General features: G+C 38.7%; 2 pseudogenes; one reads left to right on the top strand and one right to left on the bottom strand.

Moving 5' to 3' along the window:
• The first annotated feature begins 13,557 nt into the window (after positions 1-13,557).
• LOC122095274 lies at positions 13,558-112,075 on the top strand (annotated as a pseudogene).
• A 28,494-nt stretch (positions 112,076-140,569) lies between these two features.
• LOC122095313 lies at positions 140,570-140,669 on the bottom strand (annotated as a pseudogene).
• Between the last annotated feature and the right edge of the window lie 3,510 nt (positions 140,670-144,179).

Below are 144,179 nucleotides of genomic sequence, written 5' to 3' on the forward strand. Positions count from 1 at the left end.
TTGCACAGGTGACTTAGACATTTTTAGGGTCACTAGAGGTCACATTCCTAAAGATGCTTTTACAAATCATAGTGCTAAACAAGCTACATTGCTGTAGCTGGAAAAAAAAAGTCTGTGCATTTGTCAAATGTTAAAATATTGTTCTTCATGACATCTAACCCTGGTAACCTCTTTGTAAAATAGACTAAGATTATAGGTTCCTGGTTAGGTAGGATCAACACCTCTAAGTCAGCTTTAAAATGTTACAAAAGATAAATCTTCGCCCATCATCCCTTTTTAAACCAAGGGACCAGAGTTATTAAAAAAAATGTGGCAAAATCGACAGAAGATAAAGGCATGGAAAATAGTAGTACAGGCCTAAGCCCTCTATATCTGCCTAAAAAATCAGCCTTATTAAAAAAAAAAAAAACTATCTAGTTAAAAAGGTTGTCACCTTGGTAAATTGTCCTGGGCTATTTTCTAAATAGTCTTAAAATCTAGTGGGGCCACAGCCTGCCAAGCCTATGTATTACTTGTATCCTTAACAGTCTGTGTAGAAATTTACACCTCGGCAAGTGTTGTGACAGTCCCTTGGAGCCACTGAGAGACCCTGCTGCTGCTGCTGCTACAGTCTGACAATCACCTAAAAAAAATCTACAGGTACCCTGACCACCTCCACCATGAAGAAAGTAGACTAAACTCCTGCCTGATTCCTTCTTTTGGCTGTCTTCGCTTTGTTCATGTTACCATATACCTACTCTAATTTTATTATGGCTACTCCTCTTGCCGGGGAGACTAGCAAACATTGTATTTCTCATTCCCTACACTGCTTTGCCACTATGGGTCTTCCTAAACATATTAAACTGATAATGGTGCGAGATATGTTGGACAAGCTTTTCATAAATCTTACCAGATTTTTCACTCTACAGGTATTCTCTATATTCCTCAAGGACAAGAAATAGTTAAACAAGCCAACGGGCTGTTAAAACACCAAATTTTTTAATCAAAAGGGGGAAATTATACCACTTCTTTCCTGTTAATATTCTTCTAATGCTTTATTTGTACTAAATTTTTTAAGTTTGGATTATACTGGCCTTTCCACAGCATAGCGGTTTTGGGGGAAAAAAAGAGAGCAAAGAGCTTTTGTCCAAATTTAGTGGAAGGATCCTTTAAGAGGTGATTGGCATGGGGCCATATGCGGTTTTAACATGGGGTGAAGGACATGTTTGTGTTTTTTTTTGCAGGAAGAAAATAAATCCCGCTGGTTGCCTAAGCAGAGATTTAGGATTGTGGAGTTTCATTCAGATGACACAAACGCTGACACATTGGGCTTACATGCCTTATCCCCTGATTGTGGGAGGGAGTTGAGGTACTCATTCACATCAATAAATCAGCATACAGTACAGCCCCGATCCCTTCATCCAGCACACCAAGATCAGAAATATCTCAGCTTCAGGCATTGGAACTCCTTTATGCTTTACCACCAGCTCTAAAGGCTCCATTCCAGGCTGTATTATAATGCCAGCCAGGACTCAAAAAATTTGGATCCCAGACAAAAATCAAATATACAATATACACATGACATCTTTACCAACTGGGCACCCAGTTCATGCAAATTCTACTCCATCCTATATGATACTGCGTTGCATTAATTCTTCACAAATAGTAGTATCTATAGGAGAGCCTCATCCAATAAAGTGCAGACATATACAGCCATTTGTTACCAATATTTCTGGAACTAACTCTCAATTAATGAACTGGTCTGGAGCTAATCTTACTAATAAGTACAATCTTGGACTGTGGTGGACAAATGGGCATCCTCAACATCATGTTTGGATGCTGGTGGCTACACTCAACAAAATAACCTGACCCAATTCATCCTTTAAAAAAGTTATGAGTTGTATATCACCACCCTATGTCATTATGTATGGACTGTTTAATATTTGTGTTGGATCTAATTATTTTAATGTTTCCTGCTATTAATTGTTCTTTTACTGATTGCTCATATAGCGGCATAACTAAATCCATACTTATTGTTAGACAACCATCTTTTGTTATGCTTCCTGTAATTATTTCTAAAACTTGGTATAAAGATTCTGGCATTCAGGTGTTAAGACAATTAAAAGAACTAATGCGCCCTCATCGATTTGTTGGGCTACTTGTAGCTGATGTTTTGGCCTTTAATTCGTTAGCTGCCTCCACAGCGGCAGCTGCTGTGGCACTAACACAAAATGTACAAACTGCACATTATCTTAATTAGCTTGCTCATAATACTACATAAGACCTACCTCTGGACTCTAAAGTGACAAAAACTGCTAAAAAATTGTTTAAATAAGTTCAACACTATATCCCTTCCCTGACTTATGTTAAAGGATTGCTAATATCATTGCTTGGCCTGGGAATGCTTTTGCTAATGGTTTGTCTATGCCTTCCTTGTATTATACATACACTGCAAAATTCTTATATGAGTTTAGCCACCCAGCTACATAAGATCAAGCTCCATACAAAAAAATTCCCCCTGAGAGGAGTTACAGCCAGAGAGAGGTAAGAGGGGGTGCCAGTCTAACCAACCTAAGACAGGGCCTACAGCTTCACTCTAAAGAAGTTCCCTAAGAGGGGTAATACAGACAAGGCAATCCACCCAACCTAAGAAAGGCGGGTTAGCTTCTTTAAACAAAATGGGGGAGATGTTGGGAGCCAACAATAAAGTTTAAAGGTCATCTTGACCCTGGTGCTCACTTGAAGACATGTACAAGGAACTGGCTTACTTAAAAAACACCAGGAGCCAGGGATTGTTTTGCTATGTCTGTAGAATTTGTTGACCTTGTCTTGTTTTTACTACACTCTGTTTTCATTAAAATTTTTCTTGTTTTTTGGGACTATTGTAACCTTATGTTACCTCTTGACTTTTAATAGTATATATTAAAAAAAGTTAAAAATAAACGGTGCGGCAGTCTTGAGCTGCAGACCTCCCCACCCCATCCTTTGTCTTATGTCTTTATTTTTCCCCATCCTCGCCCCCTAATTCAGGATTCCCTTTCATTGCTGGCAGGCTCTGGAACATTGTCATTAAATATTTTTATACATCATTTAAATGTAAAGGAGTGTTTGGCTTAGGACCATATTCACGGTTGGTAGTTGTTTATAGTTGTCATATATGGTGTAGTAGTCATCATATATCATATAGTCATATAATATGTTAGTTGTCATATATCATGCCAGGCTCTCCTTTTTACCATATCAGCTAAGAAATCTGTATTTATTCTGACTGTATATTCTTTATAAATAATCTTTTCTCTATGGAAGCTTTAAGCATCCATTGTTGGTATTTAATGATCTTCTAATGGATTATGATATGGTAGTGGATTTTCAGTTCTAGAATTATCTGTTCAGTGTTCTAAAGGCTTCTCTTCTCTGAATGAGCCTTTTTGGATGTTTGGCATGTTCTCTGCTAGAATTCTGTAATATGTTTCCCTTCCATGTAGTTTCCTGCTCTTCTCGTTCTTTATAACTATCTCCCCGAAATTTGATCTTCTAAGTGAGTCTTGAAGTTCTGGCAAGATCATTTCTTATTTCTTTGATTTATCCTAAATGATTATTTCCTCTTTTGTATTAGACCTATTCTGTCTTTGACCCTGAGATTATCTTCTTTGTCATCTATTTACTGGGGAGACTTCCTATTGTTTTTGATTCCCCTGTCTTCTAATTGTTCATTTTTTAGGGCTTCTATCTCTTTATTAAAGCGTTATTTTAGGTCTTGTATGTACTTTCTTTATATTTTTTCTTTGGATGGGGTGGTTGCAAGGGTTTTCTTAGTTGTGTCTTCTCTCATATCTTTTAACTAGGCATCCATTTTTTCCTTGGACTCTTTGCCTTCTCAGAATTTATTTACCTTTCTGTTTGCAGTCTCCATTAATTAATTTGCTAATCTTTGGTTGGTCTCATATTATTCACAAATTTCCTTATAAAGGTTTCTATCTTCCCATTAGTCACATTTTCAGCAGTGTTTTTAATGTATTTTGATAACTATCTTCTAGTTCCTTGGTTGTCTGTTCTAATGCTTGGTTATTTACTGTGTGAATTATACTACCTTGACATAACTTCTTTTGTATTTTTCTAGTGTGTTCTGTCCATTTGGAAGTTTTCTTTAGAGGGATCTATTATCTTAATAGGTGACTCTCTATATTCTTGGTAGATTTGCCAGGTGTTTGTTTGGTCTTTTGTTTTGATTTGTTTTTCTGGAATTAGGGTTTTGTCTAGACAATTAAATGTGGGAGTAGAAATCAGTTGTGGTGAGATGTTGTGATGTTAATACTTGTGGTTCCAGTGACAGTTTGGACTGTCCAGTGGTATGGTGAACTGTCTCTGTGTATTGATGTGTAACTTTCTCTAATGTACAGTTCTGTTCTTGCTTTTTTCCATGTAGCCCTTTTATTTCCACACTGCAATTATGCTTTTGAATATGTTGGCCAACACAGTCACAGCAGTCACCTGTCTGGCTGGGAAACTTTCTCATAAATTTCTGTTTTCTTGTGAAGATAGTATAATAGTCTTATGAATTGTATGTCTATAATTATATCTATATTTATAGCTGTATATCTATAATTATAGCTGACTTGGTGTGACCCTCTAGATGTGGTGTACCTTCTAGGACTCCAAATCTCTGTTTCATTAGAGATTGCTAGGGTAATTTTCTGTTGTTATTCTGCCACGGTTTTTCCTCTTCCTCAAATTTATTTTTTATATTGTGGATTTGTTCACATAATTTAGGATTTGTGAGGGTTGTGAAAGTTATTTTTGTTTTTCTGCTTGTGTTACTTATGTAGTGATTTCAGGATTGTATGAAGAAACACAAAGGGACAGAAATGTATGTTATTATATTGAGAGAAATAGAGAAGATATTTTAACCTATTTGCTACATGTAAATTAATATTAAGCAAAGCTAATTAAAATAATTATTTACACTTTAGAGGATGAGTAGAGTACTCTTGGATATCTTGGAGGAAAAGACTTTAGACTCATTACAACTGATGCCTTACGTTGAAATTACTGGCAAAACGTCTTTTTGAGAAAGAAAAAGTTCCATTTCTTTCATATTAGTATTATAAAATCACAATATCTGCATGTTGAATTGTTTTCCTCTGCTATTTTCAATTCCATTCTTCATCCATTAGCTATTTAGGGCCTTGAATGACCACTTCCTTAAAATACCTATATTGCTTGTATTGTGATGTAAAGCTCAGTATTATTAATATGTATTTATATCTGAGTCAACTTTTAAGCTACATTGCTATGAAATTTATGCATTCTCAAGCATGAGATCTGATTATTTTACTCTATTCTATGTTTTAATCAATAAATCATTCTCTTTAGAAATATTTTCCCATCTTTTATATTGCTCCTGTAAACATCATGTGTTTCTAGTAATTTTACTGAAGTTAATATAATGTTTGGAACAAGAAGGCAATTATCTCCATTATCACTTTAAAGTAAACCCTTGGGAACTATTTTATATAAATAAAAATAAAAAAGTGCAATGCACATGTTTATACATGAATAATATATTAGTTAATTCAATTAGACACAACTACCACAGCCATTCTCAATTGACTTAAAGGCAACAAAATATTTTGTTCATGAATATCACTCATTTTTAGAAAATGACTAGTCAATACAAAATCTATATTATATTTGAAAGTTAAAAAAATGAAAATTACACCCAGATTTGCTGTCAATATCCTGTTTCCATGAATACATTTATTCAGCAAACAGGGAAACAAAAAATAAGTCTTTGTCACATAGAATGAAAGTTGTAGAAGCAGACTGTCTTTCCTTAAAGTGAGAAGTACCTGCAAATCTGTGATTTATTCAAAGAAACTATGAAAATTCATAAGAGGATTTGTGATCAGAAGTGATAGGTAAGCAAAGTAGCTGGAAAACTTTATATGTGAATTGAGCTTTCAATATAAGATTACAAGCTTTCAATAAATGAGCCTATAGAAAATGATTCTGTATCTCTAACACACATAGTGTTCTACATTTTCCCACAAACTCCCGATCTCTTACCTCAGTTCTTCATCAACATTCTTCTGTTTCATGATGTCAATTCTTACTAAAATAACAAGTTGGGTCTTTTTCTTGTCTCTATATCCAATACATTTTAGTATTTTGGAATAGTAGTATGAATTCATGGTGTTTGACTTAATGTCAAGTTTGAAGATATTGTATTCAGGGTACTGTTAATTGGCCTGAAGTATACAAAAACACAGTACACTAAGAACAAGGGACTTGATCTGAGGGAACCATACAGGCCCAGCCAATATCATGAAGCAAAGAAAAACCAATGGAGCAAATATCAATCAACTATAATTACAACGGAATGGAACTGAACTGATCTCTATGTGTCTGGGTGGCAGCTGTGTGTGTGTGTGTGTGTGTGTGTGTGTGTGTGAGAGAGAGAGAGAGAGAGAGAGAGAGAGAGAGAGAGAGAGAGAGAGAGAGAGAGAGAATTTTAGTGTGGCTTCCATATTTACAGTCCATAGAGGATTACTTGTTAGGGAGGAGTTGCTCATGTCAGAGCTCTGATACCACTGTCATCACTTTTTACTGTGAAAAACACTTGCTTAATCTCTAATTAAATAGGGAAAATAAACTAACATCTAACGCGATTGTTTTGACAATTAATTAGTATATTGAAGCCTAAAGGGAGGAATTGGAGATCAATATATTTTTTTCCTCTCTCCTGAATATTACACAGCAATAGCTCTGATTTCAATAGTCTCCTGCAATGTACTGACAGCTGACTTGCTAATATACTTAATAACATGAAACATATGATAGAGAAATAGATCAGCCAGCAAGCACAAAGAGCTAGTGATAAGATAGAACTTAGCAGGGTTGCCCCATCTTTTAGGAATGTAATTCCTTCATATGAACTTTGGCTTTCCCTGTGTGATTAAATGGTAAGAAAGTACTGTAGAAACAAGAATTCCTGTTCAGCCAAGTAGAAAGTGCTCATGATCCCATCCTCATGTTGCAAATTTACATTCCACACAGACTGTCTTTTAGAATGCTTTCATTTAATATACATAGGCACCTCATCCTTACCTGTGGGAGACAGGAAAATAGTTAATTTTCTTTGTGTATTAAATTACATAAATTAATGTGTACAGGTATGATTTGTATAATTACAGAAGTTTGTAATAAATGAAATTAGGGATCATGTCACAACTAAAAAATATAAATAAAATAACATAACAAGACTAGAAATAACAGCATTTTGTGCACAAAAACATACATTAGATTAGTTGCAGAATTTCTATTTTGAGATAAAATTTATATTACAGTATAATGCACTTTACTAAGGGTTGAAACATTTTATTGAAAAATATATTTACTAGAGATACTTTACTGCATAATTTTAGGGATACAGGTGGACTCATTGCAACAATGAAATGTACAAGACATTATGTCGAAAGATTAACTTTACAACTTTGGCTAGGGGTGGGGAGGTGGAGATTTTTCCATCTCCACCCTTCCTGGATGGGAAAGGGAAATAAAGAGGAGGCAAAAATACTTGATGAGAAATTTACTCATTACCTTGCACAAGTAATTTAACTCCTCAGTATGGTATTTTCACAATAAAAAAAAAAAGAAAAAATTAAGAAAAAAATTATCCCAAAGCAATCATTTTTCTTATTATTTTCCTATTTCCATGTGATTTACCTCCAATTTAGAAATCCAGATATAGAATTTAATTTAATTTAACCAAAAGTATTATTGAGTGTAAGCCTCTTATACTCTCTACGTTCTTCACACTAAGATCTTCAAATATGGTGAGTTTGAAATGATTAGTCTCTGTGTGAACTGTGATAATATTATTTACAATGTGAGTGAAATATTTAAAAAGTAGCATTTATTTTCGTTGAATTGCTCTGAAGAGACAATAATTGATATAATCAAAGGCTAAAAATGATTAGGTTTAAAATTTAGAATTCAGGAAATGTTTTTGATCACACTTGTTACTGGAGCCTTCACAGCAACCTCATGAGAAAATTTATATTGATGAAGCAAAAATCCCAGAGGATAGATATTTACGAATAGGAAAATCATGTCATTCTGTATATGTAGAGCTACATATATCAAACATAGAAAATTTAGCTTTTAAATACCTAATTGCAGGGTAAGTACTTGTTCGGAAAGAAGATAAAATTGTATTTATTTTAAAAAGTAAACCAAAGTATTCATTTGAATACAAGACAATGTTTAAATATCCCTCATCCAAAACACGATATACAGTTGTTTTTCATGCCAATTATGTTCTCTAAACATACTACAAATACTAGATTAGTAAACCTAAATCATTGCTTTGTAAGGAAATAAAAATTTAGTTTCCTAAAACTCATGACTATAACTTTTTCTCAAACAATTAAGAAGTAACTGTTTTATGTTTTTTGTCATGGAATATTATTTGATAAACTTTTATTAATTAAGTTAATTAATTGGCCAATAACAATATAAATTATGCATGAACAAAGTTTATCTAATACAAGTATTTCTTTCACAAGACATATCATGGCTCTCTTAAAGAATATTGGAAGGCAGTGTGTTATTTATTTATTAATTTTTAGTTATTTTGTTAATGGTTATTAAGTTTCAGAAGTGGCAGTTTCATTATGCTCTTTCCAAAATATATTTAAAACATTTGATTATACTCCTACTATTTCCTTTTTATTACTCCTTCCTCCAAAGATCGTCTGTTTTTCACATCAAATTTCATCTTTATATATGCACATATAATCTAATTTGGAAAATTTAAGGTGAACTACAAATTATTTCAATATGTACCGTGGATTAACAAGATGAAAAAGAACGAGTATTTTTTGCTAACTTCTGAATTGAGCTATTATTATTATTATGGTTAGGGTTAGGATCGCAGACAGATTTTAGAGTTAGGGTTAGAGAAACAGAAAATTAGGTTCAACACAGGATGACCCATTGCAACAATGATACTCACAACACACTATATTGAAAAAGAACTGTTCATCATGGGGAAGGAAGAGTGAGGGAGTTGGGAGAGGGAATGGATAGTGGGACAACAACATTGAAGGGGGTAACACTGCTCAACAAGAAATGTACTCATTACCTTAATCCCTCTGTAAGCCTCATTACAATAAAATAAAATTTTAAAAAATAATGAAAAATAAAACTTGAGAGGAAATATAAAAGCACTTTTAAAAATTTAGTTTCAAAACGCAAGTAAAATTTAGACCTACGAGCTGAGCAAGAGATAGGATAAATGTGAAATAGAGGCTAGCTATTAACATTACGATTCGGTTATACGTAGGCTTAGGATTAGGCAAGGTGTTCCAGTTAGAGCTGGGGTTATGATGAGAAAAAAGATGTAAGATATTGTGTAAAACTGCAACATATTTTAAGAAGAATGAATGGCCTCAAAGTTAGAATGAATGAAAACCAGTGTTGGCGTTATTTTAAACATTCAGGTATAATTTGGTTTAAAGTGTGAGTTGCTGTTTTAGTTCTTCTTAGGGATAGGGAAGGAGAAGCTTTAGGGTAAAATTTAGTTTTCCAATAAGAAGTAGAAGCAAAACATGTGATTGAATAGAGTCTGGACAATTTTCCTTACATTAACCATTTGGTGTTGTCAGATTGTGATTAGGATTAGGTTTCTGGTTAAAGGGGTTGAGGATTGAGTAAAGAAATGGATTAAACTGGAGGCTCACGCCTATTATCCTAGCTACTCCGGAAACTGATTTATGAGGATTACAGTTCAGGGCCAGCCTGGGAAGGAAAGTCTCTGAGAATTTTATCTCCAATTAAGCACCAGAAAATCAGAAAGTGGTGTTGTGGCTCAAGTGGTAAAGTGCACACCTTAAACTAAATATCTCAGGGGTCGGGTCCATGCCTAGAACTCAGGGATAGTGCCCAGGCCCAGACATCAAGCCCCATAACCAACAAAAAAAAGTAATGGGAAAAATGTTAAGTAAATTTGAAATTATTTTAGGTTCTAGGAATTCAGGAAAGGCTGGGATAATGTAAGTACAATATATTTCATAATATGAGGATTTGAGATCAATGGGGATAGGATTCCTCTTATGGAATAAGATAGATTCAGACATAAGAGTTAGAAAATCTGTAGGGTTTAGGAAAACCTGCAATTTATTTCAAGAATTACAAGTGGAATTTTAGTTAGGATGACACAAAATGAGCATTTTTCATAAATTTTAGAATTGGGATACCCTTAGTGTTAAGGTTATGGTTAGGATTCCAGCCATGGGTAGGGTTAGAGTGAAGGAGAAAAAAAATGAAGCTCAAATTTAAGGTAAATTTTAGAATAAGCCTGGTAAGATTTAGAATGAATGTGCATTAGAATATTGCTATTAATATTAGAATTTACTTGCAGTTATGCTTATATTTATTCTCAATGTTCCTGCTAAGATTAAGTTTAGGGTTAGAAAATGACTAAGATATTAGAAAAAATGGAAACCTTTGTTAGGAAGGCTTATTTGAATCAAGTTAGGATGAATCAAAACTAGTGTACGTGTGTTAGTATTAGTGTTGACATATAATTTGGATTAAGATCAGGGTCAGTACTTTGTTCTAATTATGATTCGTGTTATGAATAGGAAAGTTTTAGTATAAAATTGAGTTTTCACTAACAAGTAGAATAAAAAATGTGAGACTGAATAGTAACTAGAGTATTATAATTATATTTATTTGTCAGTGATCGTTCTTATAATGATTTAATGAGAGTTTTCCAGCCAGGTTTAGGTTGAGAGTTAGCATTAAATAAGATGATAAGTTAATCTGAAATTGTTTTAGGATACAGTGGTTCAGGAAAAGGTACGATCAATGGAACCTACAGTATTTTTCCTTATAAGAGAATTTGAAGTCAAGTAATATAATGGCTCATGTTAGGGAACAAGATAACTTCAGAGGTAGAGTCAAGAAATTTGTGGGAATTAGGGAAAATTGAAACACATTTCCAGAGTGCAAACTGGAGTTTTCATTAGAATGAATAAAAACTAGAGTATTTTTCTTAAACATTAATTTTGGACTATCATTAGGTTGAAAGGTAGGTTTCACTTCCAGCTGGGCTTAGTGTTAGCATTGGGGAAATGGAAAATTTAAGGTCACACTGAAAGTAAATCTTCTAATAACAAGTCAAGTTAGAATTAGGAAGACTATGAAATAGGACACTGCTATTAATATTAGGATTAGGGTATGATTAGTGTCAGGGTTAGCCTGAATGTTCCAGTTAGGGTTCGGGTTAAGAAAATTGCAAGATATTGAGTAAAACTACAAACTATTTTTAAGAAAGATGAGTTGGATCAAATATAGGATGAATAAATCTAATGTATTTTTGTGATTTTTAGAATCCAACAGCAGTTGGTTCTAGGGTGAGGGTTACTTTTCTAATTTATGAACTAATGAATTAAATGCACAATTATTTCATTCTTACAAACCAAGACAGTCACGATTTGGGGAAAAACCTCAATTTTCTACATGAACTTGTGTCAAACTATTTTCCAACAAGGATTAAATAATAGTGAACAGGTTGTCATTTATTAAAATTAGGTATCTTGATAATACAGCTTTCAAAAATATCCAAACACATAGGATAGGAATTCAGACATGTTATTGGGAAAACAGATATTGTACTTACTGTACCAGGGAAATTGTGTGTGTGTGTGTGTGTGTGTGTGTGTGTGTGTGTGTGTGTGTGTGTGTGTGTGTGTGTGTGTGTGTGCATCCACCACAGGTCTTCAACTCAGGCCTGGGTCCTGTTGTCAGCTTTTACTGTGCAACTATGGCACTAAACCACATAGGCACAGGATTTCTTCTGGCTTTTTAGTAGTTAATTTAAGATATGTATCTCATGGACTTTCCTGTCTTGATTTAATATTCTGATCCCCAGCAATCCTTGGGTTTGTGTTACTGTGGGTGGTACCACAAACAGACAGTTCAATAAACTGGGAGCAATATGGAAGTACTTGTGCAAGATACAAAGTAACCAGTTCATTAATGTGGGAGTAACAATATCTCATTAGATTGCCTTCAAACACACTGTTTCTGATGTGTTTAACTGAAGCCCAAAGCATAATCAAAACCTATTAGCCACAATGTATGAAGTAGCACATATTTATGGTGTAGCAATGAACTAAATCCGGAAACAAAAGACTTTGCTGGGTTTGCAGCAAAGAAATAGAAATGAAGTCTAGACTGGAGGCCTGTAGAGCATCTGTTTAGTGTGAGTCCAACCCCCAGAACCATAAAGAAGTAGAAGAAAGTGAAAGTGTAGGAGAAAGAAGAAAGGAAAGGAGGAGTGAGGGGCAAGAGAGGAGGAAGGGCATAGCAGGAGGGAGAAGAGGAGGGAACAGGTAGAAAGTAGAGGGGAGGAAAGAAGGAAGAAGGTAACAGGACCCTGGGGAAGATGAGCAGGAGAGGAGGCAAGAGAAGGAAGATAAATGCAATATAACAAAAGAATTGTTGGAAAATATTTTGTATAAGTGATCTGGATGTGAATGGCAGGATTATTTTCTAATCAGAGAGACCGCTAGCATAGTGACAATATGGGTCATACCTGTTGTTTGGTCATTTTATTCTCTTTCTTCAGTGAGGAGTAAAGAAGAAGTCCTGAGTTTGGTGTTTTACAGATATGCTTCAGGATTTCTTTTTCATGAATCAAGCATGGGAAAGAACTAAATGCAACCTCCCTTAATTAAAAAATAATAGAAGCTGTATTTATTTGTATTCCTGTGCATGAAGAAATCCTGGAGATTTCTGGTTAATTCAGAGGGCCCCATGCAAAAATACAGGACAAGAGGAAAGTAAAACTCTTTTGAAAGTATAATAGGTTATTATTCGTGAAAAGTTTTAGTGGACGTTTTTCGGGTTTTTTTTTTTTGCCACTTGTTCAGTGCTCCAAGGATGTGCCCTGAAGCCCTTTCCAAGTCACCACTTGAACATCCATATCTGTAGTTCCTGTGGGCCTGGGTGCCTCCTCAGTTCAACCGTCGAGAAGTGGGCCCCCCTCCCTTGTGGTGAATGTGCAGTAAGTGGATGTGTGTGCTTGCTCCCAAGCATTGCCATATGAGCCGGGCCCACCCTGTCCACATAACTGACCAGTCTCAGTTGCTCCATTTCACGCAGGAGCTGGCAGCCATGGGGCTGCAGTTGATACCACTGCTGCCCTCTCCTCCTCCAGCTGTCTGGTACTGGTCTGCAGTGGTCTTGAGTGCGTGTGCCATCCCAGGAAGACTCTGTTCTGGGGTCACTGGCTGACCCATGGGTGTGGGGTGGGCGGACAACATGTTTTTACACTGCAGAGTCCATGGGAGAAGGAAGGCTGGGGATGCATTCTGCCCCCTTGGGGCCAGGCAGCCTAGGCTTGGTTCACCTCATCAGTCTTTAAGGAGGTCTCGTGACTGGAGCCATGTGCTGGCCCCTCTGCCAGCAGGTTTGTGACAGCTTCAGCACTCAGCAAAGTGAAGCTCCTTCAACATTTCTGCGGACCTCCATTTTCTGGTCTCTGTGGACTCGTCTACAGGTCCAACCATGCATATGCCATCAGTGCCAGAGGAGCCTGGATTTGCAGTGCACCAGCTGCAGTGCTGGGGGTCCCAAAGCCCCATTGACTTTGCTTTGAAGCCTCCTCCATCGTCCTTCTGGGCCACATGGGCCCAGCTCTGGATGCCATACCGGGTATGCTCCATTTGGAGGCAATGGGCTCACCCCCTACCCAGGTTGTTCTCCAAAGCAAGGGAATGGGTTTGTCCTTCGCAGGATTTGGGGTCTGCCCTGATTTCTCCCCTGGTTTTGGCACCTGAGTCTGGGTTGCTTGGTTTGGTCACTGATGGAGCCTTGTTGGCTGTAACCCACCACAACAAGTGCTGCACCTACTGCAGCAGCAATGTGGTGTCATGGACCCCCTAAGGGTCACCACACAGACCTCTGATGTGTCTACGTGGGCTAGGTGTGGGTTTCATCCCATGACACCCATTAGGAAGTGTCACTCCCCTTCATGGTACTGCAAGCAAGAGGTGCCACATATAATTTCTACTTTCTAACATTTTCCTTCACTGAGATAAACAGAACTGGGAGATATAAATAAGTTTTATAAAAACTAAATATATAACCTATATCACTTCACCCTGTTAAACCATTGTAATATTTTTTATCCAGTAGGAATTCTGTCTGTAATTACTTATTTTACTTTTGAATATAACCAATGTAATGTATTTTGTGTGTACTTTACCATTCTAGTATAACTTCATTTGCACTACTTACATACATTTTTTTCAATTCCTGAGATTTAATCATGTGTTTATGGATAAGAGTTTTGTTGTACTTTTATTTCAGTTTGCCATTATGGCTTTATAAATACAACCAATAAAATCCATTCTTGTTAGTATCAAGTTCAATGATTTTGGACTAGAGACTCAAGGACATACCATTATATATCATACAGTAATGTGTTTCACTCCACTTCATCTGGCATGCTGGTCCCTCTGGTGAATTAGGATCCTAGTGGCAGCCTGCCCAAATCAATTCCTTGCGGGCACCTCACCTGGGACTGTGGGAGAAGATCAAGGTGTGCCTGCTGTTGTGCTAGGGAAGCAACAATGAGGCTGCTGAGTGAATGACATTGTGCCACTGATTCACATGTAGCATCTGCCTGTACTGTGGGCCTGGGCTCTGAGGATCTGCCCCTGGGAACATACACACTGGGGGACAGGGGCCGCCACCTAGGAAGGAGTACAGACCGAACAGAAGCCACTCTGTGGATCAGCTTGTACAGTATTTATCCTTCGTGGAACAGGGGTGATCCTGCTTGCTATGGGGAGAACACAAGTAAGACAGGCCCAGGACTCGTGATGCCAACTTTGTGCTAAGGCTGACAAGGAAACTTTCCTTCACACACTCTCCAGCAGGCCCAGGGTTCGCGATGCCAACTTTGTGCTAAGGCTGGCAAGGAAACTTTCCTCCACGCACTCTCCAGCAGGCTTAGAAAGCACTTCCATGCTCCTTGTCCATTAATTAGCAGCCAGGGACACTCACATCCGGTACTCCTGGCTTCTATTTTGTGTTTGTTTGTTAATTTACACAGAGAGCCCCTCCCTCAGACAGCAGAGTTATATTCTGGGTTTTGTAAAATGTTCTACAGCTGAGCATTCCCAGTGTTTGGTTTTGTAGTGTTTCTTGTGAATGCATTGTGAAATTTGTGTTTTAGGTGTTGATGTGCACGAGGAGGAGCCAGATTATGAACATTGTTTCCTACAACCCTTTCATCTAAAATGAAAACAGATTCTCTCTAAAAATGCCTTTCCAGAAATAAATTTGAGAGGGGAAAAGGCTATTTTCTCATAAGATCAAAGTGTGCTATTTTTATATGCATGTTTTATGCATTCAAAATACAATTAAGTAATTCACTATCTAGGAACAATTGTCCAGACCTAAGAATTAAGTGTCTTGGAAGCTAGAGGCAGGGTGTTTGTGAGCTTTATCCAAAGGGAGGGAAGAAAGTTAAAATCCATAGATTACTTTGTAGAATCAAAATGGTAATATAAAATGAGAATCACAAAAAAAACCCTCTGGGCTCTTCGGGGTCTTTTATTGTTCCATATGAACTTTTGGACAGCTTCTTCTATTTCATTGAAGAGTGACATTGGGATATTGATACATATCAAATTGAATTTGGATATATCCTTTGGCAGTATTGCCATTTTCATGATGTTAATCCTCCCAATCCATGAGCTTGGGAGGTTTCCCACTTCCTTGTTTCTGCTTTAATTTTCTTTTTCAGGTTTTTAAAGTTTCCATCATAGAGGACCTTTAACGTGTAAGTTAACTCCTAGGTATTTTACTTTTTGTGCGGCCATTAAAATGGGGTTGCTTTCCTATTTTCAGCTGCACTCTTATCTTGATTAGAATACAGGAAAGCCATTGATTTCTGAGGGATAATTTTATACTCTGATAGTTTGCCAAAGTTTCTGATCAGCACAAGTAACTTGGGAGTGCAGTCCATGGGGTTCTTTAAGTACCAGACAATGTCATCTGAAAAGAGGGAGATTTTTACTTCATCTTTCCCTATTTGGATCCCCTTAAGTTTGCACCTTGTCTTATTGCCCCAGCTTGAATTCTAATACTACGGTGAAGAGGAATAGAGAGAGCAGACATTTTTATTTCATTCCTGAATTTATAAGAAATGGCTTTAACATTTCACCATTAAGTATAATGCTGGCTGTAGGTTTGTCAATCCTTAGCAGAAAGAACAGTACTGGAACAATATCAATTCCAAATTTCAAACTCTACTAAAAAGCCATAGTAAAAGAAAAGCTTGGTACTGGCACAAGAACAGATTTGACTACCAACGGAATTGGACAGAAGATTCAGACGTGAACCCACTGACCTATAGCCACCTAATCTTTCACAAGTGAGCTAAAATAGAGAATAGATGAAAGACAGTCTTTTGAGTAATTGCTGTGGGCAAAATAGGTTAAACACCTGTAGAAAACAAAAGCTCGATCTGTATATATCACCCTGCACAACAATCAACTCCAAATGGATCAAAGACCTCAAAATAAAAGAAGACACCATGAAAACATTACATGAAGGAATGTGAGAAACTCAGGGATTTTTAGCACAGGCCGAAATTTTCTTAATAGAGATCCAGAAACAAAAGAAATAAAAGAAAGGTTGGACAACTGGGATTGCATGAAACATCAGAGCTACTGCAAGGCAAAGGTCATAGCTAGCAAGATCAATAGAAAGCCCACGTTCTTCATGAGAAGATCTTCATGAGTCATAAAACAGACAAGGACTTATATCTAAAATATATTTAGGACTCAAAAAATTCAATTCCCCAACAACAAATCCTCAAAAAACAACTGCTCAATAACTAAGTGGGCTAAAGACTTAAAGAGAGACTTCTCTGAAGAGGAAATAAAAATGGCCATTAGACACATGAAGAAATGGTCAACTTTTCTAGCATACAAGGCGTGCAAATCAAGACAACAGAGAGATTGCACCTCAATCCAGTTAGGATGGTTGTAATCAAGAAATGTAGGAGAAACTGGATGCTTAACAAGCTCTCCAATAGAAAGCAGTTTTAGTGTTCCAGTGAACAGTCCTAAGCCAGAGAATCACACGAAGTGTGCCATCATATTACAGAGTTAGACCAGAGAAGGAAAATCCAGGCAAGGAGACAGATCTGAGCACTTGCCGGCAGCTGCAACAGTAGCGGCGGCCAGAGCCACCATACTTCCAACACAGAGAGTCCGAGACAAAGGTGCCAGAGGTGGCGGATGAGCAGATTCTACTCAACACCAGCAAGAACTGACAAGGAGCAGACGTCTTCATCCTGCAGTTCGCAGACCAGAGACTACCCAGGAACCAAGACTTGGCATGAGTAGAAGCCTGACATCCTCACTCCTTCTCAGGGAGCAGAGGACGAAGACCACCCTTCCTCCTCCACTACCAGAGATCTCCATCTTTGATACTGACAAAGGCCTGGCTGAGCTGTTAACTCCAACTCAGGCCTTGGAAGAAAACTAGAGGCATTTAGCAGGTCACAGGAACTTAACCTGACCTGCCAGGCTCAGCTCCACCCAGGGAAAAATCTACCAGCCTGAGCCACCAGACCCAGGAGTGGCTTTCTTCACTGGATAAAGAGCCAGAGGATGCCCCTCCCTACAGCAGCCTTAACAATCAATTGAAATTCAGTAAACATAAACCCTGAAAATGGATCTAGGCTGGGCTTTGTGAGTGTCTCAGAAGCTAGCCCCTCAGGGAAAAGATACTGTTGATTGAAAGGCTTCAACTCTACCCAGAACCTAGCCTCAGAACAGCATCTCCAAACTAGAGGAAACAGCCATCTCCCTCTTTTTGATACTCAAAACAGATCTCCCTCCCATTGAACTAAGCTGGGAGGAGGATAACAAAATCCTGGGTAAAGTAGAGCATTTTTCTGCCTGCTAAAACAAACTGATTTAAGAAACCAAACAGGAAAATCAAACACCACAAGCAGACCAGAGACTCCATCAAGAGACTGGTTAGGGAAACAAGGGAGATACAGGATCTTTCTGTACCCCCCCCAAAAAAAAAATCAAAGAACTTTTTTTTGTACCTTTTATAAATAATTTTTTTTCTAAAACTTTTTTTTTATTTTTAATTTTTTTTTTTTAAAATTGTTTTCTATTAATTTTTTTTCTTCCTCTTATATTATTTATTTTAGGGGTATATATGTGTGTGCTTTTTTTCTTTTTTTAATTTTTTTTTGTTTAGCTCTACTAACCTTTTGTTCCTTTCTTTCTTTGTTTCTCATTCTTTTCACCTTTCTTCTCTTTGTTATTCTTTGCTTGACTTAATTGCTATTCTGCTCATCTTCAGGTATACCCATAGTCGATTATTAGACCTTATCCCCCATTGTGTACATACTTAATCCAGAAATTTATTACTCAATTCAAAACCTCTTAGAATTAAATTCCTTAAGAGCAGTACTACTTCTTTTACCTATATAGTATTTTAAGCATTTTTATTTTTATGTTTTTCACATCTCCTTTATATCCCTCCCTTCTCTCATTTTATCCACATTGTTCTCTGAATATTTCATTTTTTAATTGCATAACTTTTAACTGTTGTACTCTTTAATTTTTGCTTTTCTATTTTTGCTTGTCTCTTTTTTTCTTTTTCTTTCTTTTTTTTCTGTCTCTCTACTATCATTCTATCAAACCTATTTCCTACTTTGAGATTAGGACTTAGTTAAGTGAACTCTCCCTCTGCCTTTCCACATCCCTCTATTCCTATTTTTACGCACATCTCTCCCTAAACCTAATTATTTCTGGTTTGCCAAATTCTTCTTGGCCGTTCATAGTCAATTAATACAGAGTAGTTTGATGTTGAATAGATATATCTGTTGAACTAGATAGTATCTGCAGACTTTTCACTGTGCAACTACAGACGTTGGTTGATGCTTGCCTCAAGATAGTGTTCTAGCACAAAACTGGTGTTACTTTCATCCCAAATGGGCAGAGCAAGACAGAAAAACACAAGAAAAATGGCAAGTCCGGGTATCTCAACTCCCACTCATGATAATAAGGGGACAGAACAAATAATAAATAATACAGAGGAGAGTTTCCAAAAAGCTCTACAAACACTACTGGTAAACATGGTAAATGTAAAGATTGAAAACTTGCAATGGACTCTGTATGAGCATGATAGGGAGAGAGAGGAGGCAAACCAAAGGTCAATACAGGAATATCATGAGTGCGAGGAAGCTACTCAAAAATTGATACAGGAATTGCATCAGCAGCTTGAGAACACACAAAAAGAAATAATGGAGAAGGCTGAGATCAGTCAATTAGAAAGTCAGGAATGGCATGACCAGGCTGAGAACACTCAAAGAGAAATACAGGAATTGCCTGATTGTGAGGAAGCTAATCAAACAGTAATACAGGAATTGAGAGAGCAAGATGAGAACACAAAGATCACTAAAGGCATTCATGGAATCCATAAACAGAGAACTGAAAGAAGTCAGGGGTACAAAAAAGGAATGTTGAATGGAACCCAACAGAAGGAATGGGAGTCCAGGAAAACAATAACCATCCAACTACGTGATTGGAGAATAAACACTGAACACCAAATTAAGGAAGTAAAGAAGTTCATAGAAGATCTAAAACAAAGCTCCAATAAAGAATTTGAAGCCATCAAAGCTGACCAACTAGAAGGGAAAAAAATAAAAAACAAAATAGAAAATCTTGATAGAAGGTTAGACCATGCAGAAGATCGAATCCTATAGACTCCACTCCCAAATTACTCAAGCTGATTAAAAACTTTGTACAAGTAGCAGGGTATAAAATTAACCCTCAAAAATCAATGGCTTTTCTGTATGCCAACAATGAGAAAAGTGGCTGAAAGTAAGAAAGCAACTCCATTCGTAATAGCCACAGAAAAAATAAAATACATAGGAATTAACGTAACCAAAGAAGTGAAGGACCTCTAAGATAAACTTGAAAAAAGAAATCAAAACAGAAAGTGGCAATAACTCCCATGCTCGTGGATTGGAAAGATCAACATCGTGAAAATGTCAATACGTCCTAAGGCTATCTGAAAATTCAATGCAATATCTATCCATATTCCAACCTCATTCTTCAAGGAAATAGAAGAGGCAATCCAAAAATTCATATGAAACAATAAAAGACCCCGAATAGCAAAAATCATCCTCAACAGAAAGAACAGTGCTGGAGGAATATCAATACCAAATTTCAAACTCTACTATAAATCCATAATAATCAAAAGAGCTTGGTACTGTCACAATCCAATAGAATAGAATTGACAACCCAGAAATGAACCTACAAAACTATAGCCATCAAATCTTTGATAAGGGAGCTAAAACAATAGAATGGAAGAAAGACAGCCTCTTCAGTAAATGGTGCTGGCCAAACTGGTTAACTATTTGTAGAAAACTAAAGCTAGATCCTTATATATCACCCTTACCAGAATCAACTCCAAATGGATAAAAAACCTTGGAGTCAAAGCAGACAGTCTGAAAACATAACAGGATGGGTAGGAAAAACCCTAAGTCTCCTTGGCACAGGCCGAAATTTTCTTAATAGAGACCCTGAAACACAACAAATCAAAGAAAGGTTGGATAAATGTGTCTGCATGAAAATGCAGAGCTTCTGCAGGGCAAAGGACATAGCTAGCAATATCAGTAGAAAGCCCACAGATTGGGAGAAAATTTTCACTAGCCATACAACAGGCAAAGGTCTCATATCTAAAATATACCTGGAACTCAAAAAAATAAATCCCCCATCAACAAATCCTCAAAGAAACAACTGCCTGATAAATTAAGTGGGCTAAAGACTGAAAGAGAAACTTCTCTGAAGTGGAAAGAAGGATGGCCAATAGACACATGAAGAAATGCTCAACCTCCATAGCCATAAAAGAAATACAAATCCAAACAACATTGAGATACCACCTCACCCCAGTTAGAATGGCTGAAATCAAGAACTCTAATAACAACAGATGCTGGAAGGGATATGGAAAGAAGGGAACCTTACTGCATTGTTGGTGGGAATGTAAACATGTTCAACCAAAAGACTCCACATTGTGCTCCCCTATGACCAGCAATCCCACTTTTGGACATTTACCCAAATGTTCACAAACAAGACCACACTGAAACTACCAGCACAACGATGTTTATTGCAGCATTATTTACTATAGCTAAGATATAGAACCAACCCAGATGCCCCGGAGTAGATGAGTGGATCAAGAAAATGTGGTATATATACACAATGGAATTCTATGCCTCCATCAGAAAGAATAGCATTGCCCCATTTGTTAGAAAATGGAAAGACTTGGAAAAAATTATATTAAGTGAAGTAAGCCAGGCCCATAGAAACATAGGTCCCATGGTTTCCCTTATTTCCAATAACTGGTATATGTCTGGATCAAGCAGAAACAGATAAGTTGATGTACGTGAAATGAAGCCTAATATATGTATTCAAATGTTTTTTCTCTTTCATGTGATTGTTTCTAACACATTTATAAGATTATTTCTTTATTGCTTTGTATGTCTCTCCCCCAAGGTATAACCCTTTCTTTCACTGTATTTGATGTCGGTATAATTTGTGGAGGGGAAGGGAAAAAACAAATCGTTTAAATAGGTATACAGGTGGACCCATCGCAACAATGAGATATACAAGTCGTTATGTTGAAAACGAACTTTACAACTTTGATGCGGTTGGGGGAGAAGGAGGACTGCTTGGGGACGTGGGGGGAGGATGGGAAAGGATGTGAAAAGGAAACAAAGCAGGAGGCTACAATGCTTGATAAGAAATGTACTCATTAACTTGCCCATGTAATTGTAACCCCTCTGTTGTGTATTTTCACAATTAAAAAAAAAGGAATGTAATAACAACAGATGTTGGAGGGGATGTGGCTAAAAAGGAACCCTACTGCATTGTTTGTGGGAGTGTAAACTTGTTTAACCACTTTGGAGAGCCGTATGGAATTGCTTCATAAGACTCAATGTATAGTTCCCCTATGGCCCAGCATTCCCACTCTTGGACATTTACCCAAATGATCACAAACAAGATCATACCAAAGCTGCCAGCACAACCATGTTTATTGCAGCATTATTCACCATAGCTATGATATGGAATCAACCCTGATGCTCCTCAGTAAATGAATGAATCAAGAAAATGTGATATGCATATATATATATATGCGCATATATATACATATAAATGTGTGTATATATATATATATATATATATATATGTATGTATGTATGTATAGACACAAAAAAAAATGGAATTGTATGCCTCCATTAGAAAGAATGACATTTCCCCATTTGTTAGGAAATGTAAAGACTTGGTAAAAAATATATTAAGTGAAGTAAGCCACACCCAAAGATACATAGGTACCATGATTTTCCTTGTTTGCAAGGACTAGTATATATTTAGGATAAGCAGAGAAGATCAAAGGCTATGCACATATGACCATATAAGATGATGTTAAACGAAATGTAATCCAAGTCAGAGACACAAGTGGTTTTTCCTTTCTGGCTTTTGTTTTTAATATACTTACAATGCACTATGTGATTCTTTTGTAGGTTCATCCCCCCATGGTATAATCCCTGTTTTCACTGTATTTGATTCCAGTGTTCTGCATCATGTATATACATTTTTGTAAGTTGGGGAGTGGAAGGGATGTAGCAGAATGCTTAAATGGGGATGCAGATTGACCCATTGTGATGATGAGATGTACAGGACACTGTGTTGAAAATGAATTTACAATGTTGGACAGGGGTCAAGGAAGGAGTTGGAGAGGTGGGGAGGGAAGGGGTAGTAGGGGAAAAACAAAGGAAGAGGAAACAATGCCCGATAAGAAATGTACTCATTACACTTCTCATGTAATTTTAAACCCTCTGTGCAGTATTTTTGCAATAAAAATATATTAAAAATCTCTGCCTGGTGTAGATTTCCAGTGCTGCCTCGGGCATTGCTTTATTTTTTGCCTTTTCTGGCTGTGATTAGGTCCAACTGCCCAGTGAATCTGTACTCTTCAAGGCATCTTGATCCAGAAATGGGACTTGGATTATCCAGTAGCAGTTGGAACCAGGCCAAGGACTGGACAAAACTCCTTCCAGGGCATGGTTTCTTCATTCCCCATGCAACTATGACTGCAAGCAGAATTTCTCTGAATTTGACCCCAGAAAACAGTCACTGAACAAAAAGGCAAGGTCATCAAACACCTTCCCTCCTCCCCCTATTCCCTCCTTTCTTCCTTCTTGGGAAAGTACGAAATAATTTTGCAGATTTTGGCAAACACACAAATTGCCCACCATCTCCCCTGGTAAACTAGGTTTCAAGTCACTAAGTCATGTAAATGAATAATACCACACTCATTATTCTGGACAACATCTTCAGGTCGTTTGGTGCTTTAATTTGTTGTTGGTGGAGGTGGTGGTAGGGGGGCCTGAACTCTGGGTCTGGGCGCTGTGCCTGAGCTCTTCAGCTTAAGGCTAGTGCTCTACCACTTGAGCCACAGTGCCATTTCCAATTTTTTCTGCTTATGTGGTGTTGAGGAATTGAACCCAGGACCTCATGCATGCAAGACAACACTCTACCACTAAGTCTCCTTCCCAGCCCTAATGCTTTAATTCTTTAAAATTTCTTTTTGTCAGTCATGGGGTTTGAACTCAGGACCTGGGTGATAACATGTCCTGAGTTCTTCAACTCAAGGGGAGCCCTCTACCACTTGAGTCACAGTGCCACTTCAGGTTTCTAGATAAGCGTTTCTCACACTTTCCTGCCAGGGTTTACATTGAAATATGAAATTTTAAATTATATTTCTTCTATGTGTTTATTGGAACATTACAGTTTTTCTGAAATTTAAAGTTTTTGTCTTCAAGTAATCCAACAGCATTAAATATTACATTTGGAAGCTATCCTGTAACACATCCATTTTGAAATTATTATGTTAAGATGAAAATCGTATTCTTTGTAGAAAAATCTCATTAAAATCCAAATGGCAGATATGCTAATTTCAGCAGTCTTGAGTCTCCTTCCTCTTTTCTTTCTGTAGTATCTTTTCTTGTTTTGGAACAAGTGGCATGGACTGTCCAACCATTCAAAAGGAAGCTTATTCCATTTATTTAGTAGAAAATGAATGGAGCCTGCCTGCATCTCAAGGCAATTTTGAGTATAATGTTAATCTGATAATACATATCATTGAATTTTCAAAGTCGTTTTGATAATTTTTTGTTAAACCATTCATTAAAGAGTTTCGAAATAGCAAGAATAAAAAAAAAAGTTTTGCTTCCTAAGAAGGTTTTAAAAGTTAGTAATTCAACAAAACACATTATATTATTCTAAGATTCCATGGTGAAGAATTTCTCTTTTATCAGAACCCTTACCACTGACCCCCTCCCTTCAAACTTGTAGCTTATTCAGTTTTCTTGTTCCAGCTTTCATTTATGTAGTAGCATATGTAATCACATTGACAATGAAATTCCATTTGTTGTTAGAGAGCTCAATTCATATTGCCAAAGGCAGACTCATTAGCATATTATAGAACATAAAATATTGAATATCATTAACGTGATCTTATGCAACTATTCCATCAATTAATATAAGTAAGACATAAATGTGCATCTTCATATAACTTTTAAAATGCAAAGTAGTTACATATCTATGTCATAAAACAATTCAGACCACTTGTAGGACATACTAAGATAAGCCTTTTGCATCATGCCCAATATTCTTTGTAAAATTTTCAGTTCTCATTAACTTTCACCTTAGGGCCTTCTTTTCCCAGCAACAAGATATAAGTGATGTCCGTGGATTTTAGTCACCTCTGAGTAACCTCTTTTCTTTCCACTGCCAGTTAGTCCCTCGTGTTAAATACCTGAGGAATAACTTGTCTCAATGTGCCTGCAAGAGGAATACCCAAGTTGACTATCTGTGCCCACTCTTCCCTTGCTTTGTTTGAGAATGGGATATCAGAGACAGGGGTGTCAGTGATCATGGTGTTATGAATTATGGGTAGCAGAAAAGAGTAGTTGAGACTAGGATACCAGGGAAAGGGTAAATGTGACTGTAATTGGTGAGGTGCAATGTCAGGAAATTGGGTAGCCGCAACAGCTTTCAGAACTGTTTAGCAGGGACAAGGAAGCATAGACAAAGTGAAAGAGTAAAAGTTGTAATGGATTGGGGGCACAATCAGGGTAACAAGGACATGGGTGTCCAAACTGGGTAGCCAGTACTAGGATGGAAGCAATTGGCATGGTGGACTGATGTGGTACAGAGCTCTGGGTTTGCCTGTCCAGTTTTGGTTGTTAGATCTTTAGGGAAACTACCTCTAACAGCTCAATATCAGCTTGTTGTGTTCAGGTACGTGCCATCTATAATTGTCTACTCCAAGTAGATTGCATTCTTTGACACCAGCTATAGGACCTTTGCCCTAAGTATCCTGAGAGAGAACACTCCACATTGCAGCAGAATAGGCTCCAAATAGCGAGCTGTAATCATCTCATGCAACTTTTGCTACTCCTCTCCAATATCAATTGTCATGATACCAAGGTATCTGAAATGTGCTCAGCAGCAGTACTCTGGGAAGCTACCAAATCTTACTCTGACATTCTGGGAGCTCCTTAAACATGGGCAAGAGCATTTGCTGATGCTCTTCCAATTTCTTTCTGTGGCTGGGGAGAGCCAGACTTTTGGACCTCAGCTGGGTTACTTTGATGTCCAGATGGTTTCAACTTGCTCTATATTCACTCTCTAGGTGTTCATCAGCTTTAGCTGCCTCTCCTTTTCCCTCCAGGTAGCTCGCTTCATCTCCACATCCTTTGAATTCTGCTTCATATCAGCCTGTGACTTTCACACCAAGCCCTTCCACTTTCTCATCTGCCTCTCTAGCTGTGAATCTGCCACAACAAGCTACATGTAACTTCTGTATCTGTTTATCAAGATTTGAGCTGGAATCCAAGGTGGTACTAGCTAACTGAGAACATGGGGAGCACCTTAAATACTCCCCTGCCATTCACTGTTCATTGAGAAAGATGCAAATGTGTTCTGGTCAGTCTCTCCTTCTCCATTTCTGGTTCAGCAGAATACAGTGAAGTCAAAATGGAGCTACCAGACAGCTGCTATGTCAGCCAGTGACCCAACCAAAGATAATTTAGTGAGGGGATACTTATCAAATGTAGTAGGATGAATGCACATTATTTGTAGGACACTACTAAGGTCTTTCATCAAACTGGTTATTTTATGTCCAAAATGGCAGACAAATCTTAGGCACTCTCCTAGATCTTCCTGTTCTGAAGGCCCTGTGGACTCTACATACAACTCATACCTAATGACATGGGTGAATAGAAAAGTAGGTGAGTATGGATTAATATTCTGAAGGTGAGCTAAGGTGTTGTTTTGTCATTCCTACCATTAAATCAATGTAATTCTCTGACCTTCACCATATCTCTTTATTTCACAAAATTGGCAGGTTTCTTAGTGGTTCATTTTTTTCTTGTTAGTTCAATGCACAGGTTTAAACATTAAACATGCAAAACCATGGGTTTCCGTTGTCCTAGTAGGCGTTTTGCCTTCTAGGAGCTTCCTTCCAGGTAACTCTCTTGTTGGGCCCTCATATGCATATGCTCACAGAATTGAATATCTCACAAACCATGGAATATCGTTGCTCAATGATTATTAGCTCACACAGAGACTCAAGCAGTTTGGGTCTGGAACATTTCTGAGAGGCCTTTTACTATATACTGTGGGCAATATTGACAGTAATTCCTCAGAGCAATACCACTGGTAGCAAGTGAGCCCTGACTACTACTTAGCACTTACTAGTCCTACCTAGGGTATGAACACATGAACACACCATGTTTAGCTTATTACACAGTGCCCTCATCAATGAAATCATTTTGAGCCTAGGAGAAAATCTCCATTTGTAAAGCAGTACACATAAGATGATGCCCCACACTCAAATGTTCCAGGAGAACAGTGTAAGGGTGTCCACACAGTTGGGAAATAAGATTCTGAGGGGTGGGAAGGGATGAGTTTAGGTAGCAAACTTACAAACAATTATAAGTTTCTGAATTCCTAACCTAACTTCCCTCAGCCCCTCAGATCCAATTCAAGAAGTGGATCACAAAATGGAGTTTTTAATCCCAGGCCCAAACTCTAGGTGTTCTTGTTACATCTTCCCACCTGCCCCTGATGTAAAGAGTCAGAAGTACAAAGGGGAAGGGAGCCACATGTTCAGGAATATAAATGGAGCTTACAAGCCACTGCAGTCTCTGATTTTCTTTGTTGAAGATAAAATAAAAGACAGCTTGAGTTTCTAAGAACTCAGTGTCTAGGCTATATGGCTTCTTCTGAACTTCTTTTCTTCCTCCTGTGTTTTGAGAGTAACAGTTAGTACAGTGCTTCTGTCTCTTAGGGGCAATCTTTCTCTTCACATAATGCTTAAAGTAGACAACAGGTGGAAGCTGCCACTAAATCAAAAAAGTATGAAATAGCACACATTGAGTGCATTCTCTCAATTCCTGGACCTAACAAGTTCCCCATTCTGAAGACAAAGTGATTACGGTTGAGTACTAACAAATACCACTGAATGGTGAACTTAGAACACTTTGCCCAAGGCAGGTTCTGTCCAGGTTATTAGGATGGCTGAGATCTACTGGATCAATGAACTTACAGACAATACAAGACAGAAAAGTCTAAGAGATTGAGTCCCAAAAGAAGAAACTGGACTAGGAAGAGAAACCTTATCATTGCTGGAAAAGCTGGAATACTGATTTAGGAGAATTTTTCCCTGAATACAGACATGGGTAGCATTGTAACATAATTCTAAGTTGTGGCTCATCAGTAGAAACTATCCAGTCAAACCTCACTAAAACTAAAAATAAAACTTATAAAAATAAAAAAACTATTTGAATTAGAGTACTATCTATTTTAATATGTGTGGGGGGGTCTGTGATTATGTATGGGACAGCATTGGTTCTTAAAAATCATGATATTGACAGTATCCTTCAGGGTTCTCATTCAAGTCTGGTGGTGTTCTAGCTCTACCACTTGAAACACACAATTCTCACTTTCTTCTGGTTAACTGGGGATAAACATGTAATGGATATGTCACCCTTTGTTGGTTTCCAACTGTGATCTTCAAATCTTACTCTCTGTAGGAGGTAAGCCATAAGAATGAGCCATTATGCTCAGCCCAGTATTTCCAGTAAGTTACTTAATCTTTCTGAATCTCAGCTTCTTCCTGTGTGGAAAGTGAAAAGAATTCCTTTGTGGACCTTAGAATCCAGTGGGAGTTATGACGGTACAGGAAGTATAAGTGTTCAGTATGTGTGTACAGAGCCTGACACTCTCATAAAACTACTGATGTTTATATTGAAATGAATTCCAGGAATTGGAAAAAAGAGGGATTTTTCTGTTCTTGCTTATCCATTTATGAGCATTGAGGACATTTATGAGACATTCAAGGAAACAGGGGAACAGATGCAGCATGTATACTCTGTAGGTATTATGTTCACAATGAGCTATACCACTGTGGACAGGGAGAGAAGGGAAAATAAGAGACAGAGAGCAAAGGAAGGGATGGGATTGTCAAACAAGAAATGAACTCATTACCTGACTTAGAAAATGGTGATCCGTATGTAACTACCTTAACAATAACAATTTTAAAAATCCGGGTTGATGATTCTCTGCTCCAGTTTGTGGAGGTGCCCTTAAGACTCAGGCCCACCATAGAGTTTTTGAAGGTCAATTTATATGATAATTAATGTAGAGCAAAAATCTCTTAAGAAATGGTATAAAAAAAAGGATTTCATTCTTTAGTACTTGTCAGGATTCTCAAATCCCACCTAAAGAGATAATGAGAAATGAGACAACCAGGGGCTCAAGAATTTCAAGAACAAAGGCAGGGACTTGTAGGTAAAGTCTGGGGACTGGGAGGGCAGCAGTGCTGGTGTGGTGATGGCCATGCCTCTCTGGAGGTCCTTTTAAGTGAGTGAGGCCCAGCTCTGCTGTGGGCTAGGCCTCAGTCTCCCCTTGAAGCAGGTACCAGGAATCGATGGCATAGCCTTGGCCTGCCCCATGGAGCTGACCTAGCATGGGTGCTGTGGACCAGGCAGCTGCTGGGAGACTATGTGAAGCAGGGAAGAGGAAGAATGGCTGGTGGGCACTGCTCCACCCCAGCCAGACCCAGGGCCAATGGGGAAGTTCTTGCTCTGGATCAGGACCTGGGACTGTCCCCTAGACAAATGGCCTCTTGGTACCTGTGTGGTGGCCGCCATGTGTGGGCTGGGAACTTCCTTAGCATGGCTGAGGAGTCTCCGTGGAGAGGCCCATTTGGTCCTGTGCCTCTCCCATCTTCTGGATTCCCCCTCTCCTCCTGCCTCATGCCATGTCCAACTAAAGGAGTCAACTTCTCCAGGCCTCTGAGAGGCCATCCTGGAGATGCTCATAGTGCTTCCCACTTTGGTTCACCATGCATGCAGGGCTCACATGGTGCCATCCTCCAGGCAAAGCATACCCCCATTTCAGCTTGGCCACTCCTGCTTAGGGGACCACAAACTGCATTCTTACACAGAAAGCCAGGGGTAACCAAGGCTGTCCTGCAGCCTAAGGCATCCTTTGACTCCTCCTGTTCAGGTTTGGGGTGGCTGTGGATCCAACTGCACATTCACTTTTGATTATTTTAAAGTAAGAGGAAAAAGCTTCATTGTCCCAGATGAAACTGTCCTTGGGGTTCTCTGTGTACAATAGTCTTGTGCTGAGATAGGGATCCCCAAAGACCACCAAGGAGCCAATTCCCATGCAAGTACGTGAGAGTCATTTATTGCAGGCTCGAGCCTGGTCTCACAACCATTACAGTTGCAGCAGGTCAGAGTTGAGAGTCTTGACCCTTCAGTTAAGAGGTTTTTTATAGGGTATAAGGTTGAGGTAAGGGGTCCCCTATCTTGGCAGTTACATTATTGGTTGGCATTTAGTAAGTCAATATTGTCACAATCTTATTGGATAGCATGCACACTCTAAGCAGTACTCAGCAAACTATGTTAAATATGCTATCTGAAGAAACATCTGCAAATTTAGGTACCTACCTGTCACCCGCTGATGGCTATTGCTAGGGAAGTTATGGGCAGAACGTTATTGGGACATTTCAGTTTTTCCAGATACCTAATTTCTAACTTTCAGCAAAATCTTTACAATGGGTACTTTCAGTAAAGGCCTTCACAATGGATACTTTCGGTAAAGGACTTTAAAATGAAGTCTAAGTCCAGAATGACTGTATTTTGGCTAAAGTTTCTCACTAGGTTTGTGTGTGTGTGTGTGTGTGTGTGTGTGTGTGTGTGTGTGTGTGTGTGTGTGTGTGTGTGTGTGTGTGTGAGTGTTTGGTGTGAAAGAGTCAGACACAGCTGAGGTTTGGGGTAAAACATTTCTTCCCTTTAGCATAGAGTTTTGGTATCTAGTGGTTGTTCCCCTTTCTGAATTCTGAGTTCTAAAATTGTCCTCCTATATATTTTTATCCTTTGTTCTTCTTGATATTCAGATTCCTAAGGTCTGCTTGTGAACTTCAGCATTTGCTTCCTGAAAGTCGTGTCTTTCTTCTAACTTTTATGAAGCCCTTTGCTCTCTTTAAATGCAGTTTGTGCTGTGTTAGTGGTTTTACTTAGCTGAGACTGTTGTGGCCCAGGCTGTGACTGTTAATTCTGAGATTATTTTAAGCTAATATGAGATACTATCCTTTCAGTCTATTTAGCAAAAGTAATTCAGCATCTTTATTGTAACAATTTCCTGGCTTTAAAAACAAACAAAAACATCCAGTGGTATAAATGTACAATCATTTGTTTTTAATTAATTGTGCACTACTGTAATGAAAAAAATCTTTTTACTAAAGTGAGTATTTAGAATGGGAAAAAATTAAATATTATAGAACTTAAAAATTGATCAAATACAAAAAGAAAAAGAAAGACACTGAGCACGAATGAAGTACAACTGTTAAGTGTTTAATAAATAAATGAAATGTTTGATATTCTTATCCACATAGGAAATACATAGGAAAAAAATAAGAAAGTTACTGAGATCCCATCTTACACACCAGAATAGCTATCACCACTCAGATAAATAAACTGCTGGAGAGGTTGAAATAAATCAGGAACTGTATTTGGTTTTGTGGCATTGAAAACTAGGGCAACCCATATGGAGATCATAATGGAAATTTACACAATACCGAAAAGACACATATATTGATGAACTTAACGGCAACTTGGATACATATTTTTTGTTTTGTTTTGTTTTTGGGTCCAGTCGTGGGGCCTGAAATCTGGGCCTGGGGGCTGTGCCTCAGCTCTTCAGCTCAAGGCTAGAGCTCTACCACTTGAGCCACAACGCCAATTCCGGCTTTTTTGTTTTTGCTTACGTGTTGCTGAGGAATCAAACCCAGGGCCTCAGGCATGCAAGACAAGCACTCTACCACTGAGCCACCTTCCCAGCCCCTTGGATACATACTGAAGGAATATAAATCAACATGAACATCCATGATAATGGCAGCAATATTCATAGCAACCAATCTGTGTAATCTACCTAGATGCACAAAAAAGATGGAATAAAGAAAATGTGCTACTCTGGTATATAAGAGAAGTGAATGTTTCTACTGTATAATTGCTAAATATTTTTGGATATATACCTAACCCTAATTTCATAGGGTTTTTTGGCATTCTATTTTGCTTTAATGAGGGACCTCTATATAGACTTTCAGAGCAGTTACAAGAGGTTGAAGATATCCTCTAATATGTGGATATTAGATAAAAATGTAAATATACCAATGAACACATACAAGGCCATCATATATAGTTTATATGAAGCAATTTATTATTATTGAAGCAATTTAAGAAGGCAACAGTTGGTGGAAAAGACAATGTTAGAAGCTTAATAACAAATACACAGATATAGTAAAATACAAAAATATGTGCAACTAATTAGTGCTAATAGTAACAAAACATTTTCCTCATGTTTTAAAAATGAAACTATTAAAATAATAACATCACAGAAACATGTCATAGAAGAAAATGTACTATAGACATATGTTTCCCCATAATTTGTTTATAACAAATGGATTAAAAGAAAATGTGATTACATGTCTGAAGATGATAACACATTCAAGTCTCATTGATTGAATCCAGCAAAGGAAAGTAACAGAGAAGTCGTGAGTAAGAACAACGTGGGGTACAACATGTCATGTCAAAACCAGCTTTACAATGTCGGTGTGGGGGGGGAGGGGGGTATGATTGGGTGTGGGGGAGGGGAGAGGCTGGGAAGGGAGGTGAAGGGTAAACAAAGGAGGAGGCTGCAATGCTTGGTAAGAAATGTATGCATTATCCTGCCCATGTAATTGTAACCACTCTGTACAGTATGTTCTCAAATAAAATAAAATTAAATTAAAAAAAAATAGATGAAGATACTCAGTAGAACTTTTTGAGAAAAAAGTCCGTTTTCCTCATCAAAATAGAGCTAGGACAGCTACCTTTTGACAGAACACTTGTAATGTGGAGCAGTGGAGTTACTAATTTAGGTAGCAATTTATTACTGTTAGTCCCTAATGTTATGATGTGATTCCCAAATGATATGAGTGATCCTATATTTTCTGAGCACTTTTTGCACCCAAAGTTTCTAATTCCTCCCCCTAACAATGATTCTTCTGCTATTCTCATTTCTCGTTGCTTCTGAACTCCACTCCTGTGACTTTTTTTTCCTGAGAAATTGCTGGAGGATGGCCTGGAGTCTGAGCTAACATCCAATCCAGTTGGGAGGATTTGGTGAAGGACCTCCACCTGGGCCTCAGTATCAGATATTAATTGACCTCTTTGGAAATGGAGAAATTCACTCCCTCAGACAGAATCTGTCATTCCTTGACTTTCTCTGAAGATATTTGATACTAAGGCACAATTCAGAGAATGAGCTTTCCCACCAGCCACCACAGCCTTGTAAGGAGGAACAGGTTCAAAACTAAAAGTGGCCTCGGTTGCCAAAGGGTCAGTCAAAAGCCAAGAGATCACACTTTCCTCCACATCAGGGACCTTATGGTAGGAATAGAGTCTGGGCAAAGTCTAAGATGGAGATAAAGTGAGATTGGGCCTAAGGAGTACACAAAAGAATGGCCCTCTCTTTGACTACAAGTGAGTTGTGTAGTGACACATGAAATCTTCCTTCACATATGAAAATTCACTAGGTGAGTTATCTCACTGCCACTTTGTGGGAGGTCAGTTTGTCCAAAGGAGAAGTTGTTAAGTGTTCTGACTGAGGGCTGGGAAGGTGGCTCAGTGGTAGAGTGCTTGCCTTGCATGCATGAGACCCTGGGTTCAATTCCTCAGCACCACATAAGCAAAAAAATAACCCACAAATGGCTCAAGTGGTAGAGTGCTAGCCTTGAGCTGAAGAGATGAGGGACAGCGCCCAGGCCCAGAGTTCAGGACCCATGATCTGTCCCCCCAAAAATTGTTGTGACTGCCAGTTTGCTCTGTAGAATGTTGTCTCTCCAACCCCTTCCCATGCCAGGAATGCATTGCTTCTTTCAGGCATTCAACTACTTATCATGACTCCTAGGCAGGAATACTGTTGGCTATTCTTTGGCTAAGCTCTTGCATTTGAGGTAGAATAGGCCCAGGCTCTGCTCATGCCAAGAGGTAGATTCAAGGTGAGTATAAGCTCAGATTTGTACTGAAAAACACTCATATTGAAAAAATTAAATGAAATTAATAGTTGAGTGATTCAGGGTTTATAGCCACTAAATTTAAGTAATTATTAGTAACACACCTAGAACCATGGATTAGGAAGGGAACATTGAAGTAGGGTCAAGATAAGATGGAAAAGACACATAGTAGTCATAACAGGAGATGAGAGTGTGAAGGAACTATTGGCATAGTTCCATTTACTATCTTAGAAGTGACTTTGGATAGGAGGCTTTTAGAATAATATCTAAAAGAGAGGGACTTTCTGGCACCGGTAGCTCACACCTGTGATCCTAGCTATCTAGGAGGATAAGATCTGAGTATTATGATTCAAAACAAGCCCAGGCAGAAAAAGCCAGAAGTAGTTCTGTGGCTCAAGTGGTAGAGCACTAGCCTGGAGGTCAGGGACACTAACTAGGCCCTGAGTTCAATCTTCAGGATCAGCAAAACAACAACAACAAAACAATAATGATAAAAAGAAATAAAAGAAGGACTTAAAGATATGTGATGGAATGATGATCCTGTGTAACTGTTTAGGGAACATTAAAGGAGGCAAAATTTGGAGCATAATGATACCTATTCATTACTAATAAAGGATACAAGGCAAATGCCAAATTCCTCTTCTTGAAAACTTCTAAACGTGGGCTGGGAAGTTGGTTCAGTGGTTACAGTGCTTGCCTTGCATGCATGAGACCCTGGGTTTGATTCCTCAGCCAGAAGAGGCAGTATGGCTCAAGTGGTAGAGCACTAACCTTGAGGTGAAGAGGTGAGGGACAGCACCGAGGCACAGAGTTCAGACCCTTTGACCGGCCATAAAAACCCTCAAAAAACAAAAAAAATCTTCCAAACTTATCTTTTCTCATAATAGAGGAGAGGCTCCTTTTACAAGAATTCTCCTTATCTAGCTCAAGGTCATCAGAACTTCAATAGAATTTTCCTGTTGAGATGTAATGTCCCTATCTCTACTGAACCTAATCATGGCTAGGAAAGTGTGGACATTGATAGGTTTATTGTATTTTTCCTTATCAATGTATAACACTGTCAGGTATTATATATAATACATATTGTAATATACAATATATATTATACATTATGTACAATATATTAAATATTTTATAAGACAACATAAATTATACAATAACAGACCCTAGTTTTAGAGTTAGGAGCAAGCAACATATTGAAAGACAAATGCTTGAATCTCTGAGTAATTTCTCTCCCACTGGACAATTCCAGGTTACATTCTTATTAACCAAAGAGCAACATAGGAAAGCGTTGCCCATAGAAGGGGTTCTCTGGATTTTGGAAACTGTGATCTGCATATATATATGTATATTATATATATATGAAATATTGTTTTATATTAGTGAATGTGTAAAACTATAGCAACAGATAAATAAGTGAACACCTACGTACACACACACTTAATCACTTTCAAGTATAAGAATTTCTTTTCTATGCTTCCTATTCACCTACATAGGGAGTACATGAGTTGCCCTTGAATTGTCCTGGAAGTTCTTTATCTGGCTACAGTAGCTTCACATCTTTTGTTCTCTAAGTAGTCAGATGTTATGTGTTCAACAATAATACTTGTTACAGGCAAAAGTATCCACCCTGACACACAGAGGAATTTGGATTTCAGAAATGCCACAAATAAGTGGGAGGTACTGCAGTAATTTTCAAAATTGAATAGATTACATATTTATTAGAAAGTTTGTAAGAAAAGAAAACTTCAATGTAGGATGAAACACTTGAAGAAAACTACAGATTAAATTACATATAGCCAGGTGTTGGTAGCTCATGCCTGTAATCTTGGCTACAATGGTAATGCAATAAACATCCATTTCACAGTCTAGTAACATCATAGGGTATAAAGAATCTGATTAACTGATTCATAAAATTCAATATAACGCAGTTAAAACATCCAATATCTCAGGTGTCAACTTAGCAGAATGATGGCTATTTTGTATATTATCCAGCCCTATCCATCCCACAATGGCAGAACGTTCTTCCTGAGAAAGTCCAGAGACCCGTCTACTGACTGCTCAATATAGACAGGTTCCCATTCTCTATTATTTGGGCATGTGAATATCTGATAACTTGCCAAAGGCACAACTTGGGACTGGCTTCCAGTAATGATATCTTAGTTCTCAGGAAAAAAGGAAATTGAAGACAGTGGGAAAATCTACCAGATTCCTGAAAGATTTCTATCATTGTGCTAAAACTGTTCCCTTCTACTGACACTTGAACAAACTGCAGTAATTGTCACTCCAACCACATGTCCAAAAAACGGCTTTCCAAATATTTATCTGTTTTCACTTTGTCATATCAAGACACACTATTGTAGTCCCTTTTTACTTAAATGATCAGCTATGGTTTGCCCAAGGGATTGTTGACTTTACCAATTTCGTAAATTTTAGGTCATCAAACAATCACTTCATAGCCCTTAAACATTAAAAATACCTATACATATATGTCTGCATTACATCCTTACTACTGTTTTTCTTCATTTGTCATCTTTTACATATTTCTGTATCCCAGGGCTTAGTTCTGTAATCTTCCTTCTCATGATTGTTGCTACTGAGTGCATGTAATTATTTCAGTTTGTTTTCTCCAGCTCTGTTCTTTCTTTAATTGAAGTCCTTAATAGCATCTTGTCTACTGACAACTGGTAGCTATTGATTTTAACAAACTCCAAAGATCCCAAAGTGAGCTTTGATCTTTATCTTTAAGCCTATTCCTCATTACTATTTGATTAAGTGATAACTCTTCCAGTTGTCTTGTCAAAATACTTTGGGGTCATTTCAGATTTACATACTTTTTCACACCTCATATGTTATATATGACCAGGTTTTTACAAATTAACTCACATAATATTTTAGGATACATACATACGTACATACATACATACATACATACATACATACATATATATATATATATATATATATATATATATATATATATATATATAGTATATGAGTGCTAATACTATGACTTAAATTAATGGCCTAGGTTCTTTTACTTTTCTTTTTTGCTCAGGCTGTCTGTCTTCCATTTGAGCCACAGCTCCACTTTTAAATTTTTGGTTCTTAGTTGAAGAAAAGTGTCTAATGGTCCATTTACCTGGTCTAGCTTAAAACTATGATACTCTGTTTTCAGACTTTTAAATAGCTAGATTTAAAGGCATGCACCACTAAAACCACCCCTATCATATTTTAATTAAATATAAATTTAAAAAACGAATATTTGTGATATTTTCAAATCAGTATGTTTTCATTTACACCAAAACACATTGCCTTAAATGTTTTTCGTTATTCCAGTTCACTTACCAAGAAAAGAAAGGAAAAATTCACAACCAAAGAATCTCTGAATGTACCAGTGCTCAAGCCTGCTAGCCACAATTTCTTTGCTATGAAATAACAAAGGATGATATCATCTACAGGCAAAGCAGAGAAAATGCCCTTCACTGAAGTTGCTGAAAGGTTGATAAGTATGAGGACAAGCAACATTACCCAGAAAGTATCACAAAGTGTTTTCTGTGGATAAGTGTGGCCAGTCTTAGAGGATGTTCATAGCGATGAGAATATTTGAAGGTGAATAGGAAATTACAGAAGTGTGCTTTCTTGAAGATATATGTTTATAGCATAGTTTATATACTGTTGAAAATGAGACAGTTAAGATAGGGATGTTGTCATTCCTTGTATCCTTCACAGTATAATATTACAATCAGTTCTATAATACATTATTTATAGTAATTATAGAATATCCCTAATTATGTACATATTATAAATATATCATTTACATGTTATGTAATATAGTATATTACATATATTATGCACACATAATTTAATTTTTCTACTTGTCTGTCTAGGAATTAAACTACAATATCTTTGAAAATTGATAGTAGAGTCCTCACAATTTTGATTGCAACCTATAGTTTTACCCAATAAGTAGTTATTTATTCTGAATTGGTTTAGAAGTGGAATATCATAATATAATTGAACATTCAAAAATAATTATGTCAGAACATGCCAAGGATGGAATTCAAAAAATATAACATGACTCATGTCTGTAATCCCAGCTACTTAGGGGCTGAGATCTGAACATAGCTATATCAAGCCATTCTGAGACTAATGGCTCAGGGACAACACCCTTACCATAGTTCAAGTCTCAGTACTGGCACAGAAATAAATTATGTGACTAAAACCTAAAAATATATTTATTTAAATAAAGTTGTCATTCCTTGTATCCTTCACAGCATAATACTAAAACCAGTTTTATACATATATTATTTATAGTAGTTATAGAATATCAGTAATTATACATATATTATGAATATATCATTTATATGTTATGTAATAGAATACATTACATATATTATGCACACCTAATTTATACTGATAACACTAATATCCATTAAACTGATATATGTTTTAGAATAGGGAATAGATTTGCTTTGGTACAACAAGGAAATACATAGTCACAAAATTATTTTTTTGGATTATATATCCATAACAATCTATTCCCTGTGTATTCAAGGTACTTCATGATAAAAGCATGTGTTCATGAGTACAAGTGTCTTTGACATGGATTTGTTCTCCTTAAGCAATTATTCCAGGAATAATAAACAGTGGAAGCTGAATGGTGTTCATTCAGGTATTTCTTAAATTAAACCGATCTTTATTTGGTATAAAGATCACTTATACTGTCATTATCCACACCCTTTTCATTTAAAAAATAGCATTGTTATTGCCATTATAACCATAATTAGGAAGATAAAGTGGGTTCATCTGCTCCATAGGTATTGAAAGGTAATAATGTGACAAAATATCCTCAGATATGCCTGGTGGAAACCTGGATTTGAATTATGGGTTCACAACTGATCAGTCTTAAATACTTAGGAAATTTGGCCTTATTGCCTAACTTCTGTTTTTAATGAAATACTTAATTCATTTCCTAACTTGAAAAACAATCATGAGCACTAAAATTACCCTAATGCAGGTGCAGTGCTTGGAATGGTGTCTGTGCATTGTGTAGTAGGTCCCGGAGAAGTCAGCTTCCATTAACATGGTCACAGCATGCTTCCTAAAGGCCTTAAGAAATATATACCCAATTGATATTAATATCTGTGAAAAATTTGTCTTTACTACAAAAAAGGTCTTTTCTTCATATGAACAATGAAAGTAATGTTGGGGCTGTCCTGTGGCTTTTACTGTGAAGGAGTTTTTCCTAAATTTCATTCTTACTCTATTAGTGTTAGCAGTAGCATTCCTTAGTGCTACCCTTCATGTTCCTTATTCTGTGTTCCATTTGGAATACTATTGTAACTTACTTTATAATCTTTGTTATCAGAATAAATAAACTAAAACTGCTGAAGTTTTCAATAAATAGTCAATGCATTACATTTTATGTGCTTAATACTTTCCTGAAATTATGACTTCTGGATTATATATGCCTAATCGAGTATTTTTTATGATTTCTTATATGATTCATATAGATTTCTTATGTTATTTTTATATGATTTCTTAGAGATCTAGAAATAAAACAAATCAGAACAAGAAAAGAGTAGGTAAGTAGTCATAAACAATACTTTTATGGTTGTCTTAATGGCTGTTCTCTCCCCCTTCTTTGTAGAAAGGTTCTCACTATGAAGTGCCAAATAGTCTGGAACTTTCTAGCCTTGTCTCAGTGACAGAAGTGATGACTGGCTTTTAGGAAGTTCACAATATAGCAAAACAAATACATAAAGAAACTTTTGTAGGTGATGTGTATATACTTCCTCAATTGACAAAATTAAATTCATATGTCAAAACATCAAATTACTTACACTTATAATATATGCAGTTCAACTGGCATCACTAGCACCTCCATAAATCAAATGCAAACTAAAAGCTCTACTTCAAAGACCAGCATCTAAATCAGTGTTGGAAATACAAGAAGATACACAATAAAACTAAACGAGTGAGATCTTTAACTCTGGCAATGAGCAATGATAGCTGAATTTTTAACCAGGTTTGAAAAGTTAAGGTGTCCACTAACTATGTGATTAGAGTTGCAGTGTTGGCCTTGGTATCAAGATTGGAGGTAAAATTCAAATGCAGCTAAGGTTGCTTCAGTATTGCAGCTTGATACAGTGTGACCCTGACTGATAATGATAAAACACAGAAGAGAAGCTAAGTCAGTAAATTGTATAGGAAGGGTTCTCCACTAGAATAATTGCAGGGGGTGATCATCACTCTTGCATTGAAAATGTATAGCCCATCATTCTACTTTAAACTCGAGCGTTTTTCTGATCCGAAGACAATTATATACACCAGTGTGCCATGAGTGCTGAGCATGTAGGTGTACATTATTCTAAAATAAGTGAAAATCCCAACAGGTATGGAATGGCCTGACCCCGACACTTCATTCTGTGTTGTTGAGTTTCATGGAGAAATGTTCATAATTAGGCAATTCACACTCACCTAAGTCTGAACCAGGCAACTGAGTTAAGACATTAGGATCATCACTCCAGTGACCTGGTCTGTGATCTATGAAATATATAAAATTATTTCACAATGTATATGTCTTTCTGAAAGTTTATGCAATACCAAATACCAAATATACAAAAGGGACAATTATCTATCTCTTATATTATCAGAAGTAAAGATACTTCTGAATTGTACTTCCTTGCTAGAGGATCACAGAGTGACTGCTGATGTTTGGTATCTTTCCAGGTTCACCTATATATTTGTCAATATTCTTTTTTTTGGGGGGGGGTGTCCGGTCGTAAGTTCTGAACTCTGAGCCTGGGCGCTGTCCCTCAGGTCTTCAGCTCAAGGCTAGCGCTCTACCACTTGAGCCACAGCACCACTTCCAGCTTTTTACTTTTTGCTTATGTGGTGCTGAGGAATCGAACCCAGGGCCTCAGGCATGCAAGGCAAGCGTTCTACCACTGAGCCAACTTCTCAGCCCCCATTTGTCATTCTTCTTTGAGGAAGTGTTTTTCCATGGTGTGTTTTGAGGTGTTCAGCATATCAGTACTGTCAGTAACCGCAACCATGGGATAGCAAAGATGATGGGAAACCTGGCCAAAGAACTGAGAAATCATAGGAAGTGATAGGAAAGAAAACACCAGAGGACCCAAAGCCTCATTGCCAGCTTCTGGATCCCCAAATCCTGCTTAACATGCTTTATATTCATTCTACTACAAGGGGGGGGGGCGGTCAGTGGCTACAGATATGCTGACAAATTAAGGCACCAATCTAGCTTGTGTTTACAACTATTAACATGAGGTATTGTTTGTGTAGGTAGGGATAATTGAATCCCTTACTGTTAGGGAGCAGAAGGGAGCAATAGTCATTACAACCATAGCACAGACATCCATCTTGTCTCCAAACTCTTAATCTTTTAGTGTCCAATAGCTCTTACTTAAATACTCTTGAGGTCATAACTCATACCTCTGCCTTCATTTGACTGTTTGACCTTTCCAGAGCACAACTCTCAGCCTTTTGATCGCTGTTTGAAATGGCTTGCCAATATATCCCTTTCCAGGTCTAACAACTAGACTCTAGAATCCCTCGCAAGTACTGTGACAGATGTATTATTTTGAAAATGATACTTTTTTAGGATAGATTCAATTTTTAAATTTTATTTGATTTCAAAAATACTGTAGAGAGTGGTTTCAGTTACATGAGTAAGGTACATTCATTATTGTTACCCAATCCATTGTTGTTCTCATATCCCTTCCCACCCCCTGCACCTCCCCACCCCAGCCCAAAGTTGTCGAGTTCATTTCTGATAGAGTGTGTTGTGTATATCATTGTTGCAATGGGTCACTCTTATTACTTCTTTCATCACTATGTTTTTTCCCTTTCCTTGTCCAAATCAGATAAATGTATATACAAGATGGAAGGTACCAGATTCAAAACAGAGATTGCCAGCCATAAACCAATGGCAAAAGACAAATGAAATAAAATAAAATCTAGATACACTACTTTACAGAACTTAATGTTGACATCTGAAAAAAAATACTTATTGTGGCTTGGAAGGTGGCTCAGTGGTAGAATGCATGCCTTGCATGCATGAGGACCTGGGTTCGATTCCTCAGCACCACATAAGCAAAAAGAAGAAAAGACGGAAGTGGTGCTTTGGCTCAAGTGGTAGAGTGCTATCCTTGAGCTGAAGAGCTGAGGGACAGCTCCCAGGCCCAGATTTCAGGCTCCATGACCAGACCCCCCCCCCCAAAAAAGACGTGTTTTTCCATGCCTTGGAGTTCATTTCAATTGGCATCATTTTGTAAGTTCAAATGTACGTAGCTCTGGATCCAGCAATCCCGCTCCTGGGCATTTGTGGAAATAATCTCAAGCTAAAACACACTAAATCTACAACTATGTTTTTGGCAACATTATTAGGATAGTTAAGATATGGAACAAATCAAGATGCCCCTCAATAGATGTGGATCAAGAAAATGTGGTATATATACATAATGGAATTTTTTGCTTCTATCAGAAAGAATGACACAGCACCTTCTTTCTTTTTTCAAATCTTTATTGTGATTAAGAGGTTACATAACATCCCAAATTTCACAGTATTGTGGGATAGTGAAGCTTAAAGTCACAATCACATTCTAACATTAGTAGGACAAATTGTCTATCGTGGTGTATAACCTTTATGAGCTTTGCAATACAGTTATTTCTTCCACATTGGGTGATATGTATATTTATTTTGTTTTGCATAGCATCAGCTGTTCCTTCTTTCCCACTTGTCCCTCCCTCCCATGGCTGCCATTGTGTTGCTTACTTCATTTTGGTCAAAGTCCAGTGCAGTTGATGGGTCCTGCTGTTGTGTATTTCCCTGATTCCATCTAGTTCTGTGTCGTCCTCCTGGTTTTCTTCTGGTGTGCATATATATACCATACATGTAATCAGTAGCATGAGGGTTATTTAGTAGTGATTCGACCAGGTGAATGGAAGTCCTTTGTTTCTTATGTCCTGTTAATTTTGTCGAATCACCTAACATTTTGGATTTAACATCCACTTATCAGGGAGACCATATGCTGTTTGTCTCTGCACTTCACTTACTTCGCTCATCATGATTTCTTCTAGCTCCATCCATTTCCCTGCAAATGCCATTATTTTGTCATTTCTAATGGATGCATAATATTCCATTGTGTATATATACAACAGTTTGTGGATCCATTCATCTGTGGTGGGACATCTGGGTTGTTTCCATATCTTGGTTATTGTGAACAGTGCTACAATAAACATGGAGGTGCATGTGCCCTTGTATATTGGTTCCTGTTTTTCAGGATAGATGCCTAGAAGTGGTATGACTGGGTCATAAGGGAGGTCTATATTTAGCTTTCAGAGGACCCTCCAGAGTGCTTTCCAAAGTGGTTGTATAAGTGACCATTCCCACCAGCAGTGCAATAGGGTTCCTCTTTCTCCACATCCGCCTTCCACAGCATTTGTCATTGGTTGACTTGAGGATGAGGGACATTCTCACTAGGGTAAAGTGGTATATTAGGGCTGTCTTTACTTGCATTTCCCTTACAACCAGGGATGGTGAACATTTCCTCAAGTGTTTCTTTGCCATTTTTATCTCTTCTTCTGAGAAGTCTTTCTTTAGTTCCCTTGCCCATTTTGTAGCCCAACTCTTCACTAAGTCTTACGCCTTACTATTTCCCCTTCCCATAAAGCTTGACTGGATCCACTGGAAACCCACTTCCAGTCATTCTCCTCCTTAAAAAGTCCAACCTTACCTAACCTACCCCCTGGTAGCTCTGCTATAAACTTTCAAAGGCTTGACTGCAACCAGACTCCTTCCTGAAAGCCCTCCTCTGCAATAGGGAAATTCCTCTTCCACTCCACCCCTCCCTGTAATCCCTGTCCTGCACCACCAGAAACCAGGCCATATCATTATCTCCTTCTCTGTCATGCCTTGCTGTAACAAGAACCGTGCCTACATCAGGCTTCTCCCTCGAATCCACCAGATACCCACCCCTAACTACTCCATTACCTCATAGTCCCATTGCTCCCATATCCTTGTTTCTCCAAGCTCTCCCTTCCCTTTCATACCGACCCCCAACCAGCCTTCTCCCTCGAGCCCCTTCTGGTTTTATCAGAAACTCGGCCCATAACTAGCCTATTGCTAACTGGCCTAATCTCTCAAACACAGCCCTGAACCTACCTCTTCCCACAAAGCCCATCATGCTATACCAAAAACCCTTCACCTCTCTATAACTGCCCTTGAAGCCCCACCTTCCTCGGCCAGAAGATTCTCACACAGCCCATATCCTGCCTGGAAATCCAGCCCTGCTCCACCACAAGCCTCTCCACCTCCGACATCTACTCTCTCAATGCCCTGCTGTGCTCACCAGATAAACCCACCCCCTATTGGTTCTTTCCTAAGATCCACACCCTACTCCAACAGATACCCTGCTCATAATTATCCTACACCATTGTAGCCCTTCTACTCCTTCTCAAAGCCATTATTTCAAATAGCCCCATAGCTCCAAGCACTTCCCTGGTCCAGAAAAACCCCACTAGAAAACCCCCACCACACGATCCCATCTCTCGACATTCACATTGCTTCACTGGAAACCACTGCACCAATTGGCCTCCCTCTGGAAGCCTCATCAGGCTCAACTGTAAATCCCTGTCCCTCCATAATCCTTCTTGAAGGTTGCTTTGCCCTACTGGAAACCCTGTCCAAAGTCAATGTCCTGCTTTGCAACACTGAGATCCCCACCTAACCTTACTTCTCTTTTTGAAGTTGTGACTGGCTACTCCAGAAACCACATCCTAACTAGTAGAGCACTGGATCCTATCACTGCTCTCACGAAGCCCTGGTCCTGGAAAACTCCTACATACATTGTAACTACATCCTGCTCTGCAGGAAACCCCACCTCCACCCTAACACACTTCCCAAAGGCCTGCCATTGTCCACCAAAACCCTGCCCTTTACAAGCCCATCTCTTCCTAGTACCATCCTGTCCTCTCAAATCCAGAACCTGAAAAGCCTCTCCCTCATAGTTCTCATTTCTGCACCAGGATCTCCACCTTCTGTCGGCCTCTTGCCTCCATTCCCTGCTCTGCCTTATGGAATCCTCACCCTACATATCCCACAAGGGCTCACAGTGCTCTACCAGCACCCCTCCTCCAAGTAACCTCCTCTTTTGTAGCCTTGTTCTGCCCCAAACAGCCTCCGCCCCAGTGACCCCGCCTTCTTCCAATGAAAACCTTTCCATCTGCCAGCCTCAATCAAAAATCCTGCCTACTCCACAAGAGACCACATCCCTAAAAAGTGTAGTCCTTCCTGTCCCCTCCCTGCTATCTCAAAGCCCTACACAGACTGTTCTTCATCCTCAAAGCTCTGCCCCGCTCCACCATAGAGGCTGTGCCAATACCAACTCCTCCTTTGAACCAGACAATGCACCACCAGAAACCAAACAGCATCTCATCCATGAAAATCCCATCCAGTAACTATTATTACAAATGTGATTTTATACTGGACATAGAATACATACTAATCAATAAGAGAAGAAAGCAGAATTGTAAAAAGACAACAAAAATTAGATAGCTATTATATGTCGTAATCAAGTTTGGGGTTCTGTAATCAGGCAGATATACATTGTGTGAAAATTTGGGAAGGTGATTCCTCTTATTGGAAAGCATTCTTTGAAGTATCAGTAAGGTTTCATTAGTGAGCATTTTATTTCTAGAAAATTCGTGCACATTTGTGCCCATTAACCTCAAAAATATTAGTTATTTTAAATCCTCTGGCTTCATTGAGGAAAGAGTATCAGTGTGTAAAAAGATGACTTTCAACTCATCTCTCTAATGAATAATTTTGGAGTTGTTTACCTTACTGTGTACCAGAGATTTTAGTAGCAGAAATTCACTACCAGAATCCACTTTGAATTTCCTCCTTCCACTTAAATGACCTTTGGAAAAGATTGAAGTGAGATTATACAAGTAAAATGCTAGAAATAAAAATGTATTGAGATCATAACAAAATTATGATGAAGACCCCACCCAATTGCATTTAAATTTCTAACAAAAGGAACTTAAGCCTATTTAACTGCAGACTTTCTGAAGACTAGAAGACAAAAATATAAGAAATGCCCTGTTATACCATGGTTCTGAAAACATAAACAAAACAAAGAAAGCCAACATAATGAAACAGAAGGGAATGAGGAAGTTGTACATGTGATATAGAGTGTAAAATATACACTGAATCAGGTAAAAATAATTTTGGTCACAATGTCTGGTTGTTCAATATATTTCATTGTAAATATTGTTCTTTGTTAAGCTGTGACTTAATATAGGTCTCAGCAGGCATCTGCCCAGCTACTTGTGTAGTTAGTCAATTTCATCATTGTAGATCATCAGGATGAAAAACTCCACACACCTTAAGACACACCTGCAACAGCAGTAGACATACACTCCTATTGGTCCAACAATGTAAGCCAGACCTGTGTTTTACCAAAGCTTTGTATGTGGTATGCTATGGTTTATTCAGGCTGAAGAGCCAAAGTAACTCCAATTTGAGATTTACCCCACCATCTTGTGTAGGCTACCCTCAGATTAACCCCAAAAGAGAGAAAAAAACACAGGTTGCCACCAATCTGCCCACTCTTAAGAAAGCAGACCAGTTGCCCAAGTGTTCCAGGAATAGAACATACCAATAGTTAATAAAAAGGGCAGTGCAGTTAGGGTGGCCTCAAACCAATCATGTAACTGCTTATGTAGAAATTCCCTAAACTTCTTTTTTCAATACTATAAAAGCTGTGCTGATTTTGTGCTTGGTGTCTCTTACTGTTACAGGTTACCGAGTGCACGGAGGAACAAACTTGAGCTTGCAAATAAAGGACTCTTTTGCTGTTCACATTGGTCGTGGTCCCTGGTGGTCTTTCCAGGGTTCCAAGTCCATACAGCATTTCTGGGGCCTCACCTGCAATTCCCCTTATGAGACCTTCCAGATGCCCTACCACAGAGTCCCAAAAAAACCAGCTGTTAAGTCAAGGCATTGCTGTTCTGTATATTTGGTTGCCTGCAGGTTCTGTATCTGTAATTCTGGTTTCCCACGGGTTCTGTATTCTGGTTGGCAAGGAGTCTTGGCAGATGCGCTATAAGATTGCCAACGTGGTCTGTGAGGAGACATCCCCAGACCCCTCTAGGAAGATTGCTGTTTAGTACGGACATATTTTGGGGGGGAAATGTTCCATTGGAGTCTCACACTTTCATGCAGACATATTTTGGGAAGTTTTCTGTCTGTATTGGGAAGTTTTCCGTTTTTTGGGAAACTCTCCATCAGTAGCCTGGCACTTTCTGGTTGGCAATTTACTATGCTTCAGCATGCCTTTGTAAGGTGTGTGTTAGTGTTGAGTATTTTGTTTGTCATTTGGGGTTTATCTTAGCCTTAAGCCTTGCCCAGGGAGGTCTGAATATGGGGGAGAATCTGCCAGTCTGAGGGGATGGCCTCTAGGGACTTATTTCCTTTTCTCCAAAGTGTCGGGGACTTCCCTTCCACCTTGGAAGGCCCCTGGGTCAATAAATGTTGGTGAGATGTCACCCAATTCACTGAGACCTGATTGTTCTCTGTTCTATGTTTCCTGAGATAGGGAAGTTCTCGGTGAGAGTGGCAGGCTCACTAAGCAGACTCTGAATTCAGCTTGCTGAGAGAGAATGGCACAGAGTTCTGGTAGAGACAAACTCAGCCTTTTGTTGTTGTCTTGTCTAGTTCTGTTTCAGAATTGGTATTATTTTTAAGTGTGGGTTTTTGGTTTTAGTGTTTGTGTAATTTATTTGAACATCTCTGGGGAAATAAAAGTTCCAACCTCCAGCTGGGCTCAGTCACAGAGAAGGCTGTGTGCTGGTTTTGACTTTTCAGCTAGTCCCGAAAATGTACAGTGCTCTTATCTAAAATTGGATAAAAATCAGGCTAGTTCAGATTAAGGTGACCCCCGCAACACCACCCCCAGCCATCCTCTAACAGAAGGGATTCAAAAGACCAATTGGTGAAATTCTTTACTAAACAAGCAAGAACTGGGAAAATGAAGCTCAGCAAAGTTGCTTAGTTTGACAGAAATATTGTCTTAAATTTTTGTTTGAAAACTTCAGAAAATGTACATACAACTGATCCTTATTTTTGCATGCTTAAAGATCTGCATGAGTGTATTTTGTATGTGTTTGTGAACATGTTCATGATAGAAAGTGTCAGCATGCTCTAACAATTGAGTGGGTTTAAGTTTAAAATTCAAAGATTATGAGGTTTGAACATTACCAAAAATTTTTTAAAGAATTTACACATTGTATTAAATGGCTTGTTAAGGATTCTGTAACTTGAAAATTAGAAAATCTGGTATTTAAAATGTGTAAGACTGTTTACACTGTAATCAAGATATTTGGCTTAACAAAAAGAAACTTACAAGCCAACAGAAGACCTATCTTTAGAAATGAAGGGTGAACAGGCAGAAGTGCAGTTCAGCTGGTCATGCATGGTGGAACAGGCCCTGGGAGGAGTCCATGCATGGTAAAAGAGGGCAAGCTGGCACAAATGCAGTTCATCTAACCCTAAAGAGTCGGATTGGGTGCATGCCCATTCCAAAGGAAGGGCCAAGTGGTCCATCTTTATTCTATCACTTTCCCCTGCAGATAGACACTGGAAACTGGTGGTAAAAATGACTGATGTGAAGATCTGATTAGCATTGCTAAAACTGCTCCTTGGACATGTTAAAATTAAAATTAAGAAGGCCTTAAAAAGAGGGTTAAAAAGTTTATTTGTATAATGTGATTTGCTCTTAATGATATTCTGCCATTGGATATGTATTTTTAAGACATAAAGGTGTAAAGTCTAGCTTCTTGATACAGTAATGGCGATTATAATTTTTGCATTAAGAAAAGATTCTTATTTGAGTTTAAAAGTTTTAATGTGTATCTGTTATAAAACAAGCATCCAAGAGGGAATGAGTGACAAAGAGGGAATGAGTGACACCTAGCCTCGAGAGGTCAAGAGATTTTTTTCATAATGCAACCAAAAACTGAAGTATAGAATATTAAAACAGAGATTAATAGGAGGCTTTCAAATTAGGAATGGATTTCTGTATATAAAGTTTAAAATATAATTGTTCTAAACATTTGCTTCAAAGTGCAAAAAGTAAAAATTAGGATTTCCAAAATAATTGCTTAATTCCTATTTCAGTTTGCTCCCATAGGTTTTTTTTTTTTTGTAACAGTTCCAAGCAGGCCCAAAGAAAGGAGTGAGGTTTCTTGTTAAGTTTGTCACATTTAACTCTGGCTCTTAATAAGTTACAGGTAAGAACATGCTTAAAAGTTACTTCTATCTATGTCGACCACCTTTTAATTGTAGTAAAGGGGCCTTTTATGAGACTCATTGATCTGCAAACGTGCAAAGCCAGCCTGAGTAGAAAAAGGTCCAATTGAGACTGTCACCTCTACTCAGCCAGCAGAAGGCTGAAAGAGCAAGCAGAGTTGCTATAGGATTCAAACTAGCAGAGTGCTAGCCTTGAGCTGTATAGCTAAGGAACAACACTCAGGCCCTGAGTACAAGTCCAGCAACCAACTAAGAGAAATGCCAATGAGGCATTTTTCCCAGTGTGGAGAAGAATCTCCTGGGACGAAAGAAATGGAGGAGCATCCAGAGACCGTAAATCACTGCTTGGATGGCAGAAATAATGTCAGATCTAGAGTCATTTGTGCTTGGCCTTTTAAAAATTGCTGAAGGCCAAATAAAATCTTCCATAGCAAAAAAAAAAAAAATTGAAACAATACATCTCCAGCAAATCAGCCCTACAAAAGATTCTTAAAGATTTCCTACACATAGAAAACCAACAAGACCACATTAAAGGCCAAGAAACTGACCCCAAACTGAGAATCCAAGAACCACAGGAAGAACCCAGTTTTCACGGTCCCCAAGAAGGTGGATAACATGGCAGGAACTCCCAAATACCTCTCAGTCCTATCTCTCAACATTAATGGACTTAACTCTCCAATTAAGCGACATAGACTGTCTAGTTGGATTAAAAAACAAGACCCTTCTATCGGCTGCCTTCAGGAGTCACCTCTTGCCCCATAAACAAGCTGGAGTTAAAATCCTAATATCAGATAAAATAGACTTCAAATTAAAATTAGTTAGAAGAGATAAAGAAGGTCGCTAAAAACTTATTAAGGGATCTCTCCTTCAGGAGGATATTACAATTCTAAATATCTATTCGCCAAACAATGGAGCACCTAAATTCATCCAAGAAACACTACTTTCCCTCAAATCCCACATAGATCCAAAGACATTAACTGTAGGAGATTTTAACACACCACTCTCCCCACTAGAGGGATCAGCTCGGCAACAGACAAACTTGTCAACAGACAAACTGCACATGTAAACAGCTGCGTACATCAACTAGATTTAACACACATCTATCGAATATTTCAACCAGCAGCATCAGAATACACGTTAATTCCAGGAGCACATGGAACATTTTCTAAAATAGACCACATTTTAGGCCACAAACTTATCCAAATGCAGAAAATTTGAATTTATACCTTGCATTCTCTCAGACCACAAGGGAATAAAATTTGAACTCAACACCAAAAGCCACCAAAGAAAGTCTGGTAACACATGGAGTTTGAACAACACTCTGCTGAATCACGAGTGAGTCATGGAAGAGATTAGAAAGGAAATTCATATATTCATGCTATTCAACAAAAATGAGGACACCAATAACCAGCTTCTCTGGGACAAAGCAAAGGCAGTACTCAGACGCAAATTTATAGCTCTGAATTCCTACATCAACATATTGGAGAGATCTGAAACCAACAATTTAATGAGACATCTGAACCCCCTTGAAAATGAGCGGCAAATAAACCCCAATCCAGTAGACGAAAAGAAATAATTAAAATTAAATCAGAATTAAATGAATTAGAATCCAAAAAAATATAGAAAGAAGCAACAAAACAAAGAGTTGGTTCTTCCAAAAATAATAACAAAATTGACAAACCCTTAGCAAATCTTATCAGAAAAAGAAGAGAACACGCCCAAATAAATAAACTCACAGATAAGAATGGAAACATCACCACAGAAACAACCAAGATTCAGAACATTATAAGGGAATACTTCTCAAAACATTATGCTAATAAGTTTGAGAACTTGGCAGAAATGGACCTTTTCCTAGCAAACATTGACATGCCAAAACTAAACCAAGATGAGTTATACCATCTTAACAGGCCCATATCAAGCATTGAAATAGAAACAGCAGTAAGAGACCTCCTATCTAAGAAAAGTCCAGGACCAGATGGTTTTACCACGGAATTCTACATGGCCTTCAAAGCAGAGCTCACACCAATACTACTCCAACTCTTCAATGAAATTGAAAGAGAAAGTTCACTAATGAAGTCAATCTATGAAGCCATCATAACCCTCATCCCAAAACCAGGGAGGGACTCATCAAAGAAAGAGCACTATGGACATATTTCTTTGATGAATATTGATGCAAAACTTCTCAACAAAATTTTGGCCAATCAACTTCAACAATTCATCCAAAAAATTATACACCACAATCAAACAGGATTCATTTCAGGGATACAAATCTGGTTCAATATATGCAAATCAATTAATATTATTCATCACATCAACAGGAGGAAGGATAAGAAGCACATGATTATCTCAATAATGTAGAAAAAGCGTTCGACAAGATCCAACACCCCTTTATGATGAAGGTTTTGGCAAAATTAAGAATCCATGGGACATTCCTCAATACGATAAAAGCTGATTATGACAAACCTACAGCCAGCAATATGCTTAATGGTGATAAAATAAAGCCATTTCCTCTTAACTCAGGAACAAGACAAGGATGTCCAATCTCTCCCCTTCTCTTCAATCTAGTATTAGAATACCTACCTACAGCAATAAGACAAGATGCAAACATAAAGGGGATCCAAATAGGGAAAGAAGAAATGAAACTCTCCCTCTATGCAGATGACATGATCTTGTATTTCAAGAACCCCATAGACTCTACTCCCAAATTACTCAAGCTGATTCAAAACTTTGGCAAATAACAGAGTATAAAATTAATCCCCCCAAAATCAATGACTTTTCTGTATGCCAACAATGAGAAAAGCGTGGCTGAAATTAGGAAAGCAACTCCATTTGTAATAGCCCCACAAAAAATAAAATACCTAGGAATTAACTTAACCAAAGAAGCAAAGGATCTCTATGATCAAAACTTTAAAAACTTGAAAAAGCATATTAAAACAGAAGTTAGAAAATGGCAAAAACTCCCGTGCTCCTGGATTGGAAAGAGTAACATCATGAAAATGGCAATACTTCCCAAGGCTATTTCTACAAATTCAATGTGAAACCTATCAAAATTCTAACCTCATTCTTCAAGGAAATAGAAGAGGCAATCCAAAAATACATATGGAACAATAAAAGACCCTGAATAGCAAAAACGCTCCTCAACGGAAAGAACACTGCTGGAGGAATGTCAATACCAAATTTCAAACTCAACTATAAAGCCATAGTAATCAAAACAGCTTGGTACTGGCACAAGAACAGAACTCAGGACCAATGGAATAGAATTGAAAACCCAGAAATGAAGCTACAGATCTATAGCAATCTGATCTTCAATAAGGGATCTCAAAAAAATAGAATGGAAGAAAGACAGCCCCTTCAGTAAATGATGCTGGCAAAATAGGTTAACTGCTTGTAGAAAACTAAAGCTAGATCCTTATCTATCACCCTGCACCAGAATCAATTCCAAATGGATCAATGACCTTGGAGTCATAGCAGACACTCTGAAAACATTACAGGTTGGAATAGGAGAAACCCTATGTCTCCTTGGAGCAGGTCGAAATTTTCTTAATAGCGACCCTGAAACACAACAAACCAAAGAAAGGTTGGACAAAGGGGATTGCATGAAGTATCAGAGCTTCTGCATGGCAAAGGACATAGCTAGCAAGATCAATAGAAAGCCTAAGGATTGGGAGAAGATCTACTCTAGCCATACAACGGACAAGTGTCTCATATCTACAATATACTTGGAACTCAAAATATTAAATCTCCCAACAACACATCCTCAAAGAAACAACTGCCCAATAAATAAGTGGGCTAAAGACTTAAAGAGAAACTTCTCTGAAGAAGAAAGAAGGATGGCCAATAGACACATGAAGAAATGCTCAACCTCCCTAGCCATAAAATAAATGCAAATCAAAACAACAATGAGATACCACCTCAACCCAGTTAGAATGGCTAGAATCAAGAACTCTAATAACAACAGATGCTGGAGGGCATGTAAACAGAAGGGAACCTTACTTCATTGTTGGTGGGAGTGTAAACTTGTTCAACCACTTTGGAAAGTAGTATGGAGGTTCCTCAAAAGACTCCACATACAGTTCCCCTATGACCCAGCAATCCCTCTTTGGGGCATTTACCCAAATGCTTACAAACAAGACTACACTAAAGCTACCAGCACAACTATGTTTATTGCAGCATTATTTACCATAGCTAAGATACGGAACCAACCCAGATGCCCTTCAGTAGATGAATGGATCAATAAAATATCGTATATATACCCAATGGAATTCTATGCCTCCATCAGAAAAAATGACATTTCTCCTTTTGTTAGGAAATTGAAAGTCTTGGAAAAAATTATATTAAGTGAAGTAAGCCAAGCCCAAAGAAACATAGGTCCCATGGTTTCCCTTTTTTGCAATATCTAGTACATGTATGAGTAAAGCAGAAAAGGTCAGATCAGGTGAAGTTAGGAAAATGAATCCTAAGATATGTATTTAAATGTGTTTTTTTCATGCATTTGTTTCTAATGCATTTATAAGATTATTTCTTTGTTGCTTTGTATGTCCTTCTCCACAGTATACCCCTGCTTTCACTATATTTGATGTCGGTATAATTTGTGGAAGGGAAGGGGAAAAATAAGTTGTTTAAATAATGACACAGGTGGACCTTTGCAGCAATGAGAATTACAAGTTTTCATGTCAAAAACGAACTTTACAACTTTGGTGGGGGTGGGAGGGTGTTTGGGTGGGAGGCAGGGGGGAGGCTGGGAAGGTATATGAAGGGTAAACAAAGGAGGATGCTACAATGCTTGATAGAAATTTACTCATTATCTTGCCCATGTATTTGTAACCCCTCTGTACAGTACGTTCACAATAAAAAAATAACAAAATAAAATAATTTTTAAAAAAAGAAAAAAATACACACACATAAAAACCCAAAATAAAAATTATGAGTAAGAAAAAAAGTTAATAGAAAACAAAAATTATTAAGTTAAAAATTAATTTAAAAAAGGTTAAGAAAAAAAAGTATAAAAGGTACAAAAAAAGAGATCTTTGATTTTTTGGGGGGATGGGATGATCTTGTATCTCCCTTGTGTCCATAACAAGTCTCTTGTTGGATTATCTGGTCTGCTTTTGGTGTTTGATTTTCCTGTGGCTTGGTTGGTTTCTTTAGTCAATTTGTTTGAGCAGGCAGAAAAATGCTCTGCTTTACCAAGGATTTTGTGATCCTCCTCCCAGGCTAGTTCAATTGGACCCAGATCTACTTTGAGTTTCACAAAAGAGGGAGATGGCTGTTTCCTCTAGTAAGGAGATGCTGTGATGAGGCTAGGTTCTGGGTAAAGTTGAGGCCTTTCAGCAAACAGCAGCTTTTCCCTGAGGTATTAGCTTCTGAAAAACGCACAGAGCCCAGCCTGGAGCCATTCTCAGGGTTTATGTTTACTGAATTTCAATTGATTGTCAAGGCTGCTGTAGGGAGGATCAGCCTCTAGCTTTGTTTACCCAGTGAAGAAATCCCACTCCTGGGGCTGGCTGCCCAAGCTGGGTGACTTTTCCGAGGGAGGAGCTGAGCCTGGCAGGTCAGGTTAGGATCCTGTGACCTGCTAAATGACTTGTTTTCTTCCAAGGCCTGAGTTGGAGCTAGCTGCACAGCCTGGCTTTGTCAGTATCCAAGATGGAAATCTCCGGTCATGGTGGGGGGGGGGGGGGAGTTGGCCTTCCCTCCTCTGCTCCCTGAGAAGGAGTGAGGATGTCAGGCTTCTACTCACGCCAGAGTCTTGGTTTCTGGCTCATCTCTGGCCTGCGAACTTCAGAGTGAAGATGTGTGCTCCTTGTCAGTTCTTGCTGGTGTTGAGTAGAAACCATTCACTTGTCGAATCTGGCACTTAAGTCCTGGACTCTCTGTGTTGCAGGTATGGCAGGTATTGCTGCCGCCCCTGCTGCCACATCTGTGGCTACTGGCAAGTGCTCATATCTGTCTCCTTGCCTGGATTTTCCCTCTCTGGCTGAACTCTCTGTCCTGTCATGGCACACTTGGTGAGATTCTCTGGCTTAGGACTGTTTATTGGAACACTAAAATTGTTTTGTATGGGAGAGCTTGTTTAACCTCCAGCTTCTCCTCTGCCATCTTCCCAGAACTCATCAGAAAATAACATTTAAAGGCAAGCCCATGCATGAAAGTACATGGGACATTTTTTCTGTGTGTGCCAGTCATGGGGGTTGAATTTGTTCTACTTTATTCAAGGCTGGTGTTCTATTACTCTCAGCTAATCGGTGGGATGACTACCAGCTAATTGGAGGTAAAGAGTCTCATGGAATTCTCTGTGCAGGCTGACTTCAAACTGATAATCAGATTTCAGCTTCCTGAGACATTCTGTGCTTTGCATGAGACACTTATCTCCAATGAACCACCAAAAAGAAGAAGAAAAAAAAACACCTGGTTTTGAGATGTGGCTCAAATGGCAGAAATGTGACAATGATTTCTGGGACAGCACCCACACCTTGAGATCAAGCTCCAGGACCAGCACGAACAAGAATAAAATAAATAAATGAAAAGAAAGGTGGAAGAAGAAAAGGGAGAGCCGATTTCAGAGGTTAAAGTGAGCAAAATTGAGTTAGCTTACACTTGTTATTGTACTTACTCAAGGGTCTCACATCTGAGGATCAGTACTCAAGGCCAGCCAAGGCAGGAGAGACCATGAACTCTACTCTAATTAGCCAACTACAGTTATTTTTTAAAAGCTCTTAATTGTGGTGTGGCTCACATATTAGAGGGTTAGTATTAAAAATGTACTGGGAGGGAGCTGGGAAGGTGACTCAGTGGGAGAGTTCTTGCCTTGCATGCATCAGGCCCTGGGCTCAATTTCTCACCAACACATAAGCAGGAAAAATCAGAAGTGGCTCAGTAGCACAGTGGAGCTGAGGGACAGCGCCCAGGCCCAGAGCTCAGGCTCCATGACAGGCAAAAAAAAAAAAAAAGGAACTAGAACAATACCTAGACTCTGATTTATAGCTCTAAGCCCAGCATACATATGGAAATAAAAAGTAGAAATTAAAAAATGTATAAGAAAATCCAATTAAATTTTCAAATTGAGTCATGAGTTTTTGGTTTTTGTGTGTAATCCTCTTTTTTTGGTCGGTTGTAAGGCTTGAACTCTGGGCCTGAGCGCTGTTCCTCAGCTCTTCAGTTCAAGGCTAGTGCTCTACCACTTGAGCTACAGTGCCACTTCCTTTTGCGTGTAATCCTAAATACTAAGATAGATTAAATCTGAGGGCTACGGTCTCTCATCTTCAAATCACCAGCAAAACAAATAAACAAGAAAACAGTAGTGAATCAGTGATGGATTTGTAAAGCACCAGGCTTGAGTGAGAAAGCTATGAAACAGTGCCCTTGCTCAGAGACCCAGCCTCAGGATCACAAAAATGTAAATAAGAAGAGAACCTGGAGCTGGTGACTCATGTCTGTAATTCTCCAGGAGGCAGAAATATGGGTATCCAGTGTAAAGGCCAATTCTAGCAGGAAAGTCCAGAAGACAGTTGCTTGTGGGCCATCCTGGGGCTAGAAATGTAGTACTCCCAGATTTTTGGCAGTTAATTGGAGGTAAGGATCTGAGACTTTCCTGCTCAGCCTGGCTTTGAACCATGATTGTCAGATTTCAGCCTCCTGAAACAGGCCAGTCCTTGCATGAGTTCTGGCTCCAGCACTAGCACACTCACAAAAAATGCAATGAATACACGCAAAGAAGACTAGAAGAGAAAGAAGAACCAATAACTGAGGCTGCAATGAGCCAATCAGCTCATCACTGGTGGCTCATAACTGTAATTGTTTACTCAAGAGGCTAAAACGTGTGGATAATATTTAAAGGCCAGACCGAGTAGGAAAGTCCATAAGACTTGTGTTTGTGTAAGTATGTCTGTGTGTGAGTCCTGTTGCTTGAGCTTGTACTGTTTTGCTCAAAGCTCTACTAATCTCAGCTTTTTAGTGGTTATAATTGGAGGTATCATGTACTTTCCTGCCCAGGCTGGCACCAACTTTGATTCTCAGATTTCAGCCTCATAAATCTGGTCTGGCTCTACATTATATTCATTCTAATTAAACACCAAAACAGAAAAAAAATCCTGGAGTTTAGCTGTGGTTCAACTCTCAGAACTGGGAAAATTTCTGGGACAGCACCCAGACCCTGAGTTTAAGCTGGAGGACAAACACAGAAGAAATAAAAAGAGTATAGATGTACAAAAGGAAGAGTCAGTGACAGAGGTTGAAATGAATCAAACAAATCAATCAAATTGGTTTCTCACACATATTGTACAAGATACTCAGGAGAATTAAATCTAAGATTCACGATTCCTGGTCAGCCCAGGCAGGAGGGTCCATGAGACTCATATATCTAATTTTCCACCAAAAATAAGCTACAATTTGTACTTTGGCTCATTTGGTTGAGTGCTAGTCTCAAATAGAAACTTTGGGACAAAACCTAGGCCTTGAGTTGAAGTCCTAGACATACATTTCAAAACAAACAAATACCCCCACGACTTAAAAAATGATGGGAAAAGAAAACTAAGGTTTGAGTTGGTTCATGTATGTATTCCTATCCATTCTAGGTTCAAAGCTAGACTGGGCAGGAAAGTACATGAAACTGTTAACCCCAACTACCCAGCCGAAAGCTGGAAGTGCAGATATGACTGTAGATGTAAAGCACTGTATTTGGTGCAAAAGATAATTAAAAAAAAACTGCTGACCCAGAGTTCAATTCTTAGTGCTAAAAAATTGTAGGAGAAGTGAAGAAAGGCCAATTGTAAATTTAAATATAAGCCTGGTGTTTGTTGATCATGGCTGTAGTTGATTCTTGGCTGCAAAAATCTTGGGATCAAGTTTCAAGGTCAACGCAAAAAACAAAGTCAAGGAGACTTTGTGTGTGTATGTGTGAATGTTTGTGTGTGTGTGTGTGTTTCTATCTGTGATGTGTGTGTTTCTTTAGTATCCTTTGCCTAGTGCCCTAGCATTCCCAGCTTTTGGGTGGTGAATTGGAGATAAGAATGTCATGGACTTACCTGCCCAGGCTGGCTTTGAAACATGGTCCTTAGATTTTAGCTACCTTATTTAGCTGGAAGTTGAGCTGTGGCTTAAGTGGCAAACTGGGCAAATATTTTCTGGAACTGCAGGCAGACCCTGAGTTCAAGCCCCAGGACATGCTCAGAAGAAAGAAAGAAGAGTACATGTAACCAAGGAAGAGCGAGTGACAAAGGCTTAAATCAATCAAGCATCAGTGGCTCATACATGTTTTACTAGCAATTCAAGAGCCTAAAATCTGAGGATGATGGTTCACGTCCAGCCTAGGCAGGAGAGTCCATGACTCTCGTCTCTAATTAATCAACCCCCCCAAAAAGTGCCAAAAAGTTATGATGTTTCTCATGTAATAGAGGATATCCTTGAATAAAAACTTTTAGGACAGAATATGAGCCCCAAATTGTAGACCCTGGAACAGCACACACATACAAAAAATAGAAAGTAAACAAAAGAAGGAAGTGGCAAGTACATATTAAAGTTTTAAAATGACACAAGGGTTGTTGGTCATGTGGATAATCCTAACTACCCAAGAGCCTGACATCTGAGGATTGTGGTATCAAGTTAGCCTGGGTAGGAAAGTGCTTGAGATGCTTATCCCAGCTACCTAGCACAAAGCCCTGAGCTGGAGCTGAGGTGGTAAAGCAACAGCCTTCAGTTAAAAAGCTAAGAAACAGTCCCCAGAGCCAGAGGTCAAGCTGCAGGGCCACTAAAAATTACAAATAACAAACAATCAATACAAAGGAGAGCGGAAGAACAGAGACTGAAATCTGAGGATGCACAATTCAAAGTTAATGCATGGAAGAAAATCCATGAGACATTCTGGTATGTGTGCATCTGTGTGCCATCTTGCAGTTTGTGTGTGCCTCCTTGAACTTGTGATGGTTTGTTCAAGGACATAGCTCTACCACTCCAAGATTTTCAGTGGTTAATTGGAGGTCATGGTCTCATGGATTTTCCTTCTCAGCCTGGCTTGATTCATGGTAGGCTTTCCTCAGACTCTTATCTCCAATTAATTGTCAAAAAGAAAAAAAAAAAGCCTGGGAATTGAGTTATGGCTCAAGTGGCAGGATTGGGCAATCAGTTTCTGGGACAGCAACCAGGCCCTGAGTTCAAACCCCAGGACAATCACAGAAGGATTAAAGAAAGAGAGACTAGTAGTGCAGAAGGAAGATCCAATGACAGAGGTTTAAATAAATCAAGCATTGGTAGCTCACCGATGTTCTATCAGCTACTCAGGAGGATGAAATCTGAGGATCACCATTGATGGCCAGCCCATGTAGGAGAATCCATGAGACCCTTATGTGTCATTTCTCACCAAAAATATGGCACTAGCTGTGTTCTGGTTCATGTGGTATACAAAAACAAAGAAAAAAGAACACAAATTATGAAAGATGAGAGAAAGAGAAAATTATCATTTAAAAATGAGCCATGGGTTGTTGGTTTATTTGTGTATTCCTAGCTAATGAGGAAGTTGAAATATGAGGATCACAACTCAAAGCCAGCCTGGGTAGGAAAGTGATTGAAGTTCTTATCTTCAACACCCAGCAAAAGCTGGAAATGAAGGTGTGATAGTAGTTGTAAAGTACTGAAATATGGCGAAAATCTGGGAAACGGATTCCTGGTCCATAATTCAGCCCATAGTCGACCAAAAACAAAACTGATAGAAGAGAAGAAATGACCATTTGAGATTTAAAAATAAGCCTGGTGCTATTGGTTCATGCTTATAATTTTAGATTTCAGGAGGCTGAAGTTTGAAGAGAGTATTGAAAGGCCAGTCCAAACAGGAAAGGCCATGGGGCTTTTTTTCTTTGTGCCAACCTAGGGCTTGAATTTGTGTAGGAGCTCTACCAGTCCCAGCATCTTGGTAGTTGATGAAAAGAATCTCATGAACTTTCCTGTTCAGGCTGGCTCCAAACTGTGATACTCAGATTTCAGCCTCCTGAGTCTTGCCGGGCTTTACATGTGACTCATCTCCAAAAGAAAGAAAAATAAAACCTGGCGATTGAGCTATGGCTCCAATGGCAGAAATGAGAAAATAATTTCTGAAACAGCACCCAGACCTTGATATTAACTTCAGTGCCAACACACACACAAAGAATAAAATAAATGTGGAGAAGGGTGGGAGAAGAAAGAGCCAATTTCACAGTTTAAAATGAGCCAAGCATAGGTGGCAAACACCTGAGATGGTAGCTACTCAGGAGGCTCAAATCTGAGGCTCACAGTTGAAAGCCAGCCCAGATAGAAGAATTCATATACTCAACTCTAAGTAGCTACTTAAAACCAAACAACTCAAAAAATAGCCACAAGTTGTGTGTTGGCTCATGTCTTAATTTGCTAGTCTTGAGTAAACCCCTCGGGGATAGCACCTGGGCTGATTTGTAGACCCAGGACCACATACACAAGGAAATAAAAATACAAAAAAAGGTGTAAGGATTGCAGGAAATATGGCTTAGTGATAGAGTGCTTGCCTAGCATGTTTGAATTCCTGGGTGTGTTTCATCAGTACCTCATGAATAGAAAAGGCTGGTAGTGGCATTGTGGCTCAAGTAATAGAATCCCCCCCTTAGTAAAAGAAGCTCAGGAACAGTGCCCAAGCCCTGATTTCAAGTCTCAAGACTAGGGGAAAAAAGGTGTGAGAAAATCCAATTAAAGTTTCAAAATTATCCATGAATTTTTGATTGGTGTGTTTAATCCTAGTGATTCAGAAGGCTAAAATCTAAAGGTTGTTGTTCATACCCAACCTGGGCAGGGAAGTGCCCAAGTCTCCAACTAATCAGCAACAAAATCCAGAAATGAGGATGTGCTTGTAGTTGGAAAGCACCAGCCCTGAGGAAAAAACTGAAACAGTGCCCTGGCTCAGAGATCCAGCCTCAGGATCACAATAAGAGAATTAAATGATTGAAGAAGAGAACCTTGGACTGTTGGCTCATGTCTGAAATTCTAGAAAAGCAGGAGGCTGAAATATAAGATCCAGTGTAAAGGCAAACCCAGTCAAGAAATTCCAGGAAACCATGGGACCTATGTTTCTTTGAGCCTGGCTTACTTTGCTGAATATAATTTTGTCCAAGTCTTTCCATTTCCTAACAAATGGGGCAATGTCATTCTTTCTGCTGGAGGCATAGAATTCCATGGTGTACTGAGTCAAGCAGAAAAGGTCAGATAAGTTGATGTTAGGGAAATGAACCCTAAGGTATGTATTCAAATGTTTTTTTTTCTTTCATGCGATTGTTTCTATCACATTTATAAGATTATTTCTTTGTTGCTTTATATGTTCCTCCCCTACAGTATAACCCCTGCTTACACTGTATTTGATGTCGGTATAATTTGTGGAGGGGAAGGGGAAAAACAAATCGTTTAAACAGGGATACACGTGGACCCATTACAACCATGAGATGTACAAGTCGTTATGTCGAAAACGAACTTTACAACTTTGGTGGAGGCGGGGGAGGTGGAGCAGGGACGAGTGGGTGGGGGTTGAGGGGGATGATGGGAAGGATGGGAAGAGGAAACAAAGGAGGAGGCTACAATTATTGATAAGAAATATACACATTATCTTGCCCATGTAATTGTAACCCCTATGTACAGTATTTTCACAATAAAAAAAGGGAAAAAAAGAAATTCCAGGAGACTGTTTTGTGTGTGTTAGCCACACTGGAGATAGGATTTTTTTGATTGAATGGAAATAAGAGTTTCATGGACTTTCTTGCTCAGGCTGCTTTCAAATTATGATCGGCAGATTTCAGCCTCGTGTATCAGGCCAGGCCTTGCAAGAGTTCAAGCTCCAGGACCAACAAACATAAAAATAATGAAATAAATGAAAAGAAGGGTAGAAGAAGAGAAGAAAGAGGCAATACCAGAGGTTTCAATGAACCAATCATTGGTGGCTCATATCTGTGATTCTAGCTACTCAGGCTGGAATTTGAGGATACTGTTTAAAGCTCAGCTCAATTATATGAGTTCATAATTTCTCTCTCTGTATCTCTCTCTCTCTCTCTCTCTCTCTCTCTCTCTCTCTCTCTCTCTCTCTCTCGGGCCAATCCTTGTGTTTGAACTTGCACTCTTTTCTTCAATGACCTACTTACTTTCTGATTTTTAGTGGTTAATTGGAGAAAAGAGTGTTAAGGACTTTCCTCAATTTTCAGCTTCCCGAATCTGGCCTACCTCTACATGAGTCTCTTGTCTCCAATTAACTTCCCCCCCAAAAGCCAAATATAATGGTTAGTCCCATATATGCACTGAGACAGCATCTGAGCTTCAATTTCTACTCCTAGGACAAGCAAAAATGAAGAAAATAAGAAAAGAAAGTGGAAGCAAGCACATATTAATGTTTTAAAAGCACCCAAATGTTGCTGGTCATGTATGTAATCCTTACTATACAAGAGGCTGACTTCTGAGGATTGCAATGTCAAATCAGCCTGGTCAGGAATGTGCTTGAGACTCATCTTCATCTACACAGCCCAAAACCTTGAGCTGTGGCTAAGGTTGTAAAAGCATCAGCCTTGAATGTAAAAGTTAAGATATAGGCCCCAGAGTTAGAGATCAAGTCAAAGGACCAATAAAATTTTCAAAGAAGAGAATATGAAGAGAGACTGAAATCTGAGGATCATGGTTCTAAGCTAGCCCATGCAAGAAAGTCCATGAGGCTTTCTCTGTGTGTGCATCAGTGTGCTGTCCTATGGCTTGAATTTGTGCTGTTTTGTTCAAGGATAGAGCTCCACCACTCCCAGCTTTTCATTGATTAATGAGAGCTAAGATTCTCATGGACTTTCCTGCCTTGGTTGGCTTTGAACCATGATCCTCAGATTTCAGAAAACTGATCCATGCTGGGCTTTGCATAAGACTCTTATCTCCTATTAGTACCAAGAATTAAAAAAACTGGAGTTGAGCTGTGAGTCAAGTGGCAAACTGGGCAATCACTTTCTAGGACAGCACTCAGGGCCTTATTTCAAGCATCAAGACAAAACAAGTATAGCCACAAGTTATATTTTGGCTTATGTGGTAAGGCCACTAGTCTTGAAGAAAAAGCTCTGGTATTGTATCCAGGCCCTGATTTGTAGCCCCAGGAATAGCACATAAACAAAAATAACAAACAAGGAAAATTTTAAAAAGAAAAATTGGAAAAAATAACATTAACGTTTTTAAATGTACAATCGGTGTGTGGTTCATGTGTATAATCAGAGCACTTCAGGAAGCTGAAATCTGAGGATCATGGTTTGAAACCAGACTATCCAGAAAAGTACAATAAAATCTTATATTCAATATGCCAGCAAAAAGCTAGGAGTGTAGTTATGGTTGAGTTGTAAAACATAATCCTTGAGTCAAAAAACTAATAAACATAAGGGCACTGAGTCTCTAGCCTGTAATCTTAGATATTCAGGGGTTTGAGATATGAAAATCATGGCTCAAAACCAACCTGCGAAGGAAAGTTAATGAGAACTTATCTCCAAATAACCACCAGAAAACCTGAAGTGGCTCTGTGGCTGAAATGGTAGAGCATTTACCTTAAGCTGAAGGGCTCAAAGACATCACTCAGGCCGAGGGTTCAACTCCACCCTCCTTAAAAATAGGTAAAAAACAGCAATGAGGCCCAGAGATCAGGTCTACTGACCGCAATTAAAAAGCATTGAGGTTGAAGTCAAGAAAGAGCTGAGTAAATATATTAAAATGTCAGAGGCTGGTTGCTCATGCCTGTAGATTCTAGCTACCCATGCCACAGTTCAAAGCCAGCACTAGCAAGAAAGTCCATGAGATTTGTGTATGTAATTACCAGTACTAGGGGTTGAACTTGCCCAGTTTTACTCAAGTCTAGAGTACTACAACCCCCAGCTTTTTGGAGATTAATTGGAGATAAGAAACTGAGACTTCTGGGAAGTTGGCTCAGTGGTAGGTGCTAGCCTTGCATGTATGAGGACCTGGGTTTGAGTCCTCAGAACCACATAAGCAGGAAAAGCCGAAAATGTTGTTGCAGCTCAGTTGATAGAGCACTAACCTTAAGCTAGAATGTTGATGGACAGGGCCAAAGCCTAGTTTTCAGGCCCATAACCAATGACAAAATAACAATAAAAAAAAACCCTCAGACTTTGCTGCTCAGACTGTCTTCAAACCAAGATCCTCAGATTTCAGCCTCCTTAGTAGTGCTGGGGTTTGCATGAGACTTCAAAAAGAAAGAAGCTGGAAGTTGAGCTGTGGCTCCATTGGCAGAACTGAGCAAAATCTCTGAGACAGTGGCCAGTCCCTAGATGGAGAAAAAAAAAACATAAAACATTTTCAAAAATAAATAATAAATTGTAATACAGAAAAAATCATGTTTAATATGATACAAAGGAAAACTGTTGTTTTTTTTAAGTGCAGCAAACAAAAACGTACTACAAAGTTTCAAAATGACATACTGAGAGTAAGGGGAAAAGGAAATTTTTTTAAGTTTATGTAAATATTAAATCCAAACTGACATGGACACAACCTAATATGAGCAGAACCTTATCTCTCACTTGTAATTTCTTACAAACAATTGTCCCTCCAGTTTCAGCACTAGCATCGAGATTTAGGAAGGACCTCTCTATGCAGCCTTGACTGAATAGGGATCTTCCTGCTTTAGCCTTTTGAGTTAGAAATACAGGCTTTGCCCTTATTTTAATACACAAATTACATTTTACAACTCAACATCAATATTCAAATAATGGATTATATGTAAAAGCATGAATAAACATCCACCAGAGAACCTCTGAGCAATACAATCATAACAGTAGATAATTAGCTACCACTTAAGGTAGGTAACAGAAGGAAGATTTAGCATTTTTTTTGGAGGTGCAGGGGTCTGAACACAGGGCCTCATGCTTGCTAGGTATAAAATTCAGTGACATTAATTACATCCACATTACTTTTTAACCATTACCTCTGCTTGTGAACTTTCTTTTCAATACTGATGGAATCCACAGAATGACCTGCACCAGAAACTTTTGTTTTGTTTTGTTTTTGATCGGTCATGGGGCTTGACCTCTGGGTTGGGCACTGTCTCTGTGCTCTTCAGCTCAAGGCGAGTTGTCTACCACTTGAGCTACAGCGCCACTTTCGGTTTTCTAGTGTTTTATTGGAGAAAATAGTTTCACATACTTTTTTGCCTGGGCTGGCTTTCAACTGTGATCCTCAGATCTCAGCCTCCTGAGTAGTTAGGATTACAGGTGTGAGCCACCGTCCCCCAGCCCCAGAAACTTTTAATCTTCCCTTTTTCCATTATGAAATTGCTTAGTCAATATATTTCACATAAATAGATTATTTTGTGTCCATCCATGACAGACATATATTAATTGCAGCCTTTTGTGTATGAGTCATAATTTATGCACACCTCACATTTTATAAACCTATTCATCTGGGCCCACATTCAGCAGCTTGTTCTGAGAAGAATGGTAGCTATTTTGCTAGCCACCACTATCCTCTGCCGTTTCCTACTCAGGTTAGACTTTTGTATCCGTATGAGTCTGCTCAGAGGGTAGAGTCATAAGGGCTGGCTTTGAACCATGATCCTCACATCTCGGTCTCCTAAATAGCTAGGATTACAGGTGTGAGACAACTGCACCAGGCCATCATTTCTTCCTAAAACATTTCAGGGGGATGGAATAGTACTGTACCTCATATATTCATTAGCAACTGCCCCAGGGTGAGCCAGATACAAATCCACTGACCTTGATACTGTCTTTGGTGTCCAAAAGGATATTGTTGGTCTTAAGGTCTTCGTGTATTATTTTGTTTGGTGTAAGTAGTGAACAGCACTTACATGTGTGACAAGCCTCCTGGCTTCATCCTCATATAGGCGGCAGAATTTTCAGATACACCCCAGGAGGTACCACCTAGTGGCCAGTTCCATGATGAGATACACATACTCTTCCTTCTCCATTACCTGGTACAAAATGATGATGTGTTTGTGCCATACCTTCTTTAAAATGTCCACCTCATTCTTTATCCAATGATGAGTACTCTCACTTTCAGAGTATTTTAAATCCCATGTCCTTATCTGTAAGGAGGGAATGGGCCAGCTTCACTTTTCTATAGGTACCTGTGTCGAAGAGCTCTTTTTTCTGGTATTGTTTGATGATCTCCTCCATCAAGCAGCTTTAGATTGATTCTTTCTGTTCTTCCATCCTTCTGCTACAATGTCAGGTAGCAAATCTACCTAAATAAATTAAATTAAATAAAGGAAAACCCAGAAAGAGTAGAAAGAAATACCAAAATCCAAATAACAGCCCGTCCCCACTACCAAAAAATCATTTAACTTTGATTCAGTCCAGCGAGTCATCAAGCAAGAGGTCCAAGCTCTGTTAACTGACATAGGTTGGAGCACAGTGGCTTCCTATATATCCTTCATGACCTCACACAATGGAGCAATCACAACCAGGCATAGTGATGTCATAGAAGAAATGGACCAATCAGAGTCTGGGCCAGTGAAGTCAGAGAAATAGTGGACCAATCACAGCCTGCCAGCATTGATACTCTAGCTCTTAGACCTCAAAGACTGTTGCTAAGGAATACATGTGGCTTGAGGTTGCTCTGGTCATTCTCGTGGCATTTCTGAAACCACTAGGACAGTGGTCAAAATCCTCTTATTTTCTAGAGGACTACTGAATCTTATAAATTGCTTCTCTGTAGACACTAGCTAATAGCCTCCATTCTTGATGGCCACCTTATCCAATGTCTTTTTCCAGCAATAGCACTGCACAAAGGCCTCCGTCCTTCTCAAGGACAGCTGTGTCCTACAACTTCCTCCTGAGGGGACAAGTTCCAGGGTGGCTTTGAGCCACCACCCTCACAATTCACCTTCCTGAGTAGTTAGGATTATATGTCTGAGCCATCAGTAGGTACTTAGCTCATCTCTGACATTTGGAGCACGTGTATTTGTTAGAAAGGTGGTATTTAGATCTCTCCTTTTAACACTTTAAATTTGTTGCCCTTGCTGTCTAATAGTGAATCTAGTTTCTGATGAGAAATTTGTCTTAATATCATTGAATACTACTTGTGTGTGATGAGTTGTGTCTTTGTGCTTTGGGAGGTTTTCTGTTTTGTTTAATTAGAATGTGTCTTAATGTGGACCTGTGTAATTAAGTTAATTGACATTTTTGAGCTGATAGATTCCTGCATGGAAGGGTTCATGCTTTCAATCAAAATTGGAAGTTATTGGTTTTTATTCCTTCAAATACTATGTATTTCTATTTTTCCCTCTGTAGACATATATATTATACATTATATATTCACATTGTATATGTGAATATATATACATATACCTACATGTTTATATTATATATATATTTATATACATATATAGTTTCACATAGCTTCCACTTTTGTGATTGTTTATGGTAGGAAGTTTAGATTGATCCTAGCTACTCAATCAGAGTTAGAGTTTGAAGTTTTCCTCTTTATTTCTTGATAAAAATATGCATTACTCATCAAGGATATTGAAATAGGTATTAAACACAGATAGCCTCTCTCTCTCTCTCTCTCTCTCTCATTTCCTGCCTTGGTTTGGTCTCTGAGCACAGGGCCATTGCTTGTCAGGTTCTTCTAGTGTGCTGTGAAATTTTGCAGTGTCATATTGTGCTTCAAAGCCCACCATGCAGGCCTGCACTTGGAAGAGGAGCTTCTCAAAGGCAGCCTGCATGGGTGCACCTGCCTGCCTCTGTCTTGATGTCAGAGCCCCATAGCTACTTGGGGTGGCCTTAGCAAATGCCCTTTTGCATAGACTGCTGACTGGTGACTGTGCCAGCACAAGCACAGCCTCTTTTTATTACACATCAGAGGTCTGCGGTGGAACCTGGGGGTGTTCCCTTGTTGGTGGCTATGCTTGGAGCAAGGGTGGGGGCTGCAGAAGCCTCACTGTGGCCTGACTTCTGGGGTACAACAAATGCCAAGGGTTTCTCTGGGCTCTTTACAGAATACATGGGCAGGTTCAGGAGCAGAAGCTGAGCTTAGGGGGCCCCTAAACACCGGATGGGCTTTAGAGCAGGGCATCACAGATTGATCTTTTTGAAGGGCTGCGGACAGCATCTGGAAGCTGTTGGACCTTTAGGAGGTCTGAGTACATCATGCAATTAGGTGTGGACCTCTGAGCTTCATCCATTGTTTGCAATAGGGCTGAAGCCTCCCTCCTGTATTGTCCTGGTGCCCTCTGAGTGTGTGCTGGTTTCTAGCAGTGATTAAAGTTTAATGTGTCTTTTTTTCACTGAGCCTCACTAGGAAGTTCTATTGTTGGCAGGGATAATTCTGTCATTGGGAGTTCTTTGTGTTCTCTGATTAAGGGAATCTACAGATCTCAGAGCACATGTTGGCTTTCTCTCTGAAAGGTCTAAGTGTTTAAGGCTTCAGATGCTTTATAGGTTTCCAGACATATCCAGGGCTTTTTCTTTTTGATCTTTCAATGACAGCTTTAATTTCCTTCCTTAGTCATGGTCTATTGACCGCTTTGACTCTGGCATAAATGAGGGAACACAGGCAGGGCTGTTGTGTTGCTAAGGAAAGCAGACAGGGCTGCCTTGTTGCTGAGAAAAAGCAGGCAGGCCTGTCTTGTTACATAGTTTCATTTTATTCCCTGATGTTGGTAAGCAAAACCTCGAGGTTGGACTTCAGGAGCTGCCCATGATCATTTTTCCATTCCTTTTCCCTGCTCTTACCATACTGCCTTTCTATTCAAATTCATTTTTACTTTTAATTTTTGTCAGAAACAAAGAGGCAATTAAAAAATCTATATGTAATGTTAATTTTTATTCTTTAATTACTAAAATACATGAAGAACATGTCAAAGCAGCATAAAATGGCAGGTGGTATGAGCTTGATCACTGTGCCTCTACTCTGTCTCTCTTGGACTACCCTGGGGTGACCACTGCGACTACTTAGTTATGTATCCCTGCATCTAAAGCACATGTGCACAAAGAATAGGCTATTAAAAAGAGACTTTCCCACAGCTATGCAAGTCCCTAAAACTGCTATCTAAGTAGGAGGCCAAATTTCCATTCACACTATGGAGATTCAAACGTCTACACTCATGTTCACAGACCTGAGCCAAATCTGTGCTGGAACCAGGACTGAAGGTGGTAACTCATTGTTCACTAAGGGAGAAGAAGTCTGCAATAGCTAGAAATCTGCCCTTTGCCTTTCCCAGTAAGTCACAGTATCAGGTATGAGGATCAAGGAGTGACACAGACCTTTCAGAGGTTACTAGACTTTGGGTTTTAACTTTTGTAATTCCAAGTTTCTCTTCAGATCAAATATTGGGCCTGCACAACAGCAGCCCATGAGGAAGTGATGTCCAGAACTTGTGTAACTGTCTCAGACCCTTTGAACTTTTTTACTGAATTGTCTCTTTTTTTTTACAATCCACACCAATGGCCAAATAGGGTGTAGAAAAAAAAGGCCACTTCCATCAAACCAGATTGTTGGTGTTCAAGACCTAAATTGAGTCCACTCCATTTGATGCAATACTGTTCAAAGGAACATTCATTCAGTGAGGAGTAAAACATTGTACATCTGTCAGAGATAGATGTTAACAGATATCCTTGACTTTTAACGTTATAGGTGGTATTTGAGCCAGATGCTGGTGGCATATACCTGTAATCTTGGCTACTCAGCATTCTAGTTTGAAGCCACCCAGGTACAGAATGTCTGTGAGACTTTTATCTCCAACTGACCACCAATAAGCCCGAAGTAGAGTTGTGGTTCAAGTGGTAGAACAATAGTCTTGGACATAAAAGTGCAAGAACAGCACCCAGGCCTTCAGTTCAAGTTCCAGGGCTAGCAAACACATACCAAAAATATGGTATTTGCAACCAAAGAATACATTTTAATTTGATCTTTTTTAGCCAATTTAATGTCTGAGCTCTTGATCTGAAAGCGTCTTGGCCACTCTACTCCTGGAGAATAACAATTATTCAAGTGGAAAAGAAGGATCTAGAATGATTCTCCATTAGAGATGCTGATGTTTGAAAGACTATGTGAAAAAAAAATCTTCCGTCTCTAAAAGAATATAGCACTCACAGTGGAACCTCTGAATTTGTAAATTGATGGTCAGTATATAGGCTTGAACTCAGAACCTCAAGGCTAGCACTCTACCACTTGAGACACATCTCCACCTCTAGTCTTTTTGGAAGTCAATTGGAGTAAGAGTCCCATGGATTTTCCTATCCGAGCTGGCTTTGAATAACGATCCTCAGATCTCAGCCTTCTGAGTAGCTAGGATTACAGGCTTGAGCCTGTGATGGCTAATTTAAATTTAATGGTACCAACTACGAGAGATGGTAGTTAAGACATTTACATCCACCACAAAAGTCCAAGTTAATTTCAGCTTTGGTTTCTCCAACACACTTAAGAGAAAGATCAGTAGAGATCTATCATTAAACCTTAATAGTAGAATTCAAATACTCTTGGCTTATTTTTTTAAATTGTGAGAATACCACACAAAGGAGTTACAAATACATGGGCAAGATCTTGGTTTATTTTGAGTCATGCTAAATCCCAGATTTGCAGGGACAAATCCCAAAATACATGTTTTAGGAGGTCAGAGACAGGAGAGTTTCCTGAAATTGCATTAAAATTAATATTAACATTAATATCATTTGTTTAACTAACAATCTAAAAAGTACACTTATTATAATTTTTCCAAGACTTTTCATTTCCTAACAAATGGAGCAATGTCATTATTTTTGATGGAGGCATAGATCCATTGTGTATATATACCACATTTTTTGATCCATTCATCTACTGAGAGGCATCAGGGTTGGTTCCATATCTTTTTATGGTAAATAATGCTGCAATAATAAACATAGTCGTGCTGGCAGCTTTAGTGTGGTCTTGTTTGTGATCATTTGGGTAAATGCCCAAAAGTGGGATTGCTGGGAAATAGGGGAGCTCTATGTGGAGTATTTTGAGGAACCTCCATATTGCGTTCCAAAGGGGCTGAACAAGTTTACACTCCTACCAACAATGTAGTAATGTTCACTTCTCTCTGCATCCCCTCAAGCATCTGTTGTTATTAGAGTTCTTGATTATTGCCATTCTAACTGTGGTGAGGTTGTATCTCTATGGTTTGATTTGCATTTCTTTTATGGCTAGAGAGGTTGAGCATTTCTTCATGTGTCTATTGGCAATCCTACTTTCCTCTTCAGAGAAGTTTCTCTGTAAGTATTTAGCCCACTTATTTATTGGGCAGTTGTTTCTTTGGAGACTTGTTATTGGGGGATTTAATTTTTTGAGTTCCAGGTATATTTTAGATATGAGACCCTTATCGGTTGTATGGCTAGTGAAGAACTTATCCCAATCTGTGGGCTTTCTATTGATCTTGCTAGCTATGTGCATGGCCATGCAGTAGCTCTTCAATTTTGTTCATTCCCATTTATTCAACCTTTCTTTGATTTGTTGTGTTTCTGGGTCTCTATTAAGAAAATTTCGGTCTGCTCCAAGGAGACCTAGGGTTTCTCCTATTCCATCCTGTAATGTTTTCAGAGTGTCTGCTTTGACTCTGAGGTCTTTGATCAATTTGGAGTGATTCTGGTGCAGAATGATATATAAGAATCTAGCTTCCATTTTCTACAAGGAGTTAACCCATTTTGCCAGCACCATTTACTGAAGAGGCTGTCTTTCTTCCATTCTATTTTTGAGCTCCTTTATTGAACATTAGTTGGTTATAGGTCTGTAGGTTCATTTCTGGGTTTTCAATTCTGTTCCATTGGTCATGAGGTCTGTTCTTATGCAGGTACAATGTCGTTTTGATTACTATGGCTTTGTAGTAGAGTTTAAAATTTGTTATTGATATTCCTCCAGCCCTGTTCTTTCTTTTGAGGATTGTTTTTGCTATTCGGGGTCTTTTACTGTACCATAAGTATTTTTGGATTGCCTCTTCTAATTCCTTGAAGAATGAAGTTGGAATATTGATAGGTATTGCATTGAATTTGGAGATAGCCTTCGGAAGTATTGTCATTTTCATGATGTTAACCTTTCAAATCCAGGAGCATGGGAGTTGTTGCCACTTTCTAAGTTCTGTTTTGATTTCCTATTTCATGTTTTCAAAGCTTTCTTCATAGATGTCCTTAACTTCTTTGATTAAGTTAATTCCTAGGATTTTATTTTTTGTGGGGCTATTACTAATGGAGTTGCTTTCCTAATTTCAGCCACACATTTTTCATTGTTGGCATACAGAAAAGCCATTGAATTTTGAGGGTTAATTTTATACCCTGCTACTTTGCTAAAGTTTTGAATCAGCTTGAGTAATTTGGGAGTAGGGTCTGTGGGATTCTTTAAACACAAGATCATTTCATCTGCAACGGGGGAGAGTTTTACTTCTTCTTTCCCTATTTGGATTCCCTTTATGTCTGCATCTAGTCTTATTTGTAGCTAGGCATTCTAATACTAGATTGAAGAGAAGTGGAGAGAGTGTACGTCCTTGTCTCGTTCCTGAGTTAAGAGGAAATAGCTTTAGTTTTTCACCATTAACTGTAATGCTGGCTGTAGGTTTGTCATATACAGCCTTTATTGTATTGAGGAATGTTCCATGGATTCCTAATTTTTCCAGAACCTTCATCATAAAGGGGTGTTGGATCTTGTCAAATGCTTTTTCTGCATCTATTGATATAACCATGTGGTTCTTATCCCTACTCCTGTTGATGTGATGAATTATACTAATTGATTTGTGTATATTGAACCAGCTTTGCATCCCTGAAATGAATCCTGTTTGATCTTGATATATGATTTTTTGGATGAATTGTTGAAGTCGATTGGCCAAAATTTTGTTGATAAGTTTTTCATGAATGTTCATCCAAGAAATGGGTCTATGGTTCTCTTTCTTTGATAAGACCCCGCCTGGTTTTGTGATGAGGGTTATGATGGCTTCATAGAATGAGTTCCATAGTGAACTTTCTCTTTCAATTTCATTGAAGAGTTGGAGGGGTATTAATGTGAGCTCTGCTTTGAAGACCTTGTTGAATTCCGCTGTGAAACCATCTGGACCTGGGCTTTTCTTAGATGAGAAATCTTTTATTACTGTTTATATTTCAGTGCTTGATATGGGCCTGTTAATGTGATTTAACTCATCTTGGTTTAGTTTTGGCTTGTCAGCATTTGCTAGGAAAAGGTCCATTTCAGCCAAGTTCTCAATCTTATTAGCAAAAATTTTGAGAAGTATTTCCTTATAATGTAGTGAATCTTGGTTGTTTCTCTGGTGATCTTTCCATTTTCATCACTGAGTTCATTTATTTGGGTATGTTCTTTTCTTTTTCTCATAAGACTGGCTAAGGGCCTGTCAATTTTGTTATTTTTTTCGAAGAACCAACTCTTTGTTTTGTTGATTCTTTATATGGCTTTTTTGACTTCTAATTCATTTAATTCTGATTTAATTTTAATTATTTCTTTCTGTCCATTGGGTTGGGGTTTATCCTGCTGCTCTTTTTCAAGGAGGCTCAGATGTCTCATTAAATTGTTGGTTTCAGATTTCTCCAATATGTTGGTGTAGGAACTCAGAGTTTTAAACATGCCTCTGAGTACTACCTTTGCTGTGTCCCAGAGGAGTTGGTAATTTGTGTGCTCATTTTTGTTGAATATCATGAACATTTGAATTTCATTTCTCATATCTTCCATGATGCACTCGTGATTCAGCTGTGTGTTGTTCAGCCTCCATGTGTTAAAGGACTTTCTTTAGTGGCTTTTGGTGTGGAGTCCTACTTTTAATCCCTTGTGGTCTGAGAGAATGCAAAGTATAACTTCAATGTTTCTGATTTTGTACAAGTTTGCTTTGTGGCCTGAAATGTGGTCTATTTTGGAAAATGCTCCATATGTGTTGAAAAAAACGTGTATTCTGATGCTGCTTTGTGAAATCTTTGGAAGATGTCTGTTAAATCTAGTTCATCTATGCAGTTGTTTAGATATGCAGGTTCTTTGTTGAGTTTTTGCCAAGTTGATCTCTCTAGTGGGGATAGTGGTGTGTTAAAGTCCCAAACTATTAATGTCTTTGGATCTATGTGGGATTTGAGGGAAAGTTGGGTTTCTTGGATAAATTTGGGTGCTCCGTTTGGAGAATGGATATTTAGAATTGTAATATCCTCCTGAAGGAGTGATACATTAATTAATATGTAGCAACCTCCTTCTCACTAACTCGTCTCACTTATTTTAAATTGAATTCTATTTTATCTGATATTAGGATTTCAACTCCTGCCTGTTTATGGGGGACGTTTGCTTGGTATATTTTGTTCCAGCCTTTAACATTGAAAATGTGTTTGTTTTTATGGGCAAGACCTCTGAAGGCAGCAGATAGAAGGTTCTTGCTTTCTAATCCAACTAGACAGTCTGTCTCTTAATTGGAGAGTTAAGTCCGTTAATGTTGAGAGATAGAACTGAGAAATATTTGGGAGTTTCTGCCATTTTATCCACCTTTTTGGGGGCTGTGGCAACTGGGTTCTTTCTATGGTTCTTGGATTCTCATTTGGCTGCGGTTTCTTGGCCTTTTTGTGGTCTTGTTGGTTTTCTCTATGTAGGTCATCTTTAAGAATCTTTTGTAGGACTGGTTTGGTGGGGATATATTGTTTCATTTTTTCTTTGCTATGGAAGGTTTTTATTTGACCTTCGTTTATGAAGGAGAGTTTAGCTGAGTACAGTTTTCTTGGTTGATTGTTATTTGTCTTTACGGCATGTCATACATCATTCCAGGCACTTCTTGCTTTGATTGTCACTGCTGATAAATCTGAGGTGGTTCTAACTTGTTTCCCTTTATAGGTGATTGATCTTTTCTCCTTGGCATTTTAAGGTTCTTTTCTTGGTCTGAATTGATCCTGTGAAAATTATAATGTGATGCTATGTTGTCCTGTTCTGGTTCTGGTCTATTTAGAGTTCTAAAAGCTTCTTGTATCTGAATAGGCCTATCTTTTTGCATGTTTGGGAAGTTCTCTGCTAGGATCCTGTTAAACAAATTTCCTAGACCATTAACTTCTGTTCGTAGGTGCTCCTCTACACTCATTATCCTCAGATTAGGCCTTCTGATGGTGTCTTCCAAATGTTGAATTGATCTATCATATTTCTTGGACTTTTCTTGGATGGTTGTATGTCCTTTCTCCATAATATCTAGGCTGTCTCAATGCCTAAAACTTAGTAAGAACATAGTAGATATCCTTGAATACTAGATATACGGTTCTGGCACTCTCTACTATTACACATTTATTGGCATACTACCACCTGCCTATCCATGTATGGCTATTTTGGCCACCTCTAGGGTTGATCTCAGAGCCTGCCAAGAATTTCATCCTCGAGTAAGAAGCTAAGTGTGACACGTTTTCATTTTCTAGGATAGTGCTGTGTGTGAGGCATGATGGAGAACAAGTCTACAAATCTAGATGCAATTTGATAGTATGTAAACAATGTCATATATGTTTAGGTGTCCTCACAGTTGGTAAAATAAACGGTAAACAAATGAATAAAACAACAAATACAATGAATAAACACACCAAACATGATATAGACTGAACATGTATATGGAAGCTCAATCCTATCTTTAAAATCTATATAAGGAGTATGACTGAAACATGAAAAGGCTTAGGGAACAGGCCTGAATTTCTAGTCTTCAAACATAGTGAGCTTCCCCTTCCCCCACAGTCCTAGTTCCCTAAATTCAAATCCCAGGCCTTGCAGATAAAAAAATCACACATTCTAAGCCAAGGAGTTTCATTAACATTTTTAATATTTTTTTAAAGTTCACTTTGACTTTATTTGAAATATTTTGATTTTATAACATGACAGTTTTTCAAAAAAGGGGTTTAAACTTTTGCATTTCAGCATAACACATTGGTGTTTTTGACCACCTGCCATGAAGAGTGAGAATGAAAATGAGGATATCATTTCTCCCTAGAAGTTTGGGACAGTTGATGTTATTTCTTATTTTTTCTATTTTTTTTTATTGTCTGTCGTGGGGCTTGAACTCTGGGCTTGGGTGCTGTCTCTGTGCTCAAGGCAAATGCTCAAGCACTTGAGCCACAGCACCACTTCCAGTTTTCTAGAGGTTTATTGGAGATAAGAGTCTCACAGACTTTTCTCCCTGGCTGGCCTTGAGTCGCCTTCCTCAAATCTCAGCCTCCTGAGTAGCTAGGATTATAGGCATGAGCCACCCGTGCCAGGCAGTTGATGTTATTTCTATTTAGAGTTATTTTTATAATTATATAATGTCTGCAATTGTGTCCTGTGAGTTTTCCTCAGTGCCTACCACGAAATAGACTAGGGGAGTCCTCATACCACCAAAGGTTGAGTTTCTGAATAAACACTCACTTCTGTGAGGAGAGTAGGTACTTGTAAGCATTTTGGGAATAAACTAGATTCTAAAATGAAAAACAAAAACATTGGTACTAAGATGTAGCTCAGTTGTGGAATAGTTGCCTAAAGAGCATAAGACCCTGGAAGAAAAGTTTCCTAAGGCTCAGAATGTTAGAATTTTGTATGAACAAACTTCTTTCCTTTATTTCTTTGTCGGTGGTGGGGCTTGAACTCTGGGATTGGGCATTATCCCTGCGCTCTTCAGCTCTTTGCGAGCACTCTACAGCTTGAGCCACATAGCCACTCCCAGTTTTCTACCGGTTTTCTACGGGTTCTGGTTTTCTCCTGGGGCTTGCCTTGAATGCCATCCTCACCTCTCAGCCTCCTGAGTAATTAGGATTATAGGTGTGAGCCACTGACGCCTGGTACATGAATAAACATTTTAAGATTGATTCTAAAGAAAGAAACCTCGAACGTACTTTTTGTACAAATAATTTATAATGCCATGATTAAGGCACTAATTCAGAAGTATTTTTTCATTGGCTGGTTGCTTAGTTTATATATATATATATATATATATATATATATATATATACATATACATTATTAATTTATATATACACATATTATTAAAAACAAAGCTTTGAAGTGTACTTAAGAACATATGGGCTCATGTAAAATTATACAAATGCACAAGCTTGATATTTTTTCAGTTTATTGGTACCATAAATTAGATGGGATTTGTGTACTGTTGTTTTGTTCTCTGTTTTTGGAGGATTAGATTCCCCTTTATCCCCCTACCCCCCTCTCCACGCACTTGAACTCAGCTTGCTCTTTCTTGCCTTGTTTGTTTGTAGCTGATTTTCTACCACTTCAGCCATACCTGTAGACTGGGTTTTTGCCAGTTATCTGGAGATGATATCTCTTAGGCTTTGCTGCCTGGATTGACTTTGAAACTTCATATTCCAGTTCTCACCTCCTGAGTAGCTGGGATTACTCATATCAACTACTGGGGTGCCTAGGGATAAATTAATTTGCTTGATGTATTCTTTCTGTTTTTCTAAGCATGGGATGATGTACTATAGAATTTCTTCTTTAAAAAATTTAATTTAATTTTATTTGTGAACATACTGTACAGAGGGGTTACAATTACATGGGCAGGATAATGGGTACATTTCTTACAAAGCATTGCAGCCTCCTCCTTTGTTTACCATTCTCATCCCTTCCCAGCCACCCCCCTCACCTCCAATCCCAATCCTTCTCCCCGCCCCCCCCCCCCCCCCCGCTGACGTTGTAAATCTCATTTTGGACATGACAACTTGTACTTCTCATTGTTTCAACAAGTCCACCGGTATCCTTAAACGACTTGTTTTCCCCATCTTCTCCAAAGTTATACTGACATCAAATATAGTGAAAGCAGGGGTAATACTGTGGGGGAGGCACACACAAAGCAACAAAGAAATAATTTTATAAATGCGTTAAAAACACATGCATGAAAGAAAAAAAACATTAATATACATACCTAAGGGTTCATTTTCCTAACATCACATTCTCTGACCTTTTCCGCTTGACTCATACATATACTAGATATTGCAAATAAGGGAAACCATGGGACCTATGTTTCTTTGGGCCTGGCTTACTTCACTTAATATAATTTTTTCCAAGTTTTTCCATTTCCTAACAAATGGAGCAATGTCATTCTTTCTGATGGAGGCATAGAATTCCATTGTGTATATATACCACATTTTCTTGATCCATTCATCTACTGACGGGCATCTGGGTTGGTTCCATATCTTAGCTATGGTAAATAATGCTGCAATAAACATTGTTGTGCTGGTAGCTTTAATGTGGTCTTGTTTGTAAACATTTGGGTAAATGCCCAAAAGTGGGATTGCTGGGTCATAGGGGAGCTCTATCTGAAGTCTTTTCAGGAACCTCCATACTGCTTTCCAAAGTGGTTGAACAAGTTTACACTCCCACCAACAATGAAGTAAGTTCTCTTCTGTCCACATCCCCTCCAGCATCTGTTGTTGTTAAAGATCTTGTTTTTGGCCATTCTAACTGGAGTAAGCTGGTATCTCAATGTTGTTTTTATTTGCATTTCTTTTATGGCTAGAGATGTTGAGCACTTCTTCATGTGTCTATTGGCCGTTCTTTTTCTTCTTCAGACAAGTTTCTCTTTCAGTCTTTTGCCCACTTATTTATTGGGCAGTTGTTTCTTTGAGGATTTGTTGTTGGGGGATTTAATGTTTTGACTTCCAAGTATATTTTAGATATGAGACCCTTGTCCGCTGTATGGCTAGTAAAGATCTTCTCCCAGTCCATGGGCTTTATATTGATCTTGGTAGCTATGTCCTTTGCCATGCAGAAGCTCTGCAACTTTATGCAACCCCATTTGTCCAACCTTTCTTTGATTTGTTGTGTTTCCGGGTCTCTTTTCAGAAAATTTCGGCCTGAATCCAAGGAGGCCTAGGGTTTCTCCTATTCCATCCTGTAATATTTTCAGAGTGTCTGCTTTGATTTCGAGGTCTTTGATCCATTTACAGTTGATTCTGCTGCAGGGTTATATATAAGTTTCTACCTTTAGTTTTCTACAAGTAGTTAACCAATTTTGCCAGCAACATTTACTGAAGAGGCTGTCTTTCTTCCATTCTATTGTTTTAGTTCCCTTATCAAAGATGAGGTGGCTATAGGTCTGTAGGTTCATTTCTGGGTTTTCAATTCTATTCCATTGGTCCTGAGTTCTGTTCTTATACCAATACCAAGCTGTTTTGATTACTAACTATGGCTTTATAGTAGAGTTTGAAATTTGGTATTGCTATTCCTCCAGCAGTGTTCTTTCCGTTGAGGAGCGTTTTTGCTATTCAGGGTCGTTTATTGTTCCATATGAATTTTTGGATTGCCTCTTCTATTTCCTTGAAGAATGAGGTTGGAATTTTGAAAGGTATCACAGTGAATTTGTAGATAGCCTTGGGAAGTATTGACATTTTCATTATGTTACTCTTGCCAATCCAGGAGCATGGGAGGTTTTGCCGTTTTTGAAGTTCTGTGTTGATTTCCTTTTTCAAGATTTTAAAGTTTTCATCATAGAGGTCCTTCACTTCTTTGGTTAAGTTAATTCCTAGGTATTTTATTTTTTGTGGGGCTATTACAAATGAAGTTGCTTTCCTAATTTCAGCCACACTTTTCTCATTGTTTGTATACACAAAAGCCATTGATTTTGGGGGGTTAATTTTATACCCTGCTACTTTGCCAAAGTTTTGAATCAGCTTGAGTAATATGGGAGTGGAGTCTATGGGATTCTTTAAATAGAAGATCATGTCATCTGCAAAGAGGGAGAGTTTTATTTCTCATTTCCCTATTTGGATTCCCTTTAAGTTTGCATCTTGTCTTATTGCTGTAGCTAGGCATTCTAATACTAGATTGAAGATTAGTGGAGAGAGTGGTCATCCTTGTCTTGTTCCTGAGTTAAGAGGAAAAAGCTTTAGTTTTTCAACATTAAGTATAATGCTGGCTGTAGGTTTGTCATATACAGCCTTTATTGTATTGAGGAATGTTCCATGGATTCCTAATTTTTCCAAAACCTTCATCATAAAGGGGTGCTGGATCTTGTCGAATGCTTTTTCTGCATCTATTGGGATAACCATGTGGTTCTTATTCTTGCTCCTGTTGATGTGAGGAATATTATTAATTGATTTGCGTATATTGAACCAACTTTGCATGCCTGATATGAATCCTGTTTGATAATGCTTTATGATTTTTTGGATGAATTGTTGAAGTCGGTTGGCCAAAATTTTGTTGAGAAGTTTTGCAACAATGTTCATCAAAGAAATGGGTCTGTAGTTCTCTTTTTTGATGAGTCCCTGCCTGGATTTGGGATGAGGGTTATGATGGCTTCATAGAATGTGCTCGGTAGTGAACTTTCTCTTTCAATTTCATTGAAGAGTTGGAGGAGTATGGATGTGAGCTCTGCTTTGAAGGCCTTGTAGAATTCCACTGTAAAACCATCTGGTCCTCGACTTTTCTTAGTTGGAAGGACTCTTATTGCTGTTTCTATTTCTATGCTTGATATGGGCCTGTTAAGCTGGTTTAACTCATCTTTGTTTAGTTTTGGCATGTCAATATTTGCTCGGAAAAGTCCATTTCTGTCAAGTTCTCAAACTTATTTGCATAAAGTTTTGAGAAGTATTCCCTTATAATGTTCTGAATCTTGGTTGTTTCCGTGGTGATGTTTACATTCTCATCTCTGAGTTTATTTATTTGGGTATGTTCTCTTCTTTTTCTGATAAAATTTGCTAAGCGTCTGTCAATTTTGTTAATTTTTTCGAAGAACCAACTCTTTGTTTTGTTGATTCTTTCTATAGTTTTTAGGATCCTAATTCATTTAATTCTGATTTAATTTTAATTATTTCTTTCTGTCTACTGTATTGGGGTCTATCTTACTGCTCATTTTCAAGGATGTTTAGATGTGTCATTAAATTGTTGGTTGCATATCTCTCTAATTTGTTGATGTAGGAGCTCAGAGCTATAAACTTGCGTCTGAGTACTGCTTTCATTGTGTCCCATAGGAGCTGGTAATTTGTGTGTTCATTTTGGTTGAATAGCATGAACATTTGAATTTCCTTTCTAATCTCTTCCATGACCCACTCATGATTCAGCAGTGTGTTGTTCAGCCTCCATGTGATACCTGGCTTTCTTTCTTTGGTGGCTTTTGGTGTTGAGTTCTAATTTCATTCCCTTGTGGTCAGAGAATGCAAGGTATAACTTAAATGTTTCTGAATTTATACAAGTTTGCTTTGTGGCCTAAAATGTGGTCTATTTTAGAAAATGTTCCTTTTGCTGCTGAGAAAAACGTGTATTCTGATGCTGCTGGGTGAAATATTCGGTAGATATTTGTTAAGTCTAGTTGATCTATGCAGCTGTTTAGATCTGCGGTTTCTCTGTTGAGTTTTTGCCGAGTTGATCTATCTAGTGGGGAGCATGGTTTGTTAAAATCCCCAACAATTAATGTCTTTGGATTTATATGGGATTTGAGGGAAAGTAGTGTTTCTTGGATTAATTTGGGTGCTCCATTGTTTGGCGAGTATATATTTAGAATTGTAATATCCTCCTGAAGGAGAGATCCCTTAATTAGTATGTAGCGACCTTCTTTATCTCTTCTCAGGAATTTTAATTTGTAGTCTATTTTATCTGATATTAGGATTGCAACTCCTGCCTGTTTATGGGGACCATTTGCTTGGTAGATTTTGTTCCAACCTTTAACATTGAAAATGTGTTTGATTTTACGGGCAAGATGTGATTCCTGAAGTTAGCAGATAGAAGGTTCTTGTTTTTTAATCCAAGTAGACAGTCTATGTCACTTAATTGGAGAGTTCAGTCCGTTAACATTAAGAGAAAGGACTGAGAAATATTTGGGCGTTCCTGCCATGTTATCCACCTTCTTGGGGGCTGCGAGGACTGGGTTCTTCCTACGGTTCTTGGATTCTCAGTTTGGGTGCAGTTTTTTGGCCTTTATTGTGGTCTTGTTGGTTTTCTATGTGTAGGACATCTTTAAGAATCTTTTGTAGGGCTGGTTTGGTGGAGATGTATTGTTTCAATTTTTCTTTGCTATGGAAGGTTTTTATTTGGCCTTCAGTTATGAAGGAGAGTGTAGCTGGGTACAGTATTCTTGGTTGATTGTTGTTTGTTTTTAGGGCATGGCATACATCATTCCAGGCTCTTCTTGCTTTAATTGTCTCTGCTGAGAAATCTGAGGTGATTCTAATTGGTTTCCCTTTATAGGTGTTTAATCTTTTCTCCTTGACAGCTTTAAGGATCTTTTCCTTGGTCTGAGTTGATCCTGTGTGGATTATAATGTGACAGTGGGATGTCCTATTCTGGTCTGGTCTGTTTGGAGTTCTAAAAGCTTCTTGTATCTGAATAGGCCTATCTTTTTGCATGTTTGGGAAGTTCTCTGCTAGGATCCTGTTAAACAAATTTCTTAGGCCATTAACTTCAGTTTCTAGGTGCACCTCTACACTCTATCCTTAGATTAGGCCTTCTGATGGTGTCTTCCAAGTGTTGGACAGATCTATCATATTTCTTGGACTTGTCTTGGATGGTTGTATGTTCTTTCTCTATAATATCTAGGCTGTCTTCAATCCCTGAGATTTGATCTTCTGCATGGTCTAACCTGCTGTCAAGACTTTCCACTTCGTTTTTTATCTCTTCCTTCTAATCGGTCAGCTTTAATGGCTTCAAATTCTTTGTTGAAGCTTTGCTTTGGATCTTGTATGAACTACTTTACTTCCTTAATTTGATGTTCAGCGTTTGTTCTCAGATCACTTAGTTGATTGGTTATGGTTTCCTTGGACTCCCATTCCTTCTGTTGCGTTCCATTCAGCATTCCCTTTCTGGTCTCCCTGACTTCCTTCAGCTCTTTGTTAATGGATTCCATGAATGCCTTTAGTGATCTTTGATAAGCTTCCTCCCGTTCGTGGGATTCATGTAGTTCTCCTTGAGTGTTCTCAGCCTGTTCGCGCCATTCCTGCCTTTGTCTTTGAGTATTCTCAAGCTGCTCATGCAAATCCTGTATCGGCTTTTGAGTAGCTTCCTCATGCTTATGATATTCCTGTTTAAACTTTTGGTTGCCTCCTCTCTCTCCCTATCACGCTTATACAGAGTCCTTTGTATGCTTACAATATTTTGATTTATCATGTTTGCCAGCAGTGTTTGTAGAGCTATTTGGGAATCTCCTCTGGATTATTCATTATCTCTTCTGTCCCCTGATTATCAAGATTGAGAATTGAGATACCCGTATTTGCCATTTTTCTTTTGTTTTTCCAGCTTACTCTGCGCATTTGAGATGAAAATAGCACCAGTTTTGTGCTAGAACACTATCTTAAAGCAAGCATCAACCCAAGTCTGAATTTGCACAGTCAATAGTCTACCGATACAATCTGGTTCAACAGATATATCTATTCAACATCAAACAACTATAGGCTAATGGGCTACAAACCGCAAAGAAGAATTTGGAAGACCAGAAATTATTAGGGTTAGGGAGAGATGTGAGTAATAAAATAGGAATAGATTGATGTGGGGAGGCTCAGGGAGAGTTAACTAAGTCCTAATCTCAAAGCAGGAAATAGGTTGGGTAGGATGAAAGTAGAGAGAGAGAAAAAAAGAAGTAAGGGAACTGGAAAAGAAAAGAGACCAGAAAAAATAGAGAGGTAAAATTAATAAAATTATGTAGTTTCAATAACAATCTATTTAGATAAGAACGTGAAGTTATTGAGAGAATGGGAGGGATATAAAGGAGATGTGAAAAATTTAAAAATAAAAATGCTTAAAATATTATATAGGTATAAAGAGGTAGTACTGCTATTAAGGGATTTAAGTCTTAGAGGTTTTGACTTGAGTAATAAATTTGTGGATTAAGTGTGCACACAATGGGGGATAGGGTCTAATAGTCAACTATGGGTTTATCTGAGGATGTGCAGAACAAGAATTAAGTCACATAAAGAAGAATGAAAGAGAGGAGAAGGTGAAAAGTATAAGAAAGGAAGAGAAAAAGATGAGAAGTTCAGTAGAACTAAACAAAAAACAAAAAGATAATTAAAAAGAGAAAAAAAGAGAAAGAAGACCAAAAAAGAAAGAAAAACTCACACTCACATATCCCTAAAATGAAAATTATAAGCGGAAAAAAAAAGTTTCTGGAAAACATTTTTTTTTCCAAAAAAGGCAAAGATTAAAGATTAAAATAATAAAAATAAATAAATAAAAATAAAAATAAAATAAAAAATAAAAAAAAGAAGAGAGAGAGAAAAAAAAACTTCTTTGTTTTTTTGGGAGGAGTTGGAAAAATCCTGTATCTCCCTTGTGTCCGTAACCAGCCTCTTGTTGGAGTCTCTGGTCTGCTTGTGGTCCTGTGGCATGGTTGGTTTCTTAAGTCAGTTTGTTCGAACAGGCAGAAAAATGCTCTGCTTTACCCAGGATTTGGAGATCCTGCTCCCAGACTAGTTTATTGGGAGGCAGATCTGCTTTGAGTATCACAAAAGAGGGAGATGCAGTGATGAGTCTAGGTTCTGGGTAGAGTTGAGGCCTTTTAACAGACAGTAGCTTTTCAGGGACTATTTTGTGAAAACCTCACAGAGCCCAGCCTGGGGCCATTCTCAGGGTTTCTGTTTACTGATTTTCAATTGATTGTTGAGGCTGCAGAGGGAGGGGCAGCCTCTGACTCTGATTACCCAGTGAAGAAACCCAGTCCTAGGGCTGGCGCCCGAGCTGGGTGACTTTTCCCTGGGTGGAGCTGAGTCTGGCAGGTCACGCTGCCGTTAAGTTCTTGTGACCTGCTAAATGACTCATTTTATTCCAAGGCCTGAGTTGGATCTAGCAGCTCCTCCGAGCTTTGTCAGCATCCAAGATGGAGATCACCGGTGCTGGTGGGGGGAGGGGTGGCATTCCCTCCTCTGCTCCCTGAGAAGGAGTGAGGACATCAGGCTTCTACTCACGCAGAGTCTTAGTTCCTGGGTCGTCTCTGGTCTGTGAACTGCAGGATGAAGATGTCTGCTCCTTGTCGGTACTTGCTGGTTTTGAGTAGAATCTGCTGCCCTGGTGCATCTGGCTCCTTTGTCCTGGATTCTCTGTTGCTTAGGTATGGCTCATGCACTCGCCCGCTGCCGCCACAGCTGCCGCCGCCACCGCAGCTGCTGGCAATCGCTCAGAAGTGTCTTCTTGCCTGGGTTTCCTTCTCTGGCCTAACTCTGTCCTGTGATGGCACACTTGGTGTAATTCTCTGGCTTAGGACTGTTCACTGGAATTCTAAAACTGCTATCTATGCGAGAGCTTACTTAGACTCCAGCTTCTCCTCCGCCATCTTCCCGGACTCCCCCTACTATAGAATTTCAATGAATCTCCTGGGTCTGAAGTAAGATATATAATACATACGCTAATCTGCATATTTCTCATAACATGAAATCAATTTAATACATGTTATAAGTGTAATAATAGTTAATAAAATAATGAATGAATAATACAAAAAATAAAATAAATACACTCACAGCAAATTGCAATAAACATAATTATGTAGATATTAATCATTATTTCAAATGTGGATGAATATCACATTAACAGGGCTGGGGATTGAATTCAGGCCAAGGGAACAGGGCTGAATTGCTTGTCTTCAAAGAGGGTGAGTTTCCCCTTCCCCCCAGTGAATTAGAGTTACCCAGACTCTGAGTTCCATTGCCAGGCCTGGCAGAAAACAAACTGCATGAATTCCAAGACAGGGAGCTTATTAGTATTGTATGTATGTATATATGTATGTATGGGACTTGAACTCTGGCCTTGGGAGCTGTCCTTGTGCTCTTCAGCTCAAGGCGAGTGCTATAATGATTGATCCACAGCACCACTTCTGGTTTTCTAGTGGTTTATTGGAGATAAGTGTCTCACAGACTTTCCTGCCTTGGCTGGCTTTGAACCGTGATGTTCAGATCTCTGCGTCCTGAGTAGCTGAGATTACAGGCGTGAACCATAGCTGATGCCAGGCTATTTTTAATTAATTATTTATTTATTTTTATTATTATTATTTTTTTGCCCAGCACTGGGCTTGAACTCATATCGTGGCAACTCTGCTCAGCTAACATCAACCTAGGCTTGGATGGTGCAGCCTCTGGACCCACAGCCCATCCTGGGATACTAGGCCTCGGGGCTGACAGGAAAGCAAAATGAAAACAGCACCAATAAAAAAAAATCCAGGAACCACCTACGGATGGCAGTTCCTTGGTTTTCCTTCCTTGCATGTTGACCATCCCTGGTCCAAATAACATTGCTGCTACCTGTAGGCCACCTGGCATTGCTGAAGGCTGACAGGCTGTCAGCGAAGCCATAGGCCAACCTGGACACCTAAGGCCCTGAGTTTGAATCCCAGTCATGCTACATACAAAGGGCTGGAGAGCCTAAGAAACTATTGTTTGTCCATAGGAACGCCAGAGAAATATGATCAATGTCATGGTTGGATGAGTAGTTCATCAATCAGTCTAGTATAAATTTAGACCCAATAATCACAGAACACAGATTGATTTCAATTCATAGTTTATTATGCATTAGAAGAATACTATTCATTAAATGGAGTCCTCACTAAACACCTGAGAATCTGTACGAATGTAGTATATGTCATTTAATTCCACATAGACATCACTGGCAGTATCAAAATATCTAAATACATATTTATCTGTACACCAGATAAATATATATATCTATATATCTGTTTTATATATATCTGTTATATATACCAGATAGAAAGGTACTGCTATTTTGGCCAAACCTGTGGCTCCATCCTAGGTCATGGGATCCACTTGGCAGCTGAATGGGCTAGAGGCTGCCATGCTGACACTCACCCATTCATGAATTGGGACTTCTAGGCCCTCAGTTCAGGTACCAGCATTGCCAAATATTTCATCTTGGAGTAAGAATCCAAGTGAGACACCTGTTTTCCATTTCTGTGCACTTGCTGAGTGTCAGGTATGATGTACATAATATGTATGCAAAGCTACATGCTACAGAATAGATTGGAATAAATGTAATAAATGATATAGGTGCACTCACAGTCCATAAAATAAATATTAATTCAATCAATCAATAATAATGTGTAATGAATCACTACAACAAACATGATACAGACTGAATATATAGATGTAAATATAAATAACATTTAAAATGTCTATAAATGTTATATTTTTCGGGCTAGTGCTTGAATTCAGGCCTAGGGAAGAGCTGAGAAGTTCATGCATAATTCATATAGGAAATGATAGGCAAGAACTCTGGCACAACAATTATTTTTAATTAAGACTTCACGAAATGTGACAATAATAATTGCATTCAGGAAATCGAGTCATTAGGAAAGATCCAAGAATTGGTAGTCACATGGTAGATAGGATTCCAACACAGCTTGTCACATCTTCTCTATACAAATAGGTATTTATTAGCATACAAGCTTCAGCTTATGAATGGATAAATATGGTGCACAAACCCCATCCCGAAGCTCACTCTCAGGTCCTTGGTAGGACCTAGATCCTTAGTAGCTCAAAAGATGTTGTGCTCATATGGACTCATTAGAAATATGGGCCTGCTAGGCCCAGAGTTCAACTCCCAGCAATGCCAAAAGGTTCATCCTGATGTGAGAAACTAATCCTTACAACTCTTTTCCTGTCTTGTGAAAGTCCTGGGCCTCATCGAGGATGGAAAATGCTATATATGCAACTCTATAGCCATGGGAATAGGTTGTCATCCATGGCAAAACAGATATACCTGTCACCATACTCAATAAAATACACAATACATCCATGAATAAGACTCAAAATTAAAAAAATAACTACATTGAAAGCAAAATGCATACCACACTTGTATGTAAATAGAGATCCTATTTTAAAAAAAGGTAAGCTTGTTATTTTGTCCACTGCTGGAACTTCAAATCAGGCCCTGGACCAGGCCTGACATTCTAGTCTTCAGGGATGATGAGGTTTCCCTTCCCTCACAGTGCAACAGGGTTACCCAGATCTGAGTTCAAATCCCAGGTCTGACAAAAGATTCATCCTGATGTTACAAGCCAGTCATTGCGCCTGATTTCCTCGAATGTGGAAGTCCTGGGTCTCAGCTAGGATGGAGAATGAATGCATAGGCAAGCTTATAACAATGGGAACAGGGCATCATCCATGTCAGCAGAGTTATACCTGTCACCATACTCAGTAAAATACACAATACCTCCATGTATTAGACACAAAATAAGGAGGAGTGCACGGAACTCAAGATGCTATCCACACATATATGGCAATACATATCCTATGTTTCAAGTATGAATTTATGCCTATCCTGGCCCTCACTGGGGCACAACCTCAGGTCTTGAGAATGACTTAGCTCCTTAGTTGCTAACAGGCCGGTGTCCTCACCTTGACTCTTTTGCCAATTCGGCCTGTTAGGCTCTCAGTTCAAATCCCAACACTGCCAAAACATGAATCCTGATGTGAGAAGCCCATTGATCCACCTGTTTTCCTGTCTCGAGAATGTCTTGAGTCTCAGCTAGGATGGAGAAGCAGTAGGAAGCTCTATAGAAATGGGCATAGGTTGCCATCCAAGTCAACACAGTTATATCTGTCATCATATGCAATAAAATATAAAATGCATCTCTGACTAAGACACACAATAAAAAGAACAACTACACTGAAAACATGATGCATTCCACACATGTATGTAAATAGAGATCCTATGTGTAGCATAGGTGGGCATATGATTTTTGCCTGAGCTGGGGCTTCAATTCAGCCCTGGGACCAGGCCTGACCTTGTAGTCTTCAACGATAGTGAGCTTCTCCTTCCCCCACAGTACAAAAGAGTTACCTAGACCTGATTTCACATCCATCTCTGGCAGTAAAATGGCACGAATTCTGAGCTAGGGTGCTTCATTCATAATTTTTCAATTTTTTAATATTTTTTTCCAGACCTGGGGCTTGAACTCAAGTTGTGGCAAATCTGCCTCGGGTCCGATCATCCTAGGCTGCAGCCTCTAGGCCCACAGCCCATCCTCGGATCCTAGGACCCCAGGGTTGTAGGAAAAAATAAAAAGCCAGTGGAGAAAAAAATGTCAGGAAGTTCCAACTGGCATTTTTAGGTTTATTTTCATTTGAATGTTGACCATGGTAAGAACGAACCGGGTGGACTGCAGATTGAAGGTGACCTGATGTGGCTGAAGGCCTGCTGGCTGTCGGGGGAGCCACAGGATGACCGGGCAACGGAGGCCCCGAAGTCGAATCCTGGTCAGCCATCCTACATTGAGGGAATGGCAGGAGTTCCTGAGATACTCAATTCCGGACCTATGAAGAGCCATGAAATATGACCAATCTCTTCCTTGAATGAGTAGTTCCTAAGGATTCGAGTAGGAAATGATAGTCAAGACTCATGGGGTATCAATTATTTTTAGTGAAGAGTTGATGAAGTGTGACCATAATCATCACAGTCATTAAATGGAGGCATTGGGGAAGATCCAAGAATCGGTAGTCACAGGGTAGATTGGATTCAATCACAGCTCTCCATCTCTCCTACTCTATACAGATAAGTACTTTTTTGCTTACTACCTTCAGCTTATGAATGGATGACTATTGTGCTCCCCCTGCCTTACCCCTGGGACTCGATCTCAGGTCCTGGGAATGGCCTAGCTCCTTAGTGGCTCACAGGCTGGTGTGCTTATGTGGACCCATTCACCTATTGGGCCTGCTAGGTGCTGAGTTCAGATCCTAGCAGTGCAAAAATATTCATCCTGTCAGAAGCCAGATGTTGGACCTGTTTTCCTGTGTGAGTCCTGGGGTTCAGCTAGGATGGAGAATGCATGGGCCACCATGTGACCATGGGAAAAGGTTGTCATCCATGTCAGCCCAGTTACACCTGTCATATATACTCAAGAACATACATAATACATCCATGAATAGCATAAAAAATAGAGAGGATAACTACACTCAATGCATGAAGTAGTCCACACACGGCTGTGAATATACATCCCATGTTTCAATGATGGATTGAGGACTCTTGTGGCCTCCCTGGGGCTTGATCTCAGCTCCTGGGAACAGCCCAGCTCCTTAGTGGCTCACAGGTTGGTTTGTTCATGTGGACCCATTGGGCCGTTGGGCATCCTAGGCCTCGAATTCGAATCACAGAACTTCCAAAAATTCACCCTGATGTGAGAAACCATTCGTTGCACCTGTTCTTCTGTGCTGTGCAAGTTCTGGGTCGCAGCTAGAATGGAAAATGCATAGGCAACTCTATACTCATGGGAATAGCTTGTCATCCAGGTCACCACAGTTATATCTGTCATCCTATACTCAAGAAAATACACAATATATCAATGAGTAAGACACCAGATAAAGACAATAACTACACTGAACCCAAGATGCCGCCCACCCATGTATGGAAATAGAGATCCTCTGTTTAAATTCTGAATTTATGACTACGATAGCGCCCACTGGGGCTTGATCTCAGGTTCCAGGAAAGACCTAGATGCTTAGTGGCTCATGTGCTGGTGTGCTCACCATGCCTCATCCACCACTTGAGCCTGCTAGACCTTGAGTTCAAATCCCAGTACTACCAAAAGATTCATCCTGATATGAGAAGCCAATGGTTGCACAAGTTTTCCTATGTTGTGAAAGTCCTGGGTCTCAGCTATAATGGAGTATGCTATGTAGGCAACTCTGTATTCATGGGAATTGGTTGCCAGCAATGTCAGCATAGTTATAACTGTTATCACACTCAGTAAAATACATATTGCATCTATGAATAAGACACGAAATCAAGAGAATGAGTACACTAAATGCAAGATGCCGCCCACCCATGTATGGAAATATAGCTCCTGTCTTTAAATTATGATTTCATGTGTATATTGACCCTAACGGGGCAGGAGCTCAGGTCCTGGGAATGGTCTAGCACCTTAGTGGCTCACAAGCTGGTGTTCTCACCTTGACCCATTCCCCAATTCTGCCTGCTAAGCTCTGAGTTCAAACCCCAGCACAGCCAAAAGATACATCCTGATGTGAGAAACCAATGGATCCACATGATTTCCTGTCCTGTGAACGTCCTGGGCTTCATCGAGGATGGAGAATGCTATATGTGCAACTCTATAGCCATGGGAATAGGTTGTCATCCATGGCAAAACAGATATACCTGTCACCATACTCAATAAAATACACAATACATCCATGAATAAGACTCAAAATTAAAAAAATAACTACATTGAAAGCAAAATGCATACCACACCTGTATGTAAATAGAGATCCTATGTTTAAAAAAGGTAAGCTTCTTATTTTTTCCACTGGTGGAACTTCAAATCAGGCCCTGGACCAGGCCTGACATTCTAATCTTCAGGGATGATGAGCTTTCCCTTCCCCCACAGTGCAACGGGGTTACCCAGACCTGAGTTCAAATCCCAGGCCTGACAAAAGATTCATCCTGATGTCAGAAGCCAGTCATTGCGCCTGATTTCCTCGAATGTGGAAGTCCTAGGTCTCAGCTAGGATGGAGGATGAATGCATAGGCAACCTTATAACAATGGGAATAGGTCGTCATCCATGTCAGTACAGTTATATCTGTCACCAAACTCAGTAAAGTTCACAATACCATCATGAATTAGACATAAATTAAGGAGAAGAAATGCACCGAATGCAAGATGCTGCCCACACATATATATCAATACAGATCCTATATTTCAAGTATGAATTTATGTCTATCCTGGTCATCCCTGGGGCTCATTGTCAGGTCCTAGGAATGGCCTAGCTCCTCAGTTGTTCACATGCTGGTTTCCTCACCTTGACTCTTTCAACAATTGGGCCTGCTAGGCTATCAGTTCAAATCCCAACATTGGCAAAGTCTCAAGGACTTTCCTGCCTGGCTGGTTTTGAACTATGATCCTCATATTTCAGCCTCCTGAGTAGCTAAGATTATAAGCATGAGATCCCAGCACCTGGCTCTATGTCTCATTTTAGATGTTCAAGAAATGGAGTACATGATTAAGACCTGCCAAGAAAGTCCACATGACTATCTTTGTGAAGTACCTGTCACAAATTAGTAAAAACTTTTCATATGACTTCAAAACCTAACCCAGAGCTGATTTTGGGAGTAATGGAAAGTCTTTAGGGATGAAAATTATGGAGTTCATTGAGTGCCAGAATATGCTTCTCTATATTGAACCTGATGAGATGCATGGTGCATATAGACCTGCTCTGTCTCCCATAGTTGAACAATCCCTGAGATATTTGGAGCATTTTGATCAAAAAGATGAGTAGCAATATTTTGAATGTGGTGTAAAAAAAGAAGATTTTTTTTCAGTCACAGACAATATTCTTTAGACAAAGTTGGGCCTATGTGGGACAGCTTTCCTATAACCATGATGAATATAGGGAAGACTATAGTAAGTGTCCTCTCTTTGCCCAAGAAATACTTCAGGGACAGAGGAAAACATCCGAATGCCCTGAATAAGGAAAAACATTCTACATAAGAAGTACAGTCACTACTCATCAGATAATATTCACAAGAGAGAATCCTTATCAGGTAATGAATGTGAAAAACCTATCAGTAGGGAAATTCACCTTATAAAATTCCAGAGCAAATATGCAGAGGAGAACTCCAATGAGTATATAAAATGAAAAAAATTATATCTCTCGGAAGTCAGACCTCACTTTCCCACCTCAAATGCTCACAGAAGACAAGCCTTATGAATATGAGGATCGGACAGTTTCCACCCAGAAGTCAACTTTCAGCATGTATCAGAGAGCTCATACAAAAGAGAGAACTTATGAATGCAACAAATGTGGCATGTCTTTCTGGCTAAAGTCATACCTCACTTTTCATCAGATAATATATACAGGAGAAAAACCTTATGAATATAACAAATGTGGATAATCTTTCACCAGAAGGCACTACTTACTATCCATCAGAGAAGACACAGAAGGGAGAAATCCTATGATTTTAACAGGTGTGGAGAGTCCTTTACCAAGAAGACAGTCCTTACCGTTCATCAGAGAAGACACACAGGAGAAAGACCTTATGATTATATCACGTATGTAAAGTCTTTCATCCAAAAGGCAGACCTTCACATCCATCAGAGAATCCACAGTGTAGAGACACTTTATGAATGTTTTGAGTATGTAATACCCTTCACCTGGAAGGAAGCTGTTACTAATCATCAGAGAAAAATCACAGGAGAGACATCTTATATATGTATCGAGGTTGTAACGGTTTTCACCTGGAAGACAACTTTTACTGATCATCAGAAAAGACACACGTAAGAAAAACCTTATGAATGTATCTCACCGAGAAGGCACACATTACACTCCATCAGAGAACACACAGGAGAAAAACTTTATGAATACGAAAAATATGTAAAGTCTGTCACTCAGATGGCACCACTTACTGTCCATCAGATATGGCACACTGGACAGAAACCGTATGATTGTAACGTGTGTAAATTCTTTCACTTGGAAGGTACACCTTAATAAACGTCAGAGAACACATACAGGATAGAAACCATATGAATGTGTCCAGTGTGAAAAATCTTTCACCCATAAGGCAAACCTTACTTAACACAAACAGAAGACACACAGGAGAGAAACCTTATGAATGTGTTCTGTGTGAAAAATCTTTTACTGAGAAGGCAGACCTTAACGTCCATCAAAAACACACACACAAGAAAGAAAGCTTCTGAATGTATTAAGTGTGGAAAGTCTTTACCCGGAAGCAGAACTTACTGATCATCAGAGAAGACACACAGGAGAGAAATTTTGTGAATATAACAGGTGTGAAATATCCTTCAACCAGAGTCCAGACTTCAGTAAGCATAATGGAATTCAAACAGGTGAGAAATTTTAGGACTGTAATAAAGGTGGAAAGTCTTTCACCTGGAAGAAAACTCAGTTTGCATCAGAGCACCAACACAGGAGAGAAGTCTCATGAATGCAGCAACTTTACAGCCCTTTACCCAGAAGGCTCAGCTGAGCGTTCTTCACTGAACATTCAAATGAGAGAAATTCTATGAATGCAACAAATGTTTTTTTTTTTTTTAATTCATCCCTCTGTTTGCATCAGAAACACACAGGAGAAAACACGTTCACGTTAATTTATAGAACACACACAGCAGAGAAACCTGATGAACATTACCAGTGTGTAGAGACTTTCATCTGGGAGGCACACCTCATTGTTGATCAGAGAACTGACATATAGGAGAAAGAAACATAATGAATGGAACAAATGTTCAATGACATTTAGTCTGAAGTCAGTCCTCAGTGAAATTGAGAAAATCCACGACAAAAAACGTAAATACAACAAATATAGAAACACATTCAGCAAAAAGTATATCTCAACAGGTATCAAAGACTTGGACACATGACAGAATCTCCGTAAAAGTAAGCATTAGAGGAAGTCTATAGACTGGATGTCCACCTTCAGCAAGCATTGGAACATTAACACAGAAAAGAAACCCAATGTGGGAAATTTGTTGTCACAGATCTCCGTAATTTATAAAGAGAAATCTTTCATTGCAGAGGTAACCTAGGTGTAATGGGAAATCTTTCTTTACTCTTAAGCATTCACCGAACCAAGAATTCTTATTCTTTCATTGTTTTGAGTAGGATATATATACTTGAATATTATTCAAAGGATTTGGACACAAGTGATGAGCATTATTACTTTCAGGCATGCAGAGTGATTAAAAGCATAAAGTTGTTGACTTGTTTCTCTATAATAAGCAATGACTTCTCATGTTAATTTTATAAACTCTTCTCAGAAATAAGAGTTCCAGCCCTTTGAGACTGGAGTCAGATGATCACCAAGTGCTTTGGGGAACAATAGATGTGAAAAGACTGTCCTGAGTTAAGCCCAGGACATGAGAGCAAAGATTTCTCCACTGCTCCCCTAAAGTCTCCACAGTATGTGTGGTCCATCCCTCATAACACAGATGACACTACTTCCAGTTCAGTTTTTGAATGGAAGATCTTGTTTATTACAAAATGTGCACGAGCCTAAAATCTGTCTGGACACCATTTATCTCTAGATCATTCATATAACATTCAAAGAACATGGAAGTACAGATATTTGGGAACACATTTTCTTTGTGTGCGGACATAAATCTTACAATTTAAACTCAGAGTCTAGGAACTGCCCTTAAACATTTTGGCTCAAGGCTATTGCTCTACCACTTGAGCCATAGATCCACTTTGGGTTTCTTTGGATGGTGAATAAAAAGAAGAGAATTCTGCATTTGGTTATGGATGAGTAACACCAAAATGATTTCAGTGCTTAATTAATCCCTGGAGATGAGCCACTTGTAATTGACTCACTCTTAACTTATTCTGATGTTCTGTTGAGTGAGTTATAATAAAACATCAGTATGGATGATGGAAGAGCTTGGTTTTTCTCACTCGTCTGGAGGATGAAAGTGGAGTTGTTAGGAAGATGAGTATCTCTCTATCACCACTGCTGTCCCTTAATCTCGCTCTCTTCCGATAACTTATCAAATCACTATTAAAAATAGTTTTGGTAAAAATTCTGATAGCAATGTAAAAAATTAGAAACTTGGTAAAAGAGAAACTTGTTAGATGATGGTTGCAAAAATCCAAGGGATGAGAGAGACATAGATAGAGATAGGACTCTGCTAGATGTTTAGTAGTGTAAAATTCAAGTAAAAAGAGATCCTCATCACTTTCTATTGCATAGATAAGTACATGCAGCAATTTGATACAATATTATATTCCATGTTTTCTTGATGCATTGATTTTCTATCTAACACCTGGAACACATATATTTGTTGACTTATTTGCAGTCATTTGCAATCTCATGAAAGACCATGGAAGGTAGTCCATTTAGTGAAATAACCACGCAGAGAAAGCCATTGAACAATCTCAACAAAAATGGAAACTGTCAAAAATAGAACCAATTTCTTAATGAAGTTGAGAGAAGAATAAATGCTACCAGAGTCATGGAGAGATTGGTCCATTTCTACTTGATTCTCTGTTCAAGATTTTGGTATTATTCATCTGTTGGTCAAATTGACGCAAGTAAGATTGTGCTTTTGAAGGGTTTCCAGTGTGGTATGCACTTATGTATCACAGAGGAGTTATGTGGTCAAATGCCTTCATTTGGAGAGTTCACATAGAAAGAACAGACCAGATAGAGAGAATGGTGACAGAAATCACAGAATTGCAGCCTGATGTCTTTGATTTGAATTGAACATGGAATCTGCAATGTACTCTGTGCCAAAGATCCATGATAGACTGTGGAAATGTTACCCCTGTCTATGTTATTCACATTGGATAAACCTGGGAAAAGACAGGTGAACCTTAACCGGTCTTCCTTTATGTGGTTATGTAATTTGGAACTCATATATAATGTCTATGTTTTCCAATGCAACCTCTTTACAACTGTCAATAGTATTAATAATGCTGTAGTTATCCTGAATGTGCCAATATCTATTTAGGATCTATTTACATTCCTTGTTTCCTTACTTCTTTCCATTCCTCCTTCCTTCTTGTCTCTATGTATATCAAGAATTGGATTGCTAGATAATAAGCTAGTTATGCTTTTAATTTTTAGAGTGCTTTTCATACTGTTTCCCAAGGCAACTGCACTATTTTATATTTCTACCAGCAGAGAACAAAGGTTCCATTATTTTGTTGGTCGTGGGGCTTGAACTCTTGGCCGGGGTGCTGTCCCTCAGTTCTTTAGCTGAAAGCTAGTGCTCTACCACCTTAGCCATAGTGGCACTTTTGGTGTTTGGTGGTTTATTGGAGATAAGAGTTTTACAGACTTTCCTGGCCAGGCTGGCTTTGCTCCATGATCAGACCTCAGCCTCCTGAGTAGCTAGGATTACATGCAAGATCCACCAGTGCCCAGCATTCAGCATCCTTTTATTTATTTTTATGGTAGGCATCCTAAGGAGTCATTGACATTTTACTTACATTTTCCTACTGCTTAGTAATATTGAGCATATTTTCATACATTTGTTAGCCACATACAAAGATTTATGTATCTTTGTAAAAACGGTGAATTTCAGTGTTTTTCTCATTGTGTGTTCAACTTAGTCTGCCATAACAAAATAGTATACAGTGAGTTAATTAAAGAAAAAATTTATTTCTTATAGTTCTGAAAGCTTGAAAGCTCAAACCAGTATGCTTGTGTGACTGGGTTCTGACGAAGGATCTGTTTTAGGTTTGTAGATGGCCTATATCTCATTGTGTATCTACATGAAATCTTGGTATGTTCATGACTGGGAAAGGAGAAACAGTTGAGGTGGAAAGGATCTTTCTTTCCTTTTTCTGTGAAAGTTAAATTCATTTGGGGCCTCACCTCCATGATGTCATCTTACCCTAATTACCTACCAAAGGCTCCATCTCCAAATAATATTTTGAAGATTGGGAATTCAACTTATAATTTTGGAAGAATGAAATGCAATCCATAGTACCCATTTTTAAGTTAATCATCATCACCATCATCATCATCATCATCATCATCATCATCATCATCATCATCATCATCATCATCATCATCATCGTCAGTCCTGACAGTTGCCTTGAGTGTTGTCTCTGACTGACCTCTTCAACTCAAGGTGAGCACTCTACCAATTGAACCACAGCACCACTTCCTATTTCTGCTGCTTAATTGGAAATAAGAGTCTCACAAACTTACGTGCCCAGGTTGGCTTTCAGTTCTATTTGAGGTTTTATACTTTTCATTATAGAAGTCTTTTACTTCATTAGTTAAGCACAATCTTAAGCTAATTTTTTGAGACTATTGTGATTTTTCTGATTTCTTTTCCAGACTGTTCATTGTTCGCAGACAAGCTAATGATTTTTACATGTTGATCATATATTCTGGCACATTTCCAATAGCATTTACCAGATCTAGTATTTTTCTGTATAAATTTTTAGGATCTTTTAAATACAGGATCATGTTATCTGTGAACAAGCATAATTTAAAAGTTTTCTTCCCTTTTGACCTATTTATTTCTTTCTCTTTGTTTATTTCTGTGGCTTGATTGCATTCAATATGGGAAAAAGGTGAAAAAATAGACATTTGTGTCATTCCTGCTATTAGCAGAAATGATTTAATTTTTCACATATACCCATAATCCTATCGAGATATATACCCAGTATCACTAGTTTCTTCAAGGCTTTTATGATAAAAGAATCCTGACTTTGGCTGGGCATTGGTGGCTCACACTTGTAATCTTGACTTCTCAGTAGGCTGAGCTCTGAGGATCACAGTTCAAAGCCAGCCCGGGCAGGAAAGTCCGTGAAGCTCTTATCTCCAATAAACGACCAGAAAACTGGAAGTAGTGCTGTGCACCAATGATTGAATGCTTGCCTTGAGCTGAAGAGCTGAGGGATAGCATCCAGGCCCAGAGGTCAAGCCCCACAACTGACCAAATGAAAAAAGAAGAATGTTTACTTTTCTCAAAGGCTTTTTCTGCACCCAGAGAAATGAGTGTGTGATTTTTGTCCTTGATCTGCTTACGTGCTGCATTATGCTTAAAGATTTATGTGTGTTAAACAATCCTTCATCACTGAAATGAAACTAAGTTGACCATGATGTATGCTATTTAAATAAATAATCTTTCCCTCTTGTTCCTAATTTGCTTAGTGTTTCTTGTCACCAAAAACCAATTAAATTATAACAGATAGCTTATGAACACAGAGTGAAGCAAAGATGGGTTTTGTCTAGGTTTGAAGAAATTTAAGAAAAAATATAAGGACAAGCCTTAATGATAATTCAGAAAACATTTTCCTAAAATAGAGTCTTTTCTCTCTGGCTGAGATTTGCTCTCAAAAATGAGAATCCACAGTTTGGAGATATTTTGTAACCAAAATCCCGATTTCTCATCACTTTTAGTCAAACCTTCTTGGGTGACCTTCAGAACTGAACAGAGTAAGCGTCAGAAGATAAATGTCTCCCAAATTCTATTGATGAGTAAACTTTCTTCATGGTTCCAAGTAAGAGAAGAAGCCCTAGGAACATCTGCTTCCTTTTCCTGATCTCTTCTGTTCTTATCATATTCATTCTAAGATTCAATTCATATCCACAATAATCACTACCACTTATTTTATTTTCACAATATCTTAGACTTTATTTTAAATGTCCCATGAACAAATATATTTGAATATTACCACAACATAATGAGGCAAATAGTAAACTATAATCACTTACGTGATGAGAAAACTGAAACCTAAAAATGTATTGTGTCTGAGATAACACCTAGTGGTGGTGAAGTCAACCAAAACATTTTCTCTAAAGGCACTTACAAGTTCATAAATACTTACACAGCATTATAAAGTCTTAGCTATCTTAGCCATACACCTTCACACCATTCACTGAATGATTGCTCCAATCTCTGTTCCAACCTCTCTTCATTTTGTTATACCAAACTGATAGATGCACCAATAAATCCACACTATTTGTAAGTTTTAAGGAAAGTTTACTGATACCCAGAAAATTCCTTCTATTGAAAAAAGACGCTTCTGTTAAGAAGCAGCCCCCAGCCCTAAAGAGTTTCAAATTTGATGGCTTAGAAGTGACAACTAAAAAAAGTGACCTAATATTTCACATAGATACATATCCTTCTGAGGCTAATTTCAAATCTCAATTCTGTGAGGAAGAGGAGGATTGGTCCCCTCTTCTGAGCTTTAGTTAGCTGATTCTGGAATTTTCCATAGTTGTTTGTTTAGCTGTAGCCTTTACATGTGAGTCTTTTGAGTGGTTGGACAATAACTGATCTTTCTTCAGATGTCTGAGGTCTCAACTGAATCCCCCTCAATATTTAAAGGCTAAACAATAAGTTATAATCAATATATGAAATAATTAATCAGTTTTGAAATTTAAGTAAAAGCAACAGGCTCGAGAAATACTGAAGTTAACATCTTCAAATTCAATTTCAACTAATTTATTTCAACTAGAGATGTCAGAGAAAGTAAATTTATATCTGAGCTCAAAAACAAATGATTAGGGTCTTGGAATGTAGCTTAATGGTTGCATAGTTGCATTGTTGCATGAAGCCCTCAGTTTGATTCCTTAGTACCACATAAACAGGAAAAGCAAGCTGAAAATGGTGCTCTGGCTCAAATGGTAAAGTGCTAGCCTCAAGCCAAAGATGCTCAGAGAAAGGGCCCAGGCCGTGGACTGGAAAAAAAAGCAGAAAGAAATGCTTAGTCCCATTGATGCTGTATTTTAATAATTCACAATATTCTTTGGTGAAATTTTTTTTGGTTCTGGCCCTGAGACTTACAATCAGGACCTAAGCACTGTTCCAGATCCTTCCTTGTGTGCTAGCAAGGCCAGCACTCAACAACATGAACCACAATACCAATCCTGGCTTTTATGGTGGTTAAGTGGATATGAGTCTTACTACTGCTTGGGCTGGCTTCCAACCTTAATCCTCACATCTCAGCCTACTGAATAGCTAGAATTACAATCATGAGTCACTATAGTCTGCCTGATGAACATTTTCTTTTTTTACCGTATCACATTTTTTTTACCTTATCACATGAAAAACAGACATGTATACCAATTTATACAATTATTAGATGGTACATACTTTTTCAGGCAAAATTACATAGAAAAAAATCAAACTAATTTCACAGTCATCTGTTATACCTAGTTGCAATTTGAATGTACTTAATTGTCCATATAGATTTCTGCCAATAATTTCTTCCTATTCTCACTGCTCTGTCATATCTTTTTCCAGCCAAGTTTTGTAATTCTCCACTTTCCCCGTGTTCTCTTTCATTAAATGTCTCCATTAGCCTTGTCTTCTTCCAAGCTTCATTTCCTTCATTCACAGACCTTGTTTGCTCTTCGGTTTGTATTCTTAAGTGCTCTCCCTCCCGCAGTCTAACTTATATGGATTTGAGAGAAAAGTGATAGGAGACGAAAGCCTTAAGAAATAGATTCTAATTCTATAGGTGACTTTCATTGAAGGGAATGCCCAAGACAACCTTAGGTAAGGAACCTAGTTTGAAGAAGTTCTCAGGAATTATAAATTTCTCAAAGTCAAGTGGATTAGAAGAGGCCCAGAAACCAGTGTTCCCTCCTGGAGAAGCAAATACACAAGGACAATACTGCAAACAAAAATTGGGTAAGAGAAAATAACTTGGGAAATTTACTAATTTTGGAAATTCTAGCAAGGTTGATGAGGGTAAACTGACTATGTGAGGTGGACTTTGGAAAGTTCAAACATAGGCCGAACTTAGCTGTGGAACTAGTAATTAAGTTTCCAATGAGCAGCACATAAGAATTTGACAATGAAGTTACACACTTGGGTTATTATCCACATGGAGGCACTTAGGTCATGACACATTTTACAATCTCCCTGAACTTCTGAATGTTAATCTGAAGAACATGGATAAAGATGCACAGACTGCACTGAGAATGTGACTTGTTGTAGCTTATGTGTCTTGTATGTATGAAGCCCTTGGTTCTATTCCTTAGGACCACATGAACAGAAAAGGCCAGAGGTGGCAATGTGGCTCAAGTTGTTGAGTGCTAGCCTTGAGCAAAAGAAGCACAGAGACAGTGCCCAGGCCATGAGTTCAAGCCCCAGGACTGGCAAGAAAAACGTGTACAGCCTGCATGTTGTCTGAAAACGATAAGTAAAAGGTAAAATAACAGATACATGCAAAGTGGCTAATAAATCTGTTACCACACATTTTCAATCCTGTATGTCCAGGTCTTTGCTCAATACTTAACATACCCTCAACAAATATTCGGAATGAATAAATTCAACAATGACCACTTTATAAGAGATTTAATGAAGTAGAAATTAAACCTGAAAATGGGAATGGCCAAAACTTAAAACTGAATTAGAAACCTGTAGTTAGTGTTAAAGTAAAGTCTTTGCATCTCTGAGTCAAAGGTTAATGGGGGACCAGATTATGTGAGAAGAATAGATGATAGTTTGGTAGTAAGAAATTTTACATTTCTGAAGAAATAGGGACAAACATTGTTGATCCCAAACTTAACAAACCATTGTTTTTCAACATGGACGTAGGAAAAAAGAGGTAAAAATGAGCATATACAGCCTACAGGAAAGGAAGAGTTATGCTTATGAAGATATCCGTAAACACCAGGATGATGATTACCTATGTAAGTAACCCTCTGCGTTTGTTCAAACAGAAGACAAATGTGCTTTTATAATAATTCATCAGGTCATTTGGCCCCCAATTACTGGTTTACTCTAATAACTTCACATAAAGAACTAAGTGACAATGATATGCATTCTGTGCTCTTTCTCATGATTGTTAAGTCTTGGAATGTACATATTTTTTACTAATTTTTGCTGGTCTTGCCTCAGATTGTGAGCAGTGTCAGAACTCCTTCATCAACAGCTACACTGTTCATGGGCCACCTATATTTGTAAGAGATAATGTGGTGGACAAGGGGCATTATGACCATTCGGTCCTCAATCTACCCACTGGGCTGAGAATTCATCAGTACAGTATTCCTGAGGCTGGGCTTAGAGTATGGAATGAGGAATCTGATCTGCCATTGGGTTTGCACTTTAGCCCCTATGAGGGCTTGTTCATAGAAGACAAAGATGCTGACAATAGGTACTCCTGGATGGTAAGAAATGCCCTCCCTTTCCCCGCTTTCTCTAACTCCATGTTTCCCCCTGTGCCTCCAATGAAACATTGCTAGGACATGGACAAAATAGTTGTATGTGTTTGTGGAATCTGCATAAACAAGGACATTCTGATTTAGGATCAAAGTATAGTGCATATATACAGAGTGTGTTAGAGGCAAAGTGCATTCACGCTTAAGGAGCCTCTGTTAGGACTATGACAAATCCCCTCAGATGTGTAGACGGCATCCTATGTGTTCACAATCCATGCAGGCTCAAAGAGCATCACTGGAATCAAGTAATGTGATTTTGCCTATTATTACTCAAAAGCCTTTAGCTTGTCTTTCTGAAACTCAGATCACAAAAAGGAGAAACTACTATGTGTAGATGCAAAAGATAAATCCCAGGCCATCTGGAGTGAGTCCAGCAGTCATTTTCATGGTTCCTAAGAAGATATTCTCTTCACAAGACTTGCACCCTGATCATCACACCTTTCTCAATGGATTCCCATATCTCCATTTTTCTTTTGCTGTACTTGGTGCTTTCAAAATTATGAATATTTGAGGGAAAAGAAATAAAATATAAAGAGTATTGCTAGGTTCCATAGCTCAACCTTTAATTTGGACTTTTGAGATAGAGATGATGAGATCTCAGTCTGATACCAGTCCTAGCATAAAAGATTATAAGACCCCGATTACTACCAATGGCTGAGCACGTTGGTGCACATTTGTTATCCCAGCTAGAGTGGAAGTACAATGGCTGGATAAAGTGAAGTATCTCCAGCAACCCAGGCAAGCACAAGCAGGATGGCAACCCAGGACAGCAGGGGAAATAATACCTCAAAAATAAACTACACACTGGTGGCTCAAACCTGTTAGTAAGTACTCAGAAAGCTCAGATATGAGTATCATGGTTCAAATCCAGCCCATGGAAGAAAGGCTGTGAAACTCTTATCTCCAATAAACCACCAGAAAATCAAAAGTGGCACTGTGGATCAAGTGGTAGAGAGCTTGCCTTGAGTTGAAGAGCTGAAGGACAACATTCAGGCACAGAGCTTATGCCACTTGACAGACAAAAAATACCTCAAAAATAAACAATACAAAAAGGGCTAGTGGTTCAAGTGGTAGAGTGCTTTTATTGCAAGAGGTAAGTTTAGTTACTGAGTTCAGTCATTAGCTCTGCTATGTATGTATGTATGTATGTATGTATGCATATATATATGTGTACTGTATCAAAATAAAAATTTCCATAAGAGACAAAATTAAGACATCAGAAGAAAAACCAAAGGGCCTAACTTCATTCATAGATCCTGCATCTATAAAACTCATACTGTATATGAGTCAAAGAATTACCCTCAGTAGTTGAATAAATCATATTCCTTGAGTAATTGCGAAACACATGTGGAGATAGAAATGACAATTTCATTGTAGGAGTATTTAAGTATAATTTTTCTTCCTAGTTTTTGCAAAGTACATAGTGCCCTAACAACCTACAAGAAAGAACTTTAGTCTATTAGGGTACACTCAAACACGTAGAAGCAGAGTTGGAGCAGTGGTGAGGTTCAGAAAGCAGTGGGTCTATGATATGTCCTGCAGCCCTGTGCCATGGGGAGCCATTGTCTTATCATGAAACGACATCATGAATAAACAAATTTCCCTCTATTGTCTTTATAAGACAAAGGGTTCTCTGAATTTCTATGGGAACATAGTGGAGACAGGTGCATGAGTGAGTCCAATCTAAGGAAAATTACTTGGGCCAAATGTCAAAGGATGTGTGCTAATCTAGAAACAGAGTACATGTCCCCACCCAAATCTATGACATAAACTTTAACTCAATTTAGAGAATCTGGAAATCAATCTATTTGAGACAAATAAGGATTAAGAGAAGTCTGGAACTGGGCTTTGAAAACAGTGCACTTAGGGTTCTAGAGTGGATGAGTATTAGGAGTAGATCCAAAGAGAGCAGAAACTTACCCTCTTAGGTTTCCTTGCTGTGCCTGCTTCAACTTTAGGTATATGAACTGTGGCAGGTACGCTGAGAATCAGAATCTGAGGGCCTTTCAGTACCACAGGTAGATCTTCTACCAAACCTGTCATGTCATCAAGGCAGTATGTGAGCTGCTTGTCTCGTATGGGGATGAGTATTGACAGCAACTGGGCAGTAAGTGGAAGAAAGAGCTCACAGCAGAAACAGGTGGACCTCACTATGGTTCCTTAAAAAGGAAGAAAAGAAGACAAAATAATTCTCTTTAGGAATTTTGAAATATCAACTCATCGGTAGAACAAAAGGCAATTTAACGTGAGAAAAATTTCAAGTTAAGTACCTCTGAATTTAAAGATGCAGTTTGTGATACTTTATTAGGAAAATTTCCTTATTTTTAACTATTTGTCCTGATTTTACATTTTAAGAACTTCATATGTTTGAATGCAATACAAAATATTGTGCTAAAAGGCTTAGAGGCCAAACAAAGAACCTACCAGCTCTCTTTCAAAGAACCAGTTACTTCTGGCCATTGCAGTTTTTTCTTAATTCCCTCCATATTCGCAAATATTATGCATATGTCATTGTTCATTCATTACATAGTCTACATATTCTGTGAATATATTACTAGGAAGAAAATCAGTTAGAATGAGAGTTCCCATAAAGACGTGTCTTTGACAAAAATGAATCCATCTTTTCTCAGGGCGTTTTGCTCTAGCCATGGCCCTCAATTCTTGGTTCCATGGCTGCAACTAGGCCTTACTTTTCTTCCTCACTAGAAACAACTAAAAAGTTTTTAGAAACAACTAAAAAGTGTTTAGTAAGGATGTTCTTTCAGTAGAAAGGCCTGAGATGGAGAGAGGAAACAGCCCTGTGAATATCTCCGAGATGGCCTGTCATCGGCGTGGAGAAGTTGACTCCTGTAGTTGGACGTGTCAGTGAGAGGACAAATAAGTTGGCAGTGATATCAGAAAATCTAAGGAAAATATCTGTTATCTGCTACTGGAAAAAGAGAGTCAGTTCATGTTCTAAGAAAATGTAACAGTAAAAATAACTAAGAAATCAGACAGCCCTGATCTGTCCAGGAATCTCAGACTGCCCTGACAGATTATCTCCCAACTCTATCAGAAAGCAATTTAGGTCGGGAAATAATCCAGGACTAGTGCCCTCAGCATTCCTGTGATTGGCCCCTCCTACCCCAACTTATAATATGCTTGCTATTTATGATTTAACCTATCCTGTAACTGCTAAGCTAGAAAGTCCCTGCCCTTACTGGAAATGATCATTCCCCAACCAATAAATTTAAGACTAGATTTACTACGAACCACCGACCTATCACAAAATCAGTGTTGTAATGATTCTTCCACCTGCTTCATACACAATAAAAAAAACTTTGCTGAACAAGAGATTGAGACTGACAATTTCTGACCTGCTGTATCAGGGAAGATTTGTGAGTCCAGCTCGAGCTGTAATAAACGAGCCTCCTGCATTTACATTGGCAACGGCTCTCTGCTGGCCTTTGTGGGGTCTATGGCCTGGTACTTCAGAAGGAAGCAGGAGGACAGCGAGAGGCCAGAAGACAAGAGAGGCACAGGAGTGAATGCACCTTTCCGTGGAGACCACTGGGCCATGCTTATTAAGTTCCCATCATGCACGTGTTGGCCACCACGAAAGTCCCTGGAAGTCCCACTGGTCTGGGGCAAACTGCCTGTTCTAGATCTACAGTCCGAACTTCCCCGGTGGCCCTGGACCTGGCTGGGCTGGAGCTGCACCCACCAGCCATGCTTCCTCCACCCTGTTGCGCATAGCCTCTCAGCCACTGCCTGGTCTTCAGCATCTATGCCAGTGTGGCTCTCTGGGGCAGGCTGAGGCTGAGGTGACCATTCCAGGTGCCTGTTCAAGTCGAGTGAGGCCAAAGCTGTGGTGGAGCCAGTCCTCACACACTTACAGGTATGTCCAGAAAGGATTGAACGCCACTGGCCCAGTGCTGCCGTCCTCTCCATTCCTAGAATTTACCTCCATGTCCCCACCTTTGTTGTTGAAATTGTTCAGCCACTGTGATCTTAATTTTCATTGTCCTCCTTTGCAGTACTTGAGACTCCTTCCTCTTCTCACCAGGCCACCAGGCCCCATGGGATCCGCCCCAACAACCCCACTCACAGACATTCTCCAGAACCAAGCAGCCTTTGGGCATGCTGCATCCTAAGCCTCCGGCTTCCTGCCTCTTTCCTTGCTTCACCAGCTTCTGCCAAGGCCTCCTCTCCCCTCCACACTGCCCCAAACCCCAACCCCAGTGTGGCCTCCCATGTGGCCAAACTCATCTCCCTACCACGCCCAATCCAACCCCAGTGTGGCCACTGCACTGGAGAAGACAACTAAGGTCCAGCAGCAGCAAAGATGCCACAGTGTACAGCTGGCTGAGAACTGGAGGCAGAGCAGAGAGACCTCTCTCTGATGATCTTTCTCTTCACTTACTCAGGTATTAATTGAATTTAGTATTTAATTTTTGGTACGCAAAATTTCATAAGTATCTTCTTATTAAGCCTTTGCAGAATAGCTGGTAGAAATGCAGTCGCAAAATACGGATTGTGTGTTGTTTAATTTTTTTGAGATTCAGAGATGTTTTAAGTAGTTATAATCATCATGAATTCTCACTTTCATAGCAGAGCGCTATTCAGAAAATAATTACTTATGCATCAATTATTTACATGACTTGAAACTTAAAGTTTCAAATATTACAGTAAGCACTTTGATTAATGTTGAGTGGATGGGAGTAGGTTGAGCTGTTGCATACATATATTGTGTGTGTGTGTGTGTGTGTGTGTGTGTGTGTGTGTGTGTATAGGGGGTGTATATGTATTATTGAAATCAGGAATAAGGATGAGCACTGGTCTGAACTTGTTTACTTTTTCTGAGATATATGGTATTTCTATGTTGGTGGTAGGCTCTGACTGCTTGCCTTTGCCTGATGTGCACTTTGCAGATTTTTTTTGAAATATGCATCTTATTTCTTATTGACCAGATAGGGCTCTGATATTGCTTTGCCTTTAATCTGCCATCTAGGATCTTATTTTCCTCTTTAAAAATTAACATACAATATACATTTTATCCCCTGTCTTATTTTCCCTTTAATTTGCATTTTGAAATAAGTAGAATAAGAAGTTTGAGCTCTGTATTCATGAAGTTTGAATTTTCTGTTTAATGTAATAACTGGACACATTTGTTAGCACAAAGATCTTAAATTTCTTTTGTAGTTTTAGTTTAAAATACCCTCCTCCATGTTTTTAGCATGGGAAGACAAACAATTCCTAGTAAAAATGATAACAATTTATCCTTTAACTATCAGATAATTCATAATTAATGTCTAGTGGCAAATGAATACATTTGCTGAATAGATTTCCTTGATAGACCCGTGCACAAAAATACCCCTCATAGGTTCTGAGAAGGTAGATCAGTGGTAGACAGATTACCTTGCATGCCTGAGGCCCTGGGTTTGATTCCTCATCACCACGTAAGCAGAAAAAGCCAGAAGTGGTACTGTGGCTCGAGTGGTAGAGCACTAGCCTTGAGCTGAAGAGCTGAGGGCAGCGACCAGGCCCAGAGTTCACCACCAGCAACAAAAATATATAAATAAACAAATAAATATATAAATGAATAAAGAAATAAAACAAACTCATACACAAGTAAATTAATTTCAAAGGTTGATTACTATTTTAGTTAGGGGCAGGGTGCCAAGATATAGCAGACCTCTGTCCCAGAGCTTCAAGAAGGATTTCAACAGTTGACAAATACTGAAAACAAAAAGTAAAAAACATAGCTCTGCCAATAACATATAGAATCTCCATTCAAACAGAAAGAAGTACTATGAATGAAATACTTTTTATAACATTTGTTAAGAGATTTTGGCTCTATATTAATTATCATATCAATTGACCTTCGAAAACTCTATAGGTGGGCTTGACTCTCAAGGTCCTCTAACTAAAACTAGAGGAGAGAATCATCAACCTGGACTTTTAAATATTTTTATTGTTGATATAGTGGACATACGGGTCACCATTTTGTAATTTAGATAATGAGTTCATTTCATGTTCGAAAATCTCATCACTTCTTTGCTCTCTCTCTGTTTTTCCCTCCTTTCCCTGCCCACAAGTGGTATAGTTGATTGTCAACATAATATCTACAGAGTATCACTGCTGCATTTGTTTCCTTGTTCTCCTTGAATTTCTGTGGCTCCCTCACTGCCCAGAAATGGATAAACAAAAAAAGAAAAATCCATCGTTTCCAATTCCTTTAATTCATTTCAATATAAACATCAGTAGTTTTATGAGATTGTCAGGCTCTGTCTGCACATCCCGAACACTTACACTTCTTATACCTAGTCATAACTCCCACCAGATTCTAAGATCCACAAAATAATTCTGTTCACTTTCCACACAAGAAGAAGCTGAGATTCAGAAAGATTAAGTAACTTCCTGGAAATACTGGGCTGAGCATAGTGGCTCACTCTTATAGCCTTACCTACTCCAGAGAGTGAGATCTGAAGATCTCACTTGAAACCAACCAAGGTTGACATATAACTTACATGTTTATCTCGTTAACCAACAGAAGTCAAGAATTGTGTAATTCAAGTGGTACAGCTAGAATGCCACCTGACTTGAATGGGAAACCTAAAGATAGTGCCAATAGGATGATTTTTAAGAAACAGTGCTGCCCCATACAAAATCTCAGACACCACACACACACCTTTAAAAAGATGTTAGTACTGAAACCCAAATAGTTTTTTTTAAATTTTTATGTTTAGTTATTACCTTTACTGAGGTATTAACTGACAGTCTTTGCTGATGAGCCACAATTTAGTACTTTGTTGTAATTATATCCATGTCTGTGCCAGAGAAGCATTCTCCTAGTTGTCTTCCCCCATTTCTAGCAACGATAAGTTGTCTCATCTTGGCCCAGTTTCAAGTTCATTGTTCTAGTAGATCACAACCATCCTAATAACCAGGGTTATAGGTGGTAACTACTGTACTGGACAATACCTGCCTTGGGAAAATTGTTCAAATTTCTCCATTCAGTGGAGGTTGTTAGGATACACCCATGATCACTTTGTGCTCAGAATTGGGAACTTTTTAGGTCCAGGAATTCAGGGCAAGCACTGTGTGCTATTTCATACTTGTTAACTTTAATTTCAGCTTCCTATTATCTACTTTAAGCATTGTGTGAAGAGAAAAATTGCCCCTAGGAGACAGAAACACAATACTAACTGTTGTTCTCAAAACACAGGAGGAGGGAAAGAAGTTCTGAAAGCGGCATATAACCTAGACAATGAGTTCTTAGAAACTTGGGCTGCCTGTTAATCTTTATTTCAACATAGAAAGTCAGAGCCTGCAGTGGCTTGTAAGCTCCATTTATATTCCTGAGCATGCGGCTCCCTTAGTTCCATTTATATTCCTGAGCATGCGGCTCCCTTCCCCTCAGCCCTTCTGATCCTTTACATCAGGGTTTCTTAGTGTGTCTTAATGTGTTCCTGTTAGTTCAGTGCACAGGTTAAAAATTTAAGCATGCCAAACCATGGGTTTCCATTGCCCTAGTAGACGTTTTGCATTTTAGGACATTCCTTCCAGGGAACTCTCTTCGTGGGCCCTCATGTGCATATGATCACAGAAGCGAATGTCTCACAAACCATGGAACGCAGTTGTTCAATGATGATTAACTCACACAGAGGCTCAGACAGGTTGCGTTAGGAGCCTTTGTGAGAGGCCTTGGACTAGGCACTGTGGCAACATTGACAGTAATTCCTCAGAGAAATACCACTGATTAGAGGGCTATGGAGAGGTAAAAGGAGAGTGAATTTAACCAAGTTCTTATCTCAGAGAGAGAAATAGATTAGACAGAATGATAGGAGAGTGATTTAAAAGAAAAGAAGAAAAATGGAAATAAAAATTTAAATTTAAACAGTGAAACACTTAAAAATTATGTAAGTTTAAAGAAATGGTATTGAGGGATAGGAGACATGAAAAACTAAAAAATAAAAGTGCTTAAAATTAGTTATTAAAAATTAGGGCTGGGAAAGTGGCTCAGTGGTAGAGTGCTTGCCTTGCATGCATGAGGCTCTGGGTTCGATTCCTCAGCACCACATAAGCAGAAAAAGCTGGAAGTGGCGCTGTGGATCAAAGTGGTAGAGCACTAGTCTTGAGCTGAAGAGCTGAGGGACAGTGCCCAGGCCCAGAGTTCAGGCCCCATGACCAGCAAAAAACAAACAGACAAACAGGAAATTATATAGGTATAAAGATATAATATTGCTACTAAAGTATTTAACCTAAGAGCTTATGAATTGAGTAATAAATTTCTGGATTAAGTGTATATACCATGGGGTATAAGGTCTAATAATTGACGACGGGTATATATATGGGGATGAGCAGAATATCAATTAAGTCACTCAAAAAAGAAAGAAAGAGAAAAAACAGAAAATAAAAAAGTACCAAAAGATCAGAAGATATAAAAAAAAAAAGCACACACACACATACACATAAAATAAAAATTATGAGAGGAAAAAAATGATTAATAGCAATGAAAAAATAAAATTAAAAAAAGGTACAAAAAGAGTTCTTTTTTGGAGAGGGGATGGGAAGATCCTTTATCTCCACTGTGTCCATAACCACTCTCTTGGTGCAGTCTCAGGTCTGCTTGTGGTGTTTGGTTTTCCTGTGGCTTGATTGGATTCTTAAGTCAGTTTGTTTGAACAGGCAGAAAAATGCTCTGCTTTACCCAGGATTTTGTGATCCTCTTCCCAGGCTAGTTCAATGGGAGGGAGATCTGCTTTGAGTATCACAAAAGAGGGAGATGGCTGTTTCCTCTAGTTTCGAGATGCTGTGATGAGGATAGGTTCTGGGTAGGGTTGAGGCTTTTCAGCAAACTAGCTATTCCCTGAGAGTCTAGCTCCAAAGACACAATGCCCAGCCTGGATCCATTCTCAGGGTTTGTGTTTACTGAATTTTAGTTGTTTTTCTAGGCTGCTGTAGGGAGGGGCAGCCTCTGGTTCTGTTTACACAGTGAAGAAAATCTCTTCTAAGGTGGGAGGTCGATCTTCCTCTGTCTGGGCTGGGTGATTTTCCCCTGGGTGGAGCTGAGCCTGGCAGGTTAGGTCAGGTTCTTGTGACCTGCTAAATTACTCTTTTCTTTTCATCCAAGGCCTGAGTTGTAGCTAGTTGCTCACAGGGGCCTTTGTCAGTATGGAAGATGGAGATCTCTGGTGGTTGGGGAGGGATGGCTTTCCCTCCTCTGCTCCCAGATAAGGAGTGAGGATGTCAGGGTTCTACTCATGCAAGAGTGTTGGTTCCTGAGTTGTCTATGGTGTGTGATCTGCAGGATGAAGATATCTGCTCTTTGTCAGTTCTTGCTAGTGATGAGTAGAATCTACTCACCCGCTGTGTCTGGTGCTGTTTTCCTGAATTCTCTCTGTTATAGGTATGGCCACTACCGCCACTGTCACTGTCGCTGCATCCGTTGCAGGCTTGGCTACCTGCAAGTGCTCAGTTTTGCCTCCTTGTGTGGATTTTCCCTCTCTGGCCAAGCTCTCTGTACCTGACGGCACACTTGGGGTGATTCTGTAGCCTAGGACTGTTCACTAAACAGTGTTTAGCAACACTAAAACTGCTTTCTATGCTGGAGCTTCTTTAGCCTCCAGCTACTCCTTTGCCATCTGCCTCGGAACTTCTCTAATGAGATTCTTATCTCTAATTAGCAATCAGAAAACTAGAAGTGGACTCTGGTGGAGTGCTTCACTTCAGCTGAAGAGCTCAGGGACAGCACCCAGAGTTCATGTCCCACGACTGATAAAAAATAGAAAGAAAGAAAACAAGTGAGTGCCCAGAGCCAGTGGCTCATACCTGTAAGTCTAGCTAGTCAGAAGGCTGAGATCTAAGGATCAAGGTTCAACACCAGCTTGGTCAGGAAAATCTATGAGATTCTTATTTTCATTTAACCACTGAAACCCATAAGTGACCATGTAACTCAAAGTGGTAGAGCACTAGCTTTGAGCACAAAAGCTCAGGGGCAAGATCCAGGACCTGAGTTCAAGCCCCACAACTGACAGAAAAAAAAGAAAAAGGAATGAGAAGCCACCTTAATGAAATAACTAGACAAGTACAATATACAGAATAACTCCTCCCTTCATTCTTTTCTTCCTTCCATATGTTCACATCTTTCCCTCGTTTTTATCCTAGAACTTAAACTCAGGGCCTCATGCACTTTAGGTAGGTGCTCTACCAGTTGAGCCATACACCTGCTTTTTTTGCATTAGTCATTTTTGTTTTTGTTGGTCATGTGTCTTAAACTCTGTGCCTGAGCGCTGTCCCTGAGCTCTTCAGCTCAAGGCGAATGCTTTACTACTTGAGCCACAGCACCACTTCTGGTTTTCTAATGGTTTATTGGAGATGAGTCCCACGGATTTTCCTGCCTGGGATGGCTTTGAACTGTGATCTACAGATCTCAGCCTCCTGAGTAGCTAAGTCTACAGGCATGAGTCACCTGCACCCGCTCTGCTTGAGACATTTTAGTGGTATGGTTTTATGTTTATGGCCAGGCCATTATGGACCACAATCCTTCTTTTTACCCTTTCTGAGTAGATGAAATAAAAAGCACAATGCATTGGTTTCAGATATTGATTGTGATCCAATATTGTGAATGTTTTGCCTGGGCTAGCATCAAATCATGGTCCTCTCTGCATTAGTCAAGACACAGCAGATAGCATTACAAGTGTGAGCTCCCATGCTTGGCTCAAATTTCTGACTATTAAAACATATGAATAAAGTTTTAATAATTTCAAATGATGAATTTGGGGACAATGGGTGCTCTTACTTGCCTAGTTTCAAATTTCACCAAAAGTCCCAAACGTTAACTTTTGATTTCCTCAAGTAAATTAAATAAGCAGATAATTTATTTTATTTTATTTTTTTGGGTCCGGTCGTGGGGCCTGAATTCTGGGCCTGGGTGCTGTCCCTCAGCTCCTCAGCTCAAGGCTAGCGCTCTCTACCACTTGAGCCACAGCACCACTTCTGGATTTTTTCTTTTTGCTTATGTGGTGCTGAGAAATAGATCCCAGGGCCTCAGGCATGCAAGGCAAGCACTCTACCACTGAGCTACCTTCCCAGCCCAAACTTTTAAAAGCAATTAACTAAAGAAAAAAGTTAAACAGAAAACATCCTTACCATTGCAACTTTGGATTTAACACATTGTCAAGCATTGCTTATATCATAGTTGTTTTTTTCTGGGCAGTATATTCCATACACGAATCATGCCACCACCAAAGTTGAGGGCTAAACAGCTTATAGGCTGTAGGCAAACATACAAGGGAAGGCATGGTCCAGCAGCATTGTAGGTGGTAATGCCCCAAAATAGGACTTGGAAGGTTAGGGCAGCTTAAATAGAGTTTTTTTCTTAGAAATAAGACTCTATTAAGCCATACCTCTTTTTCTGGGTTTATCACTGATTAATTGGAGACAAGTCTCATGGACTTTCCTGCTTGGGCTGCCCTGAAATCATGCTTCTCAGATCTCAGCCTCCTAAGCTGTGAGGATTATAGGCATGAGCCACCAATGTCTAAATCAATTATTCCTTTAACAAAAATCAAAATGGCTACAGTATGGTTTAACAGAGAGCTTGAATCCTTATCAGTTTTGCTCCTGACCTGCTATTCTAATAGGACCCCACAAAATTCACATTCAATTCTCCACTGAAGTAGAGGGTATCCATTGCATGCTCTGCAGCATCATAAATCACTTGCTGGTGAGGAAAAATACCTCTTTTCCATAGGAAATGCTCAATAAATTCTGATTATTGAATAATCATAAACCTAGGAGATGGAAAATACCACAATCCAATCACATTTTTTTGTTGTTCATTGTGGTACTTGAACTCAGGGTCTGGGTACAGTCCCTGATCCATTTTCTAGCACTCTACCACTTGAGCCACAACCCCACTTCTGTGTTGATTTTTTGTTGTTGTTGTTCATGGGGCCTGATATCTGGGTCTGGGCGCTGTCTCTCAGCTCTTCAGCTTATGGCTAGCACTCTACCAATTGAGCTTTAGCACAACTTCCAGTTTTTTCTGCTTATATGGTGCTGAGGAATTGAACTCAGGGCCTCATGCTTGTAAAGCAAGCACTCTACCACTGAGCCAAATTCTTAGCCCCCCACTTCCGGTTTTTGAGTGATTAACTGGACATAAGTATCTCATAGGTACTTTTCTGCCCGGGATGGGTTTAAAACATAATCTTTCCATTTCAACTTCCTGAGTAAGATTATAGTCATGAGCCATCTGTCCATGGCTCAATCCACATTTTTGTATAAGTGAATAAAGCTCAGTGATAAAGTGTCTTCCTCTTTAACCAAAAGCAGATAAATAACCAAAAGTGAATTTGAAATTCAGTTGAATCTCAGGCTATATTTTTAACAACTGGGTTGTAAGTTATTTGATCTTTGCACAATTTTGTTAGTAGATACAGTACAAATGTCATGAATTTTCTATTTCAAATGACCATGTGTTTGCACCACCTCACTCGTACTTCCAGTCTGGGTCGGTCTGATTGGCTCTGAGGTAATTACTCTCTCCAGATGCTGTTTTACCATCATGGACTGCAGCCCATACCAGAGGTTAGACTTTTCCAATTCTCATAGCAAAGCATGACATTAAGGGATTAAGATGGAACCTTGCTAGGTTTGAGAACTATGTTATAAAATTGTGCATGTGTGCGCGCATGTGCACTGGTCTTGGGCCTTGAACTCAGGGTCTGAAGTGAATCTGAGATATTTGATTAAGGTAGAGGTCTACTACTGGAGCCACAGCTCAACATATGGCATTTTTGTGGTTAATTGGGACTAAAATTCTCCCAGATTTTCCTGACTTTACTGGCTTTGAACACGATCCTCAGATCTCAGACTTTTCAGTAGCTAGGATTTACAGGTGTGAACTATGGGCGCCTCTGTATTTGCTTGATTGCCATCCAGAGAGAACTGTGTTTGGTAAGTATTCTGGAGTAAAAAGATTTGAACTCTTCAAATGAGCAGTGGTGAAAATACTCAGGTTCTAGTCTGGCATTGGTGGATCAGGCCTCTAATTCTACCAATTCAGAAATGTAAAATCTGAGAATTGCAGTTTGAAATCAGTGTGTGGAGGACAGAGTCCTTGAGACTCTTTATCTCCAACGAACTACCCCAAACCTGGAAAGTGGCACTGTAACTAAGTGGTAGAGCACCAACCTTGAACAAAAACGCTCAGGGACAGCACTTAGGCCGTGAGTTCAAGTCCAATGAGCACAAAAACAAAACAAATCAAGAAAAAAAACCTGGGTTCTTCAGTAAGAGTTTATCATTATAAATATCACTTTCCCATTATATTAAGCTCTGTCATAGGTACATGAATTTTAGGGTATTAAGAAACTTAGCTAAAAATATAGGCAGCATTGTGTGTGTGTGTGTGTGTGTATGTGTGTGTGTGTGTGTGTGTGTGTGTGTGTGTGTGTGTGTGTGTGTTTGCCAGTCCTGAGGCTTGAACCTGGGGCCTTAATCTCTTGATTGGATTTTTTCCATTAAGGCTGGTACTCTGCCACTTGGTCCACAGCTCTACTCCCAGATCTTTTTAATTCTTATTTGGGGATAACAGTTTTACACACTTTTCTGCCTGTGGAGGCAGATTCTGGAATATGATTATTTGAATCCTGCTATAAAATATGTGTGTGCAGATAGCTCTACCATAAGGCTGACTTACATTTCTTCAGGTGTATATGTAGGATTAATAGGCATTGTGCTTAGGCAGACATGAAACTTTAACATAGATTTGATTTGCATTTCCTTGATTATTAAAGATGTTGAATATTTTCATGTATTCCTTAGACACCTATATCTGTTTTGGGGAATGATCTAGTGAATTCACTTGCTTATTTATTGATAAGATTGTTCTTAGGATGTTTCATTTTTTTGAGTCTATACATCTAGATATTAGGATTTCTTCTGTTACTCAAAAGGCAGGAGTTTAGGCTTATTTTACTTAATCTTAGCAAAAGATGACTTGTGAGCTTCAAATTATTTAATAGATGATTGATTAAAAATGATCAGAAGGATGTGGCTCACACAGGAGAGTGCCTGCCAACAAGTACAAGTTCTGAACTCAGACTTCAGTGTCTATAAAAAAAGAGATATATTTAATTATTTTAAAACAATAAAATTTAATTAGTTATATACTCTCAAAATATGTAATTCTAAATATTTCACTATTATTCATGGTAAAACTATTGCAAATTTTAGCACAAGCTAACAATTTTAGTTTCTATTTTTTCCTTGGTAATCATTCAAGCCAACAAAACTGATAAAATACAGCTTTGGCCAGGGGCTGGTGGCTCATGTCTGTATTTCTAGCTACTCAGGAGGCTGACATCTGAGGATTGCAGTTCAAAGTCAGCCTGAGCAGCAAACTCTGTGAGTCTCATGTCTAAATTACCACCAGAAAAATAGAAGTAGTGCTGTGGCTCAAGCGGTAGAGTGCTTTCCTTGAGCTGAATAGCTGAGGGACTGCCCCCAGGCCCCAAGATCAAGCCCCATGACCAACCAAAAACAAAACAAAACAAAACAAAAATCCAACTTTATATAAAGAGGAAGATCAAGCCCCATGACCAACCAAAAACAAAACAAAAAAAACCCAAAAATCCAACTTTATATAAAGAGGAAGAATCTCCAAGTCTTTATTCAAGATTTTTAATGCTTGTGGCAAATGATTTATCCGGTAGAATGTGGAGAGCTTATATCTGTCATTGTGATAAACTTTTTACTATGTGGTTGATTTTCTCCCATTTATAATTTCATTCATCTAACCTTGTTGAAGATGAAAAATCCATCAAGGACATGACATACTATTTGGCAAAACTCGTAAGTTGAAATGACTATTTTTTTTTTCAAGTTTGGCAAAGAAATTGTGGTTTTCCTTCCCTCTCCAGGATTTGAACAATGAAAAAAAATTTTCCCAAAAGTGAGGAAGACAGCTCATATTCAAATAATTAGAAGATAATGAAAAGAATGTTTAAGACACATAATGTATTTAATTTTGAACCTTCTTCTCAAGAAACTTTCAAGAAACTTAGCAAAAATTGGTTATAGATATTTATATCAAAGAGCTCACTGCAGGTGCCTCATACCTATAATTTGTTACTCAGAAGGATGAGATCTGGGATTGAGAGTGGAGCCAGCATGGAAAAGCAATAATTGCATGGATGATGTCCCCTGCTGTTAGATCATATGTGCCTTCCTCCCATCCTCAATGTGAAGCTGTCTCCCCACATTACCATCCTTCTGAAATATTGACATTATCATTGTAATTTCTGGTTTTCTCCTTCAGCATGAAAGGTTCATGGAGCAGGCCACTTGCAGCTGTATTCACATCTGTTTCTCCAGTTGCCTACAACATTGCCTGGTACTTAGTGCTTAGTAGCCTTGTGTAGATGAAACTGCCCTGCTCATGTAATCTCAGAATTCAGTCAGGAAAGCTCATCAAGCTGTGATCTTGTGGTTAATAGTTAATTCTTCTAATTATTTTTTTCTTCTTTGTGTATCTAAAGTCCACGTAAGGGTGAGATCAGTGGCTGACACCTATCTGTTGTAATGGCAAAGTTGACAGTGATATCATAGAAGTTTATTGTGAAGCTGCATGAAGACTCATCTACCAAAGCACTGCAAATCGTAGCCCCCCACATTCAGGAATAGGTTTAACAGCTCTGCAATCAAACCATCATTCGCTCTCTTCTAGATTCAGACAGTGTTTCCCTTTCCTATTTAAAATAAAGAAAAATTCAAGACATGCTTTTTTATGTCATTGAATTATGGAAATGTCCTTCCAAACAAAAAAATAAGACTGCCATTAGTGGAATGTAAATACAAGGCAAGGAATAAAACAAGCATAAAATTTCCTAGGGAAAACATCAAAAGTTGCATCTGCTACAAAAGTTGGTCCTTAAAACTAGGACTGGACTCTGACACCAGTAATCCTAATATAATATAAGGTAATGAAAGTTTTATTTCTGTGCCAGTCCAGGGGGTTGAACCTGCACTCAGAGCTCTGAGCTCTCTTGCTCAAGGCCAACAATTTACTGCTTGAGTCATAACTCCATTTCTTGTATATTTCATAGTATAGTGGTAATAAGAATTTCCCAGACTTTTCTGCCTGTTCTGGCTTCAAACTGTGATCCTCGATGTCACCCTCCTGAGGAGGATTACAGGCATGAGCCACCAGTACCAAGCTAAAAGTTACTTTTGTGAGATATAAAAATAAGATATATAAAGCAACATAAACAAACGATATATTAGAACAACAAAACTGAAACAAGTTATATAAAAGATATATAAAGACAAACACGAAGGCCCCGAGTTCAATCTTCAGGAACAGCACAAAAAAAAATAAAGAAGTGTAGAAGAAGAGAAGAAATACTTAGTGACAGGGTTTTAAATTAATCAATCACAAAAGTTTGGCAAAGTAGCAGGGTATAAAATTAACCCTCAAAAATCAAAGGCTTTTCTGTATGCCAACAATGAGAAAAGTGTGGCTGAAATTAGGAAAGCAACTCCATTTGTAATAGCTCCACAAAAAATAAAATACTTAGGGATTAACTTAACCAAAGAAGTGAAGGACCTCTATGATGAAAACTTTAAAATCTTGAAAAAGGAAATCAAACAGAACTTAGAAAATGGCAAAACCTCCCATGCTCCTGGACTGGAAAGATTAACATCATGAAAATGGCAATACTTCCCAAGGCTATATACAAATTCAATGTGATACCTATCAAATTTCCAACGTCATTTTTCAAGGAAATAGAAGAGGCAATCCAAAAATTCATATGGAACAATAAAAGACCCCGAATAGCAAAAATGCTCCTCACCGGAAAGAACACTGCTGGAGGAATATCAATACCAAATTTCAAACTCTACTATTAAAGCCATAGTAATCAAAACAGCTTGGTACTGGCATAAGAACAGACCTCAGGACCAATGGAATAGATTTGAAAACCCAGAAATGAACCGACAGACCTATAGCCAACTAATCTTCGATAAGGGAGCTAAAACAATAGAATGGAAGACAGACAGCCTCTTCAGTAAATGGTGCTGGCAAAACTGGTTAACTACATGTAGAAAACTAAAGCTAGATCCTTATATATCACCCTGCACCAGAATCAACTCCAAATGGATCAAAGACCTCGGAGTCAAACAGACACTCTGAAAACATTACAGGATGGAATAGAAGAAACCTTAGATCTCCTTGGCTCAGGCCGAAATTTTCTGAAAAGAGACCCGGAAACACAACAAATCAAAGAAAGGTTGGACAAATGGGATTGCATGAATTTACAGAACTTCTGCATGACAAAGGACATAGCTAGCAAAAATAGTAGAAAGCTTACGGATTAGAAGATCTTCACTAGCCGTACAACGGATGAGGGTCTCATATCTAAAATATACTTGGAACTCAAAAAAATTAAATCCCCAAACAACAAATCCTCAAAGAAACAACTGCCCAATAAATAAGTGGGCTAATGACTTGAATAGAAACTTCTCTGAAGAAGAAAGAAGGATGGCCAATAGACACATGAAGAAATGCTCAACCTCCCTAGCCATAAAAGAAATGCAAATCAAAACAACATTGAGAAACCACTTCACCCCAGTTAGAATGGCTATCATCAAGAACTCTAACAACAACAGATGCTGGAGGGGATGTGGACAGAAGAGAACCTTACTTCATTGTTGGTGAGAGTGTAAACTTGTTCAAACACTTTGGAAAGCAGTATGGAGGTTCCTGAAAAGACTTCAGATAGAGCTCCCCTATGACCCAGCAATCCCACTTTTGGGCATTTACCCAAATGTTTACAAACAAGACCACACTAAAGCTACCAGCACGACTATGTTTATTCCAGCATTATTTACCATAGTTAAGATATGGAACCAGCCCAGATGCCCCTCAGTGTATGAATGGATCAAGAAAATGTGGTATGTATACACAATGGAATTCTATGCCTCCATCAGAAAGAATGACATTGCTCCATTTGTTACGAAATGGAAAGGCTTGGAAAAAATTATATTAAGTGAAGTAAGCCAAGCCCAAAGAAACATGAGTCCCATGGTTTCCCTTATTTGAAATATCTAGTATATGTATGAGTCAAGCAGAAAAGGTCAGATAATGTGATGTTAGGAAAATTAACCCTTAGATACGTATTTAAATGTTTTTTTTTCTTTCATGCATTTGTTTCTAACGTATTTATAAGATTATTTCTTTGTTGCTTTGTCCCTCCCCCACAGTATAACTCGTGCCTTCACTATATTTGATGTCGGTATAATTTGTGGAGGAGATGGGGAAAAACGAGTCGTTTAAGGATACAGGTGGACCCGCTGCAACTATGAGAAGTACAAGTTGTCATGTCGAAAATGAACTTTACAACTTCGGTGCGGGGAGTGAGGGTGGATTGGTTGGGGTGGCTGGGGGAGGCTGGGAAGGAATGTGAAGGGTAAACAATCGAGGAGGCTGCAATGCTTGCTATCTTGCCCATGTAATTGTAACCCCTCTGTACAGTATGTTCACAAAAATTAAAATTAAAATTAAAAAAATAAATTAATTAATCAATCATTGGTGGCTGACACATGTTGTATTAACTACATAAGAAGATAGAATCAGAAAATAATATGTAAAGGTAAGCCCAAACAGGAATTTCCATTGGCCATTTTTCTGTGTGTGCTAGTCATGGGGGTTGAATTTGTTCTACTTTACTCTAGGTTGGAGTTTTATCAATCTCATTAGTGGAATCACTACCAGCTAATTGGAGATAAAGAGTATCATGGAATTTCCTTTGCAGGCTGGCTTCAAACTTTGATCCTCAGATTTCAGCTCCCTGAATCATTCTGTAATTTCCATTAGACTGTTATCTCCAATGAACCCCGCAAAAGAAGAAAAAAAAAAACAGCTGGAGCTTGACGTGTGGCTCCAATGGCAGAAATGTGACAATGATTTGGGGACATTACCGACACCTTTAGATCAATCTCCAGGAACAGTATACACAAGAATAAAATAAATAAATGAAAAGAAAGGTGGAAGAAGAAAAGAGAGAGCCAATTTCAGAGGTTAAAATGAGCAAAACTGAAATAGGTTACACTTGTTCTTGTAGTTACTCAAGGGTCTCACATCTGAGGATCAGTGTTCAAGGCCAGCCAAGACAGGGGAGTCCATGGACTCAACTCTAATTAGGCAATATGGTTTAAAAACAAAGCCCCGAATTGGGCTGTGGCTCACATATTAGAGGTCTGGCATTAAAAATATAGTGGGACTGAACTGGGAAGCTGACTCAGTGGTCCAGTGCTTGCCTTGCATTCATGATGCCCTGGGTTCAATTCCTCAGCAACACATAAGCAGAAAAAGCCAGAAGTGGCACTGTAGCACAAATGGTAGGGCTCTAGCCTCAAGCTGAAGAGCTGAAGGACAGGGCCCAGGACCAGAGTTCAGGCCCCATGATGGGCAAAAAAAAAAAAATAGAGATACAGGTGGACCCATTGCAACAATGAGGTGTACAAGATGTTATGTTGAAAAACAAATTTACAACTTTGACTCACGAGGGTGGTTGTCAGGGCGATGGGGGGGGGTGGTGGGAAGATGGCTAGGGATGGGAAGGGGAAACAAAGGAGGAGGTAACAATGCTTGATAAGAAATGTACTCATTACTTGCTCATGTAATTGTGAACCCTTTGTATGGCATTTTCACAGTATAAAGAAAAATAAATAAATAAAAAAGATAGATGAGAAAAAAAATTACTGGGACAATACATAGGCTCTGAATTATAGCCCCAAGCCCAGCATACATGTGGAAATAAAAAAGATCGAAATTAAAATATGTGTTGGAAAATCCAACTAAATTTTCAAAATGAGCATGAGTTTTTGTTTCATGTGTGTAATCCTAGATACAAAGATAGATAAAAATCTGAGGGTTATGGTGTCTCATCATCAAATCACCAGCAAAACAAACAAACAAGAAAACAGAAGTGAAGCTGTGATTGGAGGTGTAAAGCACCAGTCTTGAGTGAGAAAGCTATGAAACAGTGCCCTGGCGCAGAGATCCAGCCTCAGGATCACAAAAATAGTCATAAGAAGAGAATCTGGTGCTGGTGACTCATTCCTGTAATTCTAAAACATCAGGAGGCAGAAATATGGGAATCCAGTATAAAGGCCAATCCAAGCAGGATAGTCCAGAAGACAGTTGTTTGTGGGCCATCCTGGGGCTAGTACTGTACTACTCCCAGGTTTCTGGCTGTTAATTGGAGGTAAGGATCTTAGACTTTCCTTCTCAACATGGCTTTGAACCATGAAGGTCAGACCACAGCTTCCTGAAACTGTCCAGGAATTGCATGAGTTCCTGCTCCAGGAGCAGCACAACCAAAACAATGAAATTAATAAGTGTAAAGAAGGGTAGAAGAAGAGAAGAACCAATAACCAAGGATTCAATGAACCAAACAGCCAATCACTGATGGCTCATAACTCTAATTCTAGTTACAAAGGAAGCTAAAATCTGAGGATAATATTTAAAGGCCAGACCACGTAGGAAAGTTCATAAGACGTGTGTGTGTGTGTGTGTGTGTGTGTGTGTGTGTGTGTGTGTGTCTGTGTGTGTGTGTGTATGTCTGTGTGTGAGACCTGTTGCTTGAACTTGTACTGTTTTGCTTAAGGCTCTACTAATCTCAGCTTTTTAGTGGTTATAATTGGAGATATCATGGACTTTCCTGCCCATGCTGGTACCAAGTTTGATCCTCAGATTGCATCCTCATGAATCAGGTCTGGCTCTACATGATAATCATTTCTACTTAATCATCAAAACAGAAAGAAAACAGGAATTGAGCTATAGTTCTCCTGGCAAAACTGGGAAAATATTTCCGGGACAGCACCCAGACCCTGAGTTCAAGCCAAAGGACAAACACAGAAGAAATAAAAGGAGAACAGAAGTACAAAAGGAAGAGTCAGTGAGAGTAGTTGAAATGAATCAAACATTTGTTGTTCACACATGTTATACGAGTTAGTCAGGAGGATGAAATCTAAGGATCACAGTTCATGACCAGCTCAGGCAGGAAAGTCTATGAGACACATATATCTAATTTGCACCAAAAATAAGTTACAAGCTGTGCTTTGGTTCATGCGGTTGAGTGGTAGTCTTAAACAGAAAGCTTGGAACAGCACCTAGTCCTAAGTTGAAATCCTAGACACACATTTCAAAAACAAAAACAGAAAACAAAACCAGAAACAAAAAAGCAGAAACTAAAAATGATGGGTAAAGAGAAACATAAAGTTTCAAAATGATCATGGGTTTTGGTTCATGTTTATTCCTAGTTATTCACTTTCAAAAAGACACTTACAAAAGAAAGAAAAAAGACCACAAATTATAAAATATGGGAGAAAGCGAAAATTATAATTTCAAAATGGGGCCATGGGTTTTTGGTTTATGTGTGTATTCCTAGCTACTAAGAATGTTGAAATTGAGGATGATAGCTCAAAGCCAGCCTGGGCAGGGTAGTGACTGAAATTTTTATCTCTAAGTACTCAGTAAAAGCTGGAAATGAAGGTGTGATAGTAGTTGTAAAGTACTGAAATTCCATGAAAAACCTGGGAAACAATTCCCAATTCAGCCCTAAGTCGACCAAAAACAAAACTGAAAGAAGAGAAGAAATTACCATTTGAAATTTAAGCCTGGGACTGGTGGTTCTTGCTTATTATTTTAGCTATTCAGGAGGCTGAAATCTGAAGTTACCAGTTAAAAGCCAGTCCAAACAGGAAAGTCTATGGGGCTTTTTATATGTGTGTGCCAACCTTGTGCTTGAATTCATGTAGGAGCACTACCACTTCCAAAGTCTTGGTATTTAGTTGATGAAAATAGTCTCATGGACTTTCCTACCAAGGATGACTTCAACTACAATCCTCAGATTTCAGCCTCCTATGTCTTGCTGGGCTTTACATGAGACTCTTATCTCCAATTAACCACCAAAAGGAAGAAAAATAAAACCTGGTGTTTGAACTGTAGCTCCAATGGCAGAAATGAGAAAATATATTCTGGGACAGCATCCAGACCTTGATATACACCAACACACACACAAAGTATAAAATAAATAAATGTAGAGAAGGTAGGATAAGAAAAAGACAATTTCAGGGATTAAAATGAACTAAGCATAGGTGGCACACACCTCTGATGGTAGCCACTTGGGAGATTAAAATCTGAGGATCACATTTGAAAGCCAGCCCTGGTAGAATTCATGGACTCAAATCTAAGTAGCTACTTAAAACAAAACAAAAAGTAATAGCCACAAGTTATGTGGTGGTTCGTGTCTTAGTGTTCTAATCTTGAATAAAAACTTCTGGGCCAGCACTTGATTTTTAGACCCAGGACCAGTATACACAAGGAAATAAAAATACAAATAAAAAGGTATAAGAATGGCGGAGAATGTGGCTTAGTAACAGAGTGCTTGCCTACCATGTTTGAATCGCTGGGTTTGTTTCCTCAGTACCTCATAAATAAAAAAGAATGAAAGTGGCACTGTGGCGCAAGTAGTAGAGTTCTCACTTGAGTAACAGAAGTTCAGGGACAGTGCTCAAGCCCTGAATTCAAGCCTCAGGATTATGAAAAAGAATAAAAATGTTGTGAGAAAATCCAGTTAAAGTTTCAAAATGAGCAATGCACGAAATTTTGGTCAATATGTGTAATCCTAGTGAGTCAGAAGGCTGAAATCTGAAGGTTGTTGTTCATAGCCAGCCTGGACAGGGAAGTGCATAAGTCTGCAACTAACCAGCAAAAAACGCCAGAAATAAAACTGTGGTTGTAGTTGTAAAGCAACAGCCTTGAATGAAAAGCCAATTGAAACCATGCCCTGGCTCAGAGAACCAGCCTCAGCATCACAGTAAGAAAATTAAATGGTTGGAAGTAGAGAACCCAGGACTCTTGGTTCATGTCTGTTATTCTAGAAATGCAGGAGGCTGAAATATAAGATCTTATGTAAAGGCACACCCAATCAAGAAATTCCAGGAGACTGTTTTGTGTGTGGTGGCCACACTGGGGATAGGTTTTTGTTGATTGATTGGAGATAAGAATTTCATGGATTTTCCTGTCCAGGCTGCTTTCAAACCATGATGGCCAAATTTCAGCCTCCTGAGACAGGCCAATACATGCATGAGTTCGAGCTCCAGGCCCAACACAAACAAAAAGAATGAAATAAATGAAAAGAAGTGTGGAAGAAGACAAGAAAGACCAAGTAACAGAAGTTTCATTGGGGATTCATATTTGTAATTCTAGCTACTTAGGCTAAAATTTGAGGATACTGTTTAAAGCTCAGCTCAAGTATAGGTGTTCATAAGACGTGTGTGTGTGTGTGTGTGTGTGTGTGTGTGTGTGTGTGTTTGGCAGTCCTGGTGCTTGAACTTGCACTATTTTGCTCAATAATCTACAACTCCAGATTTTAGTGGTTCATTGGAGAAAAGAGTGTCATGGACTCTCCTCAATTTTCAGCCTCCTGAATCTGGCTTAGCTATACATGATTCTTTTCTCTCCAATTAACCTCCCCACAAAAGCCAAATGTTGTGGTTGGTTCCATGTATGCCCTGAGACAACATCTGAGCTTCAATTTCCACTCCCAGGAAAAGTAAAAAAGAAAAAAAGGTGGAAGCAAGCACATATTAATGTTTTAAAGTGACCCAAATGTTGATGGTTATATGTGTAATCCTTTTTACACAAGAGGCTGACAACTGACAATTGCAGAGTCAAGTCAGTCTAGGAAGGAACATGCTTGAGATTCTTATCCCCAGCTACACAGCACAAAGCCTTGAGCTGTGGCTGAGGTGGTAAAGCACCAATCTTGACTGTAAAAGCTAAGATATAGGCCCCAGAAACAGAGGTCAAGCCACAGGACCCATAAAAATTTCAAAGGAGAGAGGATGAAGATAGGCTGAAATCTGAGAATCATTGTTCAAAGCTACCCCATGCAAGAAAGTCCATGAGGCTTTCTCTGTGTGTGCATCTGTGTGCTATGTTTGGCTTGAAATTATGCTGTTTTGTTCAAGGATAGAGCTTTACCACTCCCAGTTTTTCAGTGGTTAACTGGAGTTAAGAGTCTCATGGGATTTCCTGCCTTGGTTGGCTTTAAACCGTGATCCTCAGATTTCAGCCAACTGATTCATGCTGGGCTTTGCATAAGACTCATCTCCTATTAACTACCAAGTGTTAAAAAAAAAAAACCTGGAGTTGAGGTGTGGCCCAAGATGCAAACTGGGCAGTCACATTCTAGTACAGCACCCAGGGTTTTAGTTCAAGCACAAACACAAAACAAATATTGCCACAAGCTATACTTTGGCTTATGTGCAAAGCCACAGAAAAAGCTCTGGCATTGCATCTGGGCCCTGAAATATAGCCCCAGGACAAAAACATATACAAAAGTAAAAAAAAAAAATCAAGGAAAATTTTAACAAGATAAAGTGGAAAAAATATTAATATTTTAAAATGACCAATGGGTTTGTGGTTCATGTGTGTAATTGGAGCATCTCAGGAAGCTGAAATCTGAGGATCACGGTTTGAAGCCAGACTACCCAGAAAAGTACATTAGAAACTAATGTCAAATAAACAAAAAAAGCTAGAAGTGAAGCTGTGGTTGAATTTGTAAAACATCGTCCTTGAGTCAAAAAGCTAAGAAACAGAAGGGCACTGCTGCCTCTACACTGTAATCTCAGGAGGCTGAGATATGAAGACCATGGTTCAAATCCAGCCTGGTCAGGAAAGTTCATGAGACTGTTGTACTCCAATTAACCACCAGATAACCTGAAGTGGCTCTGTAGGTCAACTGGTAGAGCATTTGCCTTAAGTTGAAGACCACAAAGACAGCACCCATTCCGAGTGTTCAATCCCTACCCCCATTCAAAACAACTAAGGAACAGCAATGTGGCCCAAAGAACAGGTCTACTGGACAAAATAAAATGTACTGAGGTTGAAGGCAAGAAAAAGCTGGTTAAAAATATTAAAATAAGATGGGCACCAGTGGCTCATGCCTGTAATCCTAGCTACTCAGGAGGTTGAGATCTGAGGATCACAATTCCAAGCCAGCCCAGACAGGAAATTCTGTGAAACTCTTATCTCTAATAAAGCACCAGAAAAGTGAAAGTGGTTCTGTGGCTCAAGTGGTAGACTGTTTGCCTTGAGCTGAAGAGCACAGAGACAGCACCTAACCCAGAATTTAAGCCCCATGAATGACCAAAAAAATTTAAAATGTCTGCGGTTGATTGTTCATGCCTTTAAATCCTAGCTACCCAGGAGGCTGAAATCTAAGGGTTGTAGTTCAAATCCAACCCAAGCAAGAAAGTCCATGAGACTTGTTAATGTAATTACAATACTAGGGCTTGAACTTGCCCTGTTTTACACAAGGCTAGATACCGTTCTACTACCCGCAGCTTTTTGGTGATTAATTAGAGATAAGAATCTCAGACTTTGCTGCTCAGACTGGCTTCAAATCAAGATCAGATTTCAGCCTCCTTAGTTGTGCTGGGATTTGCATGAGACTTTTCAAAAGAATGAAGCTGGAAGTTTATCTGTGGCTCAATTGGCAGAACTAAGAAAAATCTCTGAGACAGTGGCTAGTCCTTACATGCAGAAAAAGAAACATAAAAATTTTCTTTTTTATAATTTTTATTTTTTATTGTGAACATACTATACAGAGTGGTTACAATTAAGTGGGCAAGATAATGAGTACATTTCTTATCAAGCATTGTAGTCTCCTCCTTTGTTTCCCCTTCCTATCCCTTCCCATCCTCTCCCACTCTCCCAACCAATCCTCCCCGCTACCCCCGTTCCCCCGCACCAAAGTTGTAAAGTTCATTTTTCGATGTAACGACTTGTACATCTCATTGTTGCAATGGGTCCACCTGTATCCCTATTTAAACGATTTGTTTTTCCCCTTCCCCTCCACAAATTATACCAACATCAAATACAGTGAAAGCAGGAGTTATACTGTGGGGGAGGGACATACAAAGCAACAAAGAAATAATCTTATAAATGTGTTAGAAACAATAGCATGAAAAAAAAAAAACATTTGAATACATATCTTCGGGTTCATTTCCCTAACATTTTCAAAAGTAAATAATAGTAGTTGTATAATATAGAAAATAATCAAAAACCATGTTTAATATGATACAAAGGAAAACTATGTTTCTTTTTAAATGTAGCAAATGAGAACATAGTATAAAGTTTCAAAATGACATGCTGAGAGTAAGGGAAAAAGGAAAAATTTAAAAATTCATGTAAATATTAAATACAAGCTGACATGACCAAAATATGATGTGATCAGAAACTTATCTCTCAGTTATCTATCACTTGCAATTACTTACAAATAATTGTCCCTCCAGTTTCAGCAGTAACCATGGAAATTTATACATGACCTCTCTATGCAGCCTAGACTGTGTAAGGGTCTTCCTATTTTAGCCTCTTGAATTAGATCTGCAGGCATTGCCCTCATTTTAATATATGAGGTTTCCTTTAAAATTTAAAATTAATATTAAAATAATGGATTGTCTGTAAAGCATGACTAAACATCAGAGATCCACCAGAGATCCTGTGAGGGATACAATCAAAATATTACAAAAGCACCTACCATTCAAAGTAGGTAACAGAAAGATGATTTAGTATTTTTTCTATGTGCTGGGGATGAACGCAGGGCCTCATGCTTGTTAGGCACGTATAAAATTCAGTGACATTAATTATATGCACACCATTACCTCTATTTGTGAACTATCTTGTTGATACTGATGGAATCCACACAATCATTGAGTAATAATCACCCCCAATGACCTGCCCCAGAAATTTTAATCTTCCATTTTCTCTTATAAAATGGTTTAGTAAATGTTTCACATAAATAGTAGATTATTTTTTGTGTCCATCCGTGACAGATATATATTACATGCAGCATTTTTGTGGATGGCATAATCCATTAATGCTTACCTCATATTTTGTAAACCTGTATATCTGATAGACACTCCAGGTAATTCCAGCTTCTGACTAATGTGAACTTTGCTGTTATTAATGGCATATGAGCTATTAGTTTTTTCTTTTCAGTTCTTTGGATTATGCAATGAGCAATGGAATTGCTGGGTAATGTGGTAATGCTATGTTATGTTAGAAGAATGGGTCATATTGTACCATAATTGCTATATCACTTTTCATCATCACAGAAATGTACAAATGATCAATAAAATGTACTTCAAATGTATTTCAAATGTATTTCAAACCTTCCACAGATGTGCCCTAAAAAATCATTTTTTTTACTTTTTACTTGCTTTTATTTAGGTCATGCAGGCCTGGACCTATGTAGCATTGTCTAGAGCTGAAATGAGAACAATACCAAATGCCACTGACCTAGCCTCCAAAAACATTTAATCTAGTAGCCATTTTTCCTAGAGATAAAATTTAGTGATTATATGCATTTTTACTCTTCTAAAATAAGGTTTTGAATTTTAAGATGACTTATATATATGTAACACCTCTGCGTACCTTCTTTTTATTAAGAAGAAAAATTATATTTACAAGAAATATAAAAGGACAAAAAAGCTTCTCAGCAGGAAAATACATTACAATCACAGTCTGATTCTGACCCAAGCACATACAATACAATACAAAAAATAATACAATAAGAGCTCATCTAAAGTAAAATGAAGAGTAAGGCCAGGAGCAGAGGTCAAGTGGTAGAGCACTAGGTTGCCCAGCACCAGCCTCTGAATCAAAACCGCAGTACTGCCAAGGGATAAAATAAAGTATTAAAGTTAAGGAAACATGCAGATAAAATATGATGGACAACAAAGAAGGACACACCTGTAATCACAACACTTGGGAGATTAAGCAGTAGAATTATGAAGTTAAGATCACACTTGGCTACATAATGAGACTACATCTTAAATAACATAGAATAAAATAAATCAAACAAAAATTTTAATGACTAGGTGTAGTTGAAGTGTAATTAAAGTAGTTTTTGTATGCACAAAAATTACATGCTTTGATAACTACAACTTTCAGTTTACACTGCAGTACAAGGTGCTCAGTGGCTGGAATCCCTCCTGAGGAACTCTATGGCAGTTGATGCACTTGTATTCTTGGCTGGACTGAGGGTTTTGCTAGGCAAACAGTGTTTTGATCTCAATTCGTGGATCCCACTTACAACTCTTTTTTTTAATACACCACCTAAAAATCTCTCCCATCTCAATAACAGGGCCTTCTGGATTTCAAGTGAATTTATCTTTGATATCTCTTAGGGTTCTCCTCCCCTTTGTCTGGAACTGCTCTGTTCCTGGGTCCACATTCAGCAGCTAATTCTGAGAAGAGTTGTAACTATTTGCTAGCCATCTCTATCCACTGCCATCTCCACCCCAAATTAGTCTTTGGTATCAGTATGAGTCAGGTCAGAGGATAGAGCCAGCCTGGGCTGGCTTTGAACCATGATCCTCAGACCTCAGCCACTTGAATAGCTAGGATCACAGGAGTGAGACACTGGCACCTGGCCATCATTTCTTTCTTCCAGGAAAATTTAGGGGGGTGGAATAGCACAGCAGCACATATATTTGATAGCAACTGCCCCAGGGTGAACCAGATTCTCAGATAAAACCACTGACTTTGATATTGCCTTTGGTATCCAACAGGATATTGTTGGAATTAAGGTATCTGTGTATGATTCTGTTCTGGTATGGGTAGTGAACAGCACTTACAATTTGTGTGAAGAGCCTCTTGGTTTCATCCTCATATAGGCGGCAGGATTTTGAGATCCACCCCAGAAGGTATCCCCTACTGGCCAGTTCCATTGATGAGATACATATACTCTTCCTTCTCCATCACCTGGTACAACCTGATGGTGTGTTTGTGCCATACCTTCTTAAAAATGTCCACTTCATTCTTTAATTGATGACTGGAGGACTCTTGCTGTTATGCCATGGTTGCAGGACCCCCCCCCCCCCGCCCTGCAAGAAGATCACTGAGAGTCAGACTCTACAGCTGTTTTATTTAAATGGGCTGCAGCTTGGGCCTCATCCTACACTCTGACACAGCAGAGCCTAGGAGGAGAGCCCTGAGCTAAGGATTTGCAGGTCTTATAAAGGCACACAATCAACCAAGTGTTTGGATTACCACCATATGTTGCTTTGCTAGACAGACACAAGCAACAAGTGGTCACTGTCTCAAACTTTAGCCTTTCAATCCCCCCCCCCCCTGCGCTTGATTTATGGTCCTGAGCCACAATCTTGTGGCTCTGGCCCAAAACTAAACTTCAACAGCTCTTGATCTTGAACGAGTATACCATTAACAATCAGTCCATTTATCTTTTCTTGCGTATGCGGAGTGGTTGGGTCGGATGCTTGGAGACTTCCCATGTTTCCTGATGGTCATCCAGGGCAAAGGGGTCAGCTGGTCTGGCATGGGAGCAGTGGATCTAAGCAGCAACGCCGTCCACTTTAAGGGCAGTGGGTGTAGCCAGTAGCACCATGTAAGGTCCCTTCAATCGTGTTTCAGGAGATCGCAAGTTGTGCCTTCGAACAAACACCCAGTCCCTTGGTTTAAACAAATGTGGGATAGGAATAGAAGCAGAATCATATAATTCTCTAAGCTGGGGCCACATACTCTTATGCACCAGCTTTAAATAGTCAAGCTTACACAGAAATTCAGTATCATCCAAATCAGCAAGCAATTAAAGACAAGCCAATAGGGTGAATTTCTTATTCTAAACAAAGCAAAAGGAAGGAGCGATACCCCGACTACACCAGTCTCCAAGGCCAATTTAGTTAAGGTCTCTTATAGAGTCTGATTCATACCTGCCCTGAACTCTGGGGTCTATAAGCACAGTGCAATTTCCAATCCATCCCCAATGTCGGAGCTATTCGCTGACTTACTTTTGAGACAAAGGCCAGTCCATTGTCTGACCTATTGGGGGATGGGAAGCCATATCTAGGTAGAATTTCTTCCAGGATCTTCTTAGCCACGACATTTGTGGTCTCATGCTTTGTTGGGTAGGCTTCAACCCATACTGAAAAGGTTTCTACAAAAACTAGCAAAATTTTATATCCAAATTTTCCAGTTTTAATTTCTGTGAAGTCTATTTCCCAATACACACCTGGCCTATCTCCATGGAGGCAAGCTCCTTTAGTCACCGGCTGATTGGGGGCATTGGTGAGCTGACAGGCTTTACAATTTTTCACAATGTCCTCAAGAGTTGATTCCCTTGCCTAATTTTTACTTCTGAGTGTCGGAGCAAGTCCTGCATTCTTCAGGTTCCCATGTGAGAGACCCGATGGATTCTCTTAAGAATCCCCTTGCCCAATCTTTGTGGCAAGGTAAGTTTTCCCTCACCAGTTTTCCACTAGTCTTTTTTTCCTTCTCTGCCAGGGGGTTTATAGGCCATGGGAATTTTCTTTATCCACTCCAAGTCTTCTTGGGAGTACTGAGGCTCAGGAGGCAAAGCTCGTGGCCCTGGGTCTACTAGAGTCAATACTTCCGCTCTGGGCTGGAGGGCTGCCTCCTTAGCTGCCTGATCAGCCAAGTTATTTCCTTTGGTTATTGAATCAGTTCCCTTTTGATAGCCTGGGCAGTGCATAATGGCAATATTTGCTGTTTCCCATTGGGCACAGATGAGGCTTAAATTTTCTTGTTTTTAATAGTCTTTCCCTCAGCTGTCAGCATCCCCCTCTCTTGGTAAATGGCTCCATGGACATGCACGGTGGCAAAAGCATACCGACTGTCTGTGTAAATGTTTAGTCTCTTTCTTTTTCCCATTTGTAGGGCTTTTGTTAGTGCCACTAGCTCTGCTCTTTGTGCAGATGGTCCCTGGTGGAGTGCTTCTACCCACGCTATCACAGTGTCCATGGTGACTGCTGGGCCTGTATACCTTTTTCCATCTCGAATGAAACTGCTGCCATCTGTGAACCAGGTATGCTCAGCATGCAGTAGTGGTGAGTCCAACAAATCTGGCCTCTTTTCCTTGGCCCGGTTTCTCTTTTCATGCTCCATTTTACGTTCTCTGTCCTTCCTTTCCTGTCTTTGCTCCTCTGTCTCTCTTATTGTAAACCTTTCCTGCCGCGGCTACTAGATCCCTAATTATAGACTGTCTAGAGCCTGCAACTTTATGTCTGGTGCAGCTTGATTTATATAGGCAAACATAATCATCTGAGCCGACTCCTGTGTCTCAAGATCATATTGAGTATATTGACTAAAAGCTTCCAAGAGCCGCTCAAGATATGCTGCTGGACTTTCACTTACTCCCTGTCTTATATCATAAACCTTGGCCATATTAGTAGGTTGGCAAGCCGCCACCTTGAGACCTGCCAACAGAGCCTGGTGGTAGATGAGGAGATGCTCCCTACCTTCAACTGTCTTGTAGTCCCATGTTGGTTGGATCTCAGGAAAATAGGCAGCGATCAGGGCAAGATCCGTGATGGGCACTCCCGTGGGGCCACAGATATGTTTCTGGGCCGCTTCTCAGATATGGTCTCTCAATTCAGTGGTAAAAAGTACTTGTAAAAGCTGACTGCAATCATCCCAAGTGGGCTGATGAGTAAAGAGAATAGTTTCAAGCAAACAAATTAAATCCTAGGGTTTCTCAGAAAAGGGGGCATTTTGGATGCACCAATTGTATAGAGCATTGGTAGAAAATGGACACTATTGTGTTGCTGTTGACCATCCACATCCACAGTACCTATGGCACCTAGGGAAAAAAACAGCTGCATTAGATGGGGGGTTGATCCCACTGCGGCATTGAGTGACTGGCCCCTCAGAAACTTGAAGGGCAGGTGCCAAGTGTTCTATAGCTCCCTCCTCCTCTTGATCATTCTCAGGTTCTGCAAAAGGAACCTGGGAAGGAGAGTATGGGGGAGGAAACATTTCTTCTTCCAAGTTATCTCCCTGAAAAACCAGGGGTACACTTTCTTTTCCTCTTTCTTAGTTTCTTTTTGTAAGTCTAGGGGGCTAGATGGAGTGTTGCCCGTGGTTTCCAGTCCTGTCAGTCATACAGTCCATAAAACAATAAACAGTACAAACAAAACACATGCAGGCCTGACAGTTACAAAAGAAAAGCTTACAAAGTGGAGATCTCCCAAATTGGTCCACTGACTCCTGTCATGGCGGCGTTCCATACTCATGCCCCACAGCAGAAGGAACAGACCCACAGTGGGCGAGTTGGGCTTCGGTTAGAAGGCTCTCTTGGTCAGTTCCGGCCCAACACCAAACCAACTCTTGCCCCACAATTCACACGGCGGGGTTCCAAGGACCCCTCCCCCCCCCCCCCGGCCCCACACAGCAGGGTTCCAAGGACCCCTGCCTCACATGGCAGGGTTCCAAGTACCCCCGCCCCAGACGGCGGGGTTCCAAGGACCCCCCCACTCCACATGGTGGGGTTCCAAGGACCCCTGCTCCACACAGCAGGGTTATCCCCTCCCCAAAAGAGGATCTGGGACATCTCCCAGTTCCTCCAGTGTTGTCGTGCAAGCGAGTCCACTTTGACAACCCTTTACGAATTGGAGGGGCCATCCTCACAAGGGAAAATGAAAGTAAAACAGACAAACGAGAGGACAATGCAAATTAACCAAGACAGCGCTGTATTACCTTTGGAGTCTGAGGTCTCCGGGGTCTTTGGGAGCCCATGGTGCCAAGCAGTAAGAGTATTTTCTAAAGTAACTAGACATATATATGACTTGTGATTACCTCAGGAAAAAAATAAAAAAGCAGTGAAGCATAGAGGACAGACAGAATTTTAACTAGCTACTCAGAGGCTGAATCAGCTTAGGTAGCTACTCGAGAGGCTGAGATCTGAAGGCCACTGTTCAAAGCCAGTCAAATCATGAAAATACATGCGATTATCTCCAAAAAACCAGAAGTGGAACAGTGGCTCAAGTGGTAGACCATTACCTTTAGACAGAGAAGCTGAGGAATAATGCTTGGGCAGTATGAAGCCTCAGGAATAATGAATGTATGCATGAGCACATGCACATGTGTGTGCGGGGACTCGCACAAGCGTCCACACACATGCACACAAACACACACAAATGAGTATTTCAATGTGAAGTTCTTTCATTTTAACCTTGTTGTACTTTATTTCCCTGTATTAGTTCACAAATCAACAAAATCAGCTAACCACCTATTTACATACAACTCATGTTTCTTTAAAGTCTACTCTCTTTTTGGAAGCCTGCTTTTATTTGACCCAAAATTAAATTATTCAGGAAGTCAATTCATCTCTCTCAAGTCTGTTGTATTAGATGATTTTTAGGTTCCTCATAGGGACATGATTTTGTGTAATCCTGCATGAAGCAACATAACCCTGTCAAACAATTAATAATAGGTTTTTCTCCACCTGGCGAACATCTGTAGTTTTACTAACTTCATAAAATTCATGATCTGTCTGTGTATGCCAAAGACTGCTGGGCAAATAAAAAGACCCTTCTCAGAACTTAGCATTTGTATACTATTCATAGATATGAGGTGTTTAAATATTACTGAATTTTTTTTGGAATAAATAATATTCATCTTGACTATCTTGAGAAAGAAAAATTAGTTTCTCAGCGCTTCAGGTAAAAACATGAGTGAAAGAAACAAAAGGAAAAGTGAAGAACAATAATCCATATATTCAAATAAAACAAAACAACCCAAGAAAACACAAATTAATTCAGTACTCAAGAACCTGCAGGAAATGCAAATATAAAAAAAATCAACTATGACAAGCTTATGAATATCCTTAATCCATGGGAGTGAACTGTTGTAAGGATAGTGCTTAAAGCCCAGACTGGACAGAAAGATCTGTACACAATGCCACGCACCTGTTATTTTAAATTCCAGGAAGAATAACATAAAGTGTACTGAGCCCCAAATCAGATACATGTAGAAAGCCAGATTCTATCTGAAAAATAATCAGGATAATTTAAGTCTGAGCACATGACAAAATGGTAAGAACAACCATTTCGGGGGCACAAGACACTCAATTCAAACTCTAATATTATGGATATTAAAGAAAAAAACTATGATTTTAAATAATTGGAATAATGGTAAGATTTGAGTATTTGAGTGGAGAAAAATCCATGAGAGAGATAGAATGAACCCACATTGCAATACTTTCTACTTAAGTGATAATGTTTTGTGGTACTTCAGACAAAACAGTTACCTTGCTAATGAGTATGGATTTGCACTTGGGTGATGGAAATACTCTACTTACACAGGGGTAAATTAAATACATTTTTGGGGGTAGATTGTACTTCTTGAACTAAGACCCTAGATGATGTCCCTGAGCTTTTTCTCTCAAGGCTACCACTCTACCACTTTCAGCCACAGTTCCAATTCTGATTTTCTGTTGGTTGTTTGGAGATAAGAGGCTCATGGACTTTCCTGCCCAGGATGGCTTCAAACCACAATCGTCAGATCTCACCCTCCGAGTAACCAGAATTCCAGCCATGAGTCATCAATGATTTTAATAATTTAGTAAATTGTGCAGTTACAGAAGTTATAAATTATCCTTATAACCTGTGTAATATATGTGTGTGTATATATCAATGCATACGGATAGAAATATTTTAGCATATTTTTGTATCTACAATAGAGTTGTGAAATCATCCTTCATTATAAAATAAAATGGTAGCCGGGCGCCGGTGGCTCATGCCTGTAATCCTAGCTACTCAAAAGGCAGAGATCTGAGAATGGCAAGTCAAAGCAGACAGGAAAGGAAAGTTGGAGAGATTCTTATCTCCAATAAACCACTCAAAAACCGGAAGGGGCACTGTGGCCCAATTGGTAGAGTGCTAGCCATGAGCTGAAGAGCTGAGGGAGAGCGCCCAGGTCCCAAGTTCAAGCCCCACGACAGACGAAAAATAAATAAATAAAAATAAAATAAAATGGAAACAAAAGTTAATAAGGAGCAAAACAAAGAGAATTGTCACAGGTTTCTTGTTGTTGAATGTAATATGAATTGTGAGAATCAGTTTGGCAAAATCATCTCTACTTTAACAAAATGGATAATAGCTATTAAATCCAATCCATCTATTTGCCCATATTGTGCATCCTCACACATGAGTGTCAAAATCAAACCACAGTTTCTGCCATTGTATTTAACTCACCTGTTATAAGTTAGAGGATAGATGAAGTACTCAAATAAAGATTAAAATAATAGTATGTGAGGCTATGAGTTAAAGCCGAAAATGATTTTAAGTATGATAATAGCTTATTAAATTGCATATTTCTTACTTTTACTCTATTGTCATGTCCCTCATTCCCACATTAGAAAAGTACATAGAAGGTTCTCACTAAATTATATGTACAATTATGAAAAAAAGTATTGAAAAAATATGGACACAGTGTGGTTTTAGCTTATTGTGACCTGTAGGGGGTAGTGTGTTTTTGAGGATTTGCAATACGTTCTAATGGAGATGAAGAGAGGGATGTGATTATTCTGGAAAACTGGCTAGAGGGTTGTTCCCAGAAAGATAGTGATGAATTCTTCCAAAAGGTTACAGTAAAATCACTTTCACAACCATGTTCACTGCTGCACTATTCACCGTAGAAAACTGATGGAAATAGCCCAGATTCCCTTTGGCAGAGGGATGGTTAGAGAAAGTGTGGCACATGTACACAATTGGATTGCACCAATCCATTATGAAGACTGTTACATTATTTGCAAAGAAATGGATAGATCTAAAAATATGTTAAGTAAACTAAGTCAGAGACACACACACACAAAGGACCCATGTTCTGTCTCATATTTGGAAGATAGAACTTTATGCAAGTTTTCACAACAATATTAACCAAAGCATGCTATTTGCAGAGGAGAATTTCAAAGGTGTATTTTCTTATAAAATTGAATTTTTAATCCAACAAAATGAATACCAGGAAACTATCACTTAAGGTGTGAGGGGAATTCAAAGGGAAGGAATAAAAAGAGTTATGGAGGAAGAGCGTGAAGGCATAATATTCAATACAGATAGTATGAAAGTAGAAAAAATTAAAGTGGGGTGAGATTTGGAAGGGTGTGGAGAAGTTATGTAAAGATCCATTGTACTTAAAAACTGATTTGTTGAATGGAAATTCTCTTGTACAATTATTTAAGATAATAAAAATATAATTAAAAACAATGGAGACATTTTATCTTAAACTGTGTTCTCTTAAACCATGAGTCAATATCATAGTTTCCTCCTCAGAAATGTTCTTTGCAGGTATGTTCCTCACATTAACAGAAAAGTGATCAGCACAATGTATATCAATCCATCACATTGCACATCATAAAGAGACACACTATAAATTCTATTTCCATCTCTTTTAAAAATAAAATTGTTTGCTCTATAAATTGATCAGAGGCATGAATTTTGTGGCTAGTTAGTTCATTGAACATCTGTCTCTCTCTTCCTCTCATTCATGGTTCTCATATGATTGTTCCATAATTATCCTAATTTATTTTGTTGTTATATTTTTGGTTGCATCATTTCACTTTCTGCTCTGCCATTTCCCAAATCATTTACATAGAAAGTATTATTTCCTATGTTTTCATTCCTAGAATAAGCTGCACACGGAGACACCACTGGTCCTCATTTTCATTCTGTACCTTTTAATACGGAGGAAAATCTTTCCTCTGCTTTCTATCAATTCTCTACTCTCCAGTTAGAATAATTTAGAATAGTAAAAATGGAAAAAGAGAAAATAAGTCATGGTGAAAAAAAAAGATGCAGAAAATTCACTGGATTTTTCTGAACAGTTCAACCAACGTCAACTACTGGGGAAATACATAGACACCTCATTCCGACTGGTACTCAGTCTCTGGTTAGGCAATTCTGATGAAGACAAGGAAGAAGATGAAAAAGTGAGGAATGGTATCATTTGCAAGAAAAAATGGAGAAGGATCCAAGCAAATTTCTTCTTTGGGCTGCCGAAATTAATCGACTTTCTACAGTGTGGTGAAACCTTTCCAAAAAGGCCACTAGGGATGACGATGAGTATACCGCTCTTCATCAGGAAACCTACAGTTGACACTGACACATTGTCCATGAGTTGGTGGCTCGAGGCAGATATTCATGCAATAACTGTGAATGGCTGGACACACCTGCACAGTGTTTATACGTGGAATAATACGAGTGTGGCTTCTTTCTTACTTCATCATGATGCAGATACCAATGTCTAAACGAAAGGTCTCTTGACCCCCTTGCATCTTGCTGCTGGGAATAGAAACAGCAAAGATACGTTTGATCTCCTTCTTTTGAACCATTATATTAAACCAGGTCTGAAGAACAACTTGGAAGAAACTGCATTTGATACTGCCAAAAGATAAGTATGTATGACTACCTCTTTGAAGTTGTGAAAGGCTGTACAAATTGTTCTCCTACGTCTTAATGATTTGGTTAAGTTACTTAAATTTCAAAAATGCCAGTCCATCCTTTGTCTCTGTACAAAATATTTTCACAATACAAAGCAACAGCAATATCTTACTTTAAAAATTCATGGATTCCATGGTATTCTTCCAAATGAATTGCCTGACTTTGATGTCAAAATATATTCAAGAGTTGTTTGTATACATCTATAATGATTTCTGTAGAGCTTGTGATTTTTAAAATCAGAAATAATTTTAATGTATCTGTTGAAATGAGTAGTACAGAACCTAAAGACATTTCCCGTGCTTGTCTGAAGAAAGTATATTTTAACATATTCTGTATTCTGTTTGTAAAATGTCCATAATCTATTTCATTCTCTCCTAGATATAATGCTTTGAATACTACATTATTATATATTATATAAATTCATTAATAAATGTGTCCTTACCGATTGCATTCCATATAAAAACAGTTTAAGATTCTTTTTTCTCCTAGGTCCTTATAGTATTTTATTTCTTTGGGATAAAATTAAAATGTTATCTAATTTCAAAAGTTTTGTAAAGATTATGCTATGTAAAGACCTTTCTAAATTGAAGATTTAATACACTGATGTCAAACTAACTTTTAATTATATGAATCACATATGTTGTTACACTTGTATTTTTGTAATCAACTTTTTAATAACTGTTTTTCATTTCTAGCAACTGAAGAATGAAAAATATGGAATAATTCGCATATTTTCATATCATCCTTGTCCAAGTGGCATGTTAATCTCTATATTGTTGTAATTTATGTATATGTGCTGCTGAAGCATGTAGTATCCTGTAAATTTAAGTTGTTAATGATGCAATCTTTATACAGGCATATATCCTTGGTTGCCTATTTGTAGCAAGGAAACCTTATTGTTACTAACAATGTTATTGATCTTATTTCTCTGAAATTCTGTGTATAGTGGAAAAACATATTGTTTGGTAGATTGCTCAAACTTGCATTTTTTTGCCAATGACTATTTTAAGACTTTTTCATTTTAAATTTGATCATACTTTGAAACCTTTATGGCTAGGTTCAAAGAGATGGCTTTTCAAGTACTTATTTATCAACTGAGTTAGCTTTGTGGAGCTAATGGATTCAAAGTAAGCCTTGCTGAAGTGCTACTTCTAAACTTTTGCAGCTTAAAATTTCCCAAATGAGGTCTTACTGGCACAAATGTCTACAGACCCTTTACCCTTCTTCCATGTAGTAACAGACCAAACAGAATATCTTATTCTGACAACAAAGATTATCTTACTGGAAAAAAACTAATCTTAGTTACAAGGGATCATAGAGAAATAAACAGTTCTGACTAGAAAGTATTTTATCATAATATAATTGTTTATTATACCTACCATTTCAAAAGTAGCTAAAGCCAAGAAGGTGAAAAAAAATTGTTCTTATGCATGATTACCTAATGTCCTGACCATCCACCCAGGCAGGAACTTACACTACTGAATTTCTATCACCAAATATTTCCATAGCTCCAGGAGAAGTCCATATTTTTCTCCTTGATATTAGGCCTTAAATTGGTAATGTTTTAATGACAGTGTTTCCTCTTGCCTCTAGGCTGTAAATCTACAAATGGTAAAGCTTTAGGTCTAACTCTACCAAACTCTGGGGTAGAGATAATGGAATAATACTGTAAAACAGAGTTGCCTTTGATACCCTAACCACAACAGAACAATGACAAACGTTTCCTTATATTACATATAGTTATATATTTTATATTTATATGTGCTAATTTTATGTTTCACACAATGAAACTTACTAGAATTAATCGATAATTTGACAAATAAATTGATATTTATTACAATAAATAGATTGGAATATAAATAATTAGGTTTAGAATATATATTAGAATATAAGAAGTATCAATGCAATGTCTTTGGTATAAACTTGTGATACCTTCTAAGTGTTCTTAGTCTACTGAATTCACATGGTAAAAAACAATGTTGTTTTCCTCTAATCTGCAAGGGATTTTACTCTGCTGCTCTGTATATTGTTTTAACTCGTTGGCCCAGAATGGTTTTCTAAATATTTCTGATTATACCCAAATTTTGCTGATATGATGTCCAAAAGGTATTATTATTCTACAGGACCCACGCATCCTAGGATCCCAGGTCCCAGTTATCTGCATCATCAGATAACAAGGGCAAGTCTTCCCACCTAGGCCCATGCAACATGCCAACAGAAAGTAATTGAAGACTCATCTTAACTTCTCATTTCCTATAATAATTTAGTGCCCCAATTACACAGGGTTTAGCAGTAAGCAATTGTGAAATGCAAGGCAACTTAAGAATGAAAGATGAGATCACAAAATCTGAGAGAAACTACTGTAATTCACACTTTCAATTTACAGATGACTAGCCCATATGAGTGAACATGATCACAAATGTCACAAGAATATTTTTAATACCCCTCTCCTAATGATTAATGAAAGATTTCAGTCTAGTATAAGTAGGGCAAAAAATAGTTCCTGGAAGGATAGATCCATAATTTGTCTACCAAGGCTCGGAAAACTTGAATTAGAAGTCAAATATCATTCAGAAAAACATTAATTGAGAAGATCCTTAGTGCTTCAAAACACTGGTACTTCAGTAAAACTTGGTTATGTAGTATAAAAAGGTTGTCATTCTCAAATCAATGGTTACCTATATTTAATCTCCCGAAAATATATTCCTTTTCAAATAATTTTTTAGGGGGTCCGGGTGTGGGGCCTGATCTCTGGGCTTGGGCTCTGTCCCTCAGCTCTTCAGCTTAAGGCTAGGACTCTACCACTTGAGTCACAGCACAACTTCCAGATTTTTCTTTTTTGGTCATGTGATGCTGGGGAATTGAACACAGGACCTCATGCATGCAAGCAAGTGCTTTACCACTGAGCCACGTTCCCAGACCCTCAAATAAACTTTTTAAAGTCACATTCTCCAAAATAACATTTGACGAGTAGATGATACTTAGTGACATTACAAGTTTTTCAAGTGGAAGGAACAAGTTACAATAGAGTTGATTTATTATCCAGCACTAATACCAAACAGGTTCAACCATTCCTTAAATTATAGAAATAGTAGCCCCCTCCATTTGTGTTGTTCAGTAGATGCCTTCCAGAAATGTGTTACATAGATCAGCCTCCCATATTTCAAGCCTAAACATTAGCTAATAAAGTAAGTTTCATCAAATAATAAGGTACATTTTAAAAGATCACGGATATTTGCCTTATCATGTTGATTGATGTTTTCCTTAAGAAAGATGACTTCAAGTTTTGAATATGGGTACTCATTAGAAATGTGACAAACATAAAATCTGTCTTCTATTTCTATCATATTCCTCCACAGTAATAAATTTTAGTTTTCTTCTTTTCCCAAAAGTTATAGGTAGTAGAAAATATTATCCCATGTAAAATAAAATAATCACAAACCATTGTACGAAGCCATTTATAAAAACTGCTATTTAGGAAAACATTCTAAGCCATTTTTAAACTTTCTTGTTGACTAGAGATTAATCTTCCAAATGGATAAGAATAAAATCATGTCTAGGTGCTTCACGTCTCCAGTCTTGCAAATTGTTATTGCAGATGAATTAATTATGGAAATATAAGCTGATATCAGTTCAAGTATATGCAGGATTGAAATGCCATGGAATGTACATAAACCTGTCAAAGTATGAACAGACAGTTTAAAAGAATGACTATCAAGAAGTTGAAACCAGATAAGAATATTAGTAAAAACATAGAATGAATGAAAAATGAAAAAATGGCAAGTACAACTAGAATACTCAATGTACACATGTGATAAAGGAAGTGGTAAATCTGAAATAAATCTTGGAGAAGAGTTTGGTTGAGAATGATAGAAGGAGTGACTCTGATCCAGGAGCGCTGGACAATTACAAGGACATATTTAATTGTAACACACTACCAAAACCTTTTGAAATTCAGTTAAAAACACAACAAATACCAAACACACAAAAATCACAACCAAACGGCAATCTCTAGAGAGTATGAATATGACCTCTCAAAATTTTAAATAGTTAATCAAAAGCAGTATGGGAAAATCAAACCAACTGTTCAAAGAGGGCAGTTTGGGGTAGGGGAGAATTTTGAACAGACTTAAATAGATTGTTAACGTTATAAATCACCTACATCTGCAGCAAATATTTTCTAATGGGAGATCTCTTTGTCTGAACTGGATATTCCAGTCCTGAGATACACTTGATAGCTGGTGAATATAGAATGGAAGAAACAAGAACAAAACCCATTACTCCATTGGAGAGAAAACAGTCCTCTATGTTTTCTCTC

The sequence above is a fragment of the Dipodomys spectabilis genome, unplaced genomic scaffold, assembly GCF_019054845.1.
Source record: "Dipodomys spectabilis isolate Male_0828 unplaced genomic scaffold, ASM1905484v1 ptg000014l, whole genome shotgun sequence".
NCBI lineage: Eukaryota > Metazoa > Chordata > Mammalia > Rodentia > Heteromyidae > Dipodomys > Dipodomys spectabilis.